We start from the raw sequence: 144,179 nt of genomic DNA on the forward strand, positions 1-144,179 counted from the left end.
ACTGCAGCCCTCTCAGCTGACCCCGGGGCATTGAGGCGATGCAGAGAGGAGGAGAGAATGAGGTTCTGAGGATAACTTCTTTAGGCAGCCTGGAGAAACCGCACAAAACGCTGCATTCATTACACAAGGAAATAAAGCTGATAGAAAGGAATAGGGGAGAAGAAGAGTATTTGGGGGTATTTGAGGTTTTTGTTCATAAACAATATGACAGTGTGTGCACAAAAGGGTGGAGACGGGTTACTCGTTCCAAATCAACAGGAATCTTTTAGGAAACTTCAAAAGCAACATGTGACAGAAACAGATGGGGGGGCTGGGGTGGTTACTTTGGATGGGTTCGGTTGATATCCTGCTATTGTTTCAGACATAGGAAGAGCTGATTGAAATATATAACTGTGAGGGCTGATACATACAGTATATACACACAACACCATACACACATAATATGTTGTTGCTGTATTTTAAAGCCTCGGATGTCCAACTTTGCTGTTTTTCAGGAAATACAATTCTTTTTAATTTTAATTAGATTTTTGTAAAATCTAGTGACAAACATAAAATATGACTAATAATAAACAATTTATCAAACATTTAAGGTTTCAGAAGGACAGCAGCATTATTTGGGTGGTATTTTATTCCACCAGCTGTTATTTTTAGTTTACTCTTATTCATTTGCTTATTTTATTTTTTTTTATTATATTTTATTTATTTATTTTACACACAATACAGTATCGCGAAATAAAAGAAAGCCAAAAATCTTCAGTTTTCAGCAAAAAATAAGGTATTTTTCCGAGTCACTCAGAACTGTATAAGCAATAGCACATTTTACTCCGTGTTAGTGTGAGACTTGAGAGAATATTATATTATAAGACTCTTAAAGCTGATCTATGAGTCACCACAAGAAAAGATGCAATGAAGAGTCAGGTAAGGCTTTGGCTTGTGATGAAATCTTTAATAGCAAAGTTCTGACCGAAATGTCTTTTTTTATTCCAAGTCATAGATCCCTAAAAACGATGTTCTTCTCAAAATGAACAAAACGTAGACATACAACCAAAACATCAACTCAAACACAACCTGTCCTTAATCAACTTATAAAACACAACTTGAAGATAAATGCTTTGTGGATATTAAAAAGAGAGCGACCAATTAGATCAACGCGATGTCAAAGTTCTTGCGCCAACGTTTTAACCAGTTCCTCTTGAGCGTTCTCCGGATCCAATGTTTATTTATTAAGCTCTGTCAGGTTTCATTACAAACTGGAAAATCAAATTTTGCTCTGTGTATTTGACAATTTTTCAAACCAATTCATCTTGTCAAGGTGCAGGCTCGACAAGCCCACCAGATGGTGTTTGTGTGAGATAAAACCGCTCTACATGCTCACCGCTTTTTACAGAGAGCTACTGCCTAAAAGAGGGTCCATGAGATTTCTGTGTTCCTTATACAGTCATCTCTCCCCGAGCCAATCCTCTTGCTTAATGGAGGCCAAGTGAAAAAACCTAACATAACGTTGTTGGATTGTTCTAGAAGCCTTGAAAAATGTACCACGACCCCCTTTGTAAAAGTAAGAGAGAATTTGTAAAGACCTTAAGGAAAGAATTAAGGAAAGGAACGATAGATTTTATTTGAATGCAGTTCATGAGAAAATGTGAGAGGTGCCTGTTTAAAAGTCACTGTTATGATGTGTGGAAGGGGAGATGCAGTTGCTAAGGTGTTTTGTGTGTGGTTGCTATGGTGATTTAGGTGATTATGTGTGTGCGTGTGGTTGCCAGCTCAAATCCAAAAATCCAATGGACCATAAACCCGTCAGTTTTCAGTTTTGTTTTCTGTCAGGCTAAATGAGCATTAACTAAATAAACAATTATCTTTAGTTTTAAAATCCAACCGTTCATATTCACATTTCTTAAATATTACACTTTCCATTACTCCGCCTCATTGTGCCGTGATGCCACATAACCCTGACCGGACCTTGAGATTCTAGAGGAGAACCGCTGTGAACACGCAGGTAAATTTAGACCAGCAAGTGCAAGGACAAAACTATTTCATTATATACAACTTTGTGATGAACAATGACATTTTAATGAAACGACGTTTAGAATAAGCAATTGTAAAACAGCTATATTGAAACACAGATCAAAATAATTGGGGCTGACATTCACACCATCATATGCAAACATCATATGCAAATGAAGGATAAATCACCTTTTCTCTGTTAAATTGAGTTTAGTAATTTCCTTACATGAAATATCTGAAGAAAAGACACACTGAGGATTCATAAAGCTAACGTTAAATATTCATGCAACCTTATAGATATAAAGCTAAGCCACTGAAGGTTTGTTCAACTAAACTAATGGGGTTACAGTCTGCAGCAAGGTTAATTCTGCTATCCAAAGCAAAATTTACATCATTGTTTGTAGATTAAAGATGGCTTTCATGGGAATGTTCTTACCATGTTTGCCCTTTCCACCAAGAGGTAGCAGAGTGTATTGCCGTCTGATTAATCTTAATGAATTATGCAAATGTACTTTATCTCAAGCGATTTCAGAATGTTTCTGTATTGTTTTATTAATGCGCTTTTGAATTACTTCCCACAATTACAAAACTCTCTCTCTTCTCTCCCGCCGCTTTGCAACGTTTCGCATTGAGCCTCATTCCTTTATTAAAAACCCACAGTGGTCTCTGGCGAGTTGCATGCACGAATAAGAAATTAGTCATTACTGTAATTTAATGACTTTAAACCAAACAAGTCTGCGGTCTAGATTACAAAGCGTAACCCAAAGCCTCCTCCCCAGCATCCCGAGGGGCTGATCTTTGGGAGTATGTCTCCCTAATTTCTACTTAATTAATTATGTTCGTTATCACGACTAGCCTGTGGTGAGAGCACAGTTTCAATTACGACGGGAAAATTGACATAACAATGCAGAAAAGGTCTTGACAAACGCTCACGTGTACCACAGGCACACGTCTATCCAAAACAGGGTAACGTTGTTCTAAACAGCGGCGGGCGAGAAGGAGTTGCAGCGATGTTCTGGTTGTGATGTCATGAAATGTAAAAGGCTTGGCTCATGCATACTCATCATGCTCATAATTTACCATGTTTTGATTGATGTTGTATCAATTTAGAATATCAATCTTAAAAGAGAAGAAATAAAAATAGAAATATGAGAGTTTTTAGGTTCGTTCTGAGATCTTCGATAATATAGACTTTTGATTGCAGACTTGACAAATCTCTTCTGAAACTCTAATGGAGATATTTGCGAGATCTCTGAATCATTCTCTGAGGAGAAATATCTGAGATGTACATTTCCATTTGCTCTCCTTTTAATCTCATCGATGTAGAAATTACATATTAAAGAGATCTCAACTGTGATCTTTCTCCCAAAAACCAAGTAGAGGAAAAGTTGCACAAGTTTTGTTATATGGAGACTAGGCTGTTTATTGGTTGGTGAGCTCTTCTGTCGACGTTCCAACACTGCTCTTTAAGAACTGAAACGAGAGCTTTGATTTGCCGAGCCAGTGACTCATTGCATTGATAAGAGGAACGTTATCGAAGCCTTTATATTATAGCGTACATGTTTCACTTCAAAGGGCTCATGAAAAGAAGGCAGCTTCCGTCACAACACTGCTTATCTCTGGGAACGTGATATTATATACAAATGTAAGGATTATAAGAGGATTTTGAGAACAATTTAGCATGTGGAAACACTATAGATGAGGACGGGTTAATTTGGACTATAAGACGACACAGATGTGATAGCTCCAATAGATTATATTAGCTGCCTCTTCATGTATCCTTCAAATGACAACGTACGCATTTCAATCAGGATGTCCAAGGATTATGAAACCTCCATCGTGTAGCGTCCATTCTAATGCGTGATTTTATATTCAGAGCATAATGCTGATATGCCTATCAATGCGATGTCATGTTCAAAAGGAAATGTCAACAGACAGCGTTTATATAAGAGTCACATTTCAACATATTACTTTGTCTGGTTGATGTGACAGAGTTTTGTGGCAAAGTGATAAAGAAACGGTTTAACTGTATAGTTTTATTCGGTCATTAATGGCTGACCTTTATGCTGTTACGAACTGATAAATATATTAACAAATATAATCATTTTCACTTTCACTACAGTGATGGTCTGTGACCAAATATTTTTTTAATTCTGGAACCTTACAGATGTTTCACGACATGACTTTGCTATTGACCAGAGTGAAGGATTTTTCATAAATTACAGTATGTTTCTTCTTGGGAAAACCCCCCACACAATAAGTATACTTAACTGAAGTTGACAATAAATAAATCAAATTACAACTCTAAACTGAGTAAATAATAAACAAAAGATAATAATAAATATGCATTTTTACATTTTTATAGAAAATCTTAGTTAGGAAGAAAATAAATATAATAGGAAAAATAAAGTGAAAATAATAGACAATAATAGAAAACAACTTGATAACTCTGAATTAAGTAAATATTCATATGATCAAAATATTATGTCATATAAAGTGTTGTATAAATACATTAAAATAAAATTATATAAATTATATAATATAAAAAGGGGGGACACGGTGGCTTAGTGGTTAGCACGTTCGCCTCACACCTCCAGGGTTGGGGGTTCGATTCCCGTTTCCGACTTGTGTGTGTGGAGTTTGCATGTTCTCCCCGTGCCTCGGGGGTTTCCTCCGGGTACTCCGGTTTCCTCCCCTGGTCCAAAGACATGCATGGTAGGTTGATTGGCATCTCTGGAAAAATTGTCCGTAGGGTGTGAGTGCGTGAGTGAATGAGTGAGTGTGTGTGCCCTGCGATGGGTTGGCACTCCATCCAGGGTGTATCCTGCCTTGATGCCCGATGACTCCTGAGATAGGCGCAGGCTCCCCGTGATCCGAGGTAGTTCGGATAAGCGGTAGAAAATGGAATGGAATGGAATATAATATAATATAAACAAATAATATTATATATCTATAATATTATAATAATATAATAATATAATATTTAATAATATAATATAAATGTATTAATATGGCCATACTTAAATAAATAAATAAAATATAAACAATAAAAATATATAAAAACATTGATATAAAACACAGTTGGGAAAAAATAGACAAAAGTACCAATAACAAATAACTCAACAAATATGATGAAAAATAATAACTATCAATCACTATTCTTTTTAAAGACACAACATTTTCTACCTAGTTATCAAGTATCATTAATATTGGATTCATGCTGCATATTTATTGTCTGCACAGTTAGCACCTAAACATGTTATTTAAGCACACAACACACATGAACGCAATCTTTTCCAGGAATCTTGGAATTGATGGGAAGGTCTAGATGCTACTTTATAAACATGGAATATGGTAATTTCATTTACATAAAACTCTGCCCTTCCACCTTAAGATTTCTTCCGCTCGTCTCATACGACGCCACGGAGAGGTCACGAAGAAAATACAGCAAGCGTCCACGTCTTGAACTACATCACAGCCCTTTTCACAACATCAATTGACCTCATTGAGGTTTATGGCAATTGTTATGCAAATCTTTGTCTCGATTACTTCAAATTCTGAGAACTCAATGGGGATTCAATGGGGTGTTTCAAATGAATCCAAATAAAACATTGCCATTTCCCTTCCTCTCTTTATTTCTTGTGCAACCATTTAGAATCAGTTTTACGCATTTAGCTGATGCTTTTATCCATAGTGATTTACAGTGCATTCCATATACATTTGATTCACAAATCAAATCATGGGATTGAACCCATGACTTTGGTGTTGCTAGCGCCATGATCTAAAAGTTGAGCTAAATCTCTTTCGTTACTCCAAAGTTTCTTCAAATGACTTTCTTTCTACTAAGAATGAAAATAAAACCAGTGGTAGGCATTACTGCAGGTGACATTAATCAAACAAACAGATTCTCACCTGTGTATTCCTGCAACCCATTGAGCAGGTACACCAGCACACTAAATCCCCCTCTATAGTGGCCGAGCGAGCGTTGGATGTAGATAAGAATCCTGGCCGTGATATTTCATAAGGGCTCAATGAAGATCTTCTGGACACCCCTGTGAATTTCAGGAATGCTGTGTCTGTCCTTGGCCCGGATGGATTAATGGTGGAGAGGCCCAGCATGGCAGGCTCTAGATAATCCTGGTTGCTCTGTGAGGTATCGTCTGTCCTGTGTCTTCTATTGTTCCCAGCTTGTGACAGCTCATCACACTTCACCGTTGGGTTTATATAATATATTCTCTTAATTACTCAGACAAAATTCCTCCGTATTAAAAACCGGCCAGAAAATCCAGCTGCGTTTGGAAACACGGTTACTTGGACCAACTAATGAGGAATTAGTCTAAGTAGAAACCAGCTACCATGTTCCAGAACACACATACAAGCTTAAACTGGATATTCCGGCAGAAAATACCAATTGGTGAAGTTAGCAGATGCACCTACAGTGATCCAAGGGCAAGTAAGAGTTTGTCGGCAGAATACAAATGAAGCCACAGTAAAACCACCTGAAAAATATAATATAAATATAAATGATAAATTGTTATTTAAGGGATAATGTACAGGCAGCTGACCAAGTGTATCACACTAAAGGGGCTTATTTAACCATAACAGCCAGCTGCTTGTACATTATCCCCATCATGACACGCCTTAAGCCACATGAGAAAAAAAACTGGACATGAAATGTGAATTTGAAATATTTTATTGGCTCATTTTTACCGAATGCAGACCTTCCGTGTGGAAAAGCCGTTTACTTTCAGTTTTAAGGTAAGAAACAACGTTCAGTTGTCACAAACAGGCAATTTGGTTAAATCATTTATAATAATAATGTCATATATGTTCTTAATAGACATATTTATCCATCCATCCATTTTCTACCGCTTATCCGAAGACATATTTATATTAATTTAAATTTATATTAAAAAGATTTGCTGCATCCGTGTTACCGTGTGTGATTAGTTTTGAAAGATTGTTATCTAGGAAAAACAAACCTGCAATTGTCGCGATAATCAGAATCGAGCATTCCAAGGAGCCGTGTAATAGTTTATATTATTGCAAACAACTTTTGATCTATAAATGCATTTGTAAATGTCAAAATTGACCTGATTTAAGATAAATAAATGCTGTTAAAGTATTGATTATCATGTTAGTTCACGTTAACTTTCTCTTAAAATGCACTTCTCAAAATATACTTTGTTTACAGTAAAACCAGTATTTGTCTATAGCATACACGTTTGTACTAAATACAACCACAAAAAACAAGAAAAACTTTTTATGATATGATACGATACGATTTGATATATGATATGTTATATTGTTTTATATTATGTTATATTACGTGAATAAAATATATTTATATTGTTTATATACCAGTAAAAAATAGTGATTTGCATTTTGTCAAGCTATACCATTACATATTACAAAATATGTATATGTATTGAAAAATGTATTTATGTTAATTGAATTGACACTTTCAGATGTATCTACAGTAACTTAAAGCTTTGTGATAAAACCAAGCACAGGACTGACCTTAAATCATTTACATTACATTATATTTATGAATTTGAAGAACGCTTTTATATAAAGCAAGTACAGTGCACTCAAGGTCTACATTTTATCTACTGTATATACGGAATTGAACTCACAACCTTGGTGTTAAAGGTGCAACGCTCTAACAGCTGAGCAACAGAAAAAGAAAGAAGTAAAGACTGAACCTTCACACTTGTGTCATAGCCCTTAAAGCATAATGTACTCAATACATGTGAAGCGTCCACCTCACCCACAACTTTTTCAACACATACACACACCTAAACACAATGCTTAATGCTGTTATCTCTACTCTTTGACGAAGACACATTCTTTCAGATGAATGCACGCTCACTGTCTCAATAAACACATTAGTACATTAGCGAGACGTTAGGAGCACTCCAGTATCTGAACATGATGTTTATGACACGTTTGGAGCTGGTCTTTGTGCGGCTTTTAGCTCAAAGTTAATGACATCATGACTAACCTCCGCGTCTCTTCTTGTGCGGCTGTTGATATTGTTAATGGTAAATTAGCCAGACGAAATCGCTGGCAAATGGTATTATGCTAATAGTCAGTCTTGATGACAGCTGCATAAACACAACCTGGCTCAAAGACTGCATGTAATCTGATGTGCGCACAAAAATGTGTATTTTAGAGAACCAACAACGAGCCTTTGTGTAAGTTTTTAATGCAAATATTAGCTAATATCAGATCAAAGTTTGTGAATGTGTTGCGGCAGATGGATAATACAAGATGCATGCTGGTTTTGTGTTTGGTAAGTGTGCTGTTTGAACATAGGCCTAGGAACCCGTACTGTATCATTTGTGAGATTGGTGGTCTTGGACAAATCTTCAGAATGAATGAATCTCGCCCATTGCCTTTTTTGTTCACTCTCTTTTAAACCGCATGGCTGCTGTGGTGGATTTTTCCCTCACAACCCACTTTCAAGTGAATAGGGTTGTTCGACTGACCGTTCTTTCATCATTCATTCAGCCAGTCATAAAAGCAGAGCAAAAAATAATAACTATGTATATATTTATTTTGCAAAGTGGCTAATTTGCATAATTCCTAATAATGATGCCCAACCTTTAAGCATAACCAACAACGGCGCTGAGGCAGATCATACTGAAATGTATGAATGAGATTTAGGAAATTAATGTGAATTAGCCAGCTTAGTAAAAATAGTCATGAATTGACACAAAATTAAGTTGGTAAATACAAGATGAATCCTTCATACTTTAAAATGTAAAGATGTTATCAAAAACCATCATATTAGGCCATTATTTCTGTTGATATTTTTTGTTTTTTTGTCATGCCCAAAATGCAGTTAAAATATGATGTATTTTTCTGGTTTGCAAAGTCTCTACATATAAAAGCAGTTTCTCTTTTATGACAGAGACGTAATCATTCTCCAAACGTACGATTGGATGAGATTTCCCATAGAGATACTTTTATTGGAGATAATACGGACACTTTTACTCAACAGCGGCCACCGAGGCTCTTAAAAACAAACAATAAATCTTTTTGCTATCTTCATTTTCACTGGTCCACCAGACCACTTCGGCTTTTCATCCATTATTAATAACTGTAATTCTTTTCTTTATACTTGCCTCTCGCTTGCACGAGTCCATTTCAAAATGGAGCAGAGTGCCCCAAAAGCAAATCCGAAAATCATACATCCCACGCTGATCAAAAGATCTCGCCATAGTAGAAGAAAGAAAATATTGGCATCAAAGGACAGGGAACTGAATATTAGTGCTTCTGAAACACGAATGATTCAAGTAGTAAGTGAACCTTTCAAGTCCACATTTGCTTCAGAAGGAAATATAATCCGTTGTGTCTCTAAACCGATCCGCAATCGTGATGATTCATGGAATATTTACTTTACATTGCGTGTGATGAACTTGTCCAACAATGTGGAATATAAAACAAAGATGGGAGTGTGGCAGACCCAAAATATAGGGAGATAGAGAAAAAGTATTATCCATGTGTTTAAATGGTCCATTCCAAGGAATATCAGTATTCAGCTGTGGTCCAAGAACTTCCAATAGTTGTGAAGTAGACTGAAGTCAATGTATCTTCATTTCCATTTCTTTGATCCAAAAACACTGCTAGTCCCAAATGTGTATTGATCCCAGACTATCGCGTGACCTGAAAAAGAAAAGGCCAAGTTATTACACCATTATTGTCTGCACATTCTTGTCGGTATAAGGCTTGGCAATGTGATAGTGTCTACTGTGAAACAACAAAATTCTGTTAACCGGTAGATATTCAGTTTACACCATGTTAGGATTTAGATTTTTTTAAATAAAAAATAAAAAAATTTACATTAATAATGCATGCAGTTTATATATGAGTAGATGTAAGTGTGGACGTTTTATGTCTGCTTTAAATGAGGCTCATCCAATCAAACATTTTTTGTTTTATATTCGCTTTTCTTGGTTTGAACCTTTTAAAATAATGTGGAAATGCCAGACTTAAAGTTATTTTTTTTAAAACAAATAATAAAAAATAACCATAAAAAGCACTGAATGAGGCTCATTCAATCAAATTTTAGAATTGTAAAAATATCTGTTTTTTATTCGCTATTATTGGTTTGAATCTTGAGTCTTAAAGTTGATGATAAAAAAGAAAAGAAATTAAATAATGAGACGGAATTAAATTAAATTAAAACATTAAAACAAATAGGTCAATATATGATATGTATGAAGGTTTAAAATGAATGTTGATTGTAGAGGTATAATATTCTGGATTTTGGTCAATTTGATGAGAAATGTTTGAGTTCAGAATGATATATTTAATAACACTGACTTTTTAATTGCACATTTGGCAAATTTGAGCTCAGTTTGAGTTAAGATCTCTTCTGAAACTCCAATGGAGACATGAAGAAATAAAATCTTAGATGCAGGAGACGCTTTCCATCTCATTGATCAAGAGATCTCAACTGGCATATTTCTTTCACAGTATACCAATGCCAGGTCACAATATTACTCGCATCATAATCTTTGATCATATCGCTCCCCAGCTTTCAGCATGTTTGAAATGTTAAACACAGGGTGCAGACTGGACCAAACAATACAACAACTCAACATACGTCAACATAACCCACTGGCAACCGCAGCGCGCTCACTAATTATCTCTTGAACTTTACCGACTCCAGCTTAAAAAAATGGAAAAATCGGAAGTTTCCTCTAAGGCACAAGGTGTTAGAGCTGGGATTGACACATTCATGATGTATCGTCACCTACAAGTGTCATTAACCACACAAACGGGAGGAAATCAGCGGTTGCAGCCGGAAATAGAGAGGCGGCACGCTAGGGGAACAAAACTGTTAGTTCCTCTGGATCTGAAGGGTTTAGCATGCAAGTCTGGTCCTGCTCCAGCGCTGTAACACAAAAGCACGGCTCCGGGTTCACAGGCCGGGACAGGGCAGGTCTCCATGGCCGTGAATGAGACCAGACTGGCAGGCAGCTAAGGGGAGCGCAGTCTAATCTACACCTTCAGGTCATTGCCAGCAGGCAGCCAGAGGACACACAGAGGATGTGGAATGTGTTCTGGCCACCTTTCTCCTCTTTGGTTCTGAAATGTAGTTCAGTGGCCATGACTAGACTTGGCAATTTGATAGAATTTCGGGCAGGCGAGTTCAGACCCGAGCAAATGTTCAACACAAAGATAAAGTTCATGAAGACAGAAGATCTGGGATTCTTTTCATTTTAAACTACATGAACAAAAGTTATCTTCTTCAAGTGTTTTGCTAGTTTCAGCCTGACGCAGTTCTCATTTTCCCATCCTGTGCTGCGTTGTTTAAATAGCAAATGCATTTGCGCTCATTTGTGCGCCCATGGTTGAACTAAAACAGAGGTGTTTTCAGGCGCATTTTTGCCGCGTTTCTATATTAAGGGAACTGAAAAGCCAATGGGGTCCAATGTTGTTTGGTTACCAGCATTCTTCAAAATATCTTCTTTTCTGTTCTGCAAAAGAAAGTCATACTGTAAGGTTTGTAATGATATGAAGTTGAATAAATGTTCAAATAATTTTGAACTATGCCTTTAAAGATGTCCCTAGGTGTATATAGCAACACCAGATTTAAGAAACCTCAGTCTCCACCCCAGGTCAAATTTACGCCATTGGTTGAGTCTATGATAGAGAAACCAACCCAAGATGTAAACATTTCTGTTTCCGTAGTAACCCCACATTTCTGTCCCTGCATATTAAGTTGTACTGCCTTTCATTTTCAACTTCTTTGAACAAAAGGTCAGACGCTCCTGCTTGCACTAATAAACAAAACATGCTTTTAAAAATAAGTACTCTGAAATGATGCTTTGATATCAGGGATTACCGGGTTTTACATAGATATGAAGTAAATGTCAGATGCCATTTAAGCCAAGGGGAACATATTCAATATGCATTCTGAAACTTAATCAGATTGTTATGATTGTAACAGTATGGATTAAAAACAATAATCAATAGAGAGAAAAAAATTGGTGGGTTGTTTCAACCCAGTGTTGGGTCAAAAATGGACAAACCCAACCAATGGGTTATATGGTAACATATTTAGGGTTGTTTCAACCCATTGATGGGTCAAATATAAACCATATAAACAAATAGTTTGTCCATTTGACCAATTCTGGGTTGAAATAACTCAAAACTTTTCAGTGTGTTGGATGCAAATCAGAATAATGTCAAGTAGGCCTAATTCATTCAGTAAATCTCTTTGTTTTTCATTAATTGTATTTTACTTTTTTAACATACTTTTGAATATACGTTATACATTATATTTATAAAGACAACAATGATTGGGTGCTACTCACACTAATGTATATTTTATTTACATTATGTGTCAAACAGAAATTATAATCTCAAGAAAATCTCTTGACCACATTGTAGACCAGGGTTCCTCAACTCTTACCCTGGAGGTCCGGAGCACTGCAGAGTTTAGCTCCAACCCTGATCAAACTTGCCTACCTTTGATTTTCTACTGATCCTGAACACCTTGATTAGCTTGCTCAGGTGTGTTTGATCAGGGCTGGAGCTAACTTCTGCAGTGCTCCGGACCTCCAGGGTAAGAGTTGAGGAACCCTGTTGTAGACCTTTGGAATATTTTCTTTTATAAATCACATCAGCTGTTGCAAAGTAACGCATTAAATAACTATTCAACAACCTGATCTTCGATTGGCTTACTGTACAACAACCCCATCATCTTTCAGGATCTCCTCTCTACAGATGTACCTATGCCTATGGACGACCTGAGAGCCCCAAAATCAAGCCCGGGTTTGAGAAAAGCTCCCAACACCTACGAGGTCTGCCTGCTGTTGACGTGAGCGCAGCGGCATGAATTATTAACAAGGCTAAAGTAAAAAAGGTCTGCCTCACACAGGCCCCCGTGCCCCATGAATAATGGAGAAGCCGAGTGAAGCGCAAGCATTTGGTGAGTCAAACCCCTCAGCCTGATGGATGGCTACAAGCCCAGTGTGTCAACGGAACATACACAGTCGCTCGCGAACACGCGGCAGCAAACATCAAAACAATAACTCGCATTAACCTGCGGAAGCGCATCGGTGCCCTGCATTGACTTTACTAAATGTAATGCCAGAATGCGTTTCTTTTGCCTACTCTTTTTTTCCACACAACAAAGGCCGTACAGGCTCCCTGGTCGTGTTTTATTTAAACGCGTCAAATGGGAGGGCATACAACTAATAAGCTGATAACATGACAGGTTATGAAGGCAGAAAGCCGGGGCGTTCGGTACAAGACCGGAAGCATTCTGAAACATTATAAAAGATCTTGTGTTTTTTAGACAGTTTTAAAGCAATGACATAAACAAACATTACTGCCCATGCACGCTTTTGTCGCTTAATTTAAATGCCACGTACTTACATGACCCATTTAACAAATTGTTTATTAAATACAATCATTATACAATTTAACATTTTTAAATTGAGTAAAATATAAATAGTTATATTATTAGCCACTAGTCAGATAGATAAACAAATACATGGCCATTTTTATAGCAATTGAATATAATTGAATATTTTTTATTTATGCAGTGTTTTCTCTTTTAAATGATTAAAAAGATCGTAGCTTGGTGACTGTCAAACATACAGTACATGAAGTAAGGAAACAGTTTTGTAGGCCAATATGTAAGGTTTATACACTCACCTAAAGGATTATGAGGAACACCATACTAATACTGTGTTTGACCCCCTTTCGCCTTCAGAACTGCCTTAATTCTTCGTGGCATTGATTCAACAAGGTGCTGAAAGCATTCTTTAGAAATGTTGGCCCATATTAATAGGAAAGCATCTTACAGTTGATGGAGATTTGTGGGATGCACGAAGCTCCCGTTCCACCACATCCCAAAGATGCTCTATTGGGTTGAGATCTGGTGACTGTGGGGGCCATTTTAGTACAGTAAACTCATTGTCATGTTCAAGAAACCAATTTGAAATGATTCGAGCTTTGTGACATGGTGCATTATCCTGCTGGAAGTAGCCATCAGAGATGGGTACATGGTGGTCATAAAGGGATGGACAATGCTCAGGTAGGCCGTGACATTTAAACGATGCCCAATTGGCACTAAGGGGCCTAAAGTGTGCCAAGAAAACATCCCCCACACCATTACACCACCACCATAATTGCATTAATGAGAAATTGAACAGGTGTTCCTTATAATCCTTTAGGTGAGTGTATATCACATCGTTAACATATGGGTCATAGTCCACCCTGCCCTTAATATCCAGACAGGTTATTGAAAAACACGTTGTTCTGCAACGTCAAGTTTTACTTTTACTTTCTCGCAAGGAGACTGTAGTTCAGGGCTTTATATTTGTTTGTAAATATGTATATACATTGAATGCTCAGATATGAGTTATATAACCTGAATGCTATAGAAGATCATTTTTTATGGCAGAAAAGAACTGTGCTGTCATTGGACAGGTTTTGTGAAAGTCTATAAAGTCACAAAAATGTGTATTGTGAAAAGCATGATACAAATTAAATGAAATTGGATTGAATTGCAGTCAAGGCTTCTCTCTCACCTTAGTTGTCTTGACTTTGTTTCCCGTACTGCAGCTCCAGCCCTTCAGATCGGGCAGAACTTTACACTCCTCGCCCTCCATACAAGGATGCATCTGACACCACCACTTCTGTGCTACTATAGAAGCTGCACAAAGAGAGAGAGAGAGAGAGAGAGAGTGAGAGTGAGAGTGAGAGAGAGAGAGAGAGAGAGAGAGAGAGAGAGAGAGAGAGAGAGAGAGAGAGAGAGAGAGAGAGAGAGAAAGAGAGTAAAGATTTCAGTCCTCATTTCACTCTGTGGGATCTGCCAAGGTGGCAAAGAAACATCCCAAATCACCACGTCTCCAATATTTTGAAAGATGAGGCAATGAAGATTGAGAGCAAAATAAACCTCAGAAGATCCCACTCTCATTCACCTGACAAAAGAAATCAACTACATCTTTCCATCTCTCTTTCCCAAAAAACATTGATGCAGGTGAAGGAGGGAATGTTTGATTCGATGTTTGAAGCCGATGGTTTGAATACATCAATCCATTGTGGGCTTTGAGCTCACTGTACTATATGTCTTCAGGGATAAAGGTCTACCATCATGTCAAGATGACAGGAGCTTAGTTGGGCAGAAGTTAGAGGTAGTCAAGCTGTAGGACTCAATTTTTAATTCAGGCCAAAGTGGAAGAGGGATGGAGTTATAAACCTTTAAAGAGGACGTCAACTCAAAATAGAAGCTTTGCTGTGTGTAGTCTATGCCCATTGATTTACTGAATCTACAAGCATTTATTTCATAAAAAACTTGATACAATGAAAAAATATTATGTGCCTTAGTAGATTTTAGTAAAATGAATTATTAAAACATACTTACTTTTTAACCACCAACGTAACAATCTTGGGAATAGAATCTACTGATTTTGGTTGTTAAAATTAATTATTTTCATTGAACAATGATTACAAAAATCCAACTCAATTTTATTATGTTAAACCCATTTAAATTGGTAAAATTAGGTAAATAAGGAGATACATTTTTTGTCATTTGAAGTGTTGTTCATGTTTTGTGTTGATTTATCTTTGAGATTTAGAAGATTTTTGTTTTTTTGTCAGTACAGAGAACTGCACCAGTCTCTTCTCACTTGACCATTTATGTTGTAGAAAAATAGTATATTTCAATATGAAAGTAATAAGTGAACCTTAAAGTTTAAGTTAGTTTACTTTAAGTAACATTTACTTAATATTTTAACAAATACTAAATGTATTTAATGAGTAGAATTTACTTTATTCTGGTTAGAAAGTTGAACTTTAATTATAGCAGCACATTTTACTTAAAAATATTTTTGCAAATTGTTAAGAGGATTCATTAAGTAAATTCTTCAAGTTATTTTTTTCAGTCTACTGTATATAAATACACGTATACTGTAAGCTTTCTCTTGCAGGAAAATGTACAAAACAGACTAAAACTAATCGAAGGAGTTAAATACTAAAATGCTCTGAGGAAGACTACACAATATTTGCCCGCAGTCCATAAATGTATTCGTTTTGGTATTTACTATAGTAAACTGTGGTATACTTTAGAAAACCCTACAGAACAAACTTCAGAACAGGATAGAATGTTTCTTGTGCAAGAAATGTATTCAGCTGGTCATTCCAGCAAAAATACTTAATGATACGATATTTGCACATTATTACACGTGAAACAATTAACCGCAGCAAAAAGAACACGGTAAACCCAGATAAATTGACAATACTCCTTAAAATAAATCATATATTTTTTAATTACTCTACTAATGCAGTCTGTCTCAGAGCATGCTGGGAATTAGAAATCTTCTTGACCAATTGTGTTGAAATAACTTGTTTAAATTAAGTTAATTGAACAAGGAGTAAATCAATTTTTTGACTTTTAGAAAAAACTTCAAGTTAATCAAATATAATCATTATACTTTACTCAAAAGTAAAAAGGGTTTCAGGAACTTAAAATATTTAAGTAAGTAGAACGTTTTTATAAAATTAAGTTTACATTACTTAATCTGTTTGATTATTTTGAACATTTTGGTTTACAGTGAAGCTAAACGTTCTTTTAGTTCCAAATCTAAAGGGTTTTTGTCCCCGTATATCCGGCAAAAGCATGTATTGTTGTCTTGGTCTTCAGTAAGGGGTTGCGAGGGCCTGTCAGATGCATTAGAGGGCAGAAAAGGAGATCAGGATCGATTGACCCGTCTGGTGTGGGAGGCTGTTGACATGTTATGAGACAAGCGGCCCTCGCTGCACTTCAGCGAACAGCAGGATGACGATGTCACACTCAAACGGACCTCTGACACTCAACTGACAGAACCGACTGATAAGACTGCCGAAAATATGGACAGCTATGCTTGAAACGGACGGCACGCTTTAAATTGATCATTTGATTTAGGAGCGTTATTGTTTGAAGTTATAAAAGACAAAGGAAATATGAAAACATAGGGTTTGTCATTTGCATTCAAAATCTTGTGTAAAATAACATTTTATAAAACATAACGGTTTTGTAGACAGGTTTTTAGGGTACTACCAAATGCTTTGTGAAATCTTGTTCATTTTTTGTCACATCCATAACGCTTGTTTATTTTCCTTTTTTTAAAAAGAAAACTTGGGGATGGACTGATATTTTTCTGATGTTTTATCAACAAGGGTTAAGTAAAATAAATATAATAATATAAACATTTTACATATATATATATATATATATATATATATATATATATATATATAATTTATCTATATATCTATCTATCTATATATATATATATATTATACATTTAGGTAACACTTTAGTATAGGGACCAATTCTCACAATTAACTAGTTGCTTATTAGATGCCTATTTTTCTTAGTTTTTTTCCTAGTTTCTTTGTACTAATAAAGCACATACTCAACATGACCATAATTCTACTTCCTTAATCCATCCTTATACCCAAACCTAACAATTACCATACTAACTATTAATAAGCGATAAATTAGTAGTTCACTACTATTTACTACTATTAATTCGAAGAATTGGACCTTAAAATAAAGTGTTACCAATATATATACATATATATATATAACAATATAAAATATATACATGTGTGTGTGTGCGTGCATGTATGTGCATTTAAAGTGTATATTTATTCTTTTTATACAGTACATATGTACAGTACGCACCATTACAACATAAGTCCATTCTGTTTGTTACAGTTCACAAAAAGCGAACACACAACAGATCATAAGTAAAGAGAGAAACACAGTCTTACCGTCCACACAGGAGGGAGCTGCTCTTGTCGTCCCTGCAACCTGCCCAGGGAAGCAAGAACACTTGACAGTTTGGGAACGCTCTCGATTTTATTCTTGTTGCAGCAGCGGTGGGCTGCGATGACCTCACAGGTTCCTGCTTTGACGTGCACTGAGAAAAAACAACAAGGACAGACAGTCTATTAAAATCAGCCAGCTGTTTCAAGCGAGCGGTGACTGAATATTCTGCTGTTTGCTGAGGCTAAGATGGAAACAAATTCCATGGCGTGGAAGCCGGGTGCTGTTATATCCGTGTAAATGCACAGTTCACAGTGTCACAGTTCAGATATCAGATGAAAAGGGTTTTCCAAAATCAGCAGATTGATTTTCTTTCACTTTTGTAGTATATAAAACAAATAACATGTGAATTAATAACTGCAGACCATTAAGTATCCAAAGGATCAATTTATTCGTTATCTTTCTTTCGTTCTATGAACAACAGCACGGTGGGACATATAAAAACGTCTGTATTTACCCATCCTTTTCAAGCACTAAATTCAAGAGTTTAAAAAAAGGAAAGCATAAAAAACATTTTGAAAGTTTTAGTGTACCTTTCAAAACAGCCTTAATTGCATTGGTAAAGATTTTCAATTTAAGACTCGAGTTAAAAATTGATTGAAAAAGAGGCCTCCATTTTCCCATTAGCTGGCCAATCTCAAAATCTCATCAACAACATTAAAAACATTTTGCCTCCAATCAATAAAAGGCCTTTAACGTGCACACAAAAGGGTCTGTCGAGCGGCGGGCCGATTGAGGGCTTGGAAAAGAAAACAGAGATTTACCGATGCGAGGGCTGCCGGGTGAAGGGCTGAACGTCTTTTGTGTGATTATCTCGCAGCCTCCGCGCGCCGCAGGACCAAAGTTAATTCCCGAAAAGTTTGAGCGGATGCAAATTGAATATTCAACGCTGGAGTTTGTTCCAACAGCTCATAGAAAATGATTGCTTTGACGAATTCGATGTGCCTTACCGCACTCATTTGTGCATCTTTGAACCGCAGCGCTTGTAAAAATCCATAACAACAACAAACCAAGGTGGGCGATTCAAGTGGATGGAAAAGAGGCTGAAATTCTTGAAAGCTATGTTTTACAGTATACTGACATAGTGACATACATGTGACGTATTATTGACTTTCCTGTGGCTCAGGGGTTAGAGCACTAAGAATACCAAGGTCATGTTCGATCCCAGGGGATTGCATATAGTCAGAAACAAATGTATCATACAATGCAATGTAAGGCGCTTTGGATAAAAGCATCTGCCAAATGCGTAAATGTAACTGTACTATATAGTGGGGATGCACAATAAATTATCGGCCATATAAGTGGTCGGTATCGGCCAATAAATGGTCATTTTTAATGTTATCGGTATCGGCCGATAATAAAATGTATGATGATATATTAAAGCAGATTAATCTTAAATTATTTCCTCTGGTTAAACTACTTCATCTGCACGCTGCTCGCAGTTAAAAAACAGTACAATACTGTCTTTCTGGTGTGGTCATTTACTTACTGCTATTATCAAAACATTGCTGATGTAGGTACAGTATGTAGATACAGTTTTTATGATGTGTATATTTATAAATTCATTGTGTAAATTATAGGAACAAAAGCATATTGTTTGAATCAGACTGCTGTCTGAATGCTTTCTGTCTTGAGAACTGTTTGACATGTGGCTATTAAAAAACTATTTTCTGGAAGATCATCTATAATTTGTTTATTAAATATACCAGAAGACTTTGAAGGTTAAAGAATCGTTAATAACTGTAAATAAGTCTTAGTACATGATATTCAGGGGAAAAATTAGAACTAATGGTAACCTTGTTTTCCGCTGTGAATGTTTTCAAAGAGGGGCAGCTATCCACTTTTTCCCTTTTGTTTCAGTCTTAGGGAATTTTATATTTATTTTAAGATACTGTTTATCGGCCAAAATATCAGTTATCGACTTACAATGTCTAATAATTATCAGTTATCAGCCAAAATGTACATATCGGTGCATCCCTACTATATAGTAGACCAGAGGTGTCCAAAATGTACTCTCTCTTTTTTGTCAAAAAGATGAATATTTACAGTTTCATTTTCCTCTGGTTAATAAAGTAAGTTTAAATCTGCTTTCATTTTACACCAGCATCGCACATTAATACAGATTTTATTAGCTCCAGAAAAGAGAGTGTGCATCAGGGTACACCAGCGTTGAATTAATAAAGCAAATCGGCTACATTATACATAAGGTGATTTTTTTGCTATTCTGGCCCTCCATCTAAAATAATTGTGACACCCCTGTGGTCGAGCATGGGTATTCACAGCGCCAACGTCATAGACATGCAAACCTTGGGCAGAACATAAATAAATAAAAATGAAGTTACATGCAAGCTAGATTTGGCACCAAAAATGACCAGTTTCTATGTTTGGCACATATGGAAATTGACCAAGGTCACACTGAAATTGAAACATATTTACATAAACAAGAAAGTGTAACTTTCCCAGGAACTGAATGTTCTGAGTTCAGGGGAATCTGATCCTGGAGCAGCCCTTCACCTGCGGAAAAGCTTTAGTGTGGATAGCATCATTCATTAAGCTGTAGGAACAGGCTAGAAGGGATTGGAGAAACAGTGCGAACTACTGATTAAACTATAACCCCTTTCAACCAAGGTCATAAACATGCCAACCCAACATATAGACACTACATGTGTGTATGTGAGTATTCGACTAAAGATTCAGCGGTCTGCGTTAAGCAAAGTGCCCCCGGCCCAACACAGAGAATAAAAACAACTATTCATGTCGCTACATTAGCGGTCTGAAACCTTTTCTTTTTCTGGACATCTGCTGCAAAATTTCAGTGGACTGCGATCGATATTTTTCACTTAAGGTGCTCGGGCAGGTCGTCCGTTGGAGTCGGGGATGTCTGCCATACCAGCAGGTAAAGCCTGATCTCGGCACTAACATTGATGCATGCTGGCATTGCTCTAAGAACCTGCTTTCAACAACACAACAACATCCATCGATCCCAAACTGACCAGTACAATAGTGCCAATAAAATAGAATGGGACGAACAAAGCACAAGGACTTTATCAAAACTAATTTACATAATCGTATACTTTATTATCATTTTATTTATTATATTATATTTAAATAAAACAATACAATAAAAGTATTATGGCATGTTATGTTATGTTATGTTATGATGTTGTGATGTTATGATATGTTATGCTTTGATATTTTTATATTTTATCGTCAAATTAATTATAATTTGATTAGTTATTATATATATATATATATATATATATAAATATTTTCATTATATATACAAAACAACATCCATCAAACCCAAATCGACCAGTACAATCATGCCAATAAAACGGCAGGGGACGAACAAAGCACAAGGACTTTATCTTGATTACATGTATATGAAATCAATATAGAACAATACAATCGAAGTATATTATATTATAAAATGAATCTTATTTTATTATAATATATTTTTTACTATATTATATTGTTACTATTTTTCCCTTTTTATTAATACATTAAAGAGACTGAAGGACTTCTCTTCAGTTTATATGTTGGGCCAGAAACTCTTATTTTGTGTTGAGGTGGAAGGTCGTGAGGGTGAATATAAATGACGTGTCATACCCTCTTCCCTGGGAGATAACACGACGACAAAACCGCCAGCTCTTCCAAACGAAATAAATCTAAAAACGAAACATATGCTTTTTCCAACCGCCCAAAAATTCTGTCAAGCAATGACAAACATATGGTTATTTCACAGGATTTGTGAATGTTGCCGGCGCTTGTCAGAAGTGGTTAGGATCTCATAGTCTCTATGCAGTTTCTCATTAATGCGAGTTGAAGGGTAAAATCATCTAACATTGGGATGTGTGACATTCTCGGCAAGGGTAAAGGCCATTTAAAAATAAAACGAGGCAGATTGCTGCCTCAGATGCAAGTATGAGCATTAAGCAGGCTTTTTCCCACCTCTTATGCTTTTTCAGTCTGCCGTCGTTGGCTTTTAGGAGCTGAGATGTCCTTTTTCTCCAAACAGTCAGCGAACGTATCGACGAATAACAAAAAAACTGAGAAAATATCTCAAATGTTCCTGCTAAGCTTCTATCGAATTAGAATAACACAGACGACCTCCGCTTAGTCGCGCGCGAGAGAGAGACGACAGACTCTGTGTTCGCAAAATTGTTATTCAAAGGTTGTTTTTCCACCTAGTAACATCGTGATGAAGAGAGGTACTTAACCGCTAAAGTAAGGGCTGTCTAAATATCACTGTACAGTTCAGACGAAATGCTGAAAACAAATTATTAAACCATCATTAGATGAGGGCACAACAGAACGGTTATTATGTTGCCATGCTACACAAAAGCACAAAGGGATATCATGAAAGGTTTGACGTGCATTCAATTGCATGTGTCAAGGCTCATAATATCTCTCAACTCCGCTTGAATGTTTTGAACACAAAGCTTTGTTTGTAGCCTTAAAGCTACAGGGACAATTTCTCTGAAAAAAAAACTTGAACACAATAAACCTAGAAAAACTAAGGCAGTGCACGGCAAGAATTTTAACTATAAAAAAATATTTTAACAATAATTTCACAATGTGTACTCATTCCAGTTAATGCTTTTCCTCTGAACAAACTTAGGCCTGAATAAAAAAACAAACATCAATTCAGATCTATGTTCAAGCAGTGAAGTCACTAAGTTCAATCTGCAACCAAACACAACATCATCGCCACAGAGCCTCGGTAGTCTGACTCTCCAACCCAAGGGGTTGACAGACAATATCAGCCTCAGCGGTTCAATGGAGCACGAACCGTGTGTGTGTGTGTTGGGTGATATTCAGAGCCTGATACGTTCAAGATAGACGGACTCTTCACAGCAGTAAAGAACCATCTGTTCCGCCATCAATGTTCTACGTTCAATGAGGAGGAAGGGGAATATTGATTTAGTCGTCCGAGAGTTAAATAACATCATGAAGTATTCATTAAAGGTGCACTGACCAGATCACGCCAGCACACCTGCAGAACACCTTTTAACTTTAAAACATACAAAAAAAACACAAGTCACACTTTTACTTTAGTTAGGGTAGTTAATAATCCACTAATGTACTACAATAATAAAACGCGAAATTGCTTTCATCATGCAATTTAAATGCTTATTAAAAAGTAATGAAAACAAATCATTCATGTTGATGTGTTCATGTTTGCTTTGCTTGTATGTATTAACAGAACAAATAATGCGTTGCATAAATACCCACGTTCATATAGAGCAAATGTAAAAAAGATAAAATCTATATAATTCATTTACAAAAGGCTTTTTGTTGGTGAAGAAATAAAATATTTATTTTAATAAAAATACTACACTATATAATAAAAATATAATAGTATTTAAAAAAAAATTGATACAATTGGAGTCCGCAATAGGGCATATGCCTGAGTAAAAAGAGTATTTAATGAAAAAATATACTATAATAAGCTGCATTTGTACATGACAAAATATAAACCGTGTCTTGGAACGTTCTTAAAGGAATAGTTCAGCCAAAAATAACAACTCTGTCGTTATTTGTTCACCATCTTGTCATTTAAAACCTGCATATGACTCTTTCTTCTGTTGAACACAAAAAAAGAAATGAGAAATGTCTCAGTGTGTACAAACAATGGAAGGCAATGGGGTTCAATGTTGTTTGGATTTCCTATGTTCTTCAAAATATCTTCTTTTATTTTCTGCAGAAGAAAGAAAGTCATACAGGTTTGGATTCACATGAGAATGAGTAATCATAATCATTTGCATATTTACAGGTGAAATATCCCTTTAAACTCAATTCAACAGAACTATATTGAGTAGCACATTAGCGCTAGCACATTCTCCAAGATGCGAGTCAGGAAATAAGTCCAGTCCATTTTCTCCCATCAAGCTAACTTTCACCTCGCCCGTCCTAACACTCATTACTCAGTGTGACTGTAGTGAACAGAACGAGAAATACTTTTCTCTTCGACCAGAGACAGAAATTGGAGCAGAGTGGCAACCCTATTACCATACCATCGCCATGGCAATTTACAGCAAGTCACTTATGAAATTGTTATGAGCCGATATGAGGGCTAGCCATCTGCGGTCTGAAGAAACGGATGATCAAATGCCTCGACTCAACTGCACCGGTTACCTGACCAGAGATGTTTGGCTGTGTGTGTCAGGTGTGACGGTCTCTAAAAAGTCTAAATGAATAGATGTCACATCTAATGCGTTTTACCGGGTGAGTTCTTTGACACAAATGCGTTGTGTTTTTATCTGACACCAGACGCATTGCGATAACCACCGGGCCGTGAAAGCGCGGGCTAGGGCTCTGACAGCAAATTTTCGCCTGCCAAATACGGCCGCTGATGTCCTGCTAAAGAAAAAACACACACGCACGGCTAAAGTACCTTTGTGGTTAGCGAAGGGTAATATGGAGTCATCGCTCCCAAAACAAGAGCGAGTCTGGGCAGGGGTCCAAACCTTTTGCTGGTGTAAACAGAAACTGAAAAAAACACAACGGTTTTCTTTTAATGCTGAGACATATACAGTAGTATGCTGACTGATGTCTAGTTTAGGAGTATTTTGTGTAATTTGAATCAGATTTTTTGCCCCCATATGACATACTGCAGGTGTTTGACGATGACCCAAAAAAATAACAATGTTCATTTATAGTGATCATTTACTCACCCTCTTGTCATTTCAAACCTGTATGACTTTCTTTCTTTTACATAACACAAAAGAAGATATTTTTTAAGAATGTTGTTAGCCGGCACCCATTCCCTTGCATTGCTTTTGTGTCCATTCAATAGAAGTGAACGGGTGGCGGTGCTGACTTTCTTCAAAATATCTTCTTTTGTGTTTTGCAGAAGGTTGACAAGAGGTTGAGTAAACGATGACAGTATTTTCATTTTTGAGTAAACTTAAACCCGCCGGTTGGGTTTGTCCCTTTTTGAAACATTTAATGGTTGAAATTAATTGAGCATTTTTTAAGCGTGAAAGGTCCAGCTTAGAGCTATGACATTTGAATAAATATTTGTTTTCTGTTTAAACAAACAAAACATAAAATAATTTGATTTGTTTTATTCTAAATAACTACTCTCGCAAGGATACACAATGCACATATAACACAGCCACTCATCGACCCATCCGTTACGCGAACACAGACGTGTTCATTTACAGCGAATGCAAGGTTATATACAAGGCCATCTTTTCATCTCGGTGAAGCTCACAAACTCTAAGCAGCACGCGAAACATCCATTATTATTTAACACAATCAGAGACATTTTTTCTGTTGGCATTACATTTATTAAAAAGCTTTGCAATTCTTCCCTAATATGCAAGATAATCATTACGTGATAATCGACAAATCTGTATTTACACGAGCACTTAAACAGATTCAGAAAAATTGCATTTGCAATTTGGGTCGACACATTACCATAGCGCTTAATGAGGCAACGCTAGTGGTTCCAAAACAGTCCACAGACCATTGCTTACCATTCCCCCACTGTAAATACCATTCATCACAACGCTATCAGTGTGAAGGATCTATCTGGCTTGCTTCTCTCTCCATCGCTGTATTTTACTGCAGACACCAGGGTGCACATTTTGGTCAAGCCAAAGGTTTGGTGACAGATTGCCGTGGCCGACAGATTCGGAGCGCATGGGCCAAAGGCTCAAATGAACCTTAGTCCCACACCATCCATCTCCACATTGCACCATTAATGGCCGTCTCTGATCAATGTCTCTCCCCTGAGGAATCACACACACATCTCAGTCAATGGTCTCTGAATGTTATTACATTTCGGTTGTCGTGACAAAGAGCAACACACCGAAACTAATAGAGTCGGTGTCACTGTTTGACGGCCGCTTGGTCGAATGGCAGATGAAATGAAAAGGTGAAGAACATCATTGTAGAAATAGTGTTACGTCCAAAGAGAGACTAAAGAAGCAGGTATTATAGACTTACCAATCAAAATAATCTCAAAACAACCAAGAAATCATAGAATGCATTATACTTAAAACAGATATTTATGTGCCGGATTCATTCGTGGTGCTTAACATCGGTGCTTAAATATACATTAGAAGCTTTACTGTAAGTCGTCCCCGTCTGCCGTGCGGTTATTTGGGAATTGAAGGGCACTTTTCTCACTTCTGAGACTTTTATTACACCTGAAGGTCCGGGCGTTTTTGCCTAGCTTTTAAGATGATAGCAATATTTAGTTACTTTTCACACCCATCAGAAGCACATTCAAGGTCATGAGGCATCTCGCATGCCATCTTCATTCAAGCATCTGAAACTCCTGAAAATAAGAGTGTTAGAACAAAAACGTAAAATATGATTTGAGAAGGATGTTTTTACTCAAAAAAGACAAAAGATTTAATAGAATGCGCATTCTGTGGTGTAGCTCGTACATGCACAAATCTCAAAGCTGTACAATTATGATCATTAATATCTAGTCTACCCGAGGTGTAATAATCACGATAACTGCCATTACTTTCAAAGATCAATGCTTTAATATCTCTGTCTAATTGTTAATATCATTCGACTACCAAAGCTTAGTAAAAAATACATTACAATACAATAACGGTTTCTCTTAAACTGCAGTGAGAATAAAAGGAGATTTTTGCTATATTGTGTCACAGCGATCTTATGTCCTCTGGAGTTTCAGAGGAAATGTCAACAAGGTCTCAAACGGTGCTCAAATTCCTATTATTATTTTTAGCTTTATACTCTTACTGTGTGTCAATAATTGTTTTTGTGTACGTTTATCCTCTAAGAACATGAAACACAAACCTTTTAGACAAAGCTGATACTTTAAATTCTATATAAATATTTGTTGAGACTTTCATTAAATAGGAACCCTTTAAGAATACTGAACAACAAATGAATAACCCATAAGTAATAAAGAAAATCATTTTCTTCGGGAACAGCGCATCAAGTTGTGAAAACAACCAGATGTCCATGTTCATTTATCTGCATGTTCTTTTATTGCATTTGCATTCTCTGACTGCAGTCATGTTTGCTCTACTTAGCATGCTGTCTCCACCTAAAAGTGCCAGGAATGTTTTATGTATCACATATGCACACACACGTACATGATCTGCAAAACACAACTGACAGCAAAGATGTCATTGCACTTGCTGCCGTGGTAACAAACAATACCAATCAGCTTCCTGCGCTGTCATGTTCACGCTGAAGTTGAAGGTAAGATGACCGTGAACTAAAATAAACAAAACCACAACTAAACTTGACTCAAATGGTTTTCCATGATCTCAAAAAGCTTTTGATCTGAAAACAGGTCTACATTTTTGAAAATATTATGAATTTATTCCATTAGAAAACTAGAATACTTGGACCAAATAATGAATGAAAATCAGCAAATAAGAGCCCAGAATAGATGGGAACTCCTTCAATAGCGTTAAAACCATGACATGGTCAGACCTCAAGCAAGAATAAATGTAATGTTTTCTGGGAATTAAATTAAAATCTGTTTGATTTCTTCTGGATTTGTTTAGTTATAAATCCCAGTGTTATTCCATGTTTTATTCCACAGTTCTGATGTCCAAAAAATTAAAAAGCTGTCACATTTTTTTCCAAATGTATATAAATTTCTTTGTTCTGATGTTTTATGTATCACATATGCACACACACGTACATGATCTGCAAAACACAACTGACAGCAAAGATGTCATTGCACTTGCTGCCGTGGTAACAAACAATACCAATCAGCTTCCTGCGCTGTCATGTTCACGCTGAAGTTGAAGGTAAGATGACCGTGAACTAAAATAAACAAAACCACAACTAAACTTGACTCAAATGGTTTTCCATGATCTCAAAAAGCTTTTGATCTGAAAACAGGTCTACATTTTTGAAAATATTATGAATTTATTCCATTAGAAAACTAGAATACTTGGACCAAATAATGAATGAAAATCAGCAAATAAGAGCCCAGAATAGATGGGAACTCCTTCAATAGCGTTAAAACCATGACATGGTCAGACCTCAAGCAAGAATAAATGTAATGTTTTCTGGGAATTAAATTAAAATCTGTTTGATTTCTTCTGGATTTGTTTAGTTATAAATCCCAGTGTTATTCCATGTTTTATTCCACAGTTCTGATGTCCAAAAAATTAAAAAGCTGTCACATTTTTTTCCAAATGTATATAAATTTCTTTGTTCTGATGAACATAGAGATAGATATTTGGAAGAATGCTTACAACCAGAAAGATCTTGCCCCCCATTGACTCCCATAGTAGGAAGAAATACTATTTTGAAGAATGTAGGACAGCAAAGAGTTCTGTGGCACTTTTGACATTGTATTTTCCTACTTTGGTAGTCAATGGGGGGCAAAATCAGTCTGGTTCTAAGCATTCTTCCAAATATCTTTCTCTGCGTTCATTAGAAGAAAATTTTTTTTATACAAATACTTGAAGGTGTGTAAATGATGACAGAATTTTCATTCTAAAATGTGAAAAAATATAAAAAGTAGCATAAAACAAACGAATCGTAGGAACAGAGTTCAGAGTAGGTGACCAACAACAGAAATGCATGCGAGAGCCCTCATGACTCGGCCATGACTTACTCGACTCCATCATTTTGGGTCGAGGTGAAATATTGAAATATTGTTAAATGGCCAAATTACAATGAGCGTTGAGCAAAGCTGCCGCCAGATGAAGGTGAAATTTCGCAATTATGAATTCTTAACAGTCTAAATGACTTTAACTGAGGTCTATTCAAGAATCATTAACCTGCTGCATGTTAGCTGCTGGTCATAATTAATGAACATTTGAGCCGAACATCACATTTCTCTCAAACACTTTGTTAGTCGTAATTTAACTAGAGTCAGATTTCTCGGAGTATCACCGGTCATTCTGGGTCACGAGGCAGCGATTGGACTGTGTATAAAATATGAGCACTAAATTAGTCACTGCAAAATTGATTTTTTATCTCTTCTGGAGATGAGTTATGGGGTCCTTTTCGTGTTTCCTATTGAAACGGGAAGATGGGGCAGAGAGTAATACGAACAATGTTTCATTTCAGATTATATATACACATATGCAAAATACAGTATGTGAAATTCAATATATTTTTGAATACATATCTTGAATATGTAAAAATATGTTCCAGGGCACATTTTAATGGCTCGGGCGTTGCTTTTTGATAACTCAGAAGATTTGATAGATTTCTATTTCGTTTAAGTATCAACTTAGTCTCAAATATTTCTCCTAAAATGGCTCAAAAAAAAAATAGTAACAAATGAGACAATTGTCAAAATACGTGAAGAGCATGGAGGTTTAAATAAATGTAGATTGTTTAGGTAAAGTAATGGATTCGGGTCAATTTGATTAAGTGTTTGAGTTCATATTGAGATCTTCAATAATATTGACTTTTGATTGCAGACGTGACAAATCTGAGCTCAGTTTGAGACATTGTTGAGATCTCAGGAAAAATATCTGGGATGCAGAAAAATGTCTCAGATGCTCCTCATGGCGGAAAATATTTTGATGAAAGATAACAAATCTTTTAAAGTAACACAAATCTCTTAAACAAGGTAAATTATATAATTGTGTATTCATATTCTTATTTGATGTCGACTATGAACATTTCAATCACTCGAATAAGGCCTAAGATAGACGCCTTTACTGTTAGTAAACATTGTGATGTGTTTTTGTGGGCGGAGCTTAGGTGGAGGAAGAAAGATCCCACTGACTGCATTAGTAATGCTAGGTAACATGTTTTGTTTGCTTGCTTTTTGGCAAAGACTAGATATTTAACATGTAAGGTCATTCACTGTCTAGGCCCGCGATCGTTTTTGAAAAAGTTAACTTTAAGGCAAGGAACCTAGTCGCCCTGTACGTGCTCACTCAACGGATCCAGGGACGAACTGACAGGATTACTGTACCTCCAGTTAAGTGGCCTGACATCTACACCTACCAGACAGAGAAACCAAGCATATAGAGTAAAGATAAACTGAGAGCGTATACATCTATACATGCCTGTGTGTACCAACAGTGGCAACCGATAGCAAATGCATTTACTTGAACACAAACCTGACACATAAAATGAGCCTTCTCACTTTTGCATTTCCCTTTATACTAATGCACTTGTGACAAACAAAGAAAAAGAGATGACAAACAGTTTCCTTTACGTTTAGTTTCTCGCCGATATTTAACTGCTAGCTGTATAACTATACAAAGTTAGGTAGCATACCCTATTCGTTCAAAAGTTAACGCTACGTGAAAAATAATCTTGTTACCCAGTTTCTGATTTGGGCATACGTGAGATACTTTTATACACATACTCAAATCATAATCCACACTAACAAAAGGCAGTTGTTTTTAATCGTAGCCTGTTAACTGTCACCCGTTCCGTATACGGGACACCTAAGTTTGCGTCAATATTGTGCATGTAATATCTAATCAAATCATGACAACCTATATATCATTGGAAAGGTGTAAGACTCTGGAACACAGATTTCTTTGGTGTTTTTTTCTATAATTTATGTAGAGAGAGTAATTGATGCTATTTTATAAAGAGTGTGCTTAGATTTTTGTTATCCTTTTGCGACCCATATTTTTTTAATAGTTTTTAATCAAAGAAAAACATAAACTTTTTTTATTTATTTTTTACAATAAACCTAACAACATTCCATTAAAAAAATTGTGTTTGTGTGTGATTTGTTTTGCAATAATCAGCTACTTTTCTTTTTTCAAATGAGACCAACCGTAAGTCTGTATTCCAAAGAATTCATGAGTTACCGCCATTTTAGTTCCAACATGCGTTCCAAGTCTGCTTGTTTTATTTTGTTTAATTGTATCTGTCGTCAGTGTTTTTGTTTGCCAATTGCAGCAGATACTGTATGTGTTAAAATATCAAATTGGAGACAGTATTCTGTCGTTTGTTGCACAAACAACACAACAAGATGATATTTCAAACTCCATATATAGGCAAACTTTAATCTTTGTATTGCAGTTTTCCCTTTGTTTTGCCTCCAGCTAATGCCATGTCGTAAGCGTGAAGTCGGCCATAAAGGGGTCTATACGCATAGTACCGTCTCAATGAAGAACTGATAGACTTCAATCTCAAATCATCAGTTCCAGTCCCGTTCTAAAACAATCCCTATAAACCAGACCCAAACCAGCCGCATTAGTTTTCGAGAAATGAAACCAATCACTGTCGACAACCAACAAAGCCACACAACCTCCTCCTCTCTCGCACACGTTCTCTCACCCCTCCTGCGAAAGATGTGCGCTCGTAAATGTCTTCCAGGATTGATATCATATTATTACTTGCACTTATTGAGTGGGTAGTTTCAAAGGGACAGTTATTAAAGCAAATATCTTTAATTTACGATCCGGGGCCATCCATCTGTTCTAGTAATAACAGCAAGGAATTACTTATTAGCAAGAGAAAGAGATATCGAGTTTCCTGACAAATCCTCGGCCCGCTGAAAATATAACTGTGCTCCAACCATGAAATGCGACTCTACCGGAGGTGCGTAAACGAACCGTGAGAAGAAATAGCCTTCATTATCGTAGTGCCACAGAGAAATCTAAAACTATGATTGAATTTCACAACGCAGGTCCGCCATTTTGTGAGAATCAGTGCAGATACAGTACAGTAGGTGTGTGTTGAATACATAAAAACATTTTCCCTTCTCCTTCTCTTTCTCAACCATACTGTGGTGTTCCTTTAATAAATCGATTGACACTTAACCATACGAAGAAAAAATCACAATGAGATTAAAGGAGAGCAAATGAAAACTTTCCTGTGTCTCACATATTTCCCCTGAGGAAAAACACCCAGAGATCTCGCAAATATCTCCATTACAAAAAGTGAAATTGATTTAAGCTTCCGATATGAACTCAAACATTTCTCATCAATAAGCTCGGTTGGCTTTGGAGTAAATCTATTTTTAAGCACTACACAATAACACAAAGATACAAGACCTTTGTTAACAGACAAACTCGCAATTCAGTCTTAAAACCAGACTAAGACGTACTTAATTTATTTCTCTAAACTGATGGCTAAATTGCTGGGTCCTAGAGCTTTACAAATAAGCCTTTCGAAAAAAATCATTTTGAAAGCTTCACGGCGGTGACATTAAAACAACGTTCTCGGCGCTGACCGCTGGACTGGTGTCAGCGTTTCTCTGCTAATTGCCTCCATCAGTTAAAATCGTTATGATCCTCTTTTATTTCACCCAAAATAGAAACGGCCGTGTTGCTCAGAGTCGCCGGCTGCCCGCCAGGATGTCTCAATGGCTGCTAATGAGATGCTAGTAATGAGTAATGGTCCGCTGTTTGAGCGGTGATTTATATATAAAAGTCAGACGGGTTTTATGATAGGAAAAAAGAGCTGGCCCTCTTACAAACACTTAAAAAAAAAAGATGAATAAATATCGCTGGATACGTTCAAAACAAACAGAATGTAACTGTACCAATTAAACGTTTGGACACATCTCATTCTGATACTATTTTTCATCTTTCACAATAACATTAATTTATTAGAAAAATATGAGACCTGCAATACATAATAAGAAAAAAATCTAAGCACTAAGTATATAGATAACTATATTAGTGTTCACACCAACATTAGCGTACTACATTTCACATTTTAATTGCACAAGCCCTTTAAATTTGAAAGAATTTTGATTGGTTATTCATATTTTATTGATCAAATTAGATCTGAAACAAATGAACAATTGCATTTTTTTCTTTCATTTAGTCCGTTTTCTTATATTATCTTTACATCTCTTCATCTTTGAAGCATTCTTTAAGGTGCATCCTGAAAGATGCCCCAAGGTCACTTATTGTTAAAGTGACATTCCTACTCATGTTTTCTGGAAGGATAGTGCATTTTTATTATAAATTATCCTGATAAATAAAAATTGTACAATCCGAGGCAGACAAATGAAACAATTATTACTCGCATAACATTCATAAATGCAACAATAAGAAAGTATGGCTGAGCTCGGTCTATTTATTCACATTTCCATCGATTGATCTATTATTCAATCTCTCTGTTTTAATCTATAGTTTATGTTTCACCGCATCTTTAAACATAACACCATGTCTTTACCCTAATATGCTGTGAAATCTGTGCCACATTTATAAGTCCCGTAGGAAAAAGCGACCTGTCCTGCAGACACCATAATGTCACAGGCCCAATGTTCAGATGTCTCTTTCTCTCTCTGTTACAGACTATCGCTACAGTGTGCACCGAGGCATAGACTTTTTCCCTTGTAGACATAAAAACTCACTCTAGGCTGAAATTCAGAAGTCAATTCAGCCCACATGTAAGTGAATATGGAAATATCCCATAACAGCTGAATTTAACTGAAAACCGACAGCAAGAAACCTCACATAAATCACAAACCCACAGTGGACCGAAAAAGTGTTTTAACATTAGAGACACAATTCAATGAATGCAAAGTGAACAAATGATTGGGGACATTTTCTCAATCTCTGTCTGTCTGCCCCCCTGTCTGTCTTCTTGTCAGTCTGCGTGCTATTCTATATATCTGTCGGTCTTCTTGTCTGTCTGTGTGTGCCATTATATCTGTCTGCCTGCCTGTCTGTCTTTCTTTCCTTCTGTCTGTTGGTCTGTCTTTTAATCTGTCCGTCTATCTATGGGTCTAAGCAGCTATCTATCTGTCTCTGTCTGCCTTTTTTTCTTTCTTTCTTTCTTTCCGTCTTTCTTTGATTCTTTTTTCTTTTCTTCTGTCTGTCGGTTTGTCTGTCTGTCTGCCTTTCTCTCTTTCTTTCTTTCTTTCTTTCTTTCTGTCTGTCTGCTTGTCTGTCTGTCTGTCTGTCTGTCTGTCTGTCTGTATGTAAATCTGCACGTCTATCTATGGGTCTAAGAAGCTATCTGTCTGTCTGTCTGTCTGTCTGTCTGTATGCCTGTCTGTCTGTCTATCTGCCTGTCTTTCTGTCTGTCTGTCTGTCTGTTTGTCTGTCTGTAAATCTGTCCGTCTATCTATGGGTCTAAGTATCTGTCTGTCTTTCTTTCTTTCTTTCTTTCTTTCTTTTCTTCTGTCTGTCTGTCTGTCTGTCTGTCTGTCTGCCTGTCAATGTTTCCCCCCTTATCTATGGGTTTAAGTAGCTATCTATCTGCCTGTTTGTCTGTCTGCCTTTCTTTCATTCTTTCTTTCTTTCTTTCTTTCCTTCTGTCAGTCTGTTTCTCTTTCTGTCTGTCTGTCTGTCTGTCTGTCCACCTATCTGTGGGTCTAAGTATCTATCTATCTATCTATCTATCTATCTACCTGTCTGTCTGTCTGTCTGTCTGTCTGCGGGTCTAAGTATATGTCTGTCTGTCTGTCTGCTTGTATCTTTCTGTTTGTCTGGCTGTCTATCTGTCCATCTATCTATGGGTATAAGTAGGCTAGCTATCTATGTCTGTCTCACTAGGATTCTATTTACATTATCTCTCTGTCTGTCTGTCTGTCTATCTGCCTGCCTTCCTGACTGTATGTCAGCCTGCCGTCAATATCTTTGGATCAAAGCATCTAATTTGTCTGCCTGCCTACGTATCTATCTGTCCTTCTGTCTATCTATATGTCTGCCTGTCTATGTGTCTGTCTACGTATCTATCCATTTCTATCCATCCATTTATCTGTCTGTTTGCCTGTCTGTCTATCCATTAAGCTGTTAATCTTTCTGATTTCTCTCAATTGTTTAAATGACTGTTTGTGTTCATAATTTGTTGTCAACAAGCAGGACATTCTTCTAACACCACAGCAGCTTCCTCGCTACCTTTTTAACCTGCTCAGTGTATCACTTGGAGACAAGAGACCAGCTGTCAGATGAGATCTGATAATCAGCTCCTGCGATGTGGTTTTCACGGCTCCTTTATTCCACCCTGCATTGCTGAATCGCTCCCTGCAGCTACTGACTAACAAATCACAAAATGCTTGATTGCTGTTTATTAATATGAAGACGCTTCTATTTATGGAAAAGAGGGGATAAAAATTACGTCCAATCAACAAGGGATGATCCCGCGAGAAAGTACAGAGAGATTTAACGTTGTATCAGGCTGATACATTGGTCTCTTAAGGATCAAAGCGTAGGAAAAGAAAACCACAAATCAGAAGTGTGTTTCCTAGAAAACGAAAGAGGGTAAATGGAGAGAAAATGTAAAGTCTTCTACTCTACAGTAGTACTTTCACGGCTCCTTCTGAGTTCAAGAGGAGATCTCGTCAATGTCCCAACTTGAGACAAAAACAAAGAGATCTCATTAAAATTCTTTCAAGACCAAGTGATGTTGGTCATGTTTTAACACTTAACTCTTACCATGTAAAAATATTAAGTGTCAGTGAATAACTCCTTAATAAATTGCTCAGAACATTTCTCTTACATAGCTCATGGGACATTTAATGACACTGACAGCTTTGTTCAATTAAATATCAACTTCATCTCAGATGTTTCTCCTAATAAAAATAGAAACAAATAAGACAGTTAAAATACACTAAGTACTGTATGAAGATGTTAAATGAATGTAGATTGAAGAGGTAAAATAATCTAGATTTGGGTAAATTTTGAGTTCCAATTGAGATCTTCAATAATATTGACTTTTGATGCAGAGATTGTTGAAATCTCATCCTAAACTCCAACAGCGACATTTGTTCGATTTTAGGCTCTTTTCTCAGATCTCATATCTGACACATAGGAGACTTCTGTAAAACTTTCCATTTGCTCTCCTAATCTCACTGATGTCTATGAAATGTATTGAGTTATTTAAGATATCACAGATTTTTTTCCGCGTCTTTCTTTCAAGAAATAAACTCAGAATGAAACTGCATTTGCGCTTTGCATTTGTTTTTCTTTCTCTGTCTTCTCTCTTTCTCCCAACCATTCCATGTCTCATTCTCTTCCTCATGACTAGCTAATGAGTGTTGGCTGTTTCGTTGCCCCCCTGCTGTTATTAGGTTGATCCGCCCATGCACTCTGAGTGTGCTGGGTATCTAACGCAGCAGGCGGTCCCCACTTCTCTTTAACATCGGGGCTAAAGAGGTTTGTTTACCGGGTAACACCTTGGTCTGACCTCCCAGAGCCACTGGGAGTAACTGTGATTAGTTCTGCGCTCGCCTGAAGCCGTGTGACCTGCATCAGGTGGAAAGCCGCTCTCTCTCTCCCTCACCACGGGCCCAGCAATCGGGGGGCTATTCCTGTAATCAATCACCCTTTCTGCCTCCGACATACCGCTAGTACACACCCGCGGGGAGAAAGGATGGAGGGCTCCTTACTTGTTGCTATCTTTGTCGCCGTGCCCAAGAAAGCGGCACGATTTTATTTAGCGCAGGCCTTTGGCTCGATAACAGGAGATTAATTGTCGCTGCTGCTTTCCATCGCCCCCACTGGGTCTTTGTGGCTTTCAGAACGCAGAAAGGGGTAGACGCAGCCTCACCGGGATGCAGCCGAGAGCTTGCGTGTATGTGTTGTTTGGTAAGCCTCGGGTTGGGTTGCTCAAACATTATTTTCCCTCTTCGGCTCGCGAAACGCCACTGTTTGCCACTCGGCCCCTGTGGACGGTTCTCATTATTGCAATGTGTATTCATATCTTCCACCTTTCACTCTAGGTTTTATTTCGCTTTTGCTTTTTCTCTCTTTCGCTTTCCGATGAGATTTCTGTGACAAGCTTGACACCTTCCCCTTTGGCATCCCTGCGGGCCGGAAGTGAGGGTCCAATGACCCAACGCAGCCCTCCCCCATCAGGACAGGATCCGACTTTACACTATCAATATTCATTCAGCCTTTAACTAATAATGAATGTTTTATGTTTCTCCTTTTTTTTTTATCAAAAGCATTTCATTATCTAACATAGCTTGAGAGATATCTGGCTATGATTTACTACCCACAGGATAAAAACACAGAGAAATCGAATATCCTAGACAGCAATGAGATTTTTCTCAGAAACCAGGCATCTCACATGCATCTCCTGTACAGTTTTTGCAACAACAGACCAAGCTGATATTTTAAAGAAACATATTTTGACAATGAACGGTGCAAGGTTGTCTGAGAAAAAAAATATTAAGCAAAAAAGAGACTTCAGAGTTTGGAGGTCAGGCTGACTCAAATCTAAAAACAGCACGAAATTGAACAATCTCTCAGTTTCCTCTAACACCCGCCACTAAACACTACTGTGTGTGAGTTTACTTGTGACTTACCAATATGACTGCGGTGTGTTGAGGCCAGACTCAGCTGACCCCATAGAGACAGCAGACAGATGCCCAACAGCAGCAACCTCCTGCCCACACACTGCAGTTCCCTTTCCCGCATCCTACAAACACACACAACACATTAAAACATTAGTATACACGTTAGAATAGAATTTATTAAACCATTTTTAGGAGATTTCCTTTTAAACAGTCCTTGAAAATAAACGCATGAACATACATATATATAATAATTAGTCATTAAAAATGAAAATGCTTATTTAATAGCTTCTATAAGGTAGGCGGAGATTTGAAATTTTGTAACTTTTCAACCTACAAGTTGGAATTTTGAAACATCTCCTCCGGGGTAAAAGATTCAAATTCTTATGTAAGATGTGAGTAGCATCAACAACAAGTTTTGTTTGCTTGCCTTAATCAGCTAAGATAAGACTTAATGACCTGCGACAAAGCATATTCTGTAAACACATCGTTTATCTTCAATACCCCAGTGAAGACTAAAACATGTTTTTTGTTTTGGTACCATTTTTGTACAAGATTGTAATACTATGGTACAGTAAAAAATACTATAGTATTGTTTGGTTACATGAGGAAATGGGTTAAAATGGGCTGGACTTCATTTCAGATGGAAATCAAATTAAATATCAGCTTAAATATTATTTTTTAAAAATAGTTTTACATTGTCTACTAAACTTAAATTGGAAATGAATTAAACGTATATGTCAATCTAAAAGTAAACAAATAAAAAATGACAGAAGCACATATAAATAAAAAATAGAAATCAACTGAAAATATGAATAAAAATACAACAAAACTGAAAACAAAACTAAAATAACTATTTATATTTTATATAGCATTTTAAATGTTATTAAAGCATTCAAATACATTGAGATGTTTTTAAATGTATCGGAAGCATGCACTGATGCTTACAGTGCAATATACCATAAATAACAAAAAAAGTAAACATAGAGTAAAAAATGTATCTGCGCCCCGTTTTCCTATCAAAAGTAGATGCATTAAAATGTCCAAACCAAACATGGCATTTGATTTTGAAACACCGTTAATCAGTTAATAAGACGACTACTGCAAATGACCGCAAATCTGCAAGATGTGCCATCGTTCGGTACGCAGCAGGAAGGAGTTTCACAAAGCCATTAATTTTCTCAAATATCATCCATCCTTCAAACGTGTTAGCGAGTGACACAATCTCCTTCTTTCACAGTGGTTCATTCATGTCTGGAAAACACACCAATCTTGATATACTATCAGAGGCTGACGGTCAGCAATTCCCGTTGTGTCTTTGAGGGATCCGGGGAGAACATAACACACGAAAGCAATCAGACAACTCATTGCATCGAAAAGCCAAGCGTGTGCTCAACTCATCTGGAGGGGGAAGGTGAGGGGAGGATTTGTTAACAGCAATATCACAGCCATCTTTTCAAGTCTTTCGCCAAGCATCCATCTTTAAATTACAGTAAAGACGGGCTTCACGCGAGGGCCGTGAGCCTGTTTGTTTGGCAGGCATATGTTCAGCTGTAACGTAGAGTCTGGAAATGTCCTTTATTCCACAACACTAAAACAAAAATAATAATTTCTTCTTACGTTTATTATACAAAACCTGTATATGACTCTCTCATCTGCAGAACACGAAAAAGATATTGCGAGAAATGGCTCATCAAAGTCGATGGGGTCCAATGTTACCATCATTCTTCAGGTAAAAACAGCAATTGTGATTGCTTAGTACATGTCCAAAAGTGCAGTTTTAAACAATTAAATTAGACAATTTTTCGTGTACACATTGTCAACAAAAGGCTGACATCAGCTCAGCTTGTTTCTTTAAAGCATCTTTGCTCAACACAGCCTTTTACTGCTCGCTCTCTCGCTCTCATTCCACCCCATAAGCACAATTAGCCTCTCTGCCCGCAATAACCACACAAAGCCAGAGGGGTTCACCAGCTTATGAGGTCGTTGACAAGTAACTGTAGTTGCGTTATTGAAAAAACACACACACTGTAAATAGCTGATGTCGCCCTCCGCGCACCCAATGGGCTTGTGCGTATCGATTATGAAGAGACACGGGTAAATAGGAGCCAAAGAGGTCAGAATGCTTCTTTTTAACAAACCCGGCAGTGAAACAGAGCGTGTCCGAGTGGGCATGTTTCTGTTTAGGGACAGTACAAACCTTCAACGGTGTCATTTTTGACATGTTAGAAGGCAAACAATGTAGACTTTGACAAGGCCTCATTGTCGGCCAATCATATCTTTTGCTGCGAAGCACATGACCTGATTAATATCAGAATACTGATTAAGTATATGTGTCTGGTGAGTCCTCACGTAATTGAACTGTCAGTGTGGTCCATTCATCAAACTCAAAACGGAAGGTCAAGTCTGGCCTGTTGCATTGTGGGATATTGTTTTACATGCAGCGTGCTCTACATAATGCACATTTGAGAAAGACCAGTTTGCAAGATGTCAACACTGGTCCAGATGCACTAACGTTGAATTGTTTTATATTTTCTATTATTATAGATGTTATATATACAGCCATTCCAAATGCTCATTTAATCCGCTTTTTTTGATGTATTGTGGTCATTCCAGTCCGGTGTCTGTTCAATTTGAACAAAATCAAACCTTAGGAGAGACAAATAAAAAAATCTTCATGAAAATCGAGGTTATAACATAAAAAAATAAAATTTGGTTCTATTCCTAAATACATATACAAACAGCTCTTTCATGTTAGTTAGATTTTTTTTTCTGCAAATAAATGCAAAGAGAAACAATACTTTTATTTAAATGTTGCGAGAAATATTTTTAGTAGTTTACAGATTGAAACAAAAACGATAACCTAAATACATACGTACCTATAAATAGTAAACTTAGAAAAACGTAATTCTTTTCGCAGCTGCATATAGTTAAATCTTTAAGATATGTTTTTAACATTTTGATTCGGTTCTAAATGTTCTGTTGGTTGCATTCTTTTCAAAACATTTCTGAAATAGGAATATGTAAAAATCTGAAATATGAAGTTTTTCTGGACCAGCATTGGACCAACATTATTTTGTTGATATCAATATTAATATATAATATTATTATGTCTTCCAAAGTGGTCTATTGGTCATTATGCTATCAGTCCATACATACAAAAACAGAATAGAATAAGAGAAACACAGAGAAGTTGAATTGAAATAAATTAAAATAACCACAGTTTCATGTTTGACGTTGTCCTGATTAAATTATTGTTAATTTAGCAAACACATACAAAAGTATGGTAATTTAGTTACCATTTGATGCCATTCAAATGTAGTATCACATAAAATCTTTTATGAAAAATTCATGTTTAGTACAGTGTTGTGCTACAATGCTAAATCTGGCGATCACCTTGACATACTGAAACTCGGCAAACTCTGCACACTGTACAAAGTACTGAACCGAATACACTGCTGATGTTGCAAGAACGAAGTTAGACTGCTATTTAAAACGTATACTCTTTGTGACAGCAGCTACCAAAACAACCCACAATTTTTTGCAACTTAGTAGACAGCATGTAACCGGGAGACAGTTTGACAATTTTTAAAAACACATAAACCAGGAGCAAAGAACAAGTTACTTCCTACCAAGACTTGACTTCTGACTGCAACATGTCACAGGAAAACGATCTGTGGCTTTACAATAGTAAAATTGAATTTTATTTAACTAATAAATATCATGGTTAAACTGAGGTTATACTGTAGTGAGAGTAGTTACTATGGTAAAAGTATATAGTTAAACCACATTAAATTCTTGTGAGGGGTCTTTATCTCTGAAAAAGTTAAAGCCATAAAAAAGGCCTTTTAAGACATTCAGGCTCTATCAGAACAGAGCAATTGGCAAACCACAAAGTAAGAGAGAAGAGTAGCTCTCCTCCACCTGTTTTCCCATAAAAGAATGAATTGCTTTCAAAATCGAGCAATCCAGCCCACCACGACTGGCTAATTAGTCCCATTGGAACGCCCCTCGCGCAGATGGCAAGATGTCTGACATATTTATTTTGGTCCTTCTCTCCTTTCTCCAGTTCTCTCGCTCACCCACTCCGTACAAACGGAGGCGGTAAATGCATCGACTCTCACAGATGAACATGAGCTCTCCGGGCTCGCTTGACCTTCCTGCATGGATGTAAGTGCGCTAATATGTTAGGACAAGAGACAGAGACGCCCAGGTACGTGCACGTCTCCCAATGGGGATCGAAACAACCGCGTCTGCCAGCACGCACGAAGATTCAGAACATCTGCTGGGTGAAGTGGGGAATCAAAGATGGAGGAGATTTGAGTGGATAGAGAACGAGAGGGGAGAGATACGCGTGCCTCAGGCGCGGTTACGGGTCCACAGCATCACTGATGGGCCTTGACAAGTGAGAACCAGGAGGGGAAACAGAAGCTTGTGCGCTAACTTTGTTCCCCTCACGGACTTCTGAGGATTTTGTCTACGAAACAACTTCGTTAGAGTGCTTCTACAATTGACTCGATGTGACTTTGTTGAATCCAAAAAAATTAAGAGACAACATATGGTGAACGAGCATAAGAGAACACTTTGAATGACACTGTCAAACACGTCAAAGCAACGCTTTGGATCAATCTCACTGATGACTTCTGATCCTGCCAATATTTCACCTTTAGAACGATGAATCATGTCCAGATTTTTATAGCGTTTTGTAAACTCAATGGCAACATAAGGACATATCTAAGCAGGGGGGTTTAATCCTAGTACAATAAGGCAAACCTCTGTGGAGAATTTTGAAAATATAAATTAGTTTGATAAATCTTTAAAAAATATAAAACACATCATATATACCTATGTATATATATATAAGAGACCAGAAAAAAATCAGTTTTTATAGGTGTGTTCAAGTAAAATGGTCATTTTAGTTCAATTCTGTGATCTACTGACAATATTCCTACCAAATTTCAAATAAAGATATTGTTTCTAATGCATTTATTGCATGTAGAAACAGGTCGAAATAACCGAAGAGATGCTCTGTATTTTTTCAGACCTCAAATACTGCAAAGAAAACAAGTTTATATTCACTTTTAAGCAATACAGCAGGGGTATTTGTATTTAGTAATAATACATTTATTCATAAAGAATTGTTTTGTTTGATAACCTTGAAGCTTGATTATATTGACATTCAACAGACACTGGACTGAAATGGCCACAATACATCTAGAAATGATGGTTAATTGGTTAAATGCTTTTTTTCTACGGCTGCAGAGTTCAAATATCATGAATTATGATGTTTTTTTACTTGAAATGCATAGACTGCTTAACATTTCATATAGTTGCTATAGTTACCGCTTCAGACAATGGTTGTTTGCTGGCATATATTTAGCACCAGAGGATAACACACCAACTTGTCTCTTACTTTTGTGGTCACTTATACCTCTGAAAACAGAGTTGAAATGCAATATGTAAGAATTGGTGGTCATGATCCAAATACATTCCATAAATGCATTTGTGCAATATAGGACAACAAAATGAATGTTATCTTGTGTTTTACGCATATAACTAGATGGACAGAAAATATTGGCTAAAAGTTAAGTAAAAGTTAAGAAGCTTTACTAACAGGCATGCACAGTTTGAATAGGCGGAAATTAACTATTTGTTTTAGTCTAAGAAGTGATAATGCTGTACAGTCACAGAAAGAGAATTCTGCATTATAAGCACCCTAAATAAAACCTTTTTAGATAACAATATCGAGGGGGAAGACCAGTCAAAGTCTTGCATATTCAATCTGTTAAATAAGTCAACACCTCACTGATTCCATACATTTCAACGAGTCAACAACACAGAGGGGTGTCCTCATCCGGTTTGTCCTGGTGGTCTTTCCACTTTGCTGCACAGCGGAAAGCCTTCACAAATATTCCTGTACACTTCTTTCCAGCTGAATGATTCTGCAACAACAATCTCTCTACTGTAAACCTTTTCTTAGTCTCCCTGTAAACGTCTGTTGGAAAGTCTGGATGCTATTAAAGAGTGCGTGAGATGCAAGAAGGTGATTTTACTGCTGTTGGCACACAGAAGTGAAACGAAAGACATGTTTGTATCTGTCGAGTCTCACCTCGTCTCCATGAGCCAGTCCAAGACCATTTCATTTGATTAGAGAGTTTTCTACATGTTTGTACACACACACACACACACACATCACGCTCTGCTTCTCTCGTCTCTGTGAGCATGTCTGACTCATGCCCTTGTGATTTCCACTGAGAGACAGAGGTCAAAGGTTAAGAAGTGCAACAGCACACTACTGAAAAGAGGATATGAGAAAAATATGTCAAATTTGATGTTCGGTCAGAGAAGCTTATGTTTTAGGTAAAAAGACACTTAATGAACTAAAAACATAATCCTGATTTATTTTTGGTATATTATTTGGTATAATTTAAACTATTATTTCAAATTTAGTTAAAAAAAAATTGTCAGGAATAAAACCCTTTGATTTTGTGTTCCATCTTAATTTTGTTTTATCTTATCTTTAATCTTTCCATTTAAATGCTGCGAAAAATGACACATGCTACTTATAAAGCAAAATAATGGACTTCTCTTCCGCCTGTAAAAATAAAGCTTTTTCAATAATGCTAGCATTGTGCCCATATTAGAGATCTAGCTTTTTTTACAAATAAGTAACACAAAACAACCTGAAGTTCGAAAGAGTACATTTCACAATAAGACTTGTGCCAGCAACAATCTTGAGTCTTGAGACATGTTTTGCCGTCCCAAAATCCTACCGAACAACTGTAGGCCTATGTACCAAAACTACGTACTGAACCATGAAATTTGTGTTCCGTTATCTCTTTCAAGTTGGCCTACCAATGGCTTAAAGTTGTCTCTCAGATAAGAGGAAATATTTTGTAGCTCGTCCAGCATTTGCGTTAGCAGTGCAGGTCATGAGCTCGATTTACACAGACTGATTTAATGTGTAGTCTGAATGCGCTTGCAAAATGCATAAATTGCATTTCAACAATGAAAACACAAACATCACCTTTTAAACCTACGAGCATCGTTTAGTTCATCTGCGAGCCAGAAGTCTGTATCGCCCACAAGTGAAGTGAATTTTAAACATCCAGGTCCATCAGCATGCTATCCTGACTGCTTTTAACTGCGTCTTTGATCTCAAACATTTGGCTTCCCAGTTTGCCTGTTTCCAAACTACCGGCATTTTTCATCAAAGCCAGACCGCTTTCTTCCACCGAACAAGATTTCACTCGAGCAGATGATTGCTAAATGCTAATGCTAAAGCACAAGGGGGATCTGACAAATTGAATGCATTGAAGGCCAGAGGAGCTTTAATGCGATCAAAGGCATGCCGAGTGGATCTCCAGGCTTTCCCCTGCACTGCCTGCTCGACTGACATTGTGTCTTCCTGAGTACAAAATTACGCTTCTGTTTTTGTCAGTCATAAGACAAATATCCCTCCTCCTCACTGCAGACCTGCGAGTCTCAAAGCTCTAATACAGATAACAGAAGCCACAAATTGGCATCAGCTAGAGTCACAAATTGAAATAAGTACCTGCTCAGAAGTAGTAAACTCTGGATTAAGAGTAAATTTTAATCAACTCAACAGTGTTTAAAGTGCTTTGGTATATTTGTAATAAATTGTATTCCGTATTTATTCCCTTCATAAAATTATCCAACTTATTTGGTTTAGTAAAATCATAAGAACCACAAATTTACCATGGTGTCAATGTAACATGAGCTGTCACGATAAACCGACGATCAAAATCACGTGATTTTTGCGCAGCTTTTCAGTGAAGTACTGGAAAATGCTGCAGGAGCTGAAAGCCACAGGGCGCTCTCGTGCAGGAACTCCAAATACGCAATGCAGAAGAAGACGTAAGCACGTTCTAGGATCTAGAAAATACCTATGGACATCTTTTTCTCACCGAAGCCTCATCAGGTATTTTATGATAATAAAATATATTTATAATGATAATGGATATAATAAGCGACTCAAACTCACACTGCTTTTAGATCGAGCAGCATTTCCTACTGGTCCCAGAGCCGTGCTTCATCGACAAGCTACACATTTAAGAAAACATCCACACATTGTAAATCGCAGCTAGCTCGATTTCAATAGGATTTAGTGGTACCAAAGTAAATTATCGTGCAGCCCTAGTAGTAACCACAGATAAATCACAGTATTTGCAGTTAAACTGTGGTCAAACAAATTGAAATAATTTCACCAAAAAACATGGTTGCTTTACTTTTACTATGGTAAAAAATTCCATAAAACGATAAAATAATTAATTTAAACATATAAATTAAACATAGCACTTTAATAAATACTGTTAATATAAGCTTAAATGTTTAGTTAAATCTGTCAGAGAGCAAAGAGCATATTGTCATGTTTCAAAAAATGTGTGTCGTGTTTGTAAAAGCCGCAGAAAAGAAGATCAAATCAAAAACTCGAACAACAAGTGTTTTCACTGTCTGTTACCATCAGACCATTACAGTATGTTCTTCACTGAAGTGCTTCACACCGGACCACCATAAAACTCATATGGACACAGCAGTGTTTGTTTGTATCGGAGAAGTGCTTGAACAGCTTGATCTCTTGTGATCTTCACCCTACGACCGAGCGTTTGATCGATAATTGTGTTTTTCTGTCTGGAATGTTGCTCATGTCATCTGTACAGATAACAACAGTAACTCTGTTCTGTACACCGCAGAATGATGCAATAAATGATACGTTTGAAACATCCTCTGCTTCCCACAGCCAATTTACAGCCTACTGCTGTCTACCTGTTTGCTATTTGTGTCTTAACTATTCACAGCGGAAACACAACATGATGCTACATTAGGCCGTGTTCAGACTTGACTTCCCTTTTGAAGCTGCTAGCGTCTGTTTTACATTATGATCCTTTTTTAAACGCCAGAGTCTGCCTCTTTTTCTGCAGCCTAGAGCGTCTTTTGAGGTTGGAAGAAGTCAAACTTTTCGGCCTACGTCAAGCTCCTTTTTCACAGCTGACCAATGACAGAGACCTGTCGTTTCTGTGACAACGTGTGAGGAACGTGATTGGTCAAGAAGGCTAAAGCTAAAAAAAAATGAAGCTGGCCGAAACGCCTGTTGGAGCATAGTTTTGTAATAATGTAAGGTTAACTTGAACTTTCAACAACTTCTTATTGCATTTCTAGCGAGAAATTAGTATCGCAGTTTACAAATACATGATTAGTTATTGCGAAGACGCTCTCTGTTTATAATGTTTTTGAAATGCAGATTTTATATTTATCTATGTAAGGCTAACATATTTACATTTAAAGCCAAATAAACTTTTGTGGGGACGTTCAACACAAAATTTTAAATAATTGTTTTTATTATTTTTTAATTACTTATTTTTATGAAGATTTTTATTATTAATAATAGTTATATTCATTTTTGAAGACAAAAACACATTAAAAGCATTTAAAGACATTACAATTTATTGCTGAAAGCTAGAATGACAAAGGTTTGCCTAATTGAAGAATTGGCCATTTTTGGTGTTATATTTCCCATCGGTCACCTTGGTCTCTAGAGATCAGTCGACCGATGCTATTAACTAGAGTTTTATTACGCACTAACCTTTTAGTAAGTAAACAAATGATTCAAATTAACGGCTTGACAGCAGGAGAACAGAAGCTCGAGGAACAAAAGAGAGAAACATGAACGACCAACACCAGCAGAGATGCACAAAAAGACCCAGCGACTGCTTTGACTCTGTTAATAGGCCTGTTTACAGCAGTCGCTGTGAAGGTCTGCAGAGAAAGAATGCTGATCTAGGATCAGAAGTGATTCTCTATGCATTAGTCTTAGTCAGCAAACAAAGAGAAGACGACACGTCTCTGGAACAGCGGTGCCCGGTGAACCACCTCCTTGCATTATTCACAGAGCAGGCAGACAGGTTCGGCTGCTCCATTTGCTGCCCTGCTGTCAGAAAGCAGTACGCATGAAGTCTTACATTACTGACCAACACGCCACGCAAAGGGAAACAAAAAAATAGGAGGGAGTCTAAAGCGGCATTGTTCGTATCATTGTGCCATGGAGAAAAAAATGCCGGTCTGGAATCTGATCTGAAGCTAAAGTGAAGAATGATGTCATAAAAATCCTTGATCTGTGTTGGCGAATTTTGGAGACTTAACGTTTTTTTATGTTCTTTAAACTAAATAAATAAATGAAAAACACATTGACATTATTCTATTATAGACATCAACAGTTTACTGGGAATGGATTTTATTTTTATGGTTTCTTGTTGTTTACTGACCCAAGATTGTGAGAACCAAAAGTAGATTCTAACTTTTTTGGCCTGTTTATCCTTAAATGTATAGTTCACGTCATTGAATTTCTGTTGTTATTCACACTCATGCTGTTAAGATCCTTGTCTGACTCTTTCTTCTGTGGAACACAAAAGAAGATATTTTGAGAAATGTCTGAGTGGTTTCGTGTCTATACTGGTATAATGGTAATCAATCCAGTGTTGTTAACTTACCAACGTTTTTCTAAATATCTTCTTTTGTTTTGCAGAAGAAAGTGAAACAAGTTTGAAGTGACATAAGTAAACGTTGATTTTTAAAACATTTTGGGTAAACTATATCTTTAAAAATATCAATTATAGTGTCCGCAAAGACTAAATGTGCATTTAGAACAAAACAAAAAATGTGTGCCAATAAAGATCAAGGATTTTTATGACATCATTCTGCACTTTAGATTCAAGTCAGATTTTGTCAAATAAACAATATTGGCTATTGAAATATTCCATCAACACATTATACAAATCTGTGCATTTCAATGCACCTCAGTGGGTCTTTAAAGAAAATGTGAGTATTATATTCTTATGGAAATCTTACTGCCACTTAAACAGTACTAGTCAGAGTTTCCTCTTTTATACCTCAGGCAACGAGTTTTCAGAGAAGCATCAACTTTGTCTCGTTGGTTCTCCTTCCGATTCTTGGAAGAAATAAAAACAGACACAAATGCTAACATAAGAGTGCTATGAGATTAAAGCAAAGCCCAGATCATTCGAGACTTTTATCTATAAAAAAAAAATTGATTGTCAGGCCATTGCTGTGCTGTGCGGTTACACATGTGTTCTGTATTTTTAGTGTGTTGCTAGGCGGCTTGGGTATTTTGGGCGGTCTCTAGAGGTTGCTTACTGGTCCAAATCACAAGATGAGGACCACACGGATCATTTCAAAAAGTCATTTTAACATCTGTCGTCAAGAAGCTGCATGATTTGAAGTATATCATCATGTCCACAGCACAAACTGTTGTAAAGGTTTTGGACGGCTACCACCACTAGTTTGCAGTGCGCCAAAAAAATACTCGCATCGTGTCACATGCTAAGCATCAGGCTGGCACGACATATTTGCTTGTTTGCCAAATGTGAAATTTCGTTCGAGCGCAGGCTAATAAAACGGCTACGGCTCTTACCCTCGTGAGATGCCGCTGACATTAATTATATATGTAATTGAGTTCTCTCGCATGTTTGGACAAGCTAATTCTCAGAGCAATTTCCAGCCTTTATTCCTTTATTTCAGTTGTTAGCGTTCCGCGGTCCTGAATTCTTTAAAATCATTACGCGGCAGGAGTATTCACGAGCTGCTCCCGGTGCATACAGATCAGCTCACAGAAGCAAACGTCTCAGCCAGGAATGAACCCCGATGTAACCCGGAGGACACAGAATCGCACGGCATGCAAATCTTTTACGATCGGTTTATTCAGGTGCACAAAAAAAGCGACAAAATCTAAAAAGAGCTTTTAAGGAATGTGTGTGTGCATGTGATTCTCTGGGTTTTTTAAAGATGATGAGAGAGGGAGAAAGTCTGTTTGGAATACAAACAGCTTCTCTTTTAGGGCCCTTTTTGGCTCTTGTTATACAGCGCCACTGTTTTACTTTCAAATCTGTGATAATACACGTATACAACATTATTTATTTTGACTATACATTTGTTGCTGTAAATTCAAACTCCCCCGCAGTATTATCGAAAAAAGCGACTGGACATCATCATTAAGCTTGTAGTAAAGCATGCTACGTTCGTGTTTCATGAGACACGAAATCTTTTGCTGTTATCTCTCCAGTATAGCATAAATCAAAAACATATCACTAAAGTTCTAATTCATATTTCAATCATACGGCGAAACAGCATACAAGGAAACTGCATCAATACATAAAAATGAGGAGGGGCTAGTTGTCACATTATAGCAGATAAACATTGAAAACAAATCCAAGTGATTCATTCTGTCCTGGTCCATTCATCACTGTACTGTGTAGTTCCTTTTAACTGTAAAAACAAGCGTTTAATGCACTTCAAAATGCTAATACTTCTTTGAACAAATGTATTCTTTTTAAATATCAAAGAACTACTCAGGGAATCTGCTGTCGGCAAGCCATCTGCATGAGTTTGTGCTTGCTTATGTGTGAAATGAACAGAGAAAAGAGCTGGGGGGAGAGGAGGGGGAACACTGTTCTCGACGCCTGTGAATAGAGGCTTTTGACATCGCATTAAACAGACATAATTGCCATTTAACCCCTTTCGGGTCGCCCGGGGCAGGGCTCTGCCTCCACAATCACGGTTGCAGAGCGTGAGTTTGAGGGCGTAGCCCAGGGGCCGCCCAGGTGAGGGCAAAATGTCAATTTATTTGTTTATACACACTCTTGTCTTCTCGTTATTTCTCTGCATGTCAGTCCTATTTTTGTCTTTTTTTAGCTCTCTCTGTTCACCTTTTCAACTTTTGGGAATGACGACGTATAAAATGCATGAAACGGTTACCTATAAAACAAAACCATAATTCAAAATGGAGCCTATTGGATAAACAAAAAAACACATTATTTCAGAAGCAGACAAAAGACAAACATTATAGGTGTTAATGTGAAACTAATGAAAAATGACAAAATGGCTAACCTCATCCGTGCTAACCTCTATCCTGTTTTATAGGTCCTATCAAAACCAGACAGCAAATTACAAATTTTACAACATCAAAAAGAGTTTTAATCTCAATTTTCAACTTTCAAGAACACCGTCCTCTACAGACTTCTATAGTAAGTGCATTACTGCATGCATTACGTGCAGTATTTTCTAACACACTGACAAATCCAATTTTTAACCCAGAATATTCATTAAACATGGTGTTGAAAAATGTTTCTGCAAACAGTGCTGTAGCTGTTTTTCACTGCATATATTATCTCTCTGAAGCAATATTCCACGCGGATTTATTTCTAGTGATGTTTTTACTGCACATACTCATACTACACATCTTAGGTCTTGCCTAAGATATATCAATTGCAAAGTCATTCAGGAAAACCCATCAACCAAACCCACCGTTAAGAAAACGTGCAGTTTTGCAAAGCGTTTTGCATGTGTTAACCAAAATGTGGATTTAGGCGATGTCACAAGACAGTATCTACAGCAACCCAAAGGATCTCCTGCGTGAGCGACCCTGCACGTCTTCATCAACTGAGCCTTATTATGACAATACATGTAAGTACCACTGCTAGAAAAATACTTCAGATGATACACTATTTGCACCAAATTTGAAATACTGAAGAACTATCACAGTACAGACGTTAAACACTTGCTTTTATTATGCAGTGTAGTCGGAGTGTGAGTGTCACATGCAAGTGTGTGTGAAAAACTCAAAACATTCAGGATGCGTCTACATTCAGGATGCGTCTAGAGATTTAGTCTTCTTTTTTCTCTGAAAAACTAAAGGAATAGTTCACCTTAAATGTCATTTCTAACCTGTATGAACACAAAATATGATAGTTTGAACAATTCTGGTAACAGAAAACCATTGTTCCTCCATTGACTCCATTTTTCAAAATACAATAGAAGTCAATGGGGACCAAAGGTCTTTTGGGAACCAACATTTTTCAAAATATCTTCATTTGAGTTTTGCAGAAGAAAGAAAACTACACGGGTTTAAAATGACAACAGGGTGAGTAAATTATAACATAATTTTCATCAATTCCTTCAAATTTATTTTTCCTATACCGTATAGTTTTAAGCATAAACTGACCTATTTATTTATTTTTATTTATTTCAAAAATCAAGACTTCCTACTTGCTTCCCAAGTAAATGAATCTTGATTTAGAACTTTGATTATGCGCTTGCCAAATGCTTAGCTCTGTGTCCAGCATGTTTGTTGGTGGCTATAAACCTCCATTACTCCAGGGGGCGATAGAGATACTTTCAAAATATCACTTTTTTTCACTATAGCTGACTACAATCATGGCCGTTTCTCAATCCTAAGAACGCAAAGAACGGACTTGTGTTTTAGTGGAGACCGGTCTTGCAATGCAGCCTTGGAACTTGGATGGACGCGCCGCAGTGACTTCTGGGACGTCAAGCCGATTCCGTACGTGCGTAAGGCTGCATTCGATGCATCCTTGATATCGAGAACACACCTGAGTACTATCATGCGTTCTGTGTTCTTGTGTTCTTGAGTATTGGAACGGACTTTGGCAGTTTATGATGACGGGGACACAAGAAACGGCCCATGTCTAAAAGCAAGTTCTTTAGACCGTTGCTTTGCCATGACCTGAGAGAAAACTGACTTTAGAAGACGTTTCGATCTGAATTGCGTTTTGACACTTTTACACCGTACGCACTTGCGTGTGATTCCGATCACCCTTTCGATTTCCACCACATGTTTTTCATGAAACGTTGCAGCCAAATATTTACTTGAATAAATGCTGAAAGGCCTCTCAGTACAGGCATAAAATCTAAAAATGTTTTCTGAAAATCCATAAATATAATTGGCTCTCTACAGGTTTATTTCCACAGGGCTTATCTGATTTTACATTTAATGTGAAAACGATAAGCCCTTCCATCCACCAGATAAAGTAAATGAATTTCATTGAATGCCTGAATCAAAAGCTCAAAATAGCACAACATCATTCATATTGACAAAGTGAAACCTAGTTAAGATCCATAATTCCCGATAGGTAGTGCCTAGATTAAAACCCGTCGACGAAACAAAATATGAATAAACAAATGTGCGTTAAAATCAACATTTCATTTTTATTTATGTATGAATGAAACTAAATCTTAAATGATTTAGTCTCCATTTGAATAAATTCACATAACTGCCTGTACCTCAAGGATTTCTCTGTGTGTCATGCAGAGACATTGATAGAGCGACATAGCTGTGTCTATAATGCAATAACAGCAGGCAAATGTTATTTGTGTAACATGGCTCTATGTTATTCATGGCTCAATTTTTAAATGTCATTTGGTGAGATAAGCTCATAGCAAACTTCAGAATAAAAAAGACTAGTCATGCTTATGTATATATATTGCATCTATATAACGGGTAAACAGATAATAAAGTGCCAAGGGTTCTCAAAGTTCACATTTAAAATCCAGATCTGAATTCGCAACAACGTAAAATCTGGTACAATTGTTATTACAAAACTTGTTTTTAAGAAACATGCTTTTAACTTTAAATAACAAATCATATTTATACACTGCAAAAAAAAATTCTTGTTTTATAATACAGATATCTAAACATTATTAAATCATGAAAAATGTACTTGACAAGAAAAGTGACCTGAGATATTTAGAAGTTTTGTTTGAAAGAATTAGGGAAGTTTAAGTTTAAAACAGGGGGGAAACCTGCAAATGGGGAAAGACAATTAAACTTGAAATAATTAATTCAAGGTTAGTTTTGCATGAATTTTTGCTAGTTTTGATGATAAAGTTCACAAGTTTTATCAAGTTTTATTTAACAAGTTTTATCAAATTCATGGTACTCTGTCATAAAGCATTGAATTAAAACATTTTATTTATGATGCCGCACCAGGGCCGGCCCATGGCATAGGCGACATAGGCTGTTGCCTAGGGCGCAAAATGACCAGAGGGGCGCAAGACGAGATTGACCTGTCATGATTCCACCTCTTCTTGTTAGGTAATTCTAGGTCTTGAGGTGGAATCATACAGGATCCTTTGTTTCTCTAGTCTGCTTCATTGTTCCTACCCTCCTGTCTCCTAGTTTGTGTTAATTAGTTGATCCCTGGCACCTGTCCCCTCTTGATTTGCCCCCCTTTATAACATCCTCGTGTTCATTGTCTTGTGCTGGTTCATTGTACGTCTTACCTCGTGTGTTCAATGTTTTCCAGTTTCCTAAGCTTAATGCTTGTTCCTCGTTCCCGGTGTTCTCTGTTTCTAGTAAGTTTTAGTTAAGTGTTTGTTTCAAGTGTTTGTTTTGTAGTTTATTTAGTTCTTGTTCTTTTGTTTAAATATATTATCTGGATCTGTTTTTCCCCCTCGTGGGTTTTTGTTTTGTTCCTGTTTTTTGTTATATATATAATAAATATCCTTTGTTTAACCCGTACCACCGCCTTTGTGTCTGCCTGCAATTGAGTTTCTCTCACTGTCATCCGTGGCACAGTGGTGGGATTGGGGATTCGTCACAACAGAGACCCAAGTTATTATTATTAAATTTGGCTTTTGATATTTTTGTTTATTTATTTTGTACAGTAAGGGCGCAATCTTAAATCTTGGCTAGGGCGCCAACAGAGGCTGGGCCGGCCTTGTGCCGCACAAACATCCGTCCGGGCCACAAACTATGAGCATATTTGAAGTCAGTAGCAGAGACAGAATTATTCCAGATTTGATAGATGCTATAAATTTACATTATAACATTCCAAAAGACAAGAACTTGACACCGGTCACTCAAAAGACTACGCTTAGTTAGACACAAAGGTATCTTGTGTCTAAGTACAACACAAAAGTTGACTATACCTACAACACACGGTGTTTCATGAAACTTACAAGGTCAACAATTATGGCCATTTTCAATAACCTGGCTACTAAGACTATGTATGTGGCAAAAACTCACTGACTAAACAATACATGTCCCCTCAGGAGTAAACACTATGAAAGGTGTGGCACCCAGACCCGTACCGCTCATATTAGTAATATCAAGTGCTAAAAAGAATAATAACATTTTCATAGCCTGCGGGTAAAGCTTTGTGTTTTTGTCCATTAAGAAAAAAGCTCAGCATGGAAAACAAATGCCAACTTCGTATGTGTGTGTGCGCGTGTTGACAGAGATGTATAGTTTTTGGCAGCTTTTCTTGATTTATGGCAGCATTATTTCATTCAGTTGCAAGACGGCATGAACCTACTGGACATCTTTATCCATTATATCCTTTCAAATTGTATTCACATCTACCTTATCACCATATGAAAGCAGAGACCGGAAAGAAACAGCCTGCGGTTTTCATTACTGTATTGTGGCCGGGTTAAGAGATAAGCTGAAAGAAACAGTTCCGTGTCTGACCAACTGTTTCTCATTTCCTGATGGCAACAAACGTAAAGCGTATTAGCATGCGGTTATTAGAATGTATCAGCCGTAACATCTCACGCTTTGGAATTGAGGCAGAAACATTATGTAGCTGCGTACAGCAGCAAAATTCCCAGCCTGCTCTGGATGCTTTTTCCATTCGAGAAACGCATCTGCAAACAACAGGGGAAACTGACGGATCAAATAAACAAAAGACTGCTGCAAATTTAGCAGGCTCCCGCCGTGAATGCGTTGCGCGCCATGGGTTCATTTTTAGCATAATTAGTATCTCTCCTCTTTTTTTGAGTGCTGTTGTTCTGATAAAAATCTGCACTGATTTGCAATTTCACGCCACCAAATTATTAACAGCTGTCAGATATTAAAAAAGGAAGCTCGATTTGAACGCCACAATATATAACCCTGCACATTGCGATCTGCATCTGAAGTATGGAGGCGTGACCGCCTGCACATTTAATGGAACTCAGAGTCCAAAGTGAAACTTTTTGAATTGTTTTGGATTCAGTAAATGTGGAATGACTTGCTTACTATGTACACAAAACCACACCACAGCATACCAGCAGTGCTGAGAGATTCACACATTTCGGCTCTCTATCGCCATCTCTGTTCGAAACACAGAATTGCAGGTTAATGTACATGTCCAGTTAATTTTACTTTTATAGCACTTTTTTCAATGAGCATTGCTTCCAACTAGCTGTACTAAGAAAAGAGATTGTATGTTGAAAACACAGAATAAAAATATGACTTTAAGGTAACATGATGCGAGTTGAACTTAAATTACTGTTCCTGCGAAATCATACCCGACAGCTCAAATTATAAACCATCATTTTCGGTAAAACCTTGCATATTGGAATGAAAGGTAAGGATGCAGTTTTGAACACTCTGCTTGTTTGTTTATTTATCTGTTTATTTATATATTGTTTAATTCCTGAAAGCCTTCCCACTACCTATTCTCTTGTGCAATTACTAATGTTCAATAAATCACATTTATTGCCGCTGTAAACATATATAATTACAGTATTTCATGTATACTCTTTCTCGGCATGTTTTATGTTGTAGTAATATCAGAATTCACTTTTTTACCAAATTTTGGATGTGCAACCTACAGTAGACAAAGAATATTATAATAATAGGAAATTAAATATGAATATGTATTGTGGTAATTCAAATGAATAAATGCAAGAAACAATGTCAAGCTGGGATGAATATGGTAAGAGACAATAGGCGCTGGGATACATTATAAATAGATTAAAAAAAATCTGAATCCAAATGTTTTTACTAAACAAAAATTACTCATTGAGCAAACATTTAAAAATGTACCCCAAGAACTGTCTCGTACCCTAACCAGATTCACAATGTTAAGCTTATAAACATGATTTATAATTTGAGCTGTCAAGATCACTTACTTACGCAAAAATACGTACTTAACGTAAACTGCAATGTTATGTTTCAGAGATGGCGACATAGAGGCAAAAGTTAGGAGAGGCAAAATCGTACAATTAAAACTGAAGATTGTACAAAACATTTGTTGCTGAAGGATGAGTGGATTGCATCCCTGATCGACAACACTTGACAATTTAAGCTTTGTGACAGCCGTGTATCTCCAGCATAACCAGTTCTCCACACGGTTTATCTGTGCACAAATCCAACAACACAAACCTGTGATACAATGAATCTCTCCAGACAAAGAAAGAAATGCTCCCTCGGCTCTGCTTATTTATCCCAACCCCTGAAGTTCCTCTGGTACAATAATCGGCCGCACAATGTTCACACTGCAGGCACCTATGAAAGCCTTTAGCACGTTGAGATGTTTCTTCAGGGCAAGAATGCCCAGAGCACCTCTCATTAGTTTGAAAAGAGAAACTCTTTATTTGCAGGGAAACAAATCTTTAACACCGCAGTTAGTCTATGATCTGTCAGCTTTCAGATTTGAACTGAAAGCGAGCTGAATGTTAACCAGCAGCAGTGTTGGGTGTAACTAGTTACTAAGTAATAAGTTACTGTAATGTTATAACTTTCCCCTTGAAACTAAGGGATTACTCAGATTTTATTTTGACTCCCCTACCTCTGATTGGTTTGTTCATATAGGAAGCTGCTTTGTGGTTTGTCCCTATCCCTAAAGCCCGCCCCCACACCTTATCCTAGCCCTAATATTCGTAGGGAAAAACAGGGGAGTCATAATCTCACGGGGAGTCAGATTTTGATACGACACCGACACGACGCAAGCAGCCCGAGCATCTGTTCTCTAATCCAGAAGACCCCGTCCCTATTTTTATTATCAGTCGCTTTGGCTCTATCTGTCTGCGAGAGGAACGTGGAATTTCTGATTATGAAAAGGCAATTCATTAGCGGCTGATGCCTGGGCAGAAGGTCGGAGAATGGAGGATGTCACGACGGCGCGATCTGTATTCGTACGCCACAAAGGGAAGGTTATATCCTTTGACAAGAAAGGTACGAACAACATCGTGGCGTTGTCGTGGCTTTAGTCAGTGCTGTGAAAGAGACCCAACCCGCGATAGACACGGAGGTGAGATAGCTTGATCTGCAGATGCCTCTGCTTTTGGAAGAGTAAGCAGTTTTTGTTCAACCACGGAGAACGGGAAGCAAGACAGGCTCTCAAACGGATCAAACCCACAGGGAAGAAACCACCATCTCAACAAAAGCACACTGTCATCCTACAGCTCCATTTTTACATCTTATGAAATGCTTTAGCAGGTCTACCGTGAGAATACAAGAAAGATTTAACTTGAAAAGATCTTAAAAGCTTGAGTCAAAAGCTACAGTTATCAAAGTTAAGTCAGAAAGTCACACATTGATGAATGCGGTCGATTATAAATCTTCGTTCTCAACGACACTAAGCGGGGTGTCTCTGGAATGGAGCCCATATGACGGATGTTCAGAGCAACAATATATATTTTCAATATTCAGACTGATTTTGCTTGCAATATAACATTAAAGTATAATTCACCCCCTAAAAAATTGTGTCATCATTTATTCACCCTCATGTTGTTCAAAACCTATAAATGACTGTTTCTTCTGTAGAAGATATTTTGAGAAATGTGTTGGTAGTTTTGTGTCCATACAATGGAAGTCAATGGGGCCAATGTTGTTTGGTTACCGATGTTCTTCAAAATATCTTCTTTTCTCTTCTGGAGAAAAAACATCAAAAAGAAAGTTATAATTTGATAATACATCAGCTTGAATAAATGATAAAAACTTTTCATTTCTGGGTGAACTATACTTTCAAGGATTGTACACTACTTGATCTAAATAAGGCAGTAAAACATATTTTTTTAAAACACCTAAAACTATCTTTGTCCAGTCTGCATAAAATAACTACACAAAATAAAGTACAAGGCCGTTCCTTGGCTACTAAAGTGAGTGAAATTAATAAAAAAGTTTGCCAAAAATGTGTCAAACGAACACATGTACATACAGTTCATATACCCGTGTCTCTGTGCGTGTGTGTTTGTGTGCATGCGTGGTACATACAGTTCATATAGTATATGTGTGTGTGTGTGTGTGTGTGTGTGTGTGTGTGTGGTAAAAACTGTACAGTTCAATTCTTTGGGATCATTAAGGAACACATATTTAATATAATATAATACAATATGATGTTTATTCAATATAAAATTGCTAAAATGGTTTGGGATAGGGTATAGAATATATATACAGTATAAAAGTATGTCATTATGTGTATGCAAAGTTCCCATAAAACACAAAAAAACAACATGTGCGTGTGGGTGTATATATACAGTATGTCTTCAGAGAGAGATTGATGAATCTCATAAACATGTACATATGGACTTCAAAGTCCGCGCTTAGCTCAGTAAACTAAAGCTGTTGAACAGGCGCTTGTACGCTTCTATAAACAGAAGACATTTGATGGTAAATCTGGTGTTGTGTGCAACAAGCATTTCCAGTTCCCAACCAACACAGACACGTCCCCATCAAACTTTGTTTAGGAATCCTTATTTTTAGTTTTCACTACCCGGTGGCTTCAATGCTCATCCGTCCCTTAAGACAGTGCAGGAGGAAAATAAAACAGAGGCTCGGAGGAATAAACACAGCACTCTGCAATCTGATTGCGCACCATTAAGATCGGAACAAATCCCTTAAAACATAAGATAAACGACTTAGTAAACAAAATAAAATAAACAAATGTTACTCTGAGACTAAGCGACTGACTTTTGTGTAGGTAACTGTATTTTTAGATCAGGTGATCGGGACGCAACATCTCAGTTGTTTCAGATTCTGACACTGCCTGCTGAGTATGTCCAAAAATACCCCGTTTCTCCCCTCAGTATGACGGCTGGTGTTAATTAAACAGAAGTTAAATTAAAACTATGGTTTGCACTGTTAATTTCATTTTGCAAGTGGTGATTCAACGGCACTTTTGTGCATCTGCCACCACACACATCCACTTTATAATGGTCTCACAAATGATCAAATTCATCAGCTGTGTATTGGAGATTGACATTTTTACTTAAAAAGGAAAATTTACTTTCAATTACATGTTCTGTTCATGTTCATTGAATTGTTAACATTACGAGACAAAGAAAGACATTTCTATGTCTAACACATCTTTATTTTCTGGCTTTAGTAGTGTGGAACAAACTCAATACCTTTGATTCGTCACTCAAATATGTTTTATTAAATGTAGATATACCCACAGAAAAATATTAGGAGACCAACCCAAACTTTCATTTAATCTTCATTTCTAGATGTATTGTGGTCATTCCAGACATGTGTTTGTCCACAAAATCCAACCTCAGGAGTGACATAAAGTCATCCGACAGCAATGTGAAAGACTGACATCATGACAAAACACACGAAAACTGTGATAAAAATCCAGGTTATCGCATAAAAAAGAATTTCTGAACTTTCCTAAATACCTGTAGAAATATTATTGTTGTATTGATTAAAATTGAATATGAACTTGTTTCATTGCAGTACTTGAGGTCTGAAAAAAACAGACCACCTTTCCAGTTATTGACCTGTTTCTCCAGTTTAAATTTTCTTCAAATAAATAGAATTTTTTTTTGGGGGGGGGGATTGTTAATAGTTCACAGAAAGATACATAAACGATCATTTTACCTAAACACATACCTATAAATAGTAAATTCAGGAAAACAGAAAAAAAAATTGTTTCCGTTGTATATTGTCTTTCCGCAATGTATTGATACAGTATATCTGTGTTCTGTTGAATAAAATAAACAGTACACACCTGTGAAAAAGAGAAAAACATAAATAAATGAATGAAAGTCACTCAATGGCACAAAATTGACTTTTCCTCCCTTTCTGACGACTTCGTTTTTATCTCGGCGTCAGCTGTCATAAGCACACACGCTCCTCTATTACACCTCTCAAAGCTGTCAAATCCCGCAATATGAATATTTCAAAGATCAGTGACAAGCTGGCTATTAAATCAAATAACAACCTTCACGAAAATACACACTGTATGATTTCAGTGCAAAGAGAACTCACTCAAAATCCACCCCAAATTACACAAAATAACAAACGCTGCGGAGACAAAAATGTGGATAGGTCAATTAAGGGAAAGGGAAAGTAGTGGCTGCTAACAGAGTTATCAAAGAATCAAAGTTTGGCATGTTAGCACGGTCCAGTTAACCCCTGCTGGCAGATACAAAAACTACACTACCTGGCTTAAGAAAAGCAGAATTAAAAAATAGACATGTGTGATGATGAAATAAAGTACAAACACATTCAAGATTAGATAGTCCAGGTAAATGCGGTTCTTTTAAAATTTCAAAATTGTGCTAGATTGGTCGTTAACTGGGTCTTTGGTTTCCGATTGGTTGAATGACACGTCGGTCAAGTTTTATCACCTCTAAGGTCAAACAAGGGTGGAAAATCCACATTTGCCAGAACCGATGCTGCGCTCCTCAGAGATCACGCTATAAAAAGCTGACCACGGAGAAGAGAGTCGTGCCCTAGAGAAATGCCGTCGTGATTTCCCGGTCTAATCAGACATCCTATAAAAGATCTCACACTCCTCCTGTGACAAATTCCTCCCTCCATCCTCTGATATCCATCCTCCAAATTCTGTCACCCGGTTGCATCAGTCTACCCAGGGGGCCAGAGAGAAAGAAAGAGAGAGAGACAGATACATAGGCAAAGGGAGACCGTGTGAAGGGGAGGGGCTTGGGTATTAGCCACGCCCCATCCATTACACCTGCCTATTCATTCGCTCTCAAGAGCATGAGAATCATCTCGATGGATCATGTGATCCCTAAACCTTCATCTGGCTCCATCTTTGATCCACCTGACAGGTCAGAGTCACTCCATCAGCTCTACCCGAAAATACATCACCCAACATTTAGATATACACGTACCTACATGAATACAAAGTCCCGTAACGCTTTCTCGTAAGCCTCTCCAGACCGTAGTAAATAAACTAAATCAGTTATTGAATGATTCACGATAACAATCAGCTGACTCAAAGGCACTGCCAAGGCAACAGCCCAGCTTCTCTAAACAAACTTCTTAAATGTTATTTACCCAAGAAAGCCCGCAAGCCTCCCATCTTTCCGCCAAACATCAACATTTCTGCCAAACATTTCACACTCCAACAATCCACTACAAACCCGAGCAAACCAGACAGCATCTGTCTTCCAAGCCAAAGGCCTCCATGACGCAAGCACAAAGAAACTGTGAGACGTGTACATCAGTATATAATTTACCAGAGCAAAACAACAGAATCCTAATTTGCTGATATTGTGACATCTAGCGATTTACAACATTGTGTAGCCAAAACATACATCAGCAGGGGGCGCTATAACTAAACTACTGTTTCCAATGGAGCAATGGAGCTTGGAACAAGTGAAGATTTTTGCGGCATCTAGTGGTGACGTTGTGAATTGCAACCAGCAGCTCACTCCACCCCTCCCTCCTCCCTTTCAAAGCAATACGGTGGCTGACACAGAACTAAGATGTCATCACTTTTTCGCTTCTTTGCCGAAGGAGATAACGTATTTACGAAAAACACTGAGAGCAGTTTGTCAGTTTAAGGCTACTGTAGAAATAACATGAAGAATTCCATGCAAGGGGACCCGCGGTGAATGTAGATAGAAAAAGCTCATTCTAAGATAACAAAAACATAAAGCTTCATTATATAAAGTCTTTACACACCTCTGAACACATAGTCATGTATATTGTATTGCATTTTTTCTGTCAATAGATCTTCCTAAATATCACACATTGCACCTTTAATAGTGACATAATAATCTAACGTGTCACTTTTTAAAGTAACATCCCTCGTCGCTGTTCACATTCATCTACAAACGTGTAAACGTGTCTGCCCGGGTTCGAGTGACTGCGGGTGGCCACAGGAATCATAATCCATCTCGTGTTGGTCGAGTCTCCTCACAGCTCGCTCTCATTCGCTCTCTTTCATTATTTATTTCTCCTCCCAGCTTTGCTTGGCACTTATTTTGTCAGGCTGTGTGGGAGACAAAATAATTGCCTCTATATTTTCCGAATTGATTTTCTCGTGCAAGTTTAATACAGTTCTCACTGCAGACTTTGCTGACAGCCATTGTGCAGCGGCCATCGGATTTATTCCATTTGCGTGCTTACAGGAGTTTACAAAAGGCTTATGTAAGTTTGAGCCTCATTAAAGAAGCCTGATTGGTGGAGAATTGTATTCATTTCAGGCGTCATTTTTGCTCACATGGTTATTGTCATTTAACAAATAATTGAGGCGGAAAGGAACAGGAGGTTTAAATTCCTTAAAAAAACGTTGATATCATCACAAAAAAGTAATTTTTTACTAGTAAAATTCTAAATATTTAACGTCATAAGAAACTACGTATGTAATATTCAAAGAATTAGGCTGAACATTGAATTCACAGTCATGCAAAAAATATTTTTATAAGTTTGCAACATTTGCTGTCCTTAAAGGGATAGTAAAAAAATTCTGTCATCATTTATTCACCCTTATGTTGTCCATGTATGACTCTTTCTTCACAAAAGAAGATATTTTGAGAAATGTCACAGTGGTTTTTTGTCCATACAGTTGAAGTTAATGCGTTCCAATGTTGTTACCAACAAACTTCCAAATATCTTCTTTTGTGTTCTGCAGAACAAAGAAAATCATACAGGTTTCAAATGACATGATAACAACTGACAATTTCCCATTTTTGGTGAACTATCCCTTTAATTGATGCTATGCAGTAGATCCATCCATAATCCACTCTACTCAGTCAATGCTGCTCGACCCCAACAGGACAGAAACTAAATCAAACCAATATCAAAGATTCCTGCTTTGAATTTCACTTTCTTCTTCGCTACTCGACTGAATGTTGATTAAGCCAAAGTTAGCGAGCGTAACCTCGGGCCCGCACCGAGCCGCCCGTATATAGGCCCTGACTCTAGAGAGCCCGAAACCAGGCCAGCCAGAGAAAAATCTGGCTGGTAAACGAGGGAGAAAGACACGAATGAAAAAGAATAGCAGGCTTTTTATCCACTCGCCTGCACAGGCCTCTCCATCTCTCCATCCTGCGGAGGCGGTGCTCCCTGGGACCCGAGAGAAAGGAGGGAAAAAGAGGTTGAAGGAAACAAGGCAGAGAGATTGTCTGTCGAGCATCACGGCCGCGTCGAGGGGCAGCTCTCTGCTGTCAGAGGAAGGCAGAGGTCGCGTTTGGGGGAGAAAGGAACAAGGTATTAAAGTGCATTAGGTAGCTCGCGCTCTCTCGCTGACATTAATGAGCAGCCGGAGAGGCGTGTCCATCCACACACACTCGTACACTGTAAGCTTGATGTATAAATAATGGTCCTTTTAGGGTCGGTTTCCCAGACAGGGTTTAAGCCTAATCGCAGACTGGCCGAAATGTTAGAGGTGTCTTAATCAAAAATAACTTGCAGTGACATATCTTAAGTGCGATTGTTTTGTTGCAAGATGCACAGCAGTAATGTTTTGTTGTTAGGTGTGTTTTTTTATTATTTAAACATCCCTAATTTAACCAAGGCCTTGTCCTGGCTTAAGGTAATCCTTGTGTGGGAAACCAAGTTTAAAGTTAATGCAAAAATTTACTCTTTTATCACCAAAAAGACTCAAATTCGATAACTGATTTGTTTAGTGTACCTTTTTGTAGGTTATGTCATTACAAAATTGGCCTGTTTTGAAAGCTGCACTCAGTACTATTTATGATTAAACATAAACAAAACCTAGTTATTAAGCACTACACACTTAAAAAATCAATAAAAAAAAAAATCAAAATCAAACTGACTCTATAAGCAATTTGAATTGAAATCATATTAAACTGACTTAAATATGTAGTTGTCTTCATTTTATTCAAGTTCGTTTTGTAATCACTTTAATATATTTTAAGTATAAATGATATATATTTGATAGCCAATTTGATTTAACTTAAAAACGGATATCATTTAACCTAGAGTAGAAAAATATACCTGCAATTTTATGTTTCAAACAGAGTTGGCGATAGAGAGCATTCTCAAATTGCAAACAAGATTATTATAGTTTCCTAAAAATAAAATACTGTCTTAAATTGATTTGAAAAACTTAAACTAAACAAAAATTGGAATTGTTGCCTCAACCCCCCCAAAAAAATGACGACTAACATGCATCAGGAACACCCTATAATCTTAGAGCGCTTTTCCAACATCGCGTCAAATTTTGCTTGTTGCTTAATCATTCCACTCCATGTCAATCTACCATGTCAAGGCGATATGTAACTGGTTTCTTTTTTACAACGCAGGGCTGATAACGGAAATCTTTAGAATGAACTCACAAATGCATTATTTCAATTGCCATTTTTGACAAATTTGACAACCGTGCCGAAATTCCGAGCCGAGAACAGGTTGTGCCGCAACATGACTGTAACCGTTTCCGTGCTCAGAACGGTTCGCCGCAATAGTGGAAAAGCGTTCTTAGGCCCGATTCACATTTCGCCTCTAAAACCGCACGGAAAAGGCGAGCTGCACTGCATTCTCCTTTCTTTCAAAGTGCTTGGACTTTGCGTTCTCCTGGTGTCTGTCGTCGCTAAGCAACCATGAGCCACGATAGCCGTTGAGTCGAGGAGGTAAAACAAAGGATATATGGATAAAATGCACTGAAAATACGTTTCAATAACTCTGCTACTAAATTAAGTTATGCTGTGATCATCTTTGTCTCCATTTTTATTGAGCTTGTCTATTGGCTAGTTGGTTCTTGTCACATGACCTGCGGTGCGCTTGCGCCTTTCTGAAAAGTTGAGATTTTTTCATCTCGATGCAGCGCGCGACGATCATGAAAAAATGCTACGTTTAGAATAACCAATATGCATGTGGAAAAGACGCGAAATGTGAATCGAGCCTTAGAAGACAGGAGACAGCCACCAGTACAAGAAAACAAACTTAAACAATTTAGCAGGATCCAGCAGGAGCCGTTTGAACACACACAGAGAAATGGAGCACCATTTCAAAATGATTGCTGGGATGTCAGCCGTTATGGCAGTGGAGATGTGGGTGTTCAAAAGCTAATTTAGGGTTTGCTCACTAAAATTCCGTAAGTGGCAATTTAATCAGATCGTACAACTTTATTGCCAAATTGATGTCAGAAACCTTCATCGGCGCGGCCGTTTAACACAAGGTGTCCTTTATGTTTATCTCCGTGTGTTTGCACCAAGTGTTTTCAATTAAATCCGACAAAACTTTTTACGTGTAATAAAAGTAATTCGCTTTTCATGATGATGGATGGGTCCTAACGACTGTATGATGTTTAATTTTGGCCCTTTTGGAGAAAACTCACAGAGAACATTTTGTTTAATTTGTTTTGTGTGAGTTCAAGAGAACGGGTTAAGACTAGAGCGTGAAACATCTGCCTGTTGTCAAACTGCAGTGTAAATGCATGCAACGACTTTCACTGCATGTGTTCTTCGCCGTGTTTTGTTATGGCGGATTTCATTTACATCACATCCCAGTTGTAAGTGTAATAAATAGACAAGAAAACTATTGAAACGACAAGCAGAGATCCTCAAACTAATAATGAAGGTACTGTTTATTTTAATGAATCGATCAAACTCACGAACAAAAGCGATTGGATCAAAATAGTCTAATGCCAGAGAAATGATAAATTAAACGACTAGATCATGTTGACTTTTTTACTTATTTCCATCTGACTCAACATGGTTGAAGACACACATGCAAGACTAACATACTGATACTAACATTGTTTTGTATGTGCATATGACTAATTGGTTGTCACTAGGTTGAGACAGGGTTTCTGCAAAAACAGAATTGTGTAGGAAACCACCAGGCACGAGTATGTGTTTGTGTGTGTGTGTGTGTGTATGCTGTTTCTGATTGACAGGTCTTTTCCACTTGGCTGACATGCACTGAGCAAGTGGAAATATGGCAGAGAAAGAGAGAGAGAGAGAGAGAGAGAGCATCTGGGTGGGCACACACACACACAAAAGACAAAGACTGAAGGAGAGTTAGAGGAGGCGTTAGTGGCCATCTATGATTCCTCCAAAGCTTCTGTACGGAAGAAACACAGATCAGCCTGACAAACAGACAGGAGGCCGCGGATACGTGGGGGGGTGGTGGTAAAAGATAGCGAGTGAAGTGCCGGTGATATGGGACACACTTCTTCCCTATGAAAAGTGGAGCAGAGCTCAGCCAATCATCTCGTGTCTCTCTCTCACACTTGATCAGTTTTCTCTTCTCAACTCACGATGGTTCCATAGCTTTGAGAAATTAGTCACCTCCACACATGCACAGGCACAGAAGATACGCCATTGTCATCTCTCTCCTTACATAATACTTTTTGACAGGGTCTCAAAATGTGCGTCGCTTCAAAATGCAACCCACCACAGCTCTCCATGAAAAACCGGTGGGACTTGGAGTTTGTCTAGAAGCTAAATCGAGAACGACACAGTGTGACATTTAAATTCAGAATTTTGGGGGTTTCTGGATGTCTGTCAGTGTGTAAAGTAACAAAATACATACAGTATATTTTTGGACATGCATATGTTCAACAAACATATTACAGATATGTGTAGATATTTTACAGGGTTACTAGGTGGTTACTGGAATAGGTCAAAAGAGTCCTTTCTTTAATGCAAGTTCATTTAAATTATTTATTCTATTTCGTCATTCACAAGGGGAAGAACATTAGACGAAGGCAAAAGCACACTTTTCTTTTACTGAACATGATTTAAAGTGTCATTCATGTATTAAAACTCTAAATTCACGCAATACTACCCACAAACCACGACTAACAAGAAAAGGTATATTTTTTATTCTTTCATACAACCACAAAACAGGTGCACTTATACGTTTAAGTCACACTAATCATTACTTTTCTGCGAGCAGCTTCGTAAACACGGCAAACGTGAATGTGTGATTTAATATTTAAATATTTAATATTTAAATTTATGAAAAATGTGTAAAGTTCCTGCATGTCCATTACCCGAAAACGTTGAAGTTACCAGCCGCAGATGTCTTTACATTTGTGTATATAGTGTGACATATACTTAAGAAATTTAAATTGTGTTCTGTGTGCTTTAAAAGTCTTATGCTGGAAAAAAGCCATAACATCTCTCCATAAATGATCACAAACTGACCTTGCTTTTGTTTCCGATATAGCAATACTAACTAACAGGCAATGAATAAATAATGTTTATTCAACACTCTCATGTCAATTTCATCGCTTTGAAGAAAGCCAAACAAATCGAATTTAATTATTTTTAAGTGTTGGCAAAGCCTTTAAATGCCTTAAGAGCATATTGTGTTCGACTGCTCAAACTAGATTCAGTATCCAACTTTCCTCCCCCACAAAATGTGCCCGCGATATGCCTTTAATTGATATTTTACAGAGCTTGTTAAGTTTTCAAACCGCTCCATTTCGACCGCCGAATCGCTTCGATCTTCACATCTAGTCTTATCAGCGAACGCAGTCGGTATATTCACATATATACAGTATAAGAGTAAACGGCTTGATCAAAGGAGCACGTGACCAAAGCTGCCCTTCAGCCGGCTCTAACACGTGGGTGGTGATAACAAAACCCAATATTCCGATATCCGTTTAATATTCTTTGTCATAGATGAAGGCCGAGACAAGGCTCTGCGCAATGCATTTGTGTTGAGAGACCTCCTTTGAAGTTCTCGACGTGCTTTGAAAGAATTGTTTAAGGATGAGTAACTTGAAGACTTTCTATGTTAGGTCAGGGAAAAAAACGCGCCCTGACAGATTTCTCCACCGCTGATCTTTCCATCTCTCTGCCGGTTTATTTATTAGACATGAGAGGGTCAAAAACTGCCAGAGGCTTCTATTTTAATCTGTCAATTCCTTACCGTTGCAGGTTCTGCCCAGGGAATCCCGCCCACCAGCCCTCGCGGACGTGCGCGGACGTGAAACCTTTCCCGTAATTGTGCGCTTTATTGTCTCGAATTCCCCTAATTACAATCAGAGAGCGGTCGTTTCGGCTCCAACAAAGAAATAACAAGCATCAGAGAAAAATAACAACCGATTGCCATAGCCTATAATTGCGATTTTCTGCCCTAAATTGCGGCCTAATGATTCCAAGCGTGGGGCGGACCTGAATGAGGTTGCTGGGAGCAGAAGTGATGCTCGAGAGATGGAGAAGGTAGGAAGCATGGAGCACATGCAGAGAGGAGAACAAGAAGGAAAACAGCAGTTGATTGTTTTAATTACAAGGAGCCCATTGTCATTAAATCAGTAGTTCACTATTAAAAAAAATATTTCATGATATTTCACATGTCATCCATGTGTTTATTTCTTCTGTGGAATTCTTTCCAGGGTTCTTATCCACATAATCGACTTGCGGGGGCTGTTGGTTAAACTAAAACTAAACGAAAAAAATGATATACTTTTAATGACTAATCTTTCGCTAGACAACGCCAAAATTCATCGGCTTGTGTCGTGTAGAGTCTTTTAAAACTGCGATGAAACTGAAATTTGGAGCTTAACCAACAGCCCCCCGTTCAAGTTCATTATATGGAGAAGAACCCTGGAAAGCTTTCTTCATAAGCCTCAATTTGTTTTCGACAGAAGAAATAAACACAAGTATGGCTTGTATGACATGTGGGTGAGTGATAAATCATGAAAGTTTTGTGTTTTTGTGAACTATTGCTTTAAAACTGACGGATTTCAATGTGTTTTTATGAAGCGTCTTAAGCATGTCTTTTTTCAAAATATCTTTTGTGTTCTTCAACACATATAAGTCAGAAATAGAATGACATGAGGGATGCAAATTTTAAAAGCTTGACATCACACACTTTCAGACTTTTTGAAAAACAGGGTCACACACTACAAGACAAAATCTGCAGACTAGTGCAGACTTTCTGCAACAAGCCCAAACTGAAAATCAGGGCAAAATCTGTGTAAAAGTCTTGTAATTCTGTTTGTTGTTCTTTGCATTTATGCATTTTTTTTAGCAGACGCTTTTATCCAAAGCGACTTACATTGCTTTATCCTATACATTTTACATAGGTATGTGCAATACCCTGGGATCGAACCCACAGCCTTACATTGTTAACGCAATGCTCTTACCACTGAGCTTCAGGAAAGCTCTTTGAGTGTTCTTTATGAAACTATATACCCAAATCTGGATCTTGTGGCATTGTGAAGTAAAGTACTTTGATTAAGAGCGACAGTCAACAGTCAACACTCCCTTTCTGCAGGTGGCGCTAAACGCACCAGACGCTGGTATGCCATCCGCCACCAAATACTACAAGAAGATCGCGATCGGAACGTGTGCAGAGGCTGCACAGTATGGCTAATATTATTAAAAATGACACTCAGTTTTATGAAAATATGGAACGATTTGCATCACAAGACGTCAACATGTCGCCAGGAGCCACTTTTTTGGAATTATGTGCTTTAGGAACTCTTAGACATGTGGACCCCATAGACTCCCATTATATGAAGCAAAGAGGGTTGTGGATTTACCAAACAATCTTCTTTATGGTTCTACTCAAGAAAAAATGTCACCTACATCTGGATGGCCTGGGGGTGAGTAAATAAACAGCAAATTGGAGTTTTGGGATGAACTATCCCTTTAAGTAATCTAGATGAATGTGACCTGATGTTCCAAAAAAAAACTGCATGCACATTTATCCCCTGTTCAAAACAGTCAGTAGACAAAGTGTACTCATGTTCTAAAAGTCCGCAGGGCCAAAAGTGGCCATATTTGAAAAAACACCCAATTACAACCTTTCTCTGCTCCGTTGCCGTGCGCAACACCAACTCCCACTTTATCTAAGAAACGCAGCAAAGCTCTGGTGGCCGTGGCGAGGGGTGACGTTAAAGGCCTCAGGACGGTTCTGCGGCACTGGAGATAATGGAGATTCAGGAAAACAGAAAGCAGGAGGTATAAAGCTGCCAAACGCCGACACGCTACAACAAGCGGAACATGGGCGTGCGACATAAGAGGGAATCTACAGGAGGGGAGGGCAAAATGGCAACGGCTGAGGCCTGTTTCAGTGTGCTGTCGGGATGGTGGGCGGTACAGCCTTGACATGTAGTGGTGGAGGAGAACTCTAAAGCTTACGGCATCCATTTGCAATTGTCTCTGAAGTTTCCTAATTATATGTTGCGTTCGCTGAAAGAACAGAGAACGTTTGTAATTTTAAAATAAACATTGTACATTTAATTACATCAAATAAGCAGTAAACACACGGTGAGAGCAGTGTGCAATTTATATAATGACTGATTTATTTTCAACCTGCAGTTGGTTTTGAATAAACAAGAATAAATTACCAAGATTGACAACTGTAGGATTATAATAATGATTTACTATATATTATAATGATATAAAGAGAGAGAGAGAGAGAGAGAGAGAGAGAGAAGAGAGAGAGAGAGAGAGAGAAGCAACATGCAATTTTATGTTTTGGAGACAGCAACATTTCGGCTTTTTTATATACCGTATATACAGTATATAAAACGGACACTGACTAACAAGAATTAAAGGGATAGGCCTAGTTTATTCAAAAATAAAATTTCTGTCATGAATTACTCAACCTCAAGTTGTTCCAAACCTGTATACTTTTCTTTGTTCTGTTAAACCCAAAGAAAGATAATTGTGAAAAAGTTAACAATCGAAATTTCTGGGACATTATTGACTACCATAGTAGAAAAAAAAAAAATGGTATAGTCAAGGGTTCCCCAGAGCTGTTTCTTTTCCTAAATTCTTCAAAACATCTCATTTTGTGTTTAACAGAAAAAAAGAAAAGAAAAAAAATATTTTTGTGAGTTTTGAGGTTGTACTTGGAGCCGACAATCTGCATTCGGATGGATTATCTTGTTTTACAGAACAGAATGTCAACGACTCGAATCTGCTTTATTTGTAACCTAATCTAACAAATGAAGAAATCCATTAGGCACCCTGGGTTCAGGGACAGTAAAGTCACTCAGCGCTCTACCCAGCGATCGAAACGACCAGTCGCGTTTGACGGCTAAATGCCGATAGCATCTCAATTTGTCCATCCGTGCCTTCCGAATATGTGAGCAAAACATAAACTAATGAAGCCTCGATTCGAAATCAGGTGGGCCCACGGAAAATTGAAAAAGTCCCACTAAGCTCATCATGAAAATTTCAGTCGGGGCCGATATTTTTCTGCACACCGCTGCTATATTGAGAGAGCTTATGGTAATATGGTTTGCTTTGAGAGTGGCATATTGAAAATAAGTCTGGCGGGATCGAAAAGGGAGTGTGGAGAGAGGAATCCGGCCCCAAGCAATTTCACTGTGTTTACACAGCGCCTCACAACAACACTGCCACATATACTCAGAGTGATGAAGCCCAGGGCGACCGGTGGCCAAACGCCGGGCAGCTGGCGTACTGGAAGAATTACATTTGAGACACAGAAAATATTACAGTAAACAACTGCATACGCAATAACATTTTGTGTAGAGATGCAGTTAGGTAGACAGAGAAATACATGTAAGAAACATATGTTATCAGACTTTTCTCTTCCTGAGAAACAGATGCCACGTGTGGCAGAAGATATATCAACATATCAAGTCCGTTTTTTATATGAATGCAATCATTTCTCACCAAGAACCAATTGAGATATTAAAGTCCCAGTGAAATAAGAATTACAATTGTTTTTATTTTCATGAAATATTGCAACGTTTATAGTCAATAGTTTATCGATGTGGGTCATTTTCTCATAACCCTCATAATCTTCAGTTAAAATCTGAAAATGCACTTCCGCCCTGAAATGACGATCCATCGCAAATGACGTTAATTAGATGTCTTGGGCGGAGCATCCGTTAACCCCTCCCCTCCAACTTTCAGTCTGTGGCTTGTTTCATTTCAATATGCAACAGCTGTTTTTATGCATCCAATCAATTCAAAGTAAAAACCGCAAGCCACGCCCACTAATTTTCTCCTTTGAAGTTCCTTTAGACTCGGAAATGCTTCAGAATAAGGAAGTAAAACGATCGCGACTTCCAGTTCACCAGGACTTTAAAGAGATCTGCAATTCTTCTTATCGGAGTTAACGGGACAGTTCATCCCCCAAAAACTCTGTCATCATTTACTCCAAATCTGTATAAAATTCTTTCTTCCAATGAACCCAAAGAAAGATATTTGGAAGAATACTTGTAACCAAACACTTCTTGGTGATCATTGACTACCATAGTAGAAAAAAAGACAATGGTAGTCAAAAGTGGCCCAAGATTGTTTGGTTTCCTACATTCTTCAAAATATCTTCCTTTGTTTTCAACAGAACAAAGAAATGTATAAATCAATTTTCCTATATGGAAGTAGAAACAGAAGGATGATTATTGTTCTATTTAGAGGAACATCCCAGGGATTAAGTTTGAGACCTCTGGTTTAGCAAAAACACCCAAGACACATCTATATAAAACATTACTGACAACCCCAAGCCTCCTAAGCATCAGCAACAAACAAAAAGAGAGCAATCGGACGAGCAGACAGAAAGACTAAGAAAGATGCATTTTCACATTAAATCTCAAAAGAACGTGTCACGCAGCATGCGGGGATCTTCTCGCTCCCGTGGGAGGCAGGCCGGATACACTGATGACTCCTGGGCAACCAATTTGTTTGTTTATTGACTTGGTGTTTTGTCTTGGTTACAGTTCATTGCAGGCTGCCTCCACTCCAGCACGCTCCTTTAAATGGCATCTATAAAACATGCGGCCCCTCTCCTCCATCTTCCTCATTGCCACGCTTTTTAGTTTTTCTCTCTGCATACCTTCTTTCCTTCTCTCTTTCCTACTCTCTGTCTCTCGCCCGTAACATTCGTCAACCCTTATGCTGCGGCACAGACGCTTCCAGGATGCCCACTCACAATCTCTGCTTTCACAAAGCCTCTCCGCTCTCTGCTAAATCCAATCACACATGGAGCTGCATTCGACAACGGGCACGTCGGCATGGGGAAGAATCGCTTGCAACATATCTGGTAATGCGTGATAAGGGTTATGGGAGTTCAGGGTAACCATTTATGTAGGTAATGAAATAAAAAGTAATCATTAATTGGTCACAAAACCTTATAACCGGGGGTTTCCTTGTAAAAGAACTCATAAAAGGTGTTTGAATATCAACTTGTGCAAATAACATATTTTTGCGGCTACATTTATGCGTGAAAAAAATGAGCATTAACGGTAAAAACGTGAAAAAGTGATAGTTCAAGGATTGTCATTGTTTTCTGTTGAACACAAAAGAAGATATTTTGAAGAATGTCGGAGACCAAACAGTTCTGGAGCACCATTGACCAACATATTTTTTTTCCTGCTATGGTAGTCAATAGTGTCACAAATACGTTTGTTAACATCTTTCTGTTGTGTTCAGCAAAACTACAAAACATATACAGATTTGGGACACTTTGAGGGTGAGTAAATGATGACAGAATTTTCAATTTTGGGTGAACTATCACTTTAGTAGGTGATCAGTATGGAGTAGCGCAAAGATGACATATTTTTGTAGCCAAACTAGGAAGTTAGCACCTCAATGGTTCTCTCAACCGAAAGCCTATGATTTTTCCCACAGGCTTTCGGAAGATCGAAAAAAACTACTTTTTAAGTTTTGTCTATCAATATAATCTTACATTTACATTTACATTTAGGCATTTGGCAGACGCTTTTATCCAAAGGGACTTACATTGCTTTATCCTATACATTTTACATAGGCATTTGCAATCGCCTGGGATCGAACCCAAAATGCTCTTACCCCTGAGCTACAGGAAAGCGATCTTACATCATGAAAGCTATTTTATCTTTACAGATAAAAACAATATTTGTTAGTTTTGAAGCCTGAATACGTACAATCGGCAGAAGTAAAAAGCTAACAAGAGGCTATAAAAAACACTACGATCGCTCAATATCACCGTCAACCCCAGTAAGCCTCAGACAACTTTTTAAAGATTAATTTAAAACATGTTCCCTGGAAAGCTAAGTTATTACTCTGTGAATGAACATCCATCCATGCTTATATAGATTTCTATACACGTCCTCACCAAAGGATGTAGTCGCTTTATAGCAACTTGTTATCAACCGCTTTTTTTAAGACGCGACAAAGCTTTAAAAATCAAGAGAGGGTTATAACTGGTGTGTTTAATATCATAAATTAAAGTGTGAAAATATTTTTAGCTTTTGTTAACCACAAATTATTAGGCTTTTGACCGAGATTGAACCGAAAGTGCTAAAATGCTAACTCAATTCTGGGCTTTGCATACAAAAACACGTCATCTCTGTGATACTCTATTGCAATATATTGGAGTTCTATAGTAATATTTCATAAGTGTTGTTTTTGTTGCTATTATTTTACAGCCATAACCCATAGGTATGTAGAACACGATCCAAATTGTGATAAATTCTCATAATCAATTCACAGTCCAAGTCATTTGTTCACATTTAAACACTTTAAAACATTACACAAGTCAACAACTATTCTGCTGGCCATTAACATTAGCAATCACGTTCTTCTCATCTCGTAGCATGTGCTTTATTCCTTGGCTGTTTAGTATTGTTTTGTCGAGGCTTTGTCATCGTTCTCACGCACACAGATGCCGAGATAAGCCGCGTCGCCGATGAGCAATCACAGCTTTCTCAATTGGCTACGCAACTGAGCTCTGGAAACATTACAAAGAGTGTGACATCCATCTTAATGTGCGGCCTAGCTGCTACATTTATAAATGCGAGTCTCTGTTAGTGGCTCTAAATCGGTAATTCAAACACGCTGTTCTGAGACTGCTTTAGTTACAAACCAAGATATTCCCAATCTATACTGCCGCCGCATGAGCGTGTAAAAATCAGACCTGCTAACATGAAAAAAAACACGCATCTAAAACGGTCGAACGATGCTCTTCACCTCCCTCCTTACACAGAGCCGACTGGCTGCATGAGTTCAATTTGACACAGCAATGGTTAGAGTCTCATCTTCGAGGCACAAAGACAATAGCAAATCCATCTCGCATCGGTTGCACTTTCTTCTCACAAGCATGCACAGCAATATCTCACCATTACAGCCTACGGGCCAAAGGCTGAGGACACGATTACAACACTCAGAAAAACACAACACAGCAGATGGGCCTCTTGTATTTCTGCCTCACCTCAGCAATAAATCACAAGCCATCTCATGCATGTCAAGTGATGTGAAACACTCCTGACTCCAAAGCAAAGTTGCACTGAAAGATGATCTACGATCATCTATGTATTATGGAGAACGGGGATTCTCAAGCTGGTTTTGCTTCAGGTCCTTCAGAGTTACCTCAGATATCAACGGGTGAAATAAAGGGATAGATTGCCGTAAAATACAATTTCTGTCATCAATTATTCACCCTCGTGTTGTTCAAAACTCGTGTATGAGTCTTTCTTCTCTGGAACACTAAAGGAGATATTTTGAGAAATGTCTCGGTGGGTTTATGTCCAAACAATGAAAGTCAATGAGGATCAATGTTGTTTGGTTACCAACGTTCTTCAAAATTACCTCTTCTGTCTTCTGCAGAAGAAATAAAATCATACAGATTTGAAAAGACATGAGCTTGAGTAAATTATGACAGTAATAAAAAATTAAAACAGTATAATAATGTATAAGGGACACTTTATCTATCTTTCTTTTAAGGTTTTTGTCTTCACTAGCTCATTTGACTTACTCTGCAATGTGATTTTTTGTAAAAATGTTTCACATATTGTCTTCATGAGAGTTATTTAAATTTTATGCAGAATTACACAAGAGCGAGCAAAATGCTGTTGGAACAGTTTTTGATAAAGCACCCACCCTGATCTCACATGAATTCATAACTACTTTACGAGGTGGCTTATTCGTATGAATTCAGGTTGTGAATCAAACAAAAACATATAATTACTAGTAGGAATAGCAATACTGAAGCATAACCCCGCCCCTAACACTAACGTCACTTGCGCGAAAGCAAATCGTAAAAATTTTTTTTACAAATGAGATCGTACAAATTCATATTGATTGACCTAAAAGCCACGTAGTAAAATAGTTATTTTTTTTTGCGGTCGAATTTGTTTTTATGTAACTAAATGTCATATTTTCTTACTTTAAGCAGCAAACACTTGAACACACAAAACCTTGTTTATCCTTTGAACCTGTAAAATATTATATATATAAAAAAGATTATTCATATAAAAAATATCAGTTAACATAATGAATTTCTCGTTGAGTTGACTAAACTTGTTGAGTTGACTAATATTTTTAAGTTGAATTAACTAAAAATTTTAAAGCAACCAGGTAACTTATTTTGAAACAACAACTGTTATTAAAGCTACAATCTGGAACTTTTGCCTCTCTATCTCCATCTCTGTTTGAAACATAAATCTGCAGGTTTCTTTATACTTATCTCTATGTAACTTGTCAAAAGAAATCCGTTCATTTCCGTTGAACGTTCACATTCTCTCAAATTATAAATCATAATTATAGGCTTATCGTTGTAGGTAATATAATGTAATATACTCAAAATAAAAATTCAACAATAATTGATAATTATTTATCAACTTTATTTCCTTTCTTAAAGACGAAACACACATTGTTCGATCGGAAGCAACAACAGAACATATGGGACGTTTTTTTCTCCTCATTATTAAAAGTTAATTAGCCTTTATATTTTGCTAGCCTCACTAAACTCAATTATATGGTTAGTTGCATTTTAGTATTTGCAGTTAGCATTTTCTTCCTCTGTCTGCAACCCGAATAGAACTGAGCCGTGACCCGATTTTGGGCGACAACCAAGCAGTGACAGTTAAAACCCCAGTTAGACACTAATGTCAGCACCACCTGCTTTCCACAAGCTTCTATTTTTGAAATCATCCCACAATGACAAAAACTGATTCCTGCACCTGCTTTTTACACATGCATGCGGGGAAACTAAATGTGATAAAGATATGCTTCATCTGTGCTTCACTTGTTCATTAGTCTTTCTTCTAATGCTTCTGACCTTAAAAGCAAATGTTAAGTCCTGTTTAATTGCACCACAAATGTCGGCAAAAAAGTATCTTGTCATCCTATTACAGCTAACGATTGGTGCATTGACCCGCCATCGAGAGGCAGTCTGAACTCCTCCTACGGGCTAATTTGATATTTATCTATATATCACAGAACGTAAGGTCACACTCGTTCTAATGGATTGTACCGGAGCTTGACCAGAGCGACAAATAAGAAACATCTGTTCATGTCTAACTCGTGGGGTCAGATGAAGAGGATAAAAAATGTAATTTTGGACGTCGACATTTTTGTTCTTTCTAAGGGGAAACTGTCCATTGAAACAGCATTTTGGGGGAAATCAGAGAACAATTTCTCTTCCAAAGGTTGCTCTTTCATAGGTCAGGGGATTTGATGGAGTTCTCAGTTGTGTTTCAATTAGGATGTTTCTCCTGAAATTGCTCAAATTTGTTCAAACGCATGAAGAGAATGTGTAAAAAATATATATATATACAAAATTAAATAAAAATATAAAAAATAGAATAATAATAATTAAAAAAGTTAAAAAATATATATAATAATAGTATAGAATACAATAACAAAATAATAAAAAAAAACATGAAATCTGGATTTGGGTCAATTTTAGGAGAATTGTTCGAGTTCATATTGAGATCTCCAGTAATATTGACTTTTGATTGCATACTTGACAAATCTGAGCTCAGTTTGTGACATGGTTGAGGTTTCTTCTAAAACTCTAATTGGGACATTTGTGAGATTTCTGAATCGTTTCCTCAGGAGACATATTTAAGACGCGGGAGACTTAAGTGAAAGTTTCCCTTTGCTCCCCATTCAATCTCATAGATGTCCAGGAGAAGTCATTGAGATATTAAGGAGATATCATCTGTGATTTTTCTTTCTAACAGAATAGAAATCGAAGATCTGTGAAGAGCGAATGACAAACAATTTTTCATTTGCGGGCAAACTATTTCTTTATCGACAAATGTAACAAATGATCTTAATGTGGCTGAGGAAAATGATCCGAAATGCCAATACGTGCATAAAACTGCTCGTCCAGTTTGCCGACGCTCGGTGATCTGTCATCACTCATGTCAAATGATGCTCTGAGATGTAAGACAGATTGCGGAGCCGTGACCTTTGTTTGCGTGACCCAGAGATCATAACCAATTTAAGTTGCCCAGCAGACACGTCGGGTTAAACTAACAGAGCAGCGCGGCGAGACAAACCGAAAAAAATCTGTAGATGCCCTTTGGTCCGTCTGTCAGCAATTCCCACAAATAACACGGCACAATAAAATCATCGCCCAACAGGCCCACAAGCGTTTTCAAAGGCTGCTGACGGCGATCTATAAAGCACAGTAATGGGTCACTTGTCACGGGGCGTGAAAGGGAAGATGTACGGCGGCTCTCCAGTTGCTCTCCCGGGAGCGCAATTAATCAAGAGCGAATAGTATCAGCATGCAACAAAAGCCGTAAGGTTATTACCGCCGCTGTTCCGCTGGATGAAATGCGATGATAGCGCTAATTGCAAAAAACAGCTGACCGCACGCCAGATGCCAAACCGGAAGGGCAGATGAAAAGGAAGGAGGCTAGACGAGAGAAGTTGTGAAGTCACGCTCGCCCCTCATGACATCATCATCAAACTGCTCAATATTCTTTTGAACCAATAGGATTTCTTTATATGCAAATTAGTTCAGAATATACTTTGCCTTTAAATAAGGATGTATTTACAAGGTGAATGCATTACGGTGACATCATTAAATGGAAACTCAACTAGGATTTTCTCAAGTTGGGGGCGTGTCAAAAATTGAATCATGGCTGAAGCTCAATGCTATTGGTCATTCGACTAAACAAGTAGGGTGGGATTTTATTTCCTACACTGGCAACGGTAGCATGTCTATGACAGGTTGGAGTGACGTCAGCCAAAAAAAAGAGAAGAGGCAGAGAAAGTTATTACATCTTTATGAAAAATTATAAAGCCATTTTTTTCTATTGGGAATCAATTTTGATTTCAAGTTCATTTGAAGCAAATGTTAGATTAAGACGTGCCTCTACGATGCTGCCTGATTTTTAGGATTTTGCTCTGCACTTTTGCATGCAACGAAGATGTTGGCCGACTAAAAATGCCGCAACCACCAACACAATCATCAAAAGTTCAGATCATCCCACTGTGCCATCCAAACTAAACAAAAGAGATTCTGAATTGGTTCCTTGCTCACAAGACCACTGGGTTGAGTTGCTTTCGCAACTGGTCTCCCATCCTTAATAACCCCTAAACAAACCTATCCGACCAATGGAAAGCAGCCTAGTGCCAAGCCATGACCACGAAACCAAACTGTGATTATTCTAATGCTTCATCAATTGTAATGGTCACCAGGTTATATTTGTTAGATCCTGATCATCACCGTCAGATTATCCTGCTCAACATCATCATCAGGTCTAAAAACAAAAATCCTCATTCACAGCCACTGATAAGACCACCAACATTCCGAGGTAAGAAATAAAGCTTCGTTAAAAAACGTGAAGCTCAGCCCAGCACTCATGGTGCACCGCAACAGCATCAATGCACATGTGATGGGGCTTCACGCCTGATGTTGATTCCCACTGAAACTCAATTACGCTTAATTTATTCGCTACGATTACGCGAGGTACATTCGCGGGCTGCTCAGAAAAATATCATGTAATTAAAATGTATATTGTAACCAATACGCACATTCTTCTTGGATAAAACTAAATTCCTTCATATAATTGTATTTTTCCATTTCATTTCAGACAAACAATATAGCCATATTTAACAAATACGCATTTAATCTTAATATAAAACAAGCGACTTTCCTTTGAACATTTTGCTCTTCATTGCAACATCCGTCTTTTCAAACTCGGATTTCTAAAGGGTTTGTCTTGAGCTATTTTATACCGTAACCAAGGATGTTCTCCCCTGTAAAATAATTCAGGACTCACCTGTCGTTGGGCTGTCAATGAAAGTGGTGGGATAACCGTCTCATTTGCTTCTCATTGTGAGAAAAAACAACCGGGCACAATCAAAGGCGGATAATTTCCCTTTGCGCAAAAACGATCCCGAGGAAAGCATCACCTACAGAGAGAAGAGAATGTGAAGCAAATTTAAAAGGGAATCCTGGAGGGGAAATTGAGCCGGTTCAGAAAGTCTAAAATTAGTCCTCCGGATTCCCGCGCTCCAAAGTTCCTCTGAATGCGCCTGAACTTTGCGCGCTGGAGAACACTTGGATAACCAAGTGCGGTGAGATCTTAAGTTGCAATTGTTGTCGGAAAGGGTTCAGATATGCAAAATCCTTTTATCCATTACAGCCATGTCATTTGTTTAAGCAAAGAGTTGTTCGGGTGCTGCAGTCGTGAGTTAAGGATGTGGATGCCCGATGCGTTGTGTTGAGAGCGCAAGGTGAGACGCGCGACTCCGCGCCTCTCCAGTGTTCGGCGCTTCAAGCATCTGTTCGGACCCGAGGGACGTATCTGGTCTCTCTGCTGAAGTATATGGTGGAATGGCGAACCCTGGTGGATGAAGAAAATACAATAATATACCGTGTGTGCAATTTGTATTACGCAAACATCCATCCAAGTACTGTTAAATTGTTTCATAGAATTAATTAAAACAAAAGCATAACACTCTCAAAACGACTTTCTTGAAGGTTCTTTGTAACGTTGTCTGAACATTTTTCACCCACAGAGAATTTTCATTGCACAAAGGCTTTATTGTATTGCCAAAACACTTTACAGACTATAAAGAGGTAAGAAAAAAATGGTAACATTAGGAAGCTTTGACTGAAAGCACCCAAAAAGTGGATATGTTATAGCAGCACTTTGATAAACCATTGAAGTGCCAAAGATTCTTAAATGCAGGATCTTTAATAAAACTTTAATAGAACCGACATGAAAAGATTATTTTGGCACCAGCCAGTTATAAATACTTGCAATTACAATATTCTCTCAAGTTAGTTTTATGCACAACATCATTTGTTTGTAGATGCTAGCGCTCAATGATTTTGATGAGACTGAGATTGGTTTTGATATTGCACAAACTTAAACTCGCAGTATTGGCAGTTTTTTCGTTCATAATGGTGAGAATTTGCCTTTGCTGTTTTCAGTCTCCATTAGGTCTCAGTCATATAAAGGTTTCATATGGTAATTGCAGTATTGGTATGACTTCATCAGACCTGCGCTGGCTTCCCACTTCCATAAGAAGCAGATGGGAGGAATAATCAATGAGGTCAGTGATTGCTTCGGCTCAGGGATGATACACAGTACATTAGTGTTCACCTCTAATGACCACAGACATTCCACCAGCATCATAAACAAGATCCACCCCTGATGCCTCTTGCCCTGCACGATCCCATCAATCCTGTTTTGCTGTTGTTGTCTTTTGTTTAAAAAACCTTTAAGTCCTACCAATGCCAAGGTCACGGGTTTGATTCCAAATGACTGTAACGTGTCTGTCGGTGATTGCTTTTTCTCCAACTATGATTTGTGTAATCTAAATGAGCATAAAGGCAGATATTTAACTTCTTTTGATTTGGAGCTGAAATGTGCCCAGAATATGTTCTCCGCATCTTTTACGGCCTGACTAACAATATGCTGTTTCTTCCCAAATCTTTGTTAAAATAAACAAGCAAAACTTACCCGAGACCTGTAAACTGAGCCACAATCTTTTACGCAATATAACCTTTCTCAGTGTGCTGGTACATACCACAGTGAAGATGAATGGTGCTGCGGAGCTGAATTCTGGAGGTAATTTGTTCTTATTATCAGTGATGGATGGGTGTCTGTGGAATTTTGTTATATAACCTTTATAGAGAAGGTGCTTCGTTGGTCACATCACATTTAACAGAAATGACAGCAGAGCATCACAACACAATAGACAGAGGACACAACTAACCAGGTTACGGCATGATGGGGAGACGCGGTACGTCCTTGTGGTGCCCGTTTACGCGAGACACAATGGCTTTTTTGAGACATTCACCTGTTTCAAAAGCAGATAAAAAAAGTCAGTTTTAGAAAAATATAGCTTAAGTGTGGGTGTGTTGTTATTTGCCATTGACAATTTTTAAAGCATAAACTTTATGAAATGTATTAATATTCTAAGCAGGAGCAAATTTGTCAATAGGCTGAGAAACTTAAATCAAGATATACACAGTGCTTTGAATTTTAAAGATGCTTAGATTTGTTGGTAAATACGTTAAATGATGCTACTTAAGAAAATGCTTTAATGCGGTGTATCTCAGCAATTCGCCTAAGGCTAGAATGTAAGATTTCAAAGCCAAGCAGTTCATCAAAGAGCTGTTGTTTCTTAAAGGTAAAGGCACAAATGAATATAGACATATGCCTTCATGCCATCTCATTCCATAATATTTATGGGAATTTGTATGGGGGGGAAATCTTTGCAGTGACTACAAATCAACATTTTTACATGATTTCAATTGCACCAAACTATGGTGAAAGGGTTGCAATCATTTCAAATCTAAAACAGCTTAAAATGAAATCAAATTTAGTTTAACCTTGTCTTGGTGTGAATGAATAGCATTTTCTGAAGGTAAAACAGCTTTGACGTTCCTCCTGTTCACTCTATTATGGAACCCCATTTTATTTCAAAGATATGGAGTAAGAAACCTCACATCCCATAGACAAACTGGAGAGTTTAAAATGTACTTCAGTCTAACAGGGTACAGTCTAAAAATAAGATGACGGGAACACAAGCACAGTGTCCTTCCTTTGAACTCACGCATGTATCTTTCATGAATGTGATGAGCACAGCCTGTCATGTACTCAAGAAAAAGCAAATGTAATGCGGAGAGTCAGGAAGTAATGGTTCCTGCAAAAACAGCAATGCATCAATAATTCAATAAGGGTTCCTGTTATTGCCAACATAATGCAACAGGTTGACGCACACAAACACAAAGACATATGTACACATTACTGTGGGCCTGTTTACAGTATAATCAATATATATTATCTATATATTCTGGCAAGTTACCTGCAGCCGCCGGTCAGAGAATCGACCCAATGCCATGCACATTTAACTGCTTTCCTGTGCAAATAAATATAGGTCTACATATTAAAACACATACACACACTTAATAATATTAGTTTTAGCAGAATGAAAAAATATAGTATCATATGAAAATGTTTATATTTTTTCAAATGAGATAAAACAAGGAATGCATTCCACATTTCACGTAGGTCAATTACTTGCAATTGCACAAGACTGCCAAAAGGTGGCAGTGTTCAATACATGATGAAAAAACTTGTTTTTGTTTTGAAAAAGCTTACATCACATTCTCCTAAGAAAATGTATTTTGTTACATTTACAGGAAATGACAAAGAAGAAGGACTTGTGGGCATTTCATTACAGGCATGTGTTATATTATGATAAAAATATATCAAAAATGATCAAAAGTCTATTATTTAACAGTTTTGATATCTATATTATAATACCTAGATTTGTGTCATTTTTAAACTACTGTAGTTTAATTTAAATGTAAATTAATAAAAATAAATTAGATGTGTGAAACCTTTAATAGTGTACTAAAGGGTTTCTATTCTATTCTGACTACACTAGAGCTATGAAACACGTTTGTCTTTCTCCTTTTTTGTTTATATTATACTTTACTAATAAGTAAGACTAGTTTTTCAATAGGGAATGAAAACAAAGCACCAATTTAGCACAATATCCATAAAGTAGTTAAGAGTTATTTACAAGCATTATTGTTTTATTCCACAAGAGAATTTCAACATTATTTCTGCTTAGTCCATGTACGTTGTTTTATTTAAAACCTGGGTTAGAATCGACCAGCTGTGTGATCTTCATTTTAATAACATCTTGTGTGTCTTGTCATCTACGCAGAATTTGTTTGTTCCAAACATACAAGATGAATTATCACAGAGGTCACTGTATGTGTTACGACTGTTGAGAGATGCTTAAGTGACTCCCACCATTATAAATGAGAACGCTTGCTAGGCAACTAAATGTAAATGATGCTTAAGGGCATCATTTCGGTGACCATTTTGACGATAACACTCGAACATTATTGTTTTCAAGTTGTTTTCTATCATGTGAGACGGAAAGAGAGAGAATGGGAAAAAACAACATATAAGCTAGATATGAAACAAGATCACAGATACACACACAGATATAGAAACTTTATATACACTAACATATTCCAAATGCATGAAACTTAAATGTACTGTCCCTTTAAATAAATCCAAAATGCATAAAGTGTGTAAATAAATGGGGACGGGGGGAAGTGCTTGCCCATGCAAAACCACCATGTTCGTGTCTCTGGGTCAACATCTTTTGCTGAACCTGTGACAACATTCACATCAAAAAATATGTCCTGACCATAACCCGGTCTTTAACCCAAACCCTTTTCACCCAAGCCCCATGAAATCTGATTGGTTGATTTGTTGTTCCAACATCATATCCTATTGATGAGCAGCAATGGTGTCCACGTTTCTTAATTTATTTGCTAGGATGTTCTGGGTTGTTGGCTTTTGGATTCATGCTGGCCCAAGTCTAAACCCCACCCCCGAGCCGTCATGATGTCATGGTCCTCCTTATAGATATACAAAGTATATGGAAGTGCGGCAGGTATCAAGTCAAGTGAAATTGTGTAAAAATCCGACCACTGAGTAAAAAAGCAATGTTGGTTGCTAAACACGAGATGAGTCTGGTACGGAATGAGTTGTACTCCAATGTAAATAAACTTAACTAAATAGCACTTTGAACTCCTAATAAAAAGTATGAGCAACAGTTAAAATGATATTGCTTTGGTAACACTAACAGAAAAATTCACTTTTTTATTCAATAAATGTTTCTCTTTATAATATTACAAAGCAGTACGTTTGAACGTACCAACAGGAATTTCAAATTCCTTCTTCGAAACCAATCCTACTTTGCTTCAGTGTAAATCTAAAGCTGTTTGCTGTATGAGTTAGTGGTGTTTTCAGGTAAACAGACACTCTGATGGTTACATTCTGGGAACTGCATGCAGGCAGGAAGTCTGTGGTTTATGTCACAGCTTTAGCCACCGTCATGCTTAGAGTCTGAAACGAAAGAGAAGCAATGTGACCAACCCCCAGGGGCGTCGCAACCGTGGGGGATGTGGGTGTTTTAACACCCACACTTTTCCCGGTGAAAGGGTTAAACACCCGCACTTTTTTTGCAGTTTTTCAGCAGTTTTTACAAAACGCCTTACAGCAGTCACTCCAGCGTTTCTCTGTCCGCTCTGTGTCTGCGCTCGATGCGGCTGCTTCCTCTCCTCTCCCCTCCCACTCAATCAGAACACCGGCTTTGAGTGTGACCGGATGATGATTGGCTGTTCTGCCTTAAGTCCCGCCTCTCTTGGTGTGTTAGATTTATCGGTTAGCTCGTGCTGAGGAGGCGGGAACGGTTATGGTTATTTACGTGTTCCTTTTCCAGCGACTTTGAATGAGTGTTTATGCTTTCAAAGTTTTTAAATAACCTTGATATGTGTTTGGGGAGATGTTCTGTTTATGTTTTGTTGATATGTCGAGTGTTTTCTGAATTATATTTAGTTTTTAGACTAATGCTAATTGGAAATTGGGATATTGTTCAGAAATAGCTAAATTGGGTTATTTATGTGGCATGCAATGTATAAAGTAACTGTGATGAAGAAGGCAGGGAATTGACGAGGAGGAGGGACAAATTGTCCTTGTTAAGCACTGTATTTATGGGTTTATTGATTTTGATATTTTGAACATTGCTTTTTTTGTTTAGCTGAATACTTTTGTGGATACTTACCTATTATGTTTGATTGTACCTGTTGAAGAACTATGAACGAAAAGTGTATATTATTTTAATGTTTAAAAACAGAAAATTGTTACATTATTTATACCACCAGAGAAAAAGCTTTGTGTGGGCGTTTTTTTATATCTCCCCTTTTTAAGGTGCAAGTAAGCAAACTTTAGCGGTCACAGTCCTGTCAGACCAATGTCACTATCAAGCTTTCCACTGTCTTCCCCCCTGTGATTATTAAAGTTTTTCTGATTCATTAGCAAGGTTGTGTATTTTCACAACAGAGTTTTGACTTATTTTCTGTGTGTTCCGAATGTGTTTTTATACTTTACTAGTATCACACATTTAAATGGGAAGCTTTTTATATCTTGTATGTTATACCTTTTGTACCTTTCTGTCATTACGTTCAAGGTTTTCATTGTTTACAAACAAAACACATCCATCCCCCGCACTTTTGAAAAGCTTGCTACGCCCCTGCCAACCCCTGACACACCGTGATGTGCTAGACGTGTAATAATTTGAAACAAAATGTATCCGAGTGTTTAAAACCCTTCAGGGTTCTCAAACAGCAGAAAACCTCTTTGATTTAGCATTTTATTTTCTTGATGGTAAGCGTGGGAGGGGCATAGATCACTGCGTTACTTTGAGACATCTAATGGGGATTTGCACATATTATGACAACAGTACACCCATTCTGAGAGTTTGCTCTAAAGATACCTTTGAGGTTTTTCTGTATGCAAAATGATGAGGTATTGGGTAATGTCTCACGTAGTTCATGTAGAAATCATGTGTTTTTGTATACTTGCTATTAGTATACTTCTATTAAACATAAAATTATAAAATATACTTTGTTTCTTAAAAACATGCTTTATATACGTATCAGATAATCAAAGATGTAAACTAGGTGTCCACTTCAAGTTTACGACTGTTGCAACCACAGAACACTTAAAAGTCAAATGAGGAACAGTTTACATTTTAAGCCTATATGTTGTAAACTACAGCGGTTCTTGTAGATGTTTTATTTGGCTGATTCGGCGAGTATTGCAGCAGTCACCGCATCCATTCTCAATTACCGCGGTAAAGTTAGTTTGACATTCATTAGACATTCGGTTTCCTACCAATTAAACTCTGCGCCTGTTATGTTTTGAGCCAAAACTAACTCAGATAGACATATGCCCTTTACGGTGCAAAAGGCTTATTTTCCAGAAATATATATATATATAACAATTAACCATGTAAATTTATCCAAAAACTCATCTCAAAGTAAATCAACTCAGAGTTCAAGAGTTGGATGAACCTTCTTATTAAAACGGTCCCCTGTTTAAAGTTGGGTTGATATGTTTATCTGAAACGGTGTCAGAGTTTAATTGATTTATGCAGGTACAGTGTGTTAAAATAAGATTTCAGTACTGTAATAAAAATATTAGATTAATTATCAGAAAAACAAGCCTTGTGCATTATAGCGAATAATATTCTAAATATTTTACAGTTGGTTTGATGCCTTTATCTCAACTGATGTTGTCTTTTAATGGATTAATATAATTGCATAAATTAAAAGTTGTAAAATGAATGTACAATACATAAAATGCCAATTGCAAAAACGGACCCTTGTGCAATAGCAGGGGTGTTTTCCTGAACATTTTATTGCTGGTTCTGTGGCATGATGTCATGTTGGTAAATTGTTTCATTAATTTGTATGGTTAATTAACGAGAAATTAAGCCTTGTGCAACGTAAAGGTCATACATGTATGTATGTCAATCTGCGTTAGTTTGGGTTCAAAACATAAACGATATAATTGGCACGAAACCGAATGACAACGGCACGCCAAACTTTACCGCGGTATCACAAAACCGCCCTCCCTCTATAGTGTACGTACACCAGCTGGTCGGATGAGAGTGCTATACAGCACACACACGAGAGAGAGAGAGAGAGAGAGAGAGAGAGAGAGAGAGAGAGCGCGCATCTATAGGCGGATGAGCGGCTCAACCTCTCTAAAGCCTCTCGGGTGATGATACACAGGATTTCTTCGATGAGGAAAACACGCGTCACATGGGGTCAGCGCGATCGCTTCCTGCTTTTGCGCGTTTCATAGAGTCGCAACGTTAAGCTGTACGTCGATGTCGCATTCTCTGTCGCGATGATAAGCAAAGTTAAAAACGCCATGTCCTCGCTGGTAGGCGGAATCATACCGCACGGCCACCATCACCAGCATCCGCAGCACGGAGCCGCGCAGAACGGCGGTACGGACTCGCTGCCGCCGCGCTTCCCCTACGGCAGACCCGAGTTTCTGGACCTGACGCCGGAGCAGCTGCAGTACTCCACCGAGCACGCGTCCAGACCGGTGATCACGCTGAAGCGGGACAGCAGGCTGCCGTGGCGGACGGGATACGCTGAGTGAGTTGCCTTTTCGATATGCGCGTTTTTAAGATGCGCGCAATCGATCATTGCAGATGATGCCACGGAATGACGTCATTGGAGAGGAAGGTTGCAAATCACGCAGCCAAAGGCAACCGGGCCATCCTCATCATCATCATCAGTCAGCAGGAATGCGATATGAAATGCGCCACAACAGCATTAACATGCGTCAGGTTACACGCCTATGTTTACCACGGTTTTATTGCGGTAACGTAGCAAATGTGGTTTGGGTGGATTGATTACTATTTGTATCACCACAATCTTTCTACGCATATCATCGTTAAACTATGGTTAAAGGGATAGTTCACCCAAAAAATGAAGATTATGTCATCCTTTACTCACCTGTATAATCTGAATAAATGTCTTTGTTCTGATGAACACAGAGAAAGATTTTTGGAAGAATGTTTACAACCAAACTGATCTTGACACCCATCGAGGAAGAATTACTTTATAATTTTTTGTTCTGTTGAACACATAAGAAGACATTTTTCACTGCCATTGTATTTTTTGGGAAAGATCTGTTTTGTTATAAGCATTCTTACGAATATCGTTCTCCGTGATCGTCAGAACGAAGACATTTATACAGATTTGAAACATCTTGAAGGTGAATAAACTTTGACAGAATTTTCATTTTTAGGTGAACTATCCCTCTACTAATGAGGGGTCACCATGGTTCGCCGATTTTAAATGTAAATCAATGCAACCAATGAATGCAACTTTACCATAGAATAGTGATATTTATCACAGGCATCACGCATGTCCTCTTCATGTCCACTCTAGAGAAGATACAGTTTGACAGAGTCCGCATAGTCATAGAAATACCTGGAAAGTTTTGGTAAAAGATGTGTTGGAACGAAATATCTGAGCTTCAGTGGGTTCTCTGGGTATCTCGCACCCATGGGCGACTAAGCACACGTTGCTTTGGAATATACAGTAGTGGCTGAAAGTAATATTTGCACCATATTTTCTTTTATTGACCATACAGGTTCAAGTAAATCACCAAAATATTAAGATCACAATACAAAATATAGAAAACACTTCTAATATGCAAATTAATGTGTTGACTCAGTAAGTTATTCTCAGGTGACTTTCTTTTTGCCATGCCTAATAAATTCTTCTCAATGCTGTTTACACGGCAAGCACACCTATGCAACATGCATACAGGTACGTCTTATTAATATGTTTGCGTGAAGAGCAAAGACGTCCATTCTCCCAGCACTTTTGGCCACTACTATACGATGGTCTACTATTTAGTGATATTGTCTAAAAAATGAATTAGCTTAAGCGTTTGACATTAATGACCCATTTTTGATATAGACTTGTGTATCAGACTACTAAATCCAATGTTAAAAAGGTAAAGTTTATAAAAACTCACATCATGATTTTAGCTTTCACGTTTCTTTGCTCTTTATTTAGCTGTTTTGAACGCAAAAATTCACCTTGTTTGAAGTCGAAGGAAAAATCTGAGCGTGTACAGTTTCTTAAGGTTGAAGCAAACTCTCAAGTGCACTCGGCAAATATTATTTCCACCACTGTGTTGGGTTCCTCCTAGCTTTCATCAGACATGGTCTGTTGAGATCAAGGCCATACCCGTTGCCTGAAATCTAAACAACAAACAGGATTTAAAGTCACACCCTCAGATGAATAAATATTACGGTTTTGGATAGGTCTGCTTGTGTTTCGGAGATCGCGCAGAAGCCTTTTCTGAGCCCAGCTGTCACTGTGTGTGTTTTTGTTTGTGTGTGCTTTCGTAGAGTTTGAGGAAGAGAGAGTTAGAGAGAACCGGCCCTGAGCGATACTGAAATTAGCCCAGTTAGCCTTTGGTTATTTCAGCTATTATTAACTATACCATAGGACGAGAACCTCGGGCAACGTTTCAAACTGAGCGTCAAGTTAAACAGAGCTTGTAACGGTCTGCTTTAACAACAGTACACATATACAAGCTGCTAGATAAGGCTGTTGATATGGTTCTTAATAATGGACATCAGTGTAATAAGTTTGCGTTTTCATCATGTCAGTCCAAACCTGCATGATGTTCTCTATTCTGCAGAATACAAACCAAAAGCTTTTTTTGGAATTTTGGAAACCAAACAACATTGGATCCCATTGAATTCCATTGTATTAGACACAAAACCCTTACAGGGGTTTTCCTGCATAGAGAAATTGGAAGCGCCGCCTCCGTCAAATGTCGTGCCGCCTCAGGCTCTCGCCCAAATTATGTAGCGAGTCTTCACAAGAAATGCTGCGTGTATTTAACAGACTGTAGTTTGTAACTGAAGTTGCAGAACAAGAGCCAGCCTGTATTTCACGCCTGTTTGTTTTGCATCAAAGTACGTTTAATTTCTTAATTTTCTTAAATTAACATGACGTACATCATTCTAATTTCTGTAGCTGTGCAGTTGGATCGTTGAATCAGCGTATAATGTACACAAAGAGTTCGCCAGTATGAACGCACATTGCGTTCAGAACGACTCACATAGGAATGACTCATTTAAACCGATTCATGTGAACTATTGAACTTTTCAGTCACTAGTGAATATAAGAGATCATTGAATCAATCAACTTGTGGTTCAAGTGAACCACAGAGAATGCAAGATTTCTATAAGTGTCATTTTTATCTAATTGTAACCCAAGCCACTTACGGTACGGTAAGCCTATGTGTGTGTGTACAAGATCAGGATGGCACCATCTCCTTCTCATTTTGAGCCAGGAAAACTCCTGTAATATCTTCTTTTGTGTTCCCTAGAAGAGTCAGAGTCAGGGTTTGAATGACAGGAGGGTAAATAAACGAGGACGGAATCCTTATTTTTGGGTAAACTATCACTTAAACCAAGGGCTTTGCCAACTTAGAGGAATAGTTCACCCCGAAAAATTTCAGGTGAACCGGTTAAAGTTATAATAATAAGGCAGCTTTAATACCCAATAAAAAACGTAATAATAAGATAATTTAAAATGTGTTACCATCGGGGTATGTTGAAATGCTCAACGGTGACCTTGACTTTCTCCTCCAAATCCATTCTCAACAGTGAGTGCCTATAAAAAATAAAATTTGGATATTTCATACAGTATTTAAATGGCACTGGAATACTATGGCTGAAAACAGACAATGCTGTTCAATATAGTTTTATAGGTAGAGATTACATAGTAAAAACGACACAGCATTGTATTCACAACCAAACCCATCCTTAACCCTCAAAACTATGACAGACTTTGGGCTGTAGATTTATGACAGCACTGTACATCGATCGCTCAACCCCATTAAACACACACATACACATCCACTATAACATATAGCTGAGTCATCGCCTGTGACTCGATGTGATTGGTTTTTTATGAGCATGGCGCTGCCAAAATGGCAAAGTCAGATAGTTGCAGCAAGTTCCACAACACAACAGATGAACTCCTGTCAGCAACTGCAATGACACGTGAATTATATCCCGCATGTAGGACGCACTGCACACACGATTCCTCAGATAAGATAACGCTTGGAGAGGATACGCACAATGCCTACTGTTTCTTTCATTACATCTACGGCACGCACAATCCATCATAGCAGCCATTTTCGATTATACAAGCAACTGACTAAATCAGTGCCATAAAAAGAAACCCATCACTTCTCTATTCTTAAGCACAGTGGGTGGAAGTGCAGAATGTGCAGAATTGCTCATCAGGTTTTTCAAGCATATTAAACCTGTCCTGCCGAGATGGAACGACAAACATTAACACAATGCATGGCATCAAATCTCGTTTCAAAAGTAATGGATGGGGTTGGATGTTAATAATCCATTTTTGAACATTTATTGTTCGAGGACGGATATTTGATTTTTGAAGTTATTTCCTGTTAGGGCCTCAAGAACAGATTTTGTAACCTCAATGCACATCTTACAAATTCACACTTGAGATAAACATGTCTAGAACACGGTGCTCAAATTTTTGTTCCACAAGAGGCTTTAAAAAGGTCTTGTCGGTTCAAATCGCAACCTTAACCCCGATCTCGTAACAGAATAAAGCAACATCAGCCCATTTCAGTTAATGTTATATTTATTTTAAATTTGGCAGATGCTCATATTCAAAGCCACTTACAGTGCATACAAGCTATACATTTCATGAGGAAATTATGTTAAAGGAGCAATGGGGAGATTTTAGTGGCATCTAGTGGTGTGGTTGCGATTTGCAACCAACGGTTCACTCCACCTCTCTTTCGAAGCACCATGGCAGCTCTCACAGGACAAAGATTTAGTCGCGTTTTCGCTTCTTTGCTGAAGGAGATAACATATTCACAAACTGTCCTTCTTGAAACAACATGGCGAATTCCATTCAAGGGGACCCGCGGTGTATGTAGATAGAAATAGCTCATTCGAAGGTATTAGAAACATAAGGCTTCATTATGTAAGATCTTTATAAACCTCTGAACACATAGTTATGTATATTATATTGCATTTCTGTCACTAGATAAACCAAAAAAGACACACTGGCCTTTTAAATGTAGTTCAGTTTAGTTCAAACTGTACTAAAATAGGCATTGCAATTCTTAACATGAAAGCGTCATCCATACCTATCAAGTCTGGCTAACCCTGCATGCATTACTGAGACGATAACTGCGCTTCTTTGAGTGTCTGATCAATGACCTGAAACGTGATACTGCTTTCATTTGTAGTGGACAGTCTAGTCCTGACTTCCTGCTTCTTTCCCCCGTTAGATGTTTATTGATTGCTAGTTGTGTTGTTAATCTTTCTGGTAAAGGTTGTAGTGGCTTGCACACGTGGGTGTATTGCGAATTGACTCAGACTGTGTAACTTTAGTTTAAATGCATGAACAGTGGTTACCCTGCTTGTGACAATGTAAGCAGAAAAAATCCTTTGTTTCATTTCTTTCCGTGTTACTTTCGTTTTTCATTAAAAAGTGTTTAAACCTAATGAGGAAGAAATAGACTTGGTTGCAAAGAAACTACTTGTGACATCAGATATAGGAACTAGCTATAAGGGGACGCTTCCTCTTTTGAAAAGCAAGCAAGTTGGGCTTTGTCATCTGAATCGCACAAGATATAGCCTAAACAACCTAGAATCAACCTGCTATATTAAATATTGAATATCTAGTTTGAAGATCTGTTTTATGTTAAATATCATAATATTTTACAATAAAGTTGTATTTGTTAACATTAGTAAATACATAAGCTAACACGAACTAACAATGAACTTTATATTTACTCTGCATTAATTCTAATCTTAGTTAATATCAATAGCAATACAATTTAAATGAACCAACTTTTGATTTAAAAATGTTTCATTAAATGTTGAAATGAACACAAACTAAGATCAATAAATGCTGTAGAAGTACTGTTCATTGTTAGTACATGTTACCTAGTAAAACATTAACTACTGTTAAAGGGGGAATGTGGAGATTGTAACGGCATCTAGTGGTTACGTTGTGAATTGCAACCAACGGTTCACTCCACCCGCTCCCTTTTGACCCAGGATTTAGATGTCATCATGTTTTCTCTTCTTTGCTGAAAGATGTAGATAGAAATAGTCATAAAAACATAACCCTTCATAACGTTAGGTCTTTATATACAACCTTTTAATAAAGTGTTACCAATATCATTATATTTAAATAACCAAATGGTGAAGTGAAAGAACTATAAGGAAAACACAAAGTACGGAAGAGAAACCCCTTCTGATTCATCTCATCAGACCTGACAGGTCATCAATGTGGCCTTCATGCGTTTTACTGCTGCAGATTAGAAAGAGAAGGGCTTTAAATAATCCAGATTCGGGAAATAATGGCTTTGTGTTTGTTCTCATGTTAATCTCCCATCAAACCACAAATGATATTCTGCGGTGTAATAGGTTTTCTCCGGCTGATGTTCAGCATATGAACGTGTATCTGACTTTTCCCATTACTCTGATTGGCTGTTTTTATATACGCTATAAATTAGTGCATGCTGGTACCAGAGTAAATCAAATATATAAATAAATTGAAATATTAAAGCACAGTTTGAGGCTACTCTAAGGGAAACTGCAGAATAGCACCGACTATACAACCTCTGCCATCATCTGCTCTTTAGCACCGGAGCATTAAATCCATTAATCTCTCACTGCATGCTTTCATATATGGATCAGGTTTGTTAGCTAATACCAGGTCAGATTACATGCATTCAAGGATACTCTGTTTTCTATAACTTGCGGGTATACAGTATATCTTCTGCTGTAAAGCAATCTTTGACCTTTTTTGTTTTATTTATTTTATTTTATTGAGACTGTTTGAATAGGACTCCGTAAAGAATACATTTATTAGAGGTTCCAAACAAAAATATTATACAATGAAGCTCATAAGGTCTCTCTCTGTTTCTCTCTCTTAGGGTGATAAATGCTGGAAAGAGCATGCTGAATGAGGACCAGGCCTCCTGTGAGCTGCTCTATGTGAAAAAGTTGAGCAGTAAACAGCAGCGCTGTTCTATGGTGCTGGAGGACAGTGGGGTAAGTAAACACACGGCAGCATCACTGACACAACATCCTGCAAAGAGCATGATGGGATACACAGGAGGGTTGATAGAATATGAAAATCCATCTTTTATTTGCCATCATGTCGTTTGGAAACTGCATGACTTAATTTGTCCCTTGTAAACAAAAAGACATGTTAAATAAAATGGCACTAGTCGCTATTTGTCATATATTAACAAATGATGGGAAATGAGACTTTGAACTTAAAGTTGCCTTGTATCTTTTACCGAAGGTCCGTAGCACAAAAGATGCTGGATGCTAAGATATGTATGACACATTCAACTGCTGCTTTGTGTTTTTTATACATATTAACTCAATAGTTACTTTAAATTGTGTTAGCTAACACTTTTGTCTTGTGGTATTGTGTTAGTTTAGCGATTATAAACGATTTCATCGGATGCCCTTGCCCAAAGTTTCGGTCTGTGTTTGGTTATCGGTTTGGACTATATTACTTGCTTAATATAAATATTTGTTTTTAATTTAATTAATATTAATAATAATTTATATAAATATTTTATAGCATATTTATTTTATTAAAACTACTCAACTGTCACTGATCCTTTACGGAGGTCTAATGGAAGTTTTATTTGTTTATGTTGCTGCTGATACCATCTATAATGTTTGGTTTTATACCCTGACACGTAACATCTGATGTTCGTGCATGGGTACATGCACAGTCAACCTTCCCGTAAAGGGAAAGTTCATCTCAAAATCAAAATTGTGTTATTTTTTACTCACCCACATGACGTTCAAAGTGTTTTAAGAGTATGCGTCGAAGTCCTCTCGTGAACGTACACCATAGACTGACAAGACACAGGATAATCTTTTAAAATAAAACAAAATAAAAATAAAATAAAATAAAATTTTATTTAATTTTATTTAATTTTATTTTATTTTAAAAGATTATCCTCTGTCTTGTCAGTCTATGGTGTACGTTCACGAGAGGACTTCGACGCATACTCTTAAAACATACTCTTACTCTTTTTATGGCCTTAAAAATAAAAATAAATAATAAATTGCTAATGAACTAAAATAAAAATAAAAACAAAAAATCTCAAATCAAAGCCAATTTAAACAGATTTGACTTTTCCAATATGGTGGACGACTTGCATATATAGTGGCCCATAGAAACAAACACTTAATGTATGTATATATTTTTATAGCTATACACCAAAACATGACTTTGAAAAATCTTTAAGTATAAGCCACAGTAATGTAAATTGATAATGATGATTCGCTCAGCAACCAGTACTATAGTTAATGAAGTGGTTCACATTGCTTGTGAATTAGTCACACTCATTGTTTTGTAAAATTCCTATCTTAAATCTTTAGCAGAATCTTTCATCATGAGTTCTCATAGCTAACCTGGCCATGTGGTGAAAAATATCCTATAATCTCCTGTTTAATAGAATTGTTGTGGACCCGTTGCACTGGGCGAAAGGTAAGATTATGAAAGATTTAGTTTGTTGAGAGAGGGCAACTGAGTTTGACTCGGACGTCAATTTGAATTTAAAACCTTTCTACCTCATAAGTTCATATCTTTCATTAATAAGAGATTGATTGATTATCAGATATCCAGCCACACTCAGAATAGGTGTCATTTGAAATCTTTAATGAAAGTTACAGTTACTTTCAACCACAATCAGTCAACATTGGCCATTTTTTCCAGCATAACAGTAATAGAGAAGTTGTCTTCGAATGTAACTGCTTGCGGTTTTCAGAAATGTCACCGTACAACAGTGATCAACAGCAAATTCTGTGGCTTAATAGAACTTCCAAAAAGGTCACAAAATCACTTAATATAAATTAAGTTCTGACCTGAACAAACTTACTTTTAAAAGGTCTCTGTCTCTCGGAGAGCATGTTTAGGTCAAACTTTTGAATGTTTCTTTTGTGTCATTGTAAAAGTGTGATTAAGGCAGTGTTTTTACCTCAATGTTTGGGATGATGAACTTCAAAGCAAGATTTGTTTCTCCGAATAGGTCCTCTGACCTCCATAACCCTTAGCCCTGACACATTCATCCCTTTCCTTTAAACCCAAAATAAAACACAACCCAAAGCTATTCAAGTTGGACTGATTCCAATATCTCAGAGAGCATTACATTAACTGTATCCTTTTAACAGAGATGCCCACATCTGATGAGATTTTAAGCACAAAAGATGCATCTGTCATTAGCTATAAAATCCCACAAATCTATGTGTGCGGTTAAAGAAGGGTTTAAAGACATTTTTAGTTTAATTATGTGATTTTACAGCCTTATGTTCTCTAGGTTATGCATTTCTTATTCCATGTGTTAAAATTCTGTTTTATTTTTCAGTGACAGATCATGCAATTTTATGATTTTTTAATAATTTACGTACAAAATGTTAAATTAAACCGAATTTTCTTTAACATGCATGTACTTTACAACAACAACTTAAAATCTCCCTAACAAAAAATGAATCTGTTATTTGAATCTTTTTTTTGCCGTAAATATTGTGCATGTAGTGCAGAATGGTTGAAATACAAAATATGTATTTTGCTTTTTCACATGAAACAAAAACCTTTGAAAACACAGAATTCATTTTTTATTTCAATAATTGTTACTAAATTAACATTTACCATAAATCTTTAAAAATTTTAAATATTGCGATACTATCATATTGTGTAGTGTGAGCAGTGTACAATATCTTTTGCAAAAAAATAAAAAACAAGCAGTAGACTTCAACAAAAGTCTGTCATAAATGCGCTGGACATTAAATAAATACAAATATTAAACTCTCTTTTGGGTCAGTCGCTTGTTCAAACAGACAGAAATGACTTGTGCATTAACTCAAGAGAGGACAGTGACTTTTCCCCTGTCCTCCAGCTTACATCGTGTGATGGCCATCCCCCACCTTAAACCCTTTCACAGCTCTTCTAAGTCAATAACATCATACTTACATCTGCCGATTTCCTCTTGTATGTTAACAAGTGTCTATGTGAAAAGGAGAAATATGTATTACATATAGAGAGATGACCATCAGAGATTTAAACACAAATGTTTGTTATTGTCACAGGACGTCCTTTGTGACTCTTACACAACGGTGAGCTCCTAATCCTTAGGAGTTAATCTTATCAAAGGTTAAAGTCAGGTTCAGTATTTATTCGGCCCACGTACAAAACCACATAAAGAGACCAGATGCCCCCCAGTGGTCTTAAAAAGGCCTTAAATGTTTATTTCACATGTCAGTGTTCCTGAATATCAGCTGCTAGAGCATTGCTTCCAAAATGAATTAAATGCATGAATGTAAATCTCGCAGTTTACCTTATTTTGGAGAAGTTCAGCATGTTTACATCTGGATCAATGGATTGCGCATGGGGGATGACTTCCAGTCTGGTGGGAGTCATAGAAGCAGCTTGAAAATGCCATTTTTGGAATTCCCTTTAGAAATTCAACCCAAATTAACTTTCATTCTTCCCCTTCAGGACACCACAGGCATTCCCATCCACTTCTGGGGGGTTTTCGATGGACACGCCGGCTCCGGCGCAGCCCTCGCGGCCTCCAAACTTCTCCATCGCAGTATCCGGGATCGACTTTGCGATGTGGCCCACATCCTTGAAAACCAGAACAGTCCGCCGCCAATCTGCCTGGCCAAGAACGGAAGCCCCTTTCAGGCGGAGGCAAAGAAAGGGGCCTGCCTGGACGGAGAAGAACAAGACGGACCACTGGATGAACCCCGGTTCCACATGGAGAAGGACATCAGTGTGGAGAGTCTGGTGATGGGAATAATAGAGACTGCTTTCAGACAGATGGTGAGAACTTTATTGTAGACTTAATTCAACTGGTGACACTTCATTTTAATCTTATCGTATTTCACATTTGCAGGATGATCTTTTAGAGAAGGAGAAAGAGTCTTACAGCATCTCTGGTGGCTGTTGTGCTTTGATTGCAATTCACCTGTTGGGGAAACTCTACGTAGCAAATGCAGGAGACAGCAGGTGGGATAATATACATGTTATATTTACAATCCTACCAAAAAAATCAAAGATGAAAATATTTCAATTACTTCTTGTCATCAATGAGATTAAATGGAGAGCAAATTAAAACGCTTGCATCTCAGATATTTTGAGAAAAAGAAGTCAGAAGATATGTTAACAATGTCACAAGCTGAGCTCAGATTTGTCACGTCTGCAACCAAATATCAACATTATTAAAGATCTCTTCAAATTTGGCCAAATCCAGATTATATTATCTCTACTGTCTACATCAGCTACTTTTACACCTTTCATGTTTTTGTTTTTATTTCTTCAAAATAATATAATAAAGTTGATATAAATTAAGCACACTGGGGAACTCCATCAAATCTTCTTAGCTATGAAAGAGCAACTAATGAGCAATAACTCTTTCTTCCGGCACATTATAATTGTTAATAAAAAAAATTGATATTTTAATGTGCTTTGATGGTTATTTAATTAATATCTAACTTTCACATACTGTAACATTTGCATATGGTTTAGGTCTCTCTTTAGGTTTATTCACTGCAAAAATGACTCTCTTACTTAGTATCTTTGTCTTGTTTTGAAACAAAAAAATATGAATCAAGATGCTTAAGAAAATAGGTCGTGAATTTAGTCAAAAAATATAATATTTCGGTGAATTTGTGCTTAAAGCAAGCAAAAAAATCTGCCAATGGGGTAAAAAAATAATCTTGAATTGAGTGACTTAGAAAAAGGTAAACATTAATTCAAGACTATTTTTTTACCCCAAATTCACAGAAACTTTATACTTTTTGACAAAAATAAAGAACTTATTTTCTGAGTTTATTTTGCTTATCAATAAAATGCATCTTGATTCAAGAATTTTTAAACATTTTTACTGTAAAACAAGAAAAAAAGCCTGAGTGAGAAAGTCATTATTTTTTTTCAATTAATTGTGAATTTTCTGGAAAATGTTGGCAGAAGTACATTGTTACTGCTAGAAGTGACTATAGAGTACCAGGTGCAGTTACGGTATGTCTCTAAAGAAGTAATATTATCTTCTAATTACAGTTATTATAGCATAAAGACGCATTGAAATCACATAATCACTACGACAACAGTAACCATTACTCATGAGGATCATCTTAAGGATTTTACCCATGAATGAGAAACAAATTATACTGTTCAAGCAAACCACACACATTTAGGCCCTGACCTTTTAAAGCAGTAATGCAAACGCGTTAAAAACACTCTTTTCCCACAGAGCCATAATTGTTCATAACAATGAGGTCATTCCCATGTCCAATGAGTTCACACCTGAAAGTGAAAGACAACGGCTACAGTACCTGGTGAGTTCAACGCAGCTTTATTCCATACAGACTGACTCTGATCCATTGCTGTTATTGTCCCAAAATCATTTCCTTCCTCCTTCTAAAAATGTCATCAGTGCATTATCCTGCAGACTGGTCTACAATTATTATAGATCTTCAATCACCTGATATCTCTAACGCTTTTGTGCTGACGACTGACATCTTTAGGGATTTCTCCAACCCGAGTTGCTTGGGAATGAGTTTACGCATATCGAGTTCCCCAGACGCATCCAACACAAGGAGCTCGGCAAAAAGATGCTGTTCCGAGACCACACGATGACTGGCTGGTAAATGTGGAACAAAAATTGATTTAAAAGGAATTATTTTCACTTGATATTCTATTAAACTACGCAATATTAAATTTAAGAAACCTTGGAACTCCTTTTATTTCAAAGTCTCATTTTATTGTATTTTGTACCGATTGCCTTTTTTCATTTAAGGGCATATAAGACGATTGTGGAAGACGACTTGAAATTTCCTCTGATTTATGGCGAGGGGAAAAAGGTATTTGGCTCTTTTCTATGAAATAACTTTGAAAGGTCTACATGCAAGTTAATAAATTTATGTCACGCATCATAACCGCAACTTTCGTTACAGGCCAAACACATAATCGAATGAAAGTGTGACATCCTGCATTTCACACAATTCTCAATGCTATTTATTACAAAGTAGAAGCAGTGAGGTGTAGCAAGCTAAAATTGCCAGAACACAATGCGGTGCCGGTTACAGGGCTGAATGTCTAGTCTAATAAAGATTGGATGAATGTGAGAGAACCTATTTACACTAAAGGCACACCTGTCATCCGTGTGTGTGTGTGTGGACTTTTTATATGTTAGTGGGGACCTATACCTGAATGCACACCAACTCATGGGGACCCGTGTCACTGTGAGGACCAAAATTGAGGTCCCTACGGGCACAAAAGCTTATAAATTGTACAGAACGATGATTTTTTGAATATCTAAAAACGCAAAACATTTTCCAAGATCTTTAGGTTTTGGTGTAGGGAATGAAATATACAGTTTGTACAGTATACAACTCATTACGCCTATGGACTGACATCACGGAGATAATAAAACATACATGTGTGTGTGTGTGTGTCTGTGTTCTCCAGGCTAGAGTCATGGCCACTATTGGCGTAACTCGTGGTTTAGGGGATCATGACCTGAAAGTGTACAACTCCAACATTCATATAAAACCCTTCCTCTCCTGCTGCCCAGAGGTGAGCCAAGCGCATATTTATTTTGTGTGGTAAAATACATTCAAGGCCATTTCTACACTTCCATTCCTATTATTTTATTGCTATACAATATTTTGTTCAGTACAAGATAGCTGGTAGAGAGAATATTAAAAACACAGCTCTGGGAAAAATTAAGAAACCCTCAATTTGCTTTTATTAAACATTAAATCATGAACTTTAGCTATTCCAGTGTTTATTGAATTTCAACAATATACTGAAGATAATTGCATCTGTTTGCCTGTTGTTGTTTGACCATTTTGTTAAGTTTAGGAAAATGTTGTAAGTAGTTCACAGAATGAAACAAAAATAATCATTCAACTTTAACTCATTATAAATAGTATTTTCCAAAAAAGTGAAAAATATTTTTCAGATGTCTCTTAAATTTCTTCAGAGCTGTATTTTGCTTCAAAATAATATATAAATATATATTAAATACACTTTACCTTTGCACTGCAGTACACCAAAGTCCAAAATTCTGAGACCATCTTTAAACCTGAACGTAAGCTTTTTTAAACTTTTTCTTTTACTGTTTGATTTAGGTAAAGGTGTACAACATCTCTGAGCTCAAACACGGGTCTGATGATGTCCTGGTCATGGGCAGTGATGGACTGTGGGACGTCACGACAGACAGAGATGTTGCGGATGCTGTATCCACTTTCCTGTCTGGTCGTGAACCCAACGACCCCTTGAGGTAGACATATGATTGTTTTAATCATAAATAATGAACAAACGATACTTTGAAATTATAAATAAAAAAAATAATCGTTTAGCAGTTTTTCCTTGGCCCAGGAATGCCTCATTTATAGCACATTTTAGATGCGACCCTTATATAACACGCCTGGTTTAAATAATCGGCTTGTCAGTGAAAACCTGATTTCTTTTTAAACAGGACACCATTAAAATGTGCAGACCAGGCTTGATAAACACTGTTGTAGTGGATTGGCTAAATATGCGTTTTGGTAGTTTCACCAGCAGATGTCAGTATAGTGTGTGTCATCTCCACCATCCTTGTCTTTATATTTTTAAAGATACACCCTAGCAGCACAAGATCTTCTGATGCGTTCGCGTGGGGTTCTCAAAGAGCGAGGGTGGCGTCTGCCCAATGAGAGACTTGGCTCAGGCGATGACATCACAGTGTTTGTCATTCCATTGGCTGGGCTTGAGTTAGAAACATGACAAGGTGGGTCCGCCTTCACCGGACAAGCACACCAGGACACGTCCCTGGCTCCGTCCCAGAGAAAGGGCTAGGAAACCGAAAAATCCAATTTCATCAGACCGGGCGTCCCGGCTTCCCCTTGTCCACCCTTCCCTCTCAGAGTCACTCTTCAGCACGAATATCGTCAAGCCCATGTCAGGTGTGGGATGACATCAACAAGTGCCATTCCTCTGTCTTTCCATCCCTTTCAGATATGTTGGGAATGGAGGGCTTGGGTGTTCTTAAAAGAGCCATGAGCCGCTTGAAATCTGCATTTTAGGCTGGCGAAGGAATGCCAATATTGCTATAAAAAAAACCAACCCCACAGGCGAGGGAAAATAAAATCATAGGCACTTTATGTAGCAAAAACAACCTGAGCTGTAATTTAAACTGCTGATCATCTTTCCTAAAGGTCCTGAGAGTCTCCAAAGAATGTTTCTGTTGACTGAATCTACGGTTTTCTATAGCAATCAACAAAAACGATGGGCATTTATTTCAGTTTTTCGTCAGTTGTTTCAGGTTTATGGTTGAAACAAACCTCTTTATAGAGGAAACAATGCAAATGTCTATATTCTAGAACAAATCATTGAAGTTAACATGAAATCATAATTCATTACCTACTTTTTACGGTGAAAATATATTCTGATTATTAAAATCTGCTGATTTCTTTAGGAAATCCTGTTTCTCTAAAATAAATGATGTACTGTATAACTTAAGTAAATGATGCTGTTTCATGTTGACTTAAAGGCAGAAATGTATAATAGTATCAACCTTGCTTCAGTAGGACTAGTTCAACTAGATCATTTCCTCAACTTCCACAAAAAGCCATGTACACAAAATTTAAACAATCTAGTAATCTGAGTTTCATTGGAACAAAGACATTGATGGATACAACAACTGAATTTACCCAACTGATCTGCTTGCACTGCTCTAGATGTAATTGTAGTGGCTGAACTACCAATTTCTTTGCTGTAGATAAAACCTCATTTGGTCTAAAACCTTTCGTCGGTAAACAATCTCCTTTTCTTTTAGATTCTGACCTGAAACTGAGAAACCTTAATAAAGTTTGATCAGTCTTTTTGTACTCCTTGAATGTACCTTATTTCCTCGACGTCAGTATTGTGTCTGTGTAGTGTGTGTACTGTTTAAATATTGATTTCTGCCTTTTGAATGACGGTTCATTGTCAAGAGAGTACTCTTTGCAAATTAATATGTGACATTCTAAATAAATCTATCCTTTTTACAACGGCTGTCCTGTCATTAATGCTACTTGTTTATTTGTTCTGTTTGGCATGAAAACAACATTTGGGGTGGCGTTGTTTCATACTGTTGTAGTTGTTGCATCATCTCCAACAGTCGACTGGTCGAAAAAAAGACTGTAACAGCCTTTACCAGACATATACAATAATGTTGTTTCAGATCGTAACCAGGCATATTAAGAGGTCAGCCAAAATAGTGATGAATCTAGAAACGAAAATGTTTGCAATCCTAACATTTCATATTCATCTAGGTCGTGTGTGATCTAGAAATGTCTTTCATAACTGGAAAAATTCTCTTAAATCTCTGGGCTGATCATTTTAACAGGCTACATGTAAACTGAATTATGTCATTTGTAATACGTTCGCAATGAAGATTGTAAAGGAACAACAATGATGCTGATCTAGTAGATAGATAGATAGATAGATAGATAGATAGATAGATAGATAGATAGATAGATAGATAGATAGATAGATAGATAGATAGATAGATAGATAGATAGATAGATAGATAGATAGATAGATAGATAGATAGATAGATAGATAGATAGATACTGTCCTATAATAAATATTATATAATACATATACAATTATACTGTTCTGACTACTACTGTTAGTCAAGCAGTACTCACAGGGCACAGCCTGAATTCGGTGGCATTACCTCCACAGCTTTCTGAATGATGTCATTATTATCGGAGGTGGAGGGAGGGACCGCAGTGATCCTCCTCGCACGGCGAAACGCCTCCTTCAGCAGTCAACATCAGCTGCGTCGCGGTCCCGTGTCATTCCCATTACAGCGGGCGGCTCCTCTGTCAGTCAATCGAGCTTCGTTATTAACAATAATCCCGTGAAATATCTCCACATCGCGATAAAACTTCCACAGGAGATCATCTGCCGGGACACCCGAACGCCTCGAGGAAAAACAAGGTATTTACGTTTTCGTGGGTGTATATCGTGCTGTATCCGAAACGTCGGACTTTGGGAATGTTGGTAAAAAACAAGTTTGAGGACAGTAGGCGGTGGCTCGCGAACTCTCGACCGCGTCGGTGTTACTTACACGAGGTTGCTGATGTTTTTATAGAGGCATTTAGTCAGATTTATAGTTTAGAAACCACGAGACTTGCATTTGGAGTTTAGTGGATTGTTACAGTGTAACCGTCGATACAAAACGACCGCGAATTGTAACGGATGTTCTTCGCTACATTGTAACAGTTTAAAGTCGCAACTGTTACATTTGTATCTTTTCTGGGCGTTGCAGTCGGCAGTGCTTCAGTAGTTGTGTCCAAACTTTTCTCTTAAAGCCAGTCTGGCAGTTTACTAACCTGTTGTTCCGCCGAAAGTGACTGTCAGGACGGCATGTGGCCTCAACACTGTCACGCTTTCCAAACCGCCACCTTAAAATGAGCCTTAGGCCGAAGGCTTCTAATGGCCCTTTGAGTGTTCAGATGGGCCTGCTGGAAAATCCTGTTGCGGGCCTTTGACACAAATCTGAAATATATTGTGTAAATTATGTTATTAATTCAAAGAACATTAAAGTCATAAGAGTAGTCAATGACAGTTTGTTTAGATTTAGATATCTTACTTTTTTAGTTTTGTTTTGAGATATTTAGCTTTTGACATCAGTTAAATAGTAGATCCCTAGGGAACATATGCAGACAATGTTTTTTTTCGTTTGTAATGACTGTACTGTGGATAAAAGCATCTGCATAAGTGTAAATGGCGGTATGACATACATTTTTTTAAAGGGACAATTTGTATATACTTTCTCAATTCAATACGAGTTCATAACAAGACTGAACATTAATTTTCGATGTTTTCTGTATTATTAAAGTTCTTTATTGGAGAGAGAGAGATGATAGTGTGCTACTGTATAAATAAGAAATATCAAACATACTTGTTGCTGTTTATGAAAAAAAAAACTTGTTTTCATTGCAGTTTGATTATCAATATCTGGCTTATATTTTAACACATGTCATATTGGTACAACTGCACATGTTGCAGTTATGGTGTTTGGAATTTGACCCAGGACAAGGATCAATTGGGTACTGTAGATTGTTACTTTACAGGAATTGCCTCTTTGACTGATCTCCGATCATGACAACGAACTGCCTCCTGTTCTATAAGCCCTTGACAGACTTCGTCAGCCTGCCATATGGTGAACTTTGGCACACATATAAGATTTCTTGCTCGGAGCAGAAAATGCATTATCACGTACATGAGCCATGCTGTGGATTTTGTTTTGTGATCATGTGATGTGTTTGATTTACAGCACAGTACATGACAAACTAAAGCCCTACCTGGACTAGTTTTCTGTGCGGGGGTTAGATATATATTTGTGTTTTACATATACATGTTTGTATCCATATTGCACACATTTGTCTTATCCTCTAAAGTCTTTAGATATGATTTAAGGCCAAAAGTTGGCAAAAATTTCCGCACAGTAACAAATAAATACGACAATCACATTTACACACAGCCTCCGATATTTTCATCCATCATCAAAAAATTCGGACTGGGTTCGAATTTCTGCGTTTTTGGCATCCATAGCAACCATTTTGAGAGGCCTTTTGACGTAGATTTCGGACTGTATGTGCAACGACCTTTAGATTATTTGTGTCCAAATAAATAAATCTACATATGTGCTGTGTTAATAAGTACAGTATAACTCAACTTTGTGAGTCAATGTGAATAGTTCCTATGGAAGTGTTGTAAGAAGCTTCTGGTTACCCTGGCTGTCACATAATGATTTCAAATATAATAGGATTATTGTGAGAAAAGTTGGCAACGACAGCAATGTTATAAAAGCTGGAAAAACAATGAAGACCTTAATTTGAAAATGCCTCGTTCCACAAGACCACATTGTATTAGTTAAACTTTTCTGCTTCTTTATCTTGAGTTTCTAGTTTTGTACTAGCCGTTACATGTTTGTTTGTCTGTGTGTGTGCAGTCACCTTGAGAAAGTGGATCATTTCTAGTGAATTCCACCTACACACTGTTGATCATAGAGAGATATGGATGGTAGATCACATTTGAGGAAGGTAAAACAAGGACGAAAGTCTTGCATATCAATGTGTAGTGAAACTGGACCTCTTCTTGTCCAAACTCGGTTTGAAGTCCTCTATAAAACTTAATAAACACTTTCTAATGAGAAATGCGGGTCGGCAGGTGGAAGTGAGACGGCTGCAGGGTCAAACACACAATGAACCGCTCTGTCTCTCGAAAAAAATGCACGTCAAGTCAAGAGGTGATTTTGTTCCTCATGTTTTTGTTTTCGTTTTGATGGCATGATGCAGGGAACATTCCACATATGCGTCACCTCATAGAATTCTGGAAGAAAAAAACTCTTTCCTGAAGTTAAAGACATTTTCTCATGCCACATGTTTTTCTTAAGTTATTTGTCGGTTGTTTATGTGTCGTTTTCTACTCTATTTTACATTTGATAGATAGTCGACTCCTGAAGTTAGTTTTTAAGTCCCTTGCTCTGGTACCATGAGGAGACTCATGCTACGTTCCCACCAAACGCGAATGAAGCGTTAAACGCTGATTTACATATTAAATCAATGCAAAGATGTGACGGGACATCCTGCGGCACGATTCTCGCGAATTGAGCGTTTCGGGCTAATTGCGCGTGTTGACAAATCTGAGCTTCGGAAAATAAACGTTGGAAATTAGTGCTGCGTTAAGCAATCAGGATCTTGCTCTAGTAGTGACGTGATTATGACGTAACGTGCGGAGGAAGAAATCCGAAACATCAATGGAGGACAAAATCATTGTCACTGTATGTGGATACCCGGAGCTGTACGATACATCTTACTTTTATTGAAACAGGAATTAAAGGGATCTTGCTTGGAAGAAAGTGAGTGAGGATGTCGGACTATCTGGTAAATTGGAAAAAACGCTCTCTACTCGATTTGAGCTGTGTATATAATATATATATATATATATATATATATATATATATATATATATATATATATATATATTTGGTGGAAACGCTCTGTTACAGTCGGGGAGCTGTACATCAACTGTGCCCCTTTACTCATTAAAAGCACATGATGTGTTTCCATTGTTTAAAATTAATTAAATTCCTGTAAAACAAACCTCAGCAACAAACGTGTTCAAGCTATGTTAATAGAAAATTATGTTCATATGCTATAGTGTCATCAAAAACATATTTTGGGGCAAGTTCATTTATGTAGTCACAGCAGAGTGACTTAATTCTGCAAGAACGAAGAGACTTTAACATACTGTCAGCACAAGAACAGTCGAAATGATTTAAACACATTCCGTTTGCACCTGTAACCTGAACTACCTGCTCTTCTCTATTCATCTGCTTCTCTTTTGTTGTTTAATTGAAAGGCCGTTTTTTAAATCACTCATCATAAGGTGTTTTCGAGTATGACACACAACAGCAAGACAGGAAAACGACAGAGAAGTCCTGATATCACTCAGTTCAGCTCATGAGTACGAAAGCTACTTTATGATATTAAGAGGGAATTTTATAAGTAGTTAAGGTCAGCTTTTTATCTTAATAGAGTTCAAAATGAAAGTGCAACTGCTTTTTGACTTCATGTCTGCTAACGTCTGTCGACTGAAATGAGGTCAAATGTTAATTCTACGGAGAAGCTTGTAAAGCTAACAGACATCGAGATTAATCTGTACTTTGCTTTAGAAATGTCTGTTTGCCGAGTCTCAATATTATACTTTTCTATAGACCGTTTCATCGTACCTATGCACAGGGACTGCAACTAACTTCGGGTCTGTGTTTGCCTAGTGTCTAATAATATAACTTTTTTTATTCACATACTATTCATTTACATCATTATTTTTTTGTAAAAGAATTGTATTTTTATTAAATAAACAGTTTGTCGAATGGCCCAATAGTTTTGAAGCATTTAAAAAACCGTATGGTACATTGAGATCTAGAGGTTGAGCTTGGTATCGCAGTCTAAAACATTGGAGAGACAAGTTTATCTCAACGGTTTATCTCGATTTCTTCTGCTCTTAATCAGAAATAATCCACAGGCAATCACAGGCTGTGTCTGAAATGGTCCACTATACCCTCATTCACTATTCCCTATATTATTTCACTAATATAGTCCACTTTAAAGAGCGGGTGAAAAGGAGTGAGTAAATGTGGACACTCGGTATCACGGTCCTGTTCTTCAAGTCCTGAGTATTCGGGCCTTAGGGACAGAGCCGTGACAATATCATGTCTTGAGTGTGTGTGTTTCGTCTTGTGTGGAGACACGTGGTGGTTTGCTTTAACATTTCGCCACGTGTCTTCCCGTGTAGCTCCGCCCCCTCGTCTCTCTGTCAAGCGTCCCATTAGTGTTTCATCTCCCTTACCTGTCTATGTGTAACGGAGGCAAGCTAGTGCTGTGCAGTATGTAAACCTCACTCCCCGGCCTGGGTTCTGTCCGACCGGACGTGACACTCGGTTCACTGGAAATGCAGCGGGGGACATCTTCTGGTGAGATGTGGGAATTCATTTAGCGCGAGCATTACGATAGATGGCATCGGTTGTACACTCGTTATTGTGATGCATCATGGGATTGAATGAGTGCACTCAATTATGTCCACTATGAATTTAGACACCATTTAAAAAATGGATCTCCACTCAAATGCACTATATTAGGGTATAAGGGGCTATTCCGGACACACCCTAGTATTTGTGAATGTGTACCGGAAGTTAAGGGCAGTCCACGAAGGAGAGCATGCGCAGTAATGCGTCTATTCAGACTTTTATATAGATATATTTTACACACAGAGAGAGAAAGAGAGTCACTTGAATAAAATGTCTTTTGATCTGAACATGTTGACTTTTTTGTTTGACAGAAATATAATTGTGCTCAAATTTGTATTTATTTATTTTATAGAAGTGCAAGAGCCCTTAGAGGCGAAGTTCACTTCCAAGTTTGCCCCCATTCACTATTTTACTATAGAAAGTCAACGGGGGCAAATTTTGAAGTGAAATTCTCCTTGATAGACTGGCTTTCCATATAATATACAGAAGTTAATTTCTGCATTTTCTAAGACACTACACAAAAATATACTAAAATGAAGTTTAGATTTTCTTTACGAAACATAATTTCCATAGTAACATTTCAGTTATTCTTTAGTTTTGAGGAGGTTCCTTTTATTTTAAAATTTGAAAATCAATATTAATTAACAATGAGCATTGGACCCTAACTTACAAATAGTGTATTTCAAATAACAGATTATACAGCCAGTGGGATCTATTTAGCAATGGTTAATAATATTGACGTTAGTATAGACACAATAGGCCAACACTGCTTGCCTTATCTGCTCTGTTAGGTGAAAAACCATCGTCTCATATTAGCAGAAAAAGAAACTGATGTATGATGTATGCCCCTCTTCTTGGGTTGCTTCTCTAAAGTCTTGCCTCTGTGTTACTGGGAAATAAACCCAGAGTTTCCTGTGGGTGGAGGGAGCTTTGTGCGGGATGGAAAGGGCCGTGCTAAAAATAAAGGTCTTTCTTTTCCAGCACAATCTAATGGAGGTCTTTTGATAAGTGCTCATGTTGGCGTGAGGTCAGGCTGTGGAGAAGCGTGAAAAGATGAGGGAGCGCTTTGGAAGCACTTGCCACGCACAGCTGTGCTTTACTGACACGCATTCATCACGGTGGAGCACATATTCCCTCATCACCCACATGCAGACACATGAGCTTCACCTTCTTTTCTCTGAGTTATTGCACTGCTAGTGGCTCCTGTATGGGGGTGAGATGGAGAAATGGATGTCGGGTGAAGAAATGCACGATGATTGATGTGGTTATAGAATGTGCCAAATTTGTAAAATAACTTGCAGTGCATACATATCTTGGCATAGCTGACTTTGTAACAGGAACATGTGAATAATAAATAAAACGGAGAACAATGGAGAACTTCTCAGTCTTTGTAGTTTGAATTGCATTGAACAATCATTTAGGGTCTCATTAGTTTTCTCCACACGGAAACACTTTAATTTGACATTTATGGCCGTTCACGGTACATCATTTCACTGTGGATGTGATCTGAATATTTGTAGATACGAATGAACGTTTGAATGGCTATTGCAAGTATATGTGGAGAGATCGGTTCGGTTGAGTAGCCCCGGGTATGTTATGATGCATGTTTTAGTTTGTAAGTTCATCGGTTTCGCGTTGGACAGATGTTTGTGTCAGAATCGTACACGGTTTCTCCATCTGGTCTTAAATTAGCGGTTATAAGCCTTGAGGTGTGTTTTGCTATAATGGCGAGTGACTTGTGGATGACTTTGTTGCGATAACATTGGTCTGAGGAATTTAGAAAGGCTCAAAAATATAACATTCCTGAGCAAAACTGAAATAAGAGTGGGCGAGAGTGTGTATTTTGTACTCAATGATGAACGGATCAACCGCGATCCGTTTCACCACTAGTTTTTTAACCAATGAGCAATAACTATGCTTACGTCAGTTCTGAAATCAGTCTCTTCTTGCTCATTTTGAATTGCATAAGTCAAGGTGTTCGAAAAAAATAAAGCAATTTGTATCGTGAAAGAAACTTAAAAAAATAAGTACACAAAACTGCGTTTTTAAATTAGCTTACTTTTTTATGTCTGTCTACCTAATTAAATGCGAAAGATAAATTAACATTAGTCACACTAACAATTTCTTTTTAAACTTTCATTTAAAGGGACGGTTCACACAAAAATCTGTCATCATTTAGTCTCCCTCAAAGAAACACAGAGAAAGATATTTGGAAGAATGTTTGTAATTTTAAGTACTTGTACATCATGTACTGCCATAGTAGAAAAACAATATTGTATTTTTTTGTTCTGTTGAACATATAATGAGATCTTTTGAAGAATTTTGGAAAACAAAGAGTTCTCGGGCACCTTTACTAACATATAATTCTTCTTACTATGGCAGTCAATGATGTCCAGGAAATGAAAATTACTAAAGTTCTGCCAAATAATCTCTCTGTGTTTATTGGAAGAAAGTCATTTATACATGTATGAAGGATGAGTAAACGATGACAGTATTTTCATTTTTGGGTGAACTATAACTTTAACAGTAATCCAAAGTTCTGCTTACGTAAACCAAGAACGTCCTAAACTCGAACTGTTGCAAACTTGTCCTGGTTTACAGTTTATGCCAACTTTTCTAACGAAAAACTGCCAATAGCTTCTTCACAGGCAATTTCTGGTCTTCGGTCTTAAAGTGGTCATATCACACTTATTTTATTAAAAATCTTTTTTATCTGACAAATGTCTTTTTGTTTCTAAAACTACATTTGTTGAACAGTTTTCCATCCACAGACGGGCAACGTTACTTTTGCCTTTGTGCTTATATACTCAAAAAAACTGAAGCGTTTGCATTGCTAAAACTTGACATGTTTACATAAAGAGTTGTTTTTATGTATCAAATGAATCCTTTTAGGACATATTTTGAAGTCCATTAATCTGATGTTAAAATGATCATTTGTTTGTTTAAACAGGTATGGCGACCCTAAGGAAAAAGCTTGTGATCGTGGGAGATGGAGCCTGTGGGAAGACCTGTCTGCTCATAGTGTTCAGCAAAGACCAGTTTCCAGAAGTCTACGTGCCCACTGTGTTTGAGAACTACATCGCAGACATCGAAGTAGATGGAAAACAGGTTGGTATTGATTCTTCTTCACCCCATGTCACCTTTCTAAAACACATTTGGTTTTTATAGTATTTTCTATCAGCAAAACGAATGTGTGATTGTTGTTTTGATGATAAACACAAACGTATCAACAGTATGAAGTCCGTCTCTCCAGATACCTCATCCAAATATTTATCCAAACGATTGCCGAGTAGCACCGCTAGCCGGAAATAATAGTCATTGTTCTGGACCGGGCGATGTGAAGGGGTTATTTCATCACGTCTGACAGACGGCTCATAGTTCTGATGTTGTGCAGTACTGACCGCTACCAAATCTAAAAGAGACTTGGCAAAACAGGAAATGGCTGTTCTTCCTGGTTTCCTGTCTGGACTGGAGATATCCCTGCCCCCACTCTTTTTTTCACTTGCCGACCACTATAGTTGAATTCTCATTCTGTACATGGTTTACCACGGTATCTTAAAACTGTTCTCAGGGATGCTGCTCAGAGTTTGCCTTGTTTCTCAATAAGCTGCTTGAGGAAAACATAAACGCTTCCCATAGGAAAATCCATTTTTTTATCCTTTTACCCTGGTGATAGATTTTAAAATCACGGCATTTTGTATTCTAGCATTTACAGTAGAGCTGGCTGTTGACTACAGTCGATGAGTAATTCACCGTGTCCATAGCAAACGGAAGAGCGGTTTATAATATATAATAATAATACAGTTTTCCTAAAAATTCAAGTAAATATGGTCTATGTACTGAATAAGTTTATAGTTATCATTCATGGTGTGATCAGGCTATTATTACTAATATCAAGCTAATAATTCAATGCTAAGCCACTTATGGAATGATTGACAAGTCATCTTGAGTCACTCGTTGGTGTTTTCTTCAATAGGTGGAGCTCGCGTTGTGGGACACGGCGGGTCAAGAAGACTACGATCGCCTGAGACCTCTATCCTACCCAGACACAGACGTCATTCTCATGTGCTTCTCCATAGACAGTCCGGACAGTTTAGGTAATCACAATGTCCAACACACAAAAAGCGTTAGTTTGCTTTTCAGTCGGAGTCATTCGGAGCGCCTGAGTCATCTCCATTGCGGGAAATTCCTGTGTTTTGTCTGCGAGCGGAATAGCATCAAGATATCTCTTTTGTCCGTGACATCATTGCTGTTTATCACGACTTGAACATCCTGATTCTTTCTGTCTGAAAATGTGGGGAAGTTAAAACATTTTGCGATCTTCTTAGCATGATAAAGGTTTTTCGCAGACGGTTCTGCGGGTATTCTTCTGAATTCATGGTGAGATTCATATTGAATAAATATCTGAGCGGTTATACTTCATCAATGACACGTTCCCCTAGATGTTTCTGGGCTGAATGTTGGTGTTAAACGCATGCTTGGTTATGTTACGTATAAATGAATCTTATGTAATAGGATTTGAGTTGTTGGGGCAGATCGCAAATTTTTCTCATTCAGTCTTTGTTTGTAATATGAATTTAATCCCACGCAACGTTTTATAACCTTCCAAAGTTCTTAAAGTGAAAGTTCACCCATAAATACAAATTCTGTCGTTTACTTAAAAGATCTTCTTTTATGTTCTGCGAAAGAAAGAAAGTCATATGGGTTTGAAATGACATGTGCGAGTAAATGATGGCAGATGTTTTATTTTTGGGTGAACTAGCACTTTAAGGAAAACAAGTCATAAACGGGAATTATTTCAACATTTCCTAACTTTTTCTATGAGGAAAATATTCTAAAACCACTGGATTTGTATATGTAATGTGAATACATTTTAGGGCAATAGTAATGTTAATTTTGCAATGTCTTTTAGCACATGTTTAAAGGAATAGTCCACCAAAAATGTTTCACCCTCATGCCATCCTAGATGTAAATGATTTTCTTTCTTCAGTTTTATAAGCTTTTATGTGTCACTTTATGTCCATGCACTGAAATGTCGAAGCTCCAGAGGAAGTAAAACGATAGCTTTGTGTGAGAACATTTGCGATTTTTAGCTTATTAAGTGGATTTAATAATGAAAAACACAATGGCATGAGAGTGAGTAAATGATAAAATAACTATTTCAGTTTCATTTTTGGGTGATCTAGTCCTAGAAATGGTCACCGCCCTTTTGAAAAATGTCAAACAGGTTAATTGTTTGACGGGCTGAGAGGATCTTTGATTTCTTTAAAAGGAAGTGTAGGATGTGATAGAATACTACTTTACAATCTCTATAGCACTGTTTTGGTTTTGATTTTGAAAAAATAACATCAACTTTGATTTGGATAAAAAAAGAAGAAGAATACTCTAAACTAAAAGTTCTGTAAACATCAATTTTGTCTGCATCATTTCACAGAGAATATCCCTGAAAAGTGGACGCCCGAAGTGAAGCACTTCTGCCCGAACATTCCCATAATCCTTGTGGGAAATAAAAAGGATCTTCGGAACGACGAGCACACGCGGAGAGAGCTGAGCAAGATGAAGCAGGTGTGTTCACCAGTGCCGCCTCTGAGGAGTTCCATTAGAACGCACTTAGCAGCTAGCGTTGCTGTCATTTTAGAAGGCCTGATCATTATCGTTCGTCAAACGTATCGTAGCGATCGGTCCAATGACTGAGTGATGTGTTCTGCACCTCACTCCTTAAATGATGTGTCGGGTGCAGTGGTGTTCCGTTATTAAATCTGGGCAGACGGCCTCAGATATATGTGATCATTAAATGAACTGGATTGACATAATGTGTCAGGATTACATCTGCAGAGAGTCGGCGGCCACAGAATTCTTAATGTCCGTCACTTTAAAGTTCCTCACATCCCTGACCTTTGCGAATTTATCAAATTAGCAAAAGTTGCGGATGCTATTAGCTGGCAACAGACCACTTTAGCTGGAACTTTAACTTCATTTACTGTGTTTTAAGTAGGGCTGTTCAAGATCAATCGCATGCAGAATAAAACTTTGTGTTTATAATAGTAAATGTCTGTGCACTGCGCATATAAATTCTGGATTTTTAAACACATATATTTAAGAAAAATATAAAAATGGATAAATGTTTATATATCATTTTAATGATATACATATAAAAATATTTTCCTAAATATATACAGTACATGTATGTGTACTTGAATGTTTAAAAATAAATATGCACATTTCACAGACATATATTATGTAAACACAAACTTTTATTCTGGATGTTATTGATCACGATTAAATGATTATTTTCAGTTAACATGTTTTCTTATGCTTGGGCCACACCAAAAGATAATCGGGCCGATTTCTCCCCTTCCGACAGTCCTAGGTAAAGTCTCGATGATCTTTAATGGCTCTAAAGATGATCTTATCAGATTTCCCTGTGGTGTGATGTGTGTTAAGAGTGTATGAACCTGATCGGAAGAACATCGGAGCCGCCCAACATGTTGAATATTTACGATCAGAAATCCAGATGCGTGAGGGAAACCCTGAGGACAAACACACAAGGACTCTGTTGATTGTCACGTGGAACAAAACAATACTCTGTTAGAAAGCCAGCTGACAGAAGTACGACAACCGTAGTTATCACTTCAGCCCACAATTTCTTTATTCTGTCAATTTTCTGTCAAAAGCATTACAAATACTATCATCGCAATTACGAATAATTTTAATACAAACCAGGCTATGTGCAAGTGACAGTAGTGGTTGGAGTCTGAGTGTGCGGATGCTTTAAGGTGGAACAGAAAATATAGGTCCAGTTGAGCTGGTGGAGACAGCTGAATTTTTTTTACAAAACTGCATTAATATAATTTTTTTAATTACTGTGAAGACATAAATACAACAATATTTTAGATGCAATAACATTATATCTAGTGCTGTGCCAACTTAAATGCTTCAGACGACGGTGCTTGAGCAATTTCTCAAAGATGAATAATATTTGTTTTAATTACATAAAATGTTATATGTACACATTTGTTTATGAACACCTATATGATAAACAAAGTTCACAGTGAAATAAAAAAACGTATTCTGAAATCTCGAGATAATTTGCGAGATTTCCCCTGTTCACCGTGAGGACTGTTGGTGTGTGTTGTGCTTGCTTTGTCACATTACGGCGCACCACAAATTATAGGAGTGAAATTATTAATCTAGGATTTTTTTCTCCTCATATTTGTGTTCTCTCCCCATGTAAAACTCTTATAAGATTTAAAAAAAATCTTTTGGTGTGGCCCCAGCATTAATTTACATTTTTGGAGCCTTACGTATGAACATTGCATATGCAATTTAAGACAGCAATTTGTAAATTTTTATTTATTTAAAATGAACAAAAATAACATATAATTTCCTTACCTGACCCCAGTTTGTTTCTAATAATGATTTATAATTTATGCAGTCGGGTGAAATTTCACACAATAAAATTCACAACATCATGTGAAGTACATAAAACCCCTCCAATTTCAATTAGAAACCGCAACAGGCGGCAAAAGTTAGAGAGAGCTTTTTTTATCATGATGAACTTTGCGATTAAATTAAAAGGCTAAATTCGTTTCTGGATCTTGTTGAACGTGATAATTCATTTCCAACATTGTTTTCAGGAGCCTGTAAGACCGGAAGAGGGCAGAGACATGGCGAACCGCATCTGCGCCTTCGGCTGCCTGGAGTGCTCGGCCAAGACCAAGGATGGAGTGAGGGAGGTATTCGAAATGGCCACCAGGGCGGCGCTGCAAGTCCGAAAGAAGAAGAAGAGAAGCGGATGCTCGCTGTTGTGAGAATTGTCCGGTTGCGTTGATGCCGATTCGGAACGTTCTGTTACGACTCCCAGCTGACCAGAATACACCAAACTCCAAAATATATTTGACCAAACGGCATAAATACACCGTACAGTTTGTCACATTTCATGCAAAACTAACAGGTGGGACACGTTAAAAAGTAAAATATGCATTAAAAGAGGGCTGGGAAGAAAGACGGATTAGATGTCATGTTACATGCCTTGATCTTTCTTGAAAGGCAAAAAATAGTTTCTACTCAAGCTTTTCCTGTAAGATTGAGATTGATAGTAATTGTATTTTTGCACATTTATCAATGAACCGTCGTAACCGTGACAAAATCAAATGAGATTTCTTTTGACCTTTATTCTAAATTAATATAACGGAGTAGAAAACAGCACAGAATTTGAAGTCAGTGCCTTTGTGAAAGTTCCCCGCAGAACTTGATAGACTCGCTTTTTCTAAACATAAATAACTACAAGCCCCTTAAATGTATTACAAAATGCAAAAGGTTTCAGTTACATTGGCTATATTCTATCTTAGCCCCTCTCGTACATTAAGAATTTCACATTTTGAAACGAGGTTTTTATTTGTTTTACTCTGTTTGACTTGAGATACTGAACAGGTTAAACCAGCCCCAGAATATCCTCAGAGACGGGGTTGAGTTAAGTATTAACACGTAACGCAAACACTAAATGTTTAGCTGGGATTGCCTCTGAAGGTTTCCACTACTGAGAGATGTTAAAGAAGTACACAATGTGGTTATATATTCGTTTAGGGAGGTTTGTTTGGGTAGTATAAACAGGTTTCGAGTGCCTTCCGAGCTCACACGGAAAGCGTGTGCCTTTGGTTAGAAGTCTTGTAATGTGCACGGGTCGAGAAGCGAGTATGGGATGCTCTTGATCAGATGGATGTTTATATGCACATGATCAGTGTTTTAACATTGCATGATAGTTGCTAGCTGCAGATGTCAATGGCTAGATAAAAAAAATACTGTATAGATTCCATTATTTCACTACTGTACCCACTGGTGCCATTGAATGTTTGACTTCTGTTAAACGTAACTCGATGTCTCCTGTCTGTGTCAGAGCATTGAAATCGAAAGCATGGTGTAGCTTTTTTAGAATAAAAAAATGATATAGCAAGTTTTTCTTTGGGTATTTCATGGTCAATGGGTTTTTTCTTGAACACTTGAGACATCATGCTGTCGAATTCTACATTATCAAAAGGCTGTGTTATTAAAAGGCACCAACTGGTTATGTATTGGTGGGAATGTGATGTTTTTCCAACATTTAACAACCAACTTTAGATTCATTGAAATGTTAGCGTATGTCGAGGCGGCTTGAACCAGCTTACACAGGGCATTATTAATAAACTTACTGTAATGCACTGACTGTACAATGAAATGCACAACACTTATCCACAAAATGTTTAACTTTTTTGAATACTGGTTTTTGGAGTCATAATGAAACCGCATCATAGATGTTCATTTGTGAATAGCACTGGACTGGTTACGTTGTGATGTCATCGTCTGCATGAGCAAATTCCTGGAGACTACAGCAACCAGTCTTAGCATACAGAGTTCCTCACGGAGCTCTAACATCAATCCTCTGCTGTGTGTCTATAGGGTCTCTTCCTTTTTCTGGAAGTATTAAATATGATTTATTATTCCAGATTTTTATGAGCACTCATAGTAACAATTTGTAAACAGGAACGGCATTGCAGTCGATGTTGAAATGAAGTAAACCAACCTATGTTAATAAAATATTTTTTGGGAAACAAAATAATGTTATGCTTCTTTTGCGTGAAATTGTGCGAAATGTTGTTCGGCTTGGAGTATTCGACGCTTTTGTTGCCTTAAAAAGCTGGTCTGGTATGGACTTTAAATAATTCAGATATTTCTTTCAGCATGTTTTGCAAAGACTGTTTCACAAAAGTGTATTTATAATAATCATGAATTCCCAAGAAGTTACTTTCAACACACGATATATAAAATATATATTTTTCCTTTTGTTTATTCAAACCCAATAAAAAATATTTTCTATAAACATTCCAGTAAAGTGCTAAGAAGCATTTGAAATGTGCAAATCAGCCTTAAATTAATCGTGCCCAACCAGGTTAAGCTGAAATTAACAAAAGGTATACAAACAAATGATGAAATACGTGACATGAAGATAAATAAGCAAGCTGTTTGCATATTTTGTAATACTCATGTGAAACTGCTAATTTTTCAAGCACTGTGTCTCATTTTCAGTCTCGACTACCTGAAGAGATTCGTACAATATCATACTGACTGCATACTTGAGTCTGACTGCATAAATGATAAAATCTCCATAGTGTTCACTTGATTCTGAATTATGAATAAAATGCTGTCAATGCAATAAACGAGAAGTTTTCGTGATTTTTTTTATCAATACTGCTTATCGTTTAAAAGCTGAATTCCCCGTTTCTCTTGCAGTAAAGTGATTGTCTGGTCTGATAGTTTGTTGGTCCTCAATGTTCACTTCTCCACTCGGTTTGCACGTGCTGTTGTAGTGGGCTCTCGTCGATATCTGCACAAACACACACAGTTGAGTCATGCAAGGTTATAGTGGTGGTTTCCCGGACAGGGATTTTCTTAAACCAGGACTAGTCTTAAATTAAATTAGAATATCAAAAAACATTCTTTACACAAAACATGTGCTGGTCTTGAGACAAATCCATGACACCCACATATTTCAAGATATACAAGTGCAAGTAGTTTTCGATAAAGACACCTCTAACAAAGAAATGAATCTGGGATTACGCTTTAACCCTGTCCGGGAAACCATCCCATAATGTTCCATAAGACCTTGGGACTCGTGTAGGGAAGCATACCATCGGAGGTGATTTTTAAAGATGCCAGCCGAGTGATCACATCCTCCTCTCCATCGGCATCCTTGTAGTCGAAGCCGGTATAACCCTGCTCGAGCTCACAGTACCGGATAAACCTGAGACACAAATGAGATGACACGATTGGACTGAGGTCCCATTAAAGTTTCAAATTCATCAGGGTTTTTAAGTTCTTTAAGGTCTTACCTGTGCCAAGTAGGATCTTTGTTTAAGATGACCGGGTTTCCCACCACAATGAGCAGTGCTTTGGCTCGAGTGATGGCCACATTAAACCTCTGTGGGCAACAGAAGTCCAACAAAAGATTACAAACTGAACTGGAATTTGAACTGATTCATTTCTATGAGCTTCTGTAATAAACTCTCACTTCGACTCTTGCCACTAAAACCATAAAACATTCTTATCACATGTTGTCATGATTCTAATTTAACATTTAGGAGTCCATTTAAAGTGCTTTCAAGCTACAAATTTAATCAGTTTGTGTGTTGCTGCAATGCAAAAAAAACCTTCTCATTTGAGAGGAAGCCGATGTTGAAGTCTTGATCCATCTTCACGTAGTTGACGCTGCTGCGGACAGTAGAGACAAGGATGACTTTTCTCTCCTGACCCTGAAACTCTTCCACCGACCCCACCTGTAAAACACACCGATAAACGTCTAATTCTGACCTCATAGAGTTTGTTGAGTCGAGAAAACACACAAGCTGACCTTGATCTCTTTCCACTGCTTCAACTCAGCCACAGTGTTTAAAGCTTTACGGATTTTCTCCACCTTTGAGTTAAAGAGAACCCCTTCAGTTAGAGAGTAAACTACAAAAATGTATAAAACATGAATACAATTTAAATATATAAAACAAATGTATTATAAAAAATGTTTTGTAAAGGTTTACTGACTATTGTACAATGTTTTAGTTGGTTGCTAGGGCTTTGGTATGCAGTTGTTAAAATGTTTTTGGTGGTTGCTATGGCACTACTGCTGCAGTCTTGCCTGTTTCCTGTAAGGTGCGATGATGCCGATGTCCTGAACGCCGAGTTTTGGCAGACCTTTCTTGCCCTGCGTTTGAATGAGCTTTTTGAGGTAGCTGGCGATGACCTCGATCTCGGTCACATTGAAGAATGAGGGACTGTTTTCCTCTCTTTCATCTTTCCCCATCACTCCATGAAATACAACAGGAAATCCCTGTTTATCAAAGAAACAAAGCACTTTAATCACAGATTTACATCATTTGCAGCTAAAACACTGCTTTATTTGTTTATACTCAACTTTTCTAGTGGCATCAAATATCAGAAATTAGTAAATTAGTACTTATTGTATATGTTTAAATTGATTTTTATATACAGCTGCAAAAGAAATTAAGAGACCATTAAAAAAATATTTTCAGTTTTTCTGAATTTACTATTTCTAGGTACGTTTAGGTAAAATGATCATTTTTATTTCATTCTCTGAACTACTAACAATATTTCCAATTAAAACATTGTCTCTATTTGCATTTATTTGCAAAAAAATGAAGACTGGAGAAACATGTGAAAATATCAGAAAAGATGCTCTGTATTTTTTCAGACCTCAAATACTGCAAAGAAAACACGTTCAGATTCATTTTTGAGCAATACAGCAGTAATATTTATTTAATATACATATGTACTCAGGAAAAGTTCAAAAATATTTTTTTATGTGATAACCTAGATTTTGATCACCGTTTTCATGTGTCTTCTCATGCTGTCATTGCTGTACTTTGTCACTACTGAGGTTTGATTTTGTTGAAATTCAACAGACACTGAACCAAAATGACCACAATACATCTAGAAATGCTGATTAAATAGAAATTTTGAATGCTCTCTTCATTTTTTCCGCTGCTGTATACAGAATTGAATAGACCACATATTGTGACATATACATAACAGACACGGACAACAAATCAGAATAAAGGTGCTTTTAGGTCTATTACCTTCTTAGGAAGATGTTCCCACTGACAGAAAGCCTCTCGCAATATCTGATCAGCAAACACCTCCAGTTCATTTTCATAGAAAAGCTCATTGGGGATCTTAAGGATGGCAGGGTGAGACCTGGGATGGAGAAAAATGATGAAAGAGTTGAGAACTAGACGATAAGTGATCCCTCAACAAATTTTCCCTTTGTAAAAACGATAAAAAAGACCAGCACCTGTAGTTCTGGAGAAGTTTGGTGACAAAGCGACTGTCATATCTAGGGTTGTCATCCTGGATCTTCTGATAGAGACTGTTCTCTTTCATCAGCCGCTCCAGGAGTGACTGCCCTGTTTTATACCACCAGATGTTTATTCACTATTCTCAACATTATTGACTAAAAAGAGAAATAAAATGGCATGGCATGGTTCATCCCAAAAAAATCATAATTATCCTTATTTATTCATCCCTCAAGTTGTTCCAAAACTGTTTAAATTACTTTGTTCGGTTAAACAAAAAGAAAGATATTTCGAAGAATGCAATTTTCAGTTCTGGGACATCATTCGCTACTATAGTAGGAATAATTTTAATTGTAGTTAAAGGGATACTTCACCCAAAAACGAAAAGTCTGTCATCATTTCTTCGCCTTCGAGTGGTGGCACATGTGTATACATTACTTTGTTCTGATGAACGCAGAGAAAGATATTTGGAATAATGCTTATAGCAAACAAATCTTAACCCCCATTGAAACCCATAGTAGTGAAAAACAATCGTAGTTAAGCATTCTTCCAGATGCTTATAACCATTTATAAAGACATGTATACAGTTTTGTAATAACCGGAAGGTGAATATATGATGACATAATCTTCATTTTTGGGTGAAGTATCACTTTAATGGTGCCCCAGACCTGTTTGCTTTCCCAAATGCTTCAAAATATCAAATTTAGTATTCAACAGAACAAACAAATATACAACATTTGTACCAAACGATGTCCCATAACTGAAAATGACTCGCATTCATCCAAATATATTTCTTTGTGTTCATCAAAACAAACAAATGTATACAGGTTTGAAACAATGATGACAACATTTTAATTTATGAGTGAACCTTTAAGATTAAGCCTAATAAGCAATATAAGCTTGCGGAAGACATTTGTAAGTGTGAGCAATGGTATTGATATCTGGCATCACTAACAAAGCAATAAGGTAGGTCACATAACATCAGCAAGTACCCATTCCATATAGCTGTGCCAATGGAGATCTCAGGACGGGGCCCAGTTGTTTCGGGTCTCCGGCCAAAACCAACTGACCCTTCGCCGGGTCGAGCAGACCTGAAGCACAGAGAGGACAATGTAAGTGTAAAAAAACACTCTGTTGCTTTAATCATGTTATTTATTTTGCTTCATTTACCCGCTATCCCGATGACACACTCGGGCTCCACGGCCTGTCCGGCCTCATCGATGAAAATGTGTGTAAAGTGGCCCTTAGCGACGCCGCCTGACACCAATCTGTGGAGCAAGCAACTATATTAATATTCATTTATAGCACAATCTAGATGCCTCACGCCGGCACAAACTACAGTAGCCTGACAGTAAAAATGTATGATTTGACATTAGTGTTACAAGAACCAGGATTTAGGTGACATATTATTGTTAGAAGAAAGTGTGATGTACCTTCCTGCGGTGACCAAGGTAACCACGACGACCCTGTAGTCCGTCATAGCATTTGTCAAAGGTAAGGTGAAGGATTGCTCAGCTTCATTCCAGTTGCTGTGTTTCTGTTTGTAAACAGTCGAAAGTAGGGTGTTACAAATGTGTTTGCTAGCATATCAATGCATCCTTTTTAAAATATTAAAAAATTGTATGTTGTGTTTTTAAAATCTTGATTTTCCATCTAACCAGCAGTTTCTTTGGTACAGTGCTTGAATCTCTACTCGATGCATACAGACGATAGAGGTGATGGCCATCCACGAATCCTAACAACCTCTCGCACAAGAGATCACAGGCGCTATTCGAGGGAGCGCAGGCGAGGATATGGACCTTGTCGCCAGTCTTATTCACCTAACACAAACGCCAATACACACATCACATGGACTGCATGTCGCAATAGGCTGCAGTGAACCAGAATAAAACAATGCAGTCACCTGTTTTATGGCTTCCACCATCGTGACAGTTTTGCCCGTGCCGGGAGGGCCAAAGATCAGGTAAGGTGCTGGTTTGGATATGCCCGATAAGATGTGCTGGACTGCCGCCTTTTGCTCTGGGTTCTTCTCTAAATCTTTGTTGAACATTCTGTGGGACAAACATGGTAAACTTTGCATTGTTCAGGAAGTGTCAAGACAGGCTCTGCTTGTTGTTTTGTTCCCGTCTTCTGACATCACCGAGGAGGTTCCAGCACACATGTATTGATATATTGTATCGGTGTATAGAAATGGTGTGTGATTGTGTGTGTAAGGGCGTACGGACCTGAGATTTGGCAGTGTTATCTCTGTGATGTTATGATCCGTAGGGAACAGAACTCCCCCCAGGCCGTGTTGAGCAGCGAGCTGCACCGCTCTGTGCTGGAGTTTAATTGGGAAGCGGTTGATGTTGAACTCCACGTCAAACTTCATGTTAGGGAGAAACCTCTGGAGGAGTCTTTGAACACAGAACAAGAAAGGTTTAATAAAACTACTAAAATATTTTTGTTTATTGAGATTCAATAAAATATTGTATCGTTTGAAAAGAAAATGAGAAAATAAACTGAAATAAGTTTGACTAATATAATTAAGTCACTAAAATGATTACATGAAAATCAGTAAAATAACTCAGAACATTTATATATATATATATATATATATATATATATATATATATATATATATATATATATATATACATATACATATACATATACATATATTAGGGCTGTCGAACGATTAATCGTGATTAATCACATCCAGAATAAATGTTTGTGTTTATGTAATATATGTTGTGAACAGTGCATATTCATTTTGTTACACATACACATAAATGCATATATTTAATTCAAATATAACAAGTAGTAAACGTTTATTTAGAATTTCAATTATTAGTGAATATAAATTATACATTTAAATATTTTCTAAAAACATGGACAAGTATGTGTATGTTTTGTGTTTATAAATACAAAATTAATATGCACAGTACACAGATATATATTATGTAAACACAAACCTTTATTCTGGATGCGATTAATCGCGAGTCATCGTTTGACAGCCCTAATATATACATATACAGTATATAAAAATAAATAATACAATTACAAAAGCACAACGCAAAATTGTTAAAAAGGTAACTAAATACAAACATGAAAATTAAAAAAAATAGCATTTAATTCGAAATATTAATAAAACCACAGTTAATCTTTATATGCATTTATGTAATTTATATAATTTATTTTGCAATTTACTTGAAGTCACTTACTCTGTTAGCTTTATTAAAGGGATAGTTCACCAAAAACGTTTTTTTTAATCACTCACTCTTATCATCTTAACACAAAGATGATATTTTGAAGAACGTTGGTAACCAAACAACATTGGACCCCACTGTATGAACAAAAAACCACTGAAACATTTCTCAAAATATCTTTTGTGTTTCCACAGAAGAAAGAGTCACATAGACATTTTGAACAATATGAGAGTAAATAAATGATGACAGTTTTTATTTTTTAGTGAACTATATCTTCAACACTATTTATAATTGTCCTCATGTGAGGTTTCATTCCCAATTTCTTACTTCTTAGAGAATCCCAATTTAACTTTCTCCAGCTCGACGCGATGGACGTAACCCTGATATACGGTGACGGGCTTGCTCTTGTCCCCTGACACAAAGACATTGAGTTGATCTCCTCTCAGCACAGACGGTCTGTTCTCTGCCACTCCCGGTACCTGAGATACAAGAACGAATCCAATATCATCCAAACATACAGTGAAAAACCCTGCCTAAGAAAGTAACAGGCGCCTCTCGCTCACTTTTAGAACGAGCAGCCTCTTGTTGGTTTTGTCCACGGTCATTGTCTTATTGTAGAGGTCGTACTTCTTGATGTCCACATCCATCTGTATCTCCTCCAGCTGTATGAGGAGATGGAAGCGCTCCGTGTACATCTTCATGCACAGCTCCTTCTCCAGGACCCGTCTGAGAACACACAGAAACTATTTTGTTCGCACAAATATGCAGAATGGAAAAAAGAAGGAAAATGCAAAAGGCACATGCTTGCCTCACTCTGGGAAGTTCCAGCTTTGCAAAGACGGAAAGACGCTCGGAGTTCTCCAGCTTGTGTCGGGCCAGATCCTCTAAGTAGGAGGGGTACTCGTAAAGACTGAGCTTGACTCCAGCACGCCTGGAAAAACTGGGAAAAATGGGATGGAAAGAGGAACAGTTACACAACATTAAACCATCTTCTTATTTTTAGCTTATACTGTAAATGAAATAGATAACTTTAAATAGTCATTATATCGTGGACAAACAGACAGACAGATCGATCTAACCTCTCTGGCGGAACCCCAACTTCCACAGTCCTGTAGCCCGGACGGAGTCGTCGGTTTTGTTTGGGGTTATACGGGCTCTTTGGGCCCAGTTCTGCGGCTAGCTGGGTCTGGACAACTGCCTCCAGTTCCCTGACTATACAGAAGGGTTTAGCAGCACTTGGGGGCTCCGACTCCGGGCAGAACTCAAAGTACATGGTGGCTGGAAAGTGTCCGTGAAACTGGACTTTGTAGTGCACTTCGACAGTATAACTCTCATCTGTGGATTAGAGGTCACGCATGAATAGCATTTATTTATCTCTGCTCATTCATATGTCTATGCATTTGCTGGAGGTCTCAGGCTCGTCCTCACCCGGGCAAAGGAGAAGAGGGCAAACACGGTTGACTCTCCGGGCGTCCACTAGAGTAAAGCAACGCATCTTGTGGAGAGCCGTGTAGTAGGTGAAGTAGACGCAGCTCTGGCCCCGATTCACAATGTGAAACTTAACTACAAACAGCTTGCCCAGTTCTTTGATAATGAAAGCTATCTTTCCCTTTGTGGCCTTGGGGTCAGAGGTTATTTCAACACCACATTTGTCCTGGATGAGTTTAGCCCTGAAACAGACAAGCATGTGACTATGAGGTGAAATGACTTTAGGAACGGCTTTGAATAGCAATAAACCGTCCAAAGCATGTGATCTTATCATCTTTTCCACACAAGAATTAGTGTACATCAGATATTTTCCCCCTTTCCCAGGAAACTGTCACACTTTTAACATACCATATGTAGTCCAGTTTCTTTCCATCACCATAGGTTCAATTCAAATTTATCCAATAAACAAGTATAAATACAACATTGAGGAGCCGTCTGACACTTCACTCACCGTTTCACTTTGAGCTGTTTGAGAATTTCTCGAGCCAGCTTCTTCTTCGAGGTCAGGACGGGGTTACTGGGAGAAGAGGATGCTGGGATTGAATCTGGGGCGGCTTCCTTGTTCGTGAAGGATTTCCACTGGTCGCAGTAATACACACGCATCTGTCAAAAGAAAAGCACACGTTGAGAATCACTATAAAACAACTCAAATGTGACATTAATCTAGGCAATATTTCATATCACCTGTGGTTTGCCGTGGAAAATGATCTCCCCAGGTCTTGTACTGGCTTTTTTGAACACTTCTAAGGCATGGACCACATTGGAGAACTTGGATTCCTGGCTTCCGTTCCTAAAAACAATGTTAACCAAGCAGTTGCAGTGTTATTCATAAAGTTATTACAATTTGAACAATAAAACAACTTAATTCAAGCTAAACAAAGGTTGTTGCATCAGCCAGGTGTGGTTAGTATTTACATAATATGACACTTACAATATCCTGGTGTAGACCAGCAAAATAACATCATATAAGAACTGTTCTTGATATTTTACACATGACAAACTGTTTAAAACCACAGAAGGACTACAAACCTTTTAAACTCTAAGTTGTATATGTCCTGTAGCTCCTTTTTGTTTGTTTTGGATATCCTCTCCCCCAAAAACGCTAGGAAATCTAACCCTACTTCGTATGATGCTTTGAGAGAAGGCATTGTTCTGTCGCTTCTGTGTGTAGTGATGTATGTTTAGTTGTTATTTGGTCCAGTCCATGCGATTCCGGAATCGAAAATGTAGTCACACAAAGTGAAACTCAGTTCAACAGTGATCGCTGGGATCTTCAACAAACAACCGTAGCAGAGTCAAACGAAAGATTGTTCAATTATGTATCACAATTGAAATAAATCTTCCTGAATACTCACTTAATTATAATATTCGTGCTAATCAGCGTTTGTTATAAAGTTTCAGAAGTGATAAATGCTCAAAAATGAAATAATATTTAGAATTCGTTTCAGATTGTTTTGCGACGCTACCTTAATATGTGAGGCGGTGCATGAGCGACACAAATCATTGATAGTGAATTGTATGGATGGGCGTATTTAATTCAATCTCAACGAGGATTGGTCGATCAAATTTTATATGATTTAGGCGTCGTCATTTTCGTCGAATCGCGTTTAATTCAGACAGTGTTCATCTGACTGTATGCATAACCAAATATGGATTAATGTTTTGTTCACTGTGCACAATGATATGCATTTATATGAGGATTTAGCTGTTGAGTAAAATTAATTAACCAAGCTTATTGTGCTTACAGAAAAAATCAATAAAAAATAAATAAATTAACAACTTGCAACAATTTGTACCATGTAACGTTGAATCAACACATTGCAATAGCACAATTATTAATAATATTAACAATTCTAAATATCTAAAATATGTGTTTTTCTTAAAATTGATCAAATATCACTAAATTCTGTATTAGATAATGAAAATGCACTTTGAAATAACATTCATAACATAATGCAATTTTGAACATGTATAATGTTTATGATTGTACTCCCGTCATGCAATTTGACAGGGCAGGTCCAGTGGAGCCAAGATGGCGGACTTTGAGGAACAGCTTACCGACGAGGAGAAGGTATGTGATTATTGATTCAAACTTCCTGATATATCTCTCTTAGTATGTTTTTGACATAGATATTTTGTTTTATCCTGTATAGTTTAAATGTATAACTAGTTAAGCCGGATGTTTTAAAACATACGAGACCCGCGATGAGGGCTGCGCTAGGGAAGCTAACGTTAGCGAGCTAACTGAGTGTTACCGTATATTAAACTCGAGCTAATCGATGATCGACTCCTACATTCCCCAGACAGAATGTTTGCTTCGTGACTGAAATGTGCAATTATTACGTTGATCTATTTTCGGTTGAAAACTAATTCCACTATTAGATATCTGCAGTTTTACCCAACATTGCCAGTGTAACGTTAGTTTAGTTTACACTGAGACGTTAAGTAGTGCAAAATATCATCAGCGTATCAAAGTAATGCAAGATTTGTTTGATTTTAATAGACACCATTTATGCTATTCTAAGGAAGTATGTTCCTATATATTGGGCTCGTGCAGTGGCTCTTCCTGATATCTCGTTTCACTAAGTCCGTTTGAGTTTAGTTTAGTTTCCTCATGTTGCCATATATAGGTATTAAGTTTGACAAAGAATTATTCGTTTCATTTGTCAAGTAATTGTTCATGTTGTCGAATGTCTCAGGGGGAAGTGTTTTGGGCTGTAAATCGCACTTGAAACAGGGGGCGCAACTTCATTTCTGGTGTTGTTTGTATTCTCAGCTGAGTGTCGGCGACCCAACCCTCTTTCTTGCATGCTCTCACATGCGTTCGGCTCTTCCCGCCGCGCTCCCCCTCCCACCGTACCCGCGCTGATGCGAGCCACAGGCTGTTCCCGTATGCGACCGCGCCTCTGCAAACCCGAAACAGTCATGTGGTTAGTCATGTTGAGGCCAGTTGAAGGAGGAAAGAAGCATTTCAGAAATGCCTCGATGTGGAAACCGTGTTGCAGCTGTATTCTGATTTAGACTTTATACATCGTGGTGATAAATTATTTAGAATATCAGCATTAGACAAAAGACTGCAAAGTTGACCAACTTGTCTTGCACTTCAGGGCACGAATATTCTGTGTTGAAAAAACTAAACACGATGCACTTGTTTTTAGTTCACTATTACAAGTGTTATTATGATACATGATTATTGTTACAATCCTATTGTAAGACAACAGGAAGTGTTTAATCTGTCTTATAATCATAAACTATTTACCAGTCTAGTCAAGTCACTCTTTGAAAGAAGTCACGGAAGTGTAGACTCAACTAGAAAAATCAACAGTTTCCTTCCTTTTTGGTAATTAAAGTGCGAACAAGATTTCAGCCTCAACAGTGCTTTCTTGGTTTACTGGAAGAAAAGTGCCTCGTTTGTTTTTTCAACTAGTTCTGTATTTTCATTTCAGTTCGTTCTCAACCAAGTATTGTATTCTGAAAAAATATTGGGATGCAGAGTATTTCGGCCAAACAAAGTCTGTGCCTCCCTAGTTGTGTTTGGAACAAATATGTTTTAAAAAGACAAAAAATGCAGATCGGTTTATATTTGGCCTTACAAGACTGTGGGTTTCGCGCACAGAAGTCCTGGAATTAATCCAGAATAAAGTTCTGTCTACCCTGCTGTGCCTTGCCATGAAGCCTGGGCTTACTGCTTGCATGTGCACTCCTAAGAAAAGACTCTGTCCCGCACCTTCTAAGGAGTGACACGGATATGACCGAAGCTGGGAGTTTACCATTCTCTCTGTGCTTGTATGTGTTGTGTGCCACCCCGCATTTGACCTCTTATCAAAGGAAGTTCAGGGCAGCCGCTGCATGTTCCTGATAAGTTTCACTGGTGATATCTAGCGTCAGTTGCCAGGTTTCCATTACAGATTTGCTCCAAATTTAAGCGATGTTTTCTAAATATCGATCAAAACAATATTCCGGAATGACTGCGGTTTCTTTAAATGATGTTACGCGATTAAGGTGTATTTAGATTCTACTTGCGATAAGTCATTCTGGCTGTACTTCTTCTTTTAACGTTTTATGGCAGGTTGCATACAAATTTAAGAGCATATTGCCACCTACTGTGATGAAAGAGTGAAGAGAAATGTCTATATGAAGAGTTTGGTTCCAAAATGAAATAACTCCAATTACAAATTCATGTTTTAATTGTTTGAGTAAGCTGTATTTTTTTGTTATTATGGCTTAAATCAAAACAAACCGTCTGCTGTTTTATTGATATTAATTGTAATGCAGAATAAAATAATACAATTTTTTTTAAGATTTGTAAAAACTGAAACTCTTCATATTTCTTTATATATTTTATATTACCCCACTGTTCCTAAAAAAATCTCCAAACCTGGCTTGTGAGAACTTAAACATCTGAGAGTTCACATGATGCAAAATACAAGTGATTTATGTATGCACAACATATTTTTCCAACAGGTTACGGGTTTTCTCAGCCTGCTCATGTAACTTCTGTTTTTGCACAGGTCCGCATTGCTGCAAATTTTGTCATCCATGCTCCTCCTGGAGAATTTAACGAGGTCTTTAACGGTAAGAAGCAGATGCCCACAGACGTCAGAAACACAAAGCGGACGCCAGACTTACTTCAATTTAACTCACTAACATCATCATAATGTTCAGAGCGTATCACATGACACCTTTACTTTGGTTTCAGATGTGCGGCTACTGCTTAATAATGACAATCTGCTCAGGGAAGGGTCGGCTCAGTAAGTAACCCTATATTACCGTATATGATTTCACATTGGGTTACAGTCTCATTTATGACTGTCTTTATAATCAAGATTCAGATTGACAGAGATGCTGAATATACAACTAGTTTATAATCAGTAATAGAAATGCATCTATTAAACATCATGTTACTGGATCTATAAAAGCTTTTCATGTTGAGAATCAGTTCAGATTATTTTAATGCTTGTAATTTTTTCTTAATGTAACATGTGTTTTTTATATTAATGACAGTGCTTTTGCCCAGTATAACATGGATCAGTTCACACCCGCTAAACTTGATGGACATGAGGATCAGGTGATGATCATGTTCATTTTAAAGTGACAGTGCACCCAAACATGAAAAATACTCGCATTTCTGTTTTCCATAACACACAAGATGACCACGTCAGTCATCTTCATTATATGGAGTATAAGCCACATGTCCACATTTTTTTTTTATTCATTCACAATGATAATAATGGCATGGTCTTCATAATAACACATTAAACTATTTAACTTTTCCATTTTTACTTTTCTATAATTCATCGGAAAACCTTCTTTCAAAAAAACATTTGTCTTGTCATTACATTCTGTTGTTCGGCTCTTTGTGTAAATACTTGTACTTAAATTGCCTTCAATTTACAGGTCTTGATCACAGAACATGGAGATCTTGGCCACGGTCGGTTTTTTGACCCTCGAAAGAAGCTGTCGTTCAAGTTTGACCACCTAAGGAAAGAGGGAACTGATACTCAAGCATACGAGGGCGAGTCGGCCCTCAGACCCTGGAGGGATGCCTGCGACGAAGCTCTGAGGGCGTACGTCAAAGACCACTATCCCACTGGAGTTTGCACTGTGAGTTGCTTCTTTTTCTTGTGAGGAAAGAGTCAGTTTGGCCAAAGATGAAACGTACTTATTGATTTTATTCCTTTAATGAATTTGTGATTTTCTATCTGGTATTTGCTTGGTTTTTAGGTTTATGGGAAGACTATTGATGGACAGCAAACCATCATCGCCTGTATCGAGGGTCACCAGTTTCAACCCAAGAATTTCTGGTAATCTTTCGGCCCCCTTGTCTTGTTTAGCATACATCTAATTAGCACACATTTTTTATTGTACTGTTGAACACTTACAAGCACGAAACCCTTGGCACCATTTCTGGTCTCCATTACTAGCTAGCACATAAGAGTTATGTATAAAACTCATTCTAGGTGATATATGTTCTTTAGATGGGCTCTCTGTCCCCACCCAGAACATTGCCCTACTGAACTATCTGCTATTGTGTATCTTTTGAATGGAGAACAGGTGTGCTAGATAGTAAATGTCGCTTGACACATTGTGTCTGACAAAATAGCTTTGCTCTTTCACACACAGACACCATCTCATGGATTAATGGCACAAAAGAACATATTTCCTGGTCAAACTAAAAGTGAAACACTGAAAAACCAAGTATTCAAGTATTACAAGTTTTACTCATTAGAAAGAAGTTTTGTTATTTATCCGGCAATTTCTGTGCTTATCAATCATTTCGAAATTTTATGACATGCATGTGGCATTTCCCACAACACGTGTCTCCTTCGCAATATAACAACTGTCTTTTCGTCCTGTGAACCTAAGCTTCCATTTCTTCACACAGGAATGGCCGCTGCAGGTCTGAATGGAAGTTCTCCATTTCTCAGGCCACCGCCCAGGTGGTCGGTGTGCTGAAGATTCAGGTTCATTACTATGAAGACGGTAACGTGCAGCTGGTCAGCCACAAGGACGTGCAGGAGTCTTTGATCATCAACGTAAGTTGAGATCTCCTCGCTTAAAAAGGAAGTCCTGGGTTCGTGAAAGTAATATCTGGCTATCCTTTGATTGACATTTGAGAGGGTGTGGAGCTTTATGACACAGACAGGAAAAGGAGTGTTTTTGAACATTTGGAATCGAGTTCTTCTTCAGTCATGTTTGTCATTTTGTTTTGTGGCCCGATTAAAGGACTAGTTCAATTAAACTTTTCTCAATTTACCCTTACACCATTCCAGTTGTATATGACTTCCTTTCTTCACTCGAACGCGAACAAATAATGCTGCTTCATTATCTTTTCATTTTTTTGTTATAATTGTATTTTTTTATAATTTATATAATTGTATTAAAGAACCATGATGCGAACTAATGGGTATAGATGTTGACTGTGAATATTTGTGCACTGCTAATGAATAATGCCAAATGCCAGTCTAAAAAGAATTCTTTGAGCATGGTTTGTTGTGATGGCCCTAGTTGATGATCTTTTTGCTTTGACATCTCTTTAAACAGAATGAGAAACAGACTGCCAAGGATTTTGTCAAAATCATTGAAAATGCTGAGAATGATTACCAGGTTTGTTTTCGAATAGTTTTTGTTTGGTTGATTGCCTTGTTTTTTGACAGTATTCATGGTATAGCCCATTTTCTCGTGCCTTATTGCTTAAACATGTATAATGACATCAGTCATGTGCTTTCCAGACGGCCATTAGCGAGAACTACCAGACGATGTCCGACACCACCTTCAAGGCCTTACGCCGGCAGCTTCCCGTCACCCGTACCAAGATCGACTGGAACAAGATCCTTAGCTACAAGATCGGCAAAGAAATGCAACACGCTTAGACACACAGCATGCCTTCGCTACTGCTCGCGTCACAAGCAAAGAGACAAGCAACGACGGCCCATATCTAAACCTAAACCTGAGTTAAAGGCAGGGCCGAGAAGGAAAGTCCTTCGAGAAATGTGTCTGTCCTTATTTTTTTGTTTTCCAAAAGCCACGGTTTGACCTCAGCTGAAGAGACTGTCTCCTTTTCTGTATTGTAGGAGGGCTGCAAGCGTGTTTTAATGGGTTTAGCAAAATATTTTTGCTGTTGAACAAATACCTCCCGCGACACCAGTGTATAGCGTCATATATAGACCCCCTTATATCAGGTATGCCCACCCCCTACCCTAGATCAGCTCTCTTAAACCTCCACACACTGAACAATTTACTGCAGTCGCACTTGTCCCCTATGATCAATTGAGTCGATTCGTTTTTGTTTGTTTGTTTCTGCAACTTGACACTTGAAAGTTTTGCATTGTGCCGAGTTGCAATTGTTTAACAATTATGAATCCCATGAAAGCTTTCAGTCTAGCTTGCCTGTCATAAAAAATCATCTCAACATCTTGTTTTCCAGCTTAATAATTGGGTGCCATTTTATATGAATGTGCTGTCAATTGATCACATGTAGGGTTGTGCCAAAGTGAGCGTTGTGTTCGTACAAGATGTCATTTCAGGTTACTGTTCCATGTGGAAATGGTCCCGTCGTCATACTCTGGTGTCTTAGAATGGTATATATACTGTATGCAGTTACACAAAATATTTGTTACCCCTCACATCAGCCTCCTTCCCTAGCTTTTATTGCTAACTATTTTTTACAAAATGTAAGAACAAATATGATCCCAGAGGAATAAATGATTTGCACCAAACCGACTTCTTGTTCCTTTTTTTCCATGATTTATCTTATAGTGCATTTACACTGTATTCTTAGGGAAATAAATGTTTGCTTGGATTTTATTGTATTTTTTTAACAAAGTAATGTAAGAAATCATTGAATTGGTATACTTTTGTTATTGTAGTCAGATTTGTAATTATTAAAAAAATTATGAAGGAACCCCATTGTTTAATATACACTAGGTTTAATGTTCCCATGACTAACAATTCGATTTCATATATCATAATATACTATGTAAATACATTTGATATTATTTTAAATCGATTTATAATAGGTTACTAAATTCTGTAGTATTGTGCTTTGTCAGACCCTCCCTAAAATCGAAAAATGTTGTTGGTTTCTGTCTAAAAATACCAAAGATTGTCATCAGACTGCGTTTCGGTAGTGCCGAGTATTCAGCATGGGTGTTTACAATAACATGACATTTTATTTACATACTATGCGCACCGCGGTATACACCGCCAAATGGACGGTATCTAAGTATTATTCCAAAAATAAACCACAAGTATGTACTGCACGGTCTGCAGCAAGATAGTATTCTAATGACAGATTTGCCACGCCCTGCGTTCGAGGTTGCGTACTATGACAACATACTCCCATACTAATTCTCACATAGGCCTACTCGATCGCGCCGCCGTGTGGTCACGTGGTTCAAGGAGTCCTCAGTTACAAACAAATCCGTGCTGTCAACCAATTTAGATGGATTTTAGCGGGACAGATTACAGCAACTGTATTTGCATAATTTTGGTTAAATATTAGCACATTGTGTACACTGGATTAATACGTTGACTACATGTAGTGCAGCATTTATCTGGGAGTTATATGAATGTAAGATCAGTCTTTTTTATTTCAACATTTAATTTCAACTGCCAACTCGTTAAAATGTAAAAACAAGCAATTATTTTGCCAAATGTACAGCAAATCCGTTTGGGAGACACGGAAATGAATGGGGAGCAGTGCAATGTTTGGAACTGTGTGAGGCTCTATGACGCGAGTCACTTCCGCATTCCATTCTATTGGCACGATAAAACAAACGTTTATATTACCAAAACCAAGACAATTTAAATAAAAACATGCACAAATACAGAATATATAAAAGTATATATGAAGCGCTCTTTTCCAAAACGTTATAAAGCCATTTTAATAGTTTTCATGAAAATTACATTTTTTACCTAGACCCATACATGAAACAACAATATTGTCGATTATAGAATCCAAGTTTATTTATTTTTTCAAAACGCTACAAATCCATCCTTTTTTCAAACAAATGTTGGTTTATTTATTTTTTAAAACAAACAAACAAGAGAACATGCAACATATGACATCAGGGACTCATACTATTAATTAATATAAATAAAATAAATGCAAATGCATGAAATGAAATGAATAACAGCCAAATAAAATAAATAGTAACAAACTAAAGAGTAAAATATAATAAATATTTTCAATTTCATGTTTCAATACTTTCAACCACATACAACAAATGATTTAAAAATAACACGCATACAAATACCACTAACGAGCGAATTCTGATTGGTCGAGAGGACACGTCGCAATTAGGCTAAAAACAGGTTCGGCACTTAAAGCGTTTTGGAAAGAAACTGCATTTTGCAGAACATTTTAAACAAGGAAATATAGCGATTTGGCATGAAACATTGATGGAGCAGTGAATAGGTTTAGTACACAGCAAAATGGCATGACACGCTCATTTTTTGGCGTTTAATGCGTTTCGGAAAAGAGCTCTTCATATATATATATATATATATATACATCTAAATATTAACAGAAAAAAGACATACTTGACCTACTGATTTTCGCATACTGCACAGTACAAAAGTGAGAGATTTCGGACGCAGGGAGAGGTTTTGGCTATGAATAAACAAGAGCTGCCCCCTGCTGGAGACTATCAGCACTGCATCTCTCCTCCAGTATCCCATGATTCTAATGTTTACGGCCGATGGGAGAAAGATGGCGGACAGCAGCGGCATTAATCCTCAATCGCCCGGTTTCGCCGAGAAATTAAAATCGTGGCTGTGCTGGTCGTGGACGTACATATGCGCGCTCTGGTTCGCGATGGTCTTGACGATGGTGTACGCGCTTAGAAGTCCTCTGAAGTTACAGGAGACCGTGAACGCAGGTGCGTGTTCCCTCATGAAAATGAACCGGGGTTTATTATAGTAAGAGTAGAGGAACCGTGTTTTGTTTGCCATTAATATGATCACAGTTTCACTGCAAACATTATGAAGTTATTGTATTACATAGTGAATTTGTGTCGATATGCTTTTACTACAAATGACGTCACAATTGTTTTGGTAAAACCGTGGTTAGTTTTCGTAAGGGTTCGTGATGCTTGAAAAGTTAAGCGTTTATTTGATATCTCTGTTCGTAAAGACCATAACGACACAGTTACTGCAATGAGAAACGGCTACAATCGTGTTTATAGACATTAATGTGGCGGTCAATGATAAAGTGATGGTGTGGGATAGTAGTGCTGTGATTCTGGACCGGTGTTTACATCTTGCAAATTGGTCTATACGTCATTTTTACATTTGATCAATTCCCTGTTGCTTATACTACTGAATACTGCAGTATGCATTAACAAAGTGTAGTAATATTAATAGTTATTCCTTACATTTGAGTAAGTATTATAACGTATGACAATATACTACAGTTTACTACTTCTCATGTAGACAAAGTATGTTTATCGCTTAAATAAACAATGCTTTATTCTCTACGTTTTGTTATTGTTGTTCATATTCAGATCTTGTGTAATATGGTGTGCATTGTTTGGTGAATGAGATATTTTGTCTATTTTGTCTTTATGAAATTATGAACAGATGTTGATCAGTGGATGGATTGACAGGTGTTCTCATTGGTGATGCACTGTTTATTGTTCTCTATTAAAGTCATTGTGTCTCTCACGTTATCATTTTGTTGTTCGTCCACAGCATCTGTATTTTTAAACACTCTCACACCTAAATTCTATGTGGCACTCACCGGCACATCCTCTCTCATCTCTGGCCTTATTTTGGTAAGTTGGTACTTAAATTAACTTTTACACATTTGGTAAAACACCTTTTATTCCAAACAGCATGCGGTACAAGCAAGGTAAAAAAATTTCATCATTTTGTGTGTTCCCTGGGATTCAAATCTATGGCCTTTGCGCTCGAGCGACGGGAATGAATTGAAAATAATTAAAGATTCAGACAAACACCTTGTTTTTATTAAACATCTCTAGTAAAGATAATAAAACTGAAAAGAATCTTGGAGTCATTTTGATGCTTCGCTGTCAATTGAGCCTTTTATTCAGAATACTGAGAAATATAGCTCACTTTGTTGTCCTTTTCAGTCGCTGAGAGGTGGATCAATTCTTTTGTTTTTTCAAATATTGACTATTGTGGTCTTCTTGCTGGAGCATCTAAAACCTCTATTAACAAACTACAATATGTACTAAACTCAGCTGTCTGGGGCCACGTCTGGTGATCATATTTCTCCTGATTTAGAGTCTTCACACCGGCTCCCTGTCAGGTACCTTATTGATTTTAAAATCCTTATGTTAACATTTAAGGCTTTGTTTGACCTGGCTCCTCAGTACCTCCTGATCTCTTATTGCCTTACACACCGTGTCGAAATCTGGGTTCTTCTCAGTGATGTCTTTTAGTTGTTCCCAAGACACGGCTTCGCTCCATAGGTGATAAAGCATTCTCCTTATATGCTTATATGCTCTCCCGGCTGAGGCAAATTCACTAGCGACTTTGAAAGGAATCACATGGTGCGAATACGTGTCTTTGGTGTGTTATTAGTTGCCCTTGCATGTATTAGACACGTAAAATTGCAAAAATGAAAGCGTCGGAACAAAAGATGCATTCTATCTAAAGCGAATGCTCACCCAAACCCGCCTGAAACTCCTTGTGTAACCACACCCCCACAAATCTACGTCAGTTTGTGGTATTATTTGACTAAGACCGCCCCAAATGTATACGCAAGTAAGGTGGACGTACCTGTCAGTACAATTGAAGAGGAACCTGATGTAAGAGACGTTACAGTTCCGTCAAACGTTTGCATCCAAGACAATCGATAATTTTCGTTTTAGCTGTGTCATATGACCCCTTTAAATCTCTTCTTAAATGAAAACGTTTGCTTTTACTTGATTGGATTATTTTATTGTTATTATCGTGTTGTTTTACAACGTGTCGTCATTGTGTTGTTCTGATGTCTGCTGTGAAGCGCTTTGAGAAGCATTTAATGGAGCTATATAAAATAAATGTATTATTGTTATTATTAAGACGCTACACATAACTGATGAAAATTGACATCTTCTGTCATCCTGCAGATATTCGAGTGGTGGTACTTTAGGAAGTACGGCACCTCGTTTATCGAGCAGGTGTCTGTCAGTCACTTGCGTCCTCTGCTGGGAGGCGTGGAGAACAGCAGCTCTGCCGGCCTCTTCTCTTCTGTCAATGGGGATGCCGAACAAAGATCCAACGTTGCAGGTTTGTGATATATACTGTTTGTTGTTAATGTCCTTTTAGGCATTATAAAGTAAATGTAACGTGACGATTTTTTTCAGAATGTAAAGTTTGGAGGAATCCCTTAAACTTGTTCAGAGGTGCGGAGTACAGCAGGTATGTTACGTTTACGTTTGTTGTTCCTATTGCTTAACTGTAAGAAAGGTCATGGGTTCATTTCCAGGGTTGACTCATAATGGATAAACTTGACTTCTAAAAGCTTAAATGCAATGCAAAAATCTTATTGGAGAATTGTAGGAAAATGTTGTATTTTGTGATAAAAAATGTTTGTCACCATCCAGCTCTCATTTTTGTCCTCTCTCAATAAAAGTGGCCAAAGATGAAAGTAAACATGTTCCCCCTCAGATACACATGGGTGACTGGGAAAGAGCCCCTGACGTACTACGACATGAATCTGTCAGCACAAGATCACCAGACCTTCTTTTTGGGGGACACTCAGCAGCTCAGACCAGAAGATGCTGGTCAGTGTTCTGATCTATCACCCGTCTATAAAATGACCAGAACTGAGTTAAGACAGGGATGTATATTGCTCGCATCCGTACAGAGTGACTTCATACATTTCTCTCTCTCATTTGCTCCACAGTAATGCAGAAAGCCTGGAGAGAAAGAAATCCACAGGCACGCATTCGAGCAGCTTATCAAGCCATCGAACTAAACCGCGAGTGAGTTTCCAGACTGTCCTTTTCACTTCAATCTTAAGTAACAGAAAGAAACTTTGTCGGCACGTGCGTCTCGATCACTCACATTGCTGTTGTTTCAGCGATGACGTGCAAAATGCACAGCTTACTTTAGGGATGTTGGTTATGTCATGCTTGTAAACGGTGTGCATGTTTCACCTTTACATATGTCATAACCAATTAGATTTCAGATTATAACGAAATGGGATTATAAAAATGAACAACATACTAAATCGCATTATGTTGCTTTTCTCCATCGTGTGCATGGTTTTATTCACGTTAGATGTGCCGCGGCATACGTGCTCCTGGCTGAAGAGGAAGCCACAACCATCGCAGAAGCCGAGCGACTATTTAAACAAGCGCTTAAAAGTGGTATGAACTTTCACAGTTTCACACTCGCATATGATGCCACCTTGTTGCTAATGCACACTTATGACTGTTCCTGTTTTCACAGCTGGTAAAGATACCAATCTACTGGTCTACATCAGAAGAAGACTCGCTATGTGTGCCAGAAAACTGGGCCGCATTAAAGAAGCTATAAAGATGATGAGAGATGTGAGTGCATCATGGTTACCATGGTAACACTATAGATGGGGGTGTCTTGGGTTATACCTCCTACTTTGCTCAAATTGGAATTTTGTTGAACTGTTTATGAGCTAACCCTAACATAACCTTTTTGGCTTTGGCGCTTTAAGCACGTAAACCTAAACAGCTGTTTAAAATTATTGTGATATGCGATCTATGCATGTTGGCCTAATTATTTCTTTTTGTGTTTTATACAGTTAATGAAAGAATTCCCATTACTAGGAATGTTAAATATTCACGAGAACCTTCTGGAAGCCTTATTAGAACTGCAGGCATACGCTGATGTACAGGCAGTCCTCGCAAAATATGACGGTAAGTAACTGATCAGATTTATCGCATTTTAAACTTTTAACAGTTTATAAGAACTACATGAGATGTATTGCACACGTATCTATATATGTTTAAATTTAAACAGCCTATCTTGGCTAAATATTCTCAAAATATTTGTAGTTTATTCAGGGCTATCAACGATAATCGCGATTAATCGTATTCAAAATAAAACGTTTTTGTTTACAAAATATATGTCTGTGTGCTCTGCATCTTCATTTTGTATTATATACACTTATACATACAATCTTTACATGTATTTATATATTTTCCAATCATTTAATTTGAATATATTAATGTTTATTAATTTGTATATTTACTTAAATGTATAGGTATGTTTTTATAAATAAAAATATAATATGGCCAGTACACAGACGTATATTATTTTATATATATACATTTTTATTCTGGATGCGATTAATCATTTGACAGCCCTAAATGTATTTGTGTTCAGTCGAGAAAGAATGTAATTTACTGTACACTGGGTAAATCATGAGAGAATTTTCCTTTTTGGGTCAACTATTGACTAATTATATAATTTTCTTATATGCCGCTTGTTTTTATGAAATAGGCTTATATAATAACAAAGAATATATTAGCCTGATGAATTGTGTATGTTTTAAACCCTTCAGATATCAGTTTGCCAAAATCAGCCACTATATGCTACACATCTGCCTTACTGAAAGCAAGAGCCGTGTCAGATAAGTGAGTCTGGCGTGGTTGGAAATACGTTTTGCATTTCAAATATTTCCAATGCACGGATGATAGTTTGCTGAATGATGTTTTGATTGTGTGTCACGGTGCAGATTTTCACCTGAAACAGCCTCCAGACGAGGTCTCAGTACAGCAGAGATGAACGCAGTGGAGGCCATACACAGAGCTGTGGAGTTTAACCCACACGTACCAAAGGTGAGACACACACTCGTACGAGTAACGAGTTTAGCCAACGGAAGGTAAATTCAGAAAATTTTCCTGCGACCACAGGAAAATTATTTGGGATTAAAGGGGGGATATGACACGGCTAAAACAAATATTATGGTTTGTTTTAGATGTAATAAAATTGTGTTAACACGATTTATGGTTAAAAAACACATGTTTGTATAGCCTCTTTGCCCCGCCTCTCTGAAACGTGCAGATATTTAAAAAAGCTCATTGCTCTGAAAAGTGAGGTGTGCTATGATTGGCCAGTCAACCAGTGCGTAGTGATTGGTCGAAAACTGCAAGCGTGTGACGGAAATGTAACGTCTCTTACCATATTTGGAACATCAAGTTCCAAAGCAATTTTACTGACAGGTACGCCCACCTTACTTGCGTATACATTTGGGCGGTTTTAGTCAACTCATACCACGAACTGACGTAGATTTGTGGGGGTGTGGTTACACGAGGTGTTTCAGGAAATGTTTCACGTTTTTCGAGCCATATGACCCCTTTAAAGAAAATTGACAAACAGAGTTTGTTGACAAAACTAATTTTTTTTTTTTCATTTTAGCATATCAAGTCATCCTTTTTGGATTTGTCATGTATAACAATTTTCATTTCGAACATTCACACTTTTTCTAAACATGGTGTTTGTGTTCTTTTTCTGACCAGGAGGTGATGCTGTTGCAACTACTTGTGCTTTTGTTTTCTTCGCAAAACAAAAATTTGATTTCTTAAGCAGTATTTGGGTGAAAGTTTGATCTGCGATTGATTTTCTATTGTTTTCATATGGTTCCTTAAAGATGTTTTGGCTCTCATCATCTATAGTTCTTTGCACCTGGCTTTAACTTGCAGATATCCAAAACACTAGATCAGACTTCAAACACAGATAATCATGTGACCTCTTCACACCCAGACACGCGTTCTCAGACCAAAGCGTATTTACACACATCCGTGCACCTCAGACAGGCTGTATCAGACTACAAAGAGCACCTGTTTGAGACGTGATGCAAATATAAACACACACACACCTGGTCTTTCTTATGCCAAAGATGCCCCTACAGCTGAGAAGCATCAAACTGTGGTGAAGGTGTTGAATTTCAAGAGCTTTTGTTATTCGGGTTATACCTTATATTAAGGTTACACATCACTTTTTTTATTTATATGTTACATTTAATATTTTTCCGTTTACTGCTATGAATGTAGGAGTTATTAAGAAGGTGACAAATGACAAAAAGGACATTTCTTCACCCATCATTTATTCACCCTAATGTGGTTCAAAATCTGTATACGACTCTTTCTTCTGTGGAACACAAAAGAAGATACTTTGAGAAATGTCTCAGTGGTTTTGTGTTTGATCAATGAAAGTCAATTTGGGACTAGTGCTGTTTGGTTACCATCGTTCTTCAAAATATCTTCTTTTGTGTCCTGCAGAAGAAACAAACTCATACAGGTTTGGAATAACATTAGAAGGTAAGCAAATGTTTAAATTTGATGTGAACTGTCCCTTTAATTGCATTGGAGTGCACAAGATGGTGCATTGTGATGTCATTTGTCCACGGCACCTCTATCCCACGCCGCACGTCTACCTCCATAGCGTGATGACATCTTTCAGGGTCTATACGGTGAAGTGGAAGGGTGGAGGTGCGAGACACACTCAGACGGGGGCTTATGTGAGTTCAGCGAGGGCTTAGGAGGAACCTCCACATAAAAGAGCCCATCACTGACAATTGATCCCTCATAAAAGAGGTGACCGTGTTTGTGTGCAGGCGCGCTGCATAGAACAGCTGCCTGTCTAGTGTCAGTCATCATCTTAAAGCTAAATTACCCATGTCTGCACAGAGTATTTGAGTGACTGATCCTTTGTGGTAAGAAGATATACTACAGTTACAGACAAACCTGGTTCAGGATTTCTTTAAAAGATGAAGGTGCGCTGGATACAGCATTGAAGGAATCTGTGGTGTGGTTATTGGAAGGGTGATGTAGCGTGATCACAGGGACATTTGGGAAGGTTATCCACGGGGTAATCCAGTTTAATTCTGATGTATTGCCCTCTATAACATTCACCTCAGAGGCTTTGATCAGAGCTTTACTGACACAGAAACGTTTGTGAGCATCACACGGTTCATATGCTGCTAATGCATTCTTCAAAAATGTATTGTTATACGTATGTTGCCTGAAATGTGTACATTACATAATGTCACACAATACACTTAATAGATATGTATAGATATTTAACGTATCAAGTCTTAAAAATAAACGAATAAAGTCTCTATTTAATTTGACTGCTTATTTTCACATTCATTTTTTATAAGACTTTTCACAATGTTTATTGTTAAACCATATAAGTAAAAGCAGGACCAAGGTTATTTTAGTTTACTAAAATTTAAATTTTGAAAACGTCTCTTGAAATTAAATCAAATATTGTTTCAGAACT

The 144,179-nt window shown here is 37.5% G+C and overlaps 6 protein-coding genes across 6 annotated transcripts in view; 4 read left to right on the forward strand and 2 right to left on the reverse strand.

The window, feature by feature from the left end:
- Positions 1-8,952: 8,952 nt before the first annotated feature.
- On the reverse strand, positions 8,953-81,794 carry tafa3a (TAFA chemokine like family member 3a). The gene is given in 7 exon segments (XM_056750763.1): positions 8,953-9,675; positions 14,562-14,686; positions 17,791-17,874; positions 17,877-17,939; positions 37,002-37,114; positions 79,685-80,251; positions 81,633-81,794. Coding segments are annotated over 5 exon segments (396 nt in total). The 5' UTR covers position 37,114; positions 79,685-80,251; positions 81,633-81,794; the 3' UTR covers positions 8,953-9,663.
- Positions 81,795-87,463: 5,669 nt separating this feature from the next.
- ppm1j (protein phosphatase, Mg2+/Mn2+ dependent, 1J) lies at positions 87,464-103,412 on the forward strand. The gene is made up of 10 exons (XM_056750762.1): positions 87,464-87,903; positions 94,283-94,400; positions 97,873-98,199; positions 98,273-98,385; positions 99,629-99,713; positions 99,903-100,021; positions 100,175-100,238; positions 100,846-100,953; positions 101,511-101,662; positions 102,000-103,412. Exons 1-10 carry the CDS (start codon positions 87,647-87,649, stop codon positions 102,145-102,147), a joined length of 1,491 nt encoding a protein of 496 aa, XP_056606740.1. The 5' UTR covers positions 87,464-87,646; the 3' UTR covers positions 102,148-103,412.
- A 754-nt stretch (positions 103,413-104,166) lies between these two features.
- rhoca (ras homolog family member Ca) lies at positions 104,167-118,016 on the forward strand. Its single transcript, XM_056749862.1, has 5 exons — positions 104,167-104,349; positions 111,900-112,057; positions 112,926-113,046; positions 114,384-114,514; positions 116,587-118,016. The coding sequence occupies exons 2-5, from the start codon at positions 111,902-111,904 to the stop codon at positions 116,758-116,760; spliced, it is 582 nt and encodes a 193-aa protein (XP_056605840.1). The 5' UTR covers positions 104,167-104,349; positions 111,900-111,901; the 3' UTR covers positions 116,761-118,016.
- Positions 118,017-118,747: 731 nt separating this feature from the next.
- Positions 118,748-127,878, reverse strand: mov10a (Mov10 RISC complex RNA helicase a). Its single transcript, XM_056749860.1, has 22 exons — positions 127,491-127,878; positions 127,146-127,251; positions 126,913-127,064; positions 126,402-126,643; positions 126,053-126,308; positions 125,782-125,913; positions 125,537-125,699; positions 125,301-125,452; positions 124,011-124,181; positions 123,689-123,836; positions 123,444-123,605; positions 123,219-123,322; positions 122,956-123,053; positions 122,778-122,876; positions 121,785-121,896; positions 121,570-121,687; positions 120,612-120,803; positions 120,333-120,395; positions 120,133-120,258; positions 119,815-119,903; positions 119,614-119,726; positions 118,748-119,309 (listed from the first exon to the last, which is right to left on the reverse strand). Exons 1-22 carry the CDS (start codon positions 127,607-127,609, stop codon positions 119,251-119,253), a joined length of 2,976 nt encoding a protein of 991 aa, XP_056605838.1. The 5' UTR covers positions 127,610-127,878; the 3' UTR covers positions 118,748-119,250.
- Positions 127,879-128,439: 561 nt separating this feature from the next.
- Positions 128,440-134,684, forward strand: capza1a (capping actin protein of muscle Z-line subunit alpha 1a). The gene is made up of 9 exons (XM_056751293.1): positions 128,440-128,532; positions 130,973-131,036; positions 131,161-131,212; positions 131,466-131,529; positions 131,859-132,065; positions 132,186-132,265; positions 132,847-132,997; positions 133,506-133,568; positions 133,694-134,684. The coding sequence occupies exons 1-9, from the start codon at positions 128,494-128,496 to the stop codon at positions 133,832-133,834; spliced, it is 861 nt and encodes a 286-aa protein (XP_056607271.1). The 5' UTR covers positions 128,440-128,493; the 3' UTR covers positions 133,835-134,684.
- A 744-nt stretch (positions 134,685-135,428) lies between these two features.
- Positions 135,429-144,179, forward strand: part of st7l (suppression of tumorigenicity 7 like) — a 13,640-nt gene continuing 4,889 nt past the window's right edge. The window contains exons 1-12 of the mRNA XM_056751088.1: positions 135,429-135,534; positions 136,536-136,843; positions 137,655-137,737; positions 139,040-139,199; positions 139,277-139,331; positions 139,581-139,696; positions 139,819-139,897; positions 140,196-140,284; positions 140,367-140,467; positions 140,695-140,809; positions 141,457-141,529; positions 141,631-141,733. Coding sequence (XP_056607066.1) covers positions 136,642-136,843; positions 137,655-137,737; positions 139,040-139,199; positions 139,277-139,331; positions 139,581-139,696; positions 139,819-139,897; positions 140,196-140,284; positions 140,367-140,467; positions 140,695-140,809; positions 141,457-141,529; positions 141,631-141,733 — 1,176 coding nt within the window. The 5' untranslated portion in view covers positions 135,429-135,534; positions 136,536-136,641. The remainder of the gene's footprint in view (positions 135,535-136,535; positions 136,844-137,654; positions 137,738-139,039; positions 139,200-139,276; positions 139,332-139,580; positions 139,697-139,818; positions 139,898-140,195; positions 140,285-140,366; positions 140,468-140,694; positions 140,810-141,456; positions 141,530-141,630; positions 141,734-144,179) is intronic.

This window comes from Triplophysa dalaica, chromosome 6, assembly GCF_015846415.1.
Source record: "Triplophysa dalaica isolate WHDGS20190420 chromosome 6, ASM1584641v1, whole genome shotgun sequence".
Lineage (NCBI taxonomy): Eukaryota > Metazoa > Chordata > Actinopteri > Cypriniformes > Nemacheilidae > Triplophysa > Triplophysa dalaica.

Coding starts and splice junctions, on each gene's coding strand:
- ppm1j (XM_056750762.1), top strand. CDS start 87,647: ATGATAAGCAAAGTTAAAAACGCCATGTCCTCGCTGGTAGGCGGAATC. Junction 100,022..100,174: donor GACCACACGATGACTGGCTG/GTAAATGTGGAA, acceptor TTTTCATTTAAG/GGCATATAAGACGATTGTGG. Junction 101,663..101,999: donor GAACCCAACGACCCCTTGAG/GTAGACATATGA, acceptor ATATTTTTAAAG/ATACACCCTAGCAGCACAAG.
- rhoca (XM_056749862.1), top strand. CDS start 111,902: ATGGCGACCCTAAGGAAAAAGCTTGTGATCGTGGGAGATGGAGCCTGT. Junction 112,058..112,925: donor TCGAAGTAGATGGAAAACAG/GTTGGTATTGAT, acceptor TTTCTTCAATAG/GTGGAGCTCGCGTTGTGGGA. Junction 114,515..116,586: donor AGCTGAGCAAGATGAAGCAG/GTGTGTTCACCA, acceptor CATTGTTTTCAG/GAGCCTGTAAGACCGGAAGA.
- mov10a (XM_056749860.1), bottom strand. CDS start 127,609: ATGCCTTCTCTCAAAGCATCATACGAAGTAGGGTTAGATTTCCTAGCG. Junction 127,252..127,490: donor TACAACTTAGAGTTTAAAAG/GTTTGTAGTCCT, acceptor CATTGTTTTTAG/GAACGGAAGCCAGGAATCCA. Junction 126,309..126,401: donor CCCTCTTCTCCTTTGCCCGG/GTGAGGACGAGC, acceptor TCTAATCCACAG/ATGAGAGTTATACTGTCGAA.
- capza1a (XM_056751293.1), top strand. CDS start 128,494: ATGGCGGACTTTGAGGAACAGCTTACCGACGAGGAGAAG. Junction 132,266..132,846: donor TTTCAACCCAAGAATTTCTG/GTAATCTTTCGG, acceptor TTCTTCACACAG/GAATGGCCGCTGCAGGTCTG. Junction 132,998..133,505: donor AGGAGTCTTTGATCATCAAC/GTAAGTTGAGAT, acceptor CTCTTTAAACAG/AATGAGAAACAGACTGCCAA.